Source organism: Anolis sagrei, chromosome 6 (genome assembly GCF_037176765.1).
Source record: "Anolis sagrei isolate rAnoSag1 chromosome 6, rAnoSag1.mat, whole genome shotgun sequence".
In the NCBI taxonomy this organism is placed as follows: Eukaryota; Metazoa; Chordata; class Lepidosauria; order Squamata; family Dactyloidae; genus Anolis; species Anolis sagrei.
In genome coordinates this window covers 17795449-17938533 of record NC_090026.1, presented here as the reverse complement: position 1 = coordinate 17938533, position 143085 = coordinate 17795449, and the positions used below count along the sequence as shown (strand labels likewise).

The 143085-nt window shown below is 42.6% G+C and overlaps 8 protein-coding genes and 1 long non-coding RNA gene across 22 annotated transcripts in view; 3 read left to right on the top strand and 6 right to left on the bottom strand.

Moving 5' to 3' along the window:
- Positions 1-29068, bottom strand: part of EPN1 (epsin 1) — a 46259-nt gene extending 17191 nt beyond the window's left edge. For 4 of the 7 annotated variants that reach the window (XM_060780334.2, XM_060780338.2, XM_060780336.2 and 1 more), the window contains exons 1-4: positions 28329-29068; positions 8618-9146; positions 7380-7629; positions 2084-2223 (exon numbers count right to left, since the gene is read on the bottom strand). In XM_060780334.2, coding sequence (XP_060636317.1) covers positions 2084-2223; positions 7380-7629; positions 8618-8845 — 618 coding nt within the window. In that variant the 5' untranslated portion in view covers positions 8846-9146; positions 28329-29068. The remainder of the gene's footprint in view (positions 1-2083; positions 2224-7379; positions 7630-8617; positions 9147-28328) is intronic. The other 3 variants (XM_060780335.2, XM_060780337.2, XM_060780340.2) reach the window with 1 other exon arrangement.
- A 5867-nt stretch (positions 29069-34935) lies between these two features.
- Positions 34936-60409, bottom strand: U2AF2 (U2 small nuclear RNA auxiliary factor 2). Its single transcript, XM_060780332.2, has 12 exons — positions 60059-60409; positions 50598-50733; positions 49551-49580; positions 49226-49329; positions 47937-48088; positions 46881-46997; positions 43570-43708; positions 43360-43439; positions 42011-42133; positions 38481-38567; positions 37205-37453; positions 34936-35473 (listed from the first exon to the last, which is right to left on the bottom strand). The coding sequence occupies exons 1-12, from the start codon at positions 60105-60107 to the stop codon at positions 35339-35341; spliced, it is 1401 nt and encodes a 466-aa protein (XP_060636315.1). The 5' UTR covers positions 60108-60409; the 3' UTR covers positions 34936-35338.
- A 3545-nt stretch (positions 60410-63954) lies between these two features.
- CCDC106 (coiled-coil domain containing 106) lies at positions 63955-72860 on the bottom strand. 3 transcript variants are annotated; one of them, XM_060780316.2, is made up of 6 exons: positions 72624-72860; positions 69984-70089; positions 68954-69067; positions 68260-68436; positions 66945-67145; positions 63955-66273 (listed from the first exon to the last, which is right to left on the bottom strand). In XM_060780316.2, the coding sequence occupies exons 2-6, from the start codon at positions 70051-70053 to the stop codon at positions 65861-65863; spliced, it is 975 nt and encodes a 324-aa protein (XP_060636299.2). In that variant the 5' UTR covers positions 70054-70089; positions 72624-72860; the 3' UTR covers positions 63955-65860. The 3 variants fall into 3 exon arrangements, with proteins under 3 accessions (XP_060636299.2, XP_060636298.2, XP_060636301.2); XM_060780315.2 differs by lacking the exon at positions 72624-72860 and adding an exon at positions 72507-72606; XM_060780318.2 differs by lacking the exon at positions 72624-72860 and adding an exon at positions 72123-72378.
- Positions 72861-74408: 1548 nt separating this feature from the next.
- Positions 74409-86457, top strand: LOC132777838 (zinc finger protein 581-like). 4 transcript variants are annotated; one of them, XM_067469857.1, is made up of 3 exons: positions 74409-74508; positions 78889-79311; positions 83350-86457. In XM_067469857.1, exon 3 carries the CDS (start codon positions 83396-83398, stop codon positions 84179-84181), a length of 786 nt encoding a protein of 261 aa, XP_067325958.1. In that variant the 5' UTR covers positions 74409-74508; positions 78889-79311; positions 83350-83395; the 3' UTR covers positions 84182-86457. The 4 variants fall into 4 exon arrangements, with proteins under 4 accessions (XP_067325958.1, XP_060636306.2, XP_060636307.2 ...); XM_060780323.2 differs by lacking the exon at positions 74409-74508 and adding an exon at positions 78438-78456; XM_060780324.2 differs by lacking the exon at positions 74409-74508 and adding an exon at positions 78489-78768.
- ZNF784 (zinc finger protein 784) lies at positions 86454-94853 on the top strand. Of its 2 annotated transcripts, none has more exons than XM_060780303.2 (3): positions 86454-86514; positions 87232-87517; positions 91096-94853. In XM_060780303.2, exon 3 carries the CDS (start codon positions 91142-91144, stop codon positions 93122-93124), a length of 1983 nt encoding a protein of 660 aa, XP_060636286.2. In that variant the 5' UTR covers positions 86454-86514; positions 87232-87517; positions 91096-91141; the 3' UTR covers positions 93125-94853. The 2 variants fall into 2 exon arrangements, with proteins under 2 accessions (XP_060636286.2, XP_067325953.1); XM_067469852.1 differs by having other exon boundaries at positions 86482-86514; positions 87361-87517.
- Positions 94854-96989: 2136 nt separating this feature from the next.
- ZNF865 (zinc finger protein 865) lies at positions 96990-115718 on the bottom strand. Its single transcript, XM_060780298.2, has 2 exons — positions 115545-115718; positions 96990-104479 (listed from the first exon to the last, which is right to left on the bottom strand). The coding sequence occupies exon 2, from the start codon at positions 104454-104456 to the stop codon at positions 101523-101525; it is 2934 nt and encodes a 977-aa protein (XP_060636281.2). The 5' UTR covers positions 104457-104479; positions 115545-115718; the 3' UTR covers positions 96990-101522.
- An 84-nt stretch (positions 115719-115802) lies between these two features.
- Positions 115803-119833, top strand: LOC132777828 (uncharacterized). Of its 2 annotated transcripts, none has more exons than XM_067469855.1 (5): positions 115803-115971; positions 118166-118365; positions 118458-118586; positions 118993-119232; positions 119372-119833. In XM_067469855.1, the coding sequence occupies exons 1-5, from the start codon at positions 115867-115869 to the stop codon at positions 119763-119765; spliced, it is 1068 nt and encodes a 355-aa protein (XP_067325956.1). In that variant the 5' UTR covers positions 115803-115866; the 3' UTR covers positions 119766-119833. The 2 variants fall into 2 exon arrangements, with proteins under 2 accessions (XP_067325956.1, XP_067325955.1); XM_067469854.1 differs by having other exon boundaries at positions 118458-118913.
- Positions 119802-120699, bottom strand: LOC137097349 (uncharacterized). Its single transcript, XR_010910127.1, has 2 exons — positions 120541-120699; positions 119802-120351 (listed from the first exon to the last, which is right to left on the bottom strand). It is a non-coding gene; the product is annotated as an uncharacterized lncRNA (long non-coding RNA).
- A 12130-nt stretch (positions 120700-132829) lies between these two features.
- Positions 132830-139828, bottom strand: LOC132777829 (zinc finger protein 524-like). Its single transcript, XM_060780311.2, has 2 exons — positions 139650-139828; positions 132830-134582 (listed from the first exon to the last, which is right to left on the bottom strand). The coding sequence occupies exon 2, from the start codon at positions 134538-134540 to the stop codon at positions 133416-133418; it is 1125 nt and encodes a 374-aa protein (XP_060636294.2). The 5' UTR covers positions 134541-134582; positions 139650-139828; the 3' UTR covers positions 132830-133415.
- Positions 139829-143085: the final 3257 nt, after the last annotated feature.

The window sequence follows — 143085 nt, the reverse complement described above, 5'->3', positions numbered from 1 at the left end:
CTCTCCTGATCTTAGCCAAAACTTTATCAATCTCAGACCTTGAACATTTTGGAGTACAACTGCTACTCTCTTCCAATCAGCCAAGCTAACAGCCAAGCTAGATACAAGTTAAGAGTTGCCCCCCTCCCAAAAAAGCAAAAAAAGAAAAAAAAATTAAAAAAGAAACTTGTAGTCCAAACGGGAACTTTTCCAACATCTGGTGGATCTTACTTCTTTACCTTCTGAGTTATGAATGGGGTGGAGTGGGAAGACATGTGGCATGAAGGAAAAGAAGGGAAGTCAAAATAAAGAGCTAAAAAAAGGGGCAAACACAACTTGACAAAAAGGTGGGAAGGAGGGAGGTGAAACAAACATAATCAACCTGCTGAGGAGGAGCCACGAGGGGAGAAGGGGAGGGATGAGGTGACAAAACAGTTAGCACTGGGAAGTGGGGTTTAAAGGCCTGACAGACTGCAGCATGTGTAGCGAAAATGTCTGGGAACAGCCAACACAGTAGCATCCCTGAAGCTCAGTGGCCGTGGAAGTGATCAGCGCCTGGATGGGCGACAACCTTTGTTTCCCCTAAAGGAAGAGCAGGCCTAAGTAAAAAACAACAATTAATAATAATGAACAGCATGTGGGAGTGAAGAAAAGCCAAGTGCCAGGTCTGATGGCTCAGAGAGATCACTTCTGCCAAAGCCTGGCTGTTTCGTGAGGGAGTCAGGCAAACTGGAACACAGTGGTCACCAAAGAATCCCGGGTGCCCAGGGAAAGGTTTCTACAGAGATTGGGGGATTGTAACATACAACAGAGAAAAGGTAGGTAAAACCTGGGGTTTTGAGGAGACAGGATCTATTCATGGGAACCCTGTGACAGAAGATGGAAGCAATCCCAATCTCTCCCTCTAGCTGGGGATGGTGCTGAGGGAACAAAGTGAAAATTTGGATGAAAAATCCCAATAGAAAAGGTACTTCATGTCGGAAAATGTCAGTATAAAACACAACACTGTTTTGTCTCTCTTTCTTTTTGCCTTGTGTTTGTCTCAAGCTCTGAGGGAGAAAAACACAATTGTTTTAAGTTCTTAATATTCTTCTACACAAGATGCAAACCAGTGGAAGATCATGGTTGCCAAGTTACCCATCAGTCTCTGCTCTCCACAAAGCTTGAGAAGAGCTTGCAGCTAGCAAGTCAGCTACAAGTTGTTGTTATTATTATCTTTGAAGGCAGCCTCTTGCCACACAATATATTTCAGGTGTTTTAGAGACTGTTTTAGAAGACAACCTGCTTTGCTGATGGTTACAATTGTCTCCAAAACTGTCAATTTTGTTGCCACACCATTGGTATTTGATAGTGGAGTAGCAACACAACAAGGATCTTTTTTCAACAAAGCAAGATATGCAATCGTTATTGGAATCACAGTTTACCATTACCAACAGTTCTGTACCATCAGTAATTCAGATTTTGTACAAGAAATCTAGCAGTGTTTTTTTTTTTTTTTTTTGTAAATGTACTAGCTCCCAGAGCAACTATAATTACAGTATGACCCCTGTATTCATGGGGGTGCATTTCTGGATTTCATGTTGATATGCAAAACTGTGAATAATAGCAAACCCTATTGAAATAAACAACTTCTGGCCTAATAATGCCATAGAGTTATGCTGGAGGACCTAGAAGATGCCTAGGGAGGACATATTTTGTCAAATGTCGATAAATAAAATCATGGATATCAATCTGTGTATACAGGTGTCATACTGTGCATTATCTTTGTTGTTGTTATTGCATCCAATATTATTGCTCTATCTTTTTCAGAAAACCAGGTTTCAAGGCAGATTACATAAAAAATAATTATTATTTCACTGCTGCATCACTGAATTTTGGCAATGGGATTTGGGGCAGTGCACAGCTGCTGGTGGGGCCAATGTAGCACTCACTCCAAATGCTGTTCAGTGCTGATTGAAACAGCTTCTAGCTTGGTTGCATTGTCAGTTTATACTTTTGCCTGGGAGCAGGCACACATCACTACTTTGCACATCTTCAAACTTCCACAATTTCCCAAAATCCCTTGCCACCCGCATAGCCGAAGCGCCTCCAGTGACAGATTTACCTTGGCGCTTACCTGCTCCGCTTCCTCTTTGCTCATGGCCAGCGCCAGCTGTAGCTGCAACTCTTCTTCTCCGCTACTCTGAGGCCAAGCCTGCTCCGCTTCCACAGGGGCATTTGCCAAAGAGGAGGAAGCTGAAGAAGCTGAAAAATAGGATGGTGTGAAGAAGAAAGGATTAGACACCACCAATATGGAAGGCAGAAAAGAAGGAGTCCTCTGTGCAAGTACTTTCCACTGCCTTGGAGAGAAGAAACAAAAGCAGAGCAGAGTTTAGAAAATCTATGTTCGAATGCAAACTATTATATCAAGCTGATGGTAGTAGGAATCTATCACTAGACTGCAGGAGCCATTTACACTTGATTGGCAAGTACTCCTTTATTAGGATTTACACTGTGAAGTACAGACAGAAATGCTCCCAGAGTGGTTTACAGGGTCAAGGATTGGAGGAGGTGACAGTCCCTATAATCATATTTGTGATTTTTTTTAAAAAAACACAACACAAAAGGAAAATTAGATAGGGAGGGAAGAGGAACACAAGAAAATTCAGGCACCTTGTTAAGGCTTTGAGATTTCTCAGCATGCTGGAGTAGCCGCTATGGATGACAGTTGAGGAGAGGCAAATCTGGCTTCTTAGGAAAAGTAACTGTGTCCTATTCTTTTTCTCTCCTGCTTTAACAATTTGTTGGAATGGCTGCTGAATTTCTTCTGAATCCCAACCAGTAAACAACAGCCAAATTAATAAAACCAAAAACAAACCCCTTGTACAGCTGTACTAGTGCCAACTCTTCATCATTTAGCCCGAACGCTTTGCCAATTGGCTGAGCCTTAAAACCAAACCTTTGCTCAGTCCACCTGCCAGTTTAAGAGCTTTCTGGACAAACAGTTGACCTGTCCAGCAGATGGTGCATCACAGTACTCTGACTACAGATCCTCCAGGCAGTGTTGGGTTCAAATTTGGTGCACCCAAGTGACGAATAAGCATAGCAAGGAAAAAGATGACCACTGGTTTGTCTGGATCACACAGAGGGAATCTGCTGGTTGAAGATCCAGAACAAAGCCTCCCAAACTCTGGCAGAATTGTTTGGGTGAGGTAGTGGCCAGCGTGGAGGGGGATGTGGAGTGGAAAAAAAGAGAGTGGCCTAGTCAGTGCGCCATGACCTGAATACCAGCCTCTTCCTCCTCCCCTCCACAAAACCCTAGACGGACTGGCACCAACTGTCGCCCTTCATTAACTCAGGGATGCATGTAACTGCGCAAGCAGTGTCATCAGGAGGAGGAACCCAGCTATTGCAGAGATGGGGTGAAAGGAGAACAGTGGCTTTCTTTCCCTAAACACAACCACCACATCATTTTGTCTTTGAGAAGGTTGAATCAGTGAAGAGAAATTCACCATAAAGAAGGGAGTACCCGAAACTTATTTCTCTCTAAACATGTTTCATCTAAGAGGCAGTTAAAGGGGAGTTGTTGCCCATCCTCCCACATTTCCAAAGCTTGGAGGAAGTTACCCTACTGTCTGACTCCATTTCAGACAGCACCCCTTTTACTGTGATTCAATGGCTGTGTAGAAGAGGGCACTTGAGCAGATGTTGTACGTATGTTACCTGGTTTAGTGACAGGCAACACCTCTTCTTTGTTGTACTTAGCTGTCATTAAATCTACTTCGACTTGTAGTGATCTCATGAATGAGAGGCCTCCAAGTCATCCTACAGGATGAGGCAGCATAACTTCCTTTTTTCAAAACTCAATAAAACCCATTGTATGAATAAGATTTTTTTTATAATGTAGGTGCATACCTAAAGTTTTGTTTTACATAGTTTTGAAGATCAAATTAGGTAGGTGATGTCCCCATTCTCCATACACTGAGTAAACCAACTTCTAGCATTTGTCATGACTCTTGCCAGCATAGCAGGCGTTATGTTGGCAATTTCTTCCTGGATGTTGGTCTTCAAACCTTGTAGGGTCCTTGGACGGTTCACATAAACACGGGATTTCAAAAAACCCCATAGAAAAAAATCGCAAGGGGCCAAATCTGGAGAGTGGGCCAGCCACTCCAAATCCGCTCGAAAAGTAGGACTCAATGGCAAAAGCATGCTCCTCACTGTTCCAACGCATGATGGCGACTGAACTGTGTCAGGACCAAACTTTATACTCCCGCCTCTCGAATCTTCAACTGACTGAATGGCGCGCATTTTCAAAAAGGATGTTATGCTGCCTCACCCTATGTAAACAACAGCCCCAATCAAGTCTTACAGACTCAAAGCAAGTGTGACTTCCCTAATTGAATCTATCCATCTGGAATGAAGTCTTTCTCTTTTCCTACTGCCTTCCATCTTACCAAATACTATTTTCTTTTCTAGTGAGTCATGTCTTCTGATGATATGGCCAACGTACAGCCTTAGTCGAGCCATATCATCAGAAGACATGACTCACTAGGGAGAGTTCAGGGATTCATTTGTTCTAGAAGCCTTTTTTGGTCTTTTTAGTAGTCCGTGGTATCAGTAGAACTCTTCTTCAGCAGCACTTTTCTATATGCTTATTAAAGGCATAGGGGCACTATCCCATTTTTACTCTGGCAACCCTAGATCCATACAGTCTAGTATTATTTATTCAAATTGGCAGTGATTCTGGCCAAGCTGTCAACAAGAGAGTCTTTCCCATCACCTGTTTCTTGGTCATTTCAACTAGAGATTTTGGGAAGTGACTCTGTACTCTTCTGCACAACAAATGTTGATTTGCTACATGTTCATCCCTTTCACTCGCAGCATTAACACTCTGGATCACCTTCCTATTTGACGTCACATAGGGCCCTACCACACAGCCATATAACCCAGAATATCAAGGCAGGAAATCTCACAATATCTACTTTGAACTGGAATATATGGCAGTGAGGACTCAGATAACCCAGTTCAAAGCAGATATTGTGGGATTTCCTGCCTTGATATTCTGGGTTACATAGGGCCCATAGTCTCAGATTGACAGCCTGCTTCAGTTCCCTACTCCCATCTCTATCACTGTAGGGATCAAGGTTCTAGAGTTTAGATGTCTTAAAAATTAAGACCTCAGGGCATGTATTTTTTGTATACATTAATTTATTGCATTTCAATGGATGTGAGTTTCCATCTGCCAAAGGTATTTCTCCAGAAGATGGAATGGAATTTTATGGTGGAAATTCTGTTCATGATATGCATGTGTATAAGTTTAGCTTACACAAAAAAAAAAAAAATCTTTTGGGGGGTCCAAAACTCCCTCATCACACAACTATCAAGCCATTTTTCTGCTTTCTGGTGAGAAAGGGAGATAGTGGGGGGATTCAACCATTGTAGCTCTGAGGGGAAGAGACGGAAGAAAAAATAATCTCTATGACTGCACTTCTATTTGGTTCCCTCTCAAGCTGAATTACCTCCCTGTTATCTCTACTTTCCACTTATAGGCAGCGGTTGCCTATCAGGGTTTCGACAACAGAAGGAGACAGGAGATTTTAATGAGAGAACAAGGGGGTAGAGGATCTCCCCTCGCAATCCACCCAATAAAACAACATATGTGGTGAGCTGAATGAGCAGAGTGTTTTGTTCTACCTGTTTGCTATGGGGCCAAAAGCAGAGCCTCTAAACAGAATTAGGGTAAGACTGAAAAATAAAAACCAAATTACAAATTTACAAAGAATAGGCCATAATCGACCTTAGTGGTTGGAGGGCTGGAAAAATCCCACCTGCTCTTTTCTATCACATTCCTCTACTGCAATTCTTCATATTTTTGCTGAGCATCTTACAATAGGGAGCAGAAATGCCTCCCATTTCCTTATCTTGACCTAACCCGCCAGAAACTCTGCAAACAACCGTAGTGGAATTTGATCCAGGGGTTATCAGAGTTGGAAAGGAGCAGCCACTGATCCAACCAACCAGTAATTCAGCCTCAGAGCCTGGCAAGTTGCCAAGCTTAAAAGAGAAGAGATGAACTTCCACAAGCAGCTGCACTGGTTTCTAGAAGGCAGCTATACCCAGAGATTCAGCAGGTATACATTTCAGGAGAAAGGACAGGAACAATGTTGTGACAGACATCAAACACCTTCATATAACAGCTTCACAGAACTACCCAAATCAGGCAAGGTAGTTGCAGACATTGCCAGCAAGGGCAAAGGGGTTCCACTGGAGACAAGAGGTAGTTTGCAGTTTTTCAAACAGCAGTTTTTCAAACAGCCAGATAACCCTACCTGTTTCACCTTACACAACCAGAAGGAAATCCTTTGCCTATCATCTAATCTCCACTTCAGGAGTAGGCAATCTGGATCCCTCAGGATGCTTTTGACTACAATCCCCATCAGGCCCAGCCACTATGGTTAGTTATCAGAAATCATGAAAGCTGGGAGGCACCAGACCATCTATTCCTGCTCTACAGGAAAGACTAATTCTTCTTTGGTAGGGACAAGTATTTTTTTTACTGTTAGGAGTCCAGAAGCCACAGCAATTTTGTTTTCTCATAAACTGTGAGGTTGAACAACGAAGTATTACATTTATATCACACTTCTCTAGAGATTGGGCACATATGATTACCAGCTTGTCTCTCATTCAACTTTTAACTAAATATCTCTTTCTTTAGCCAAACAGTTCCAGTATGTGCCTTCAGGCTATACACTGGGGGTCTCGTATCATTCAGCAATAAATCCTTTCTTGAAAGTACATGCTGAGATGGCAGGAAGGGAGAAGAGAGGCGGCAGAACAACCATATTTTCCTCAACAATTCCTATAAGTGGCAGACTGGCTCCTTGTCTTTCTGGTGTTGAGAGAGAGGTGGCAATGAAAACCCACTGATTTCTCAGCTTTCTTAAGAAAGAAAACAATGAGCAAAAACCTGTTATTGAAACTACTTCAAGGAACGGGACTGGTCTACAGATCACCATCTAGGAGGAGTCAAGGCCCTTCCAGACAGGCCCTATATCCCAGGATCTGATCCCAGGTTTTCTGCTTTACACTGGATTATATGAGTCCACACTGCTAGATAATCCGGGATAAACAGAAAACCTGAGATCAAATCCTGAGATATAGGGCCTGTCTGGAAGGGCCCTCAGAAAATCTTTTCCAGGCTTGATTTAGACTCTAGCTCTAAGAGTGCAGAATAAGAGCAGGATCTAAGCCCAAAGATAGGCTTGCAAAGAGTTATTGGCCCAAATAATTTTGTAGTAGACTGGATATTTGAACTCCCAGGCCTAATCTAGCACTATACCACACCAATATCACAGAGAGAAAGAGCCACTGATCTGGACAACATGTTGGCTAAACTGAGATCAATATAGATCACTCACCAGTTGCAGTCTGGGCCAGCTTCTCCTTTGTTTTTAGAGCATGGGCTCGTTCCTCTTTAAGTCGTTCATCATCTTTGAGAAGGGCCACTAGCTGCTTGGCCTTCTCCCGCACATTGACCCCTTGGTCCTTTCCATCCCGATCAACATATTGGAAATCCTTTAGTGTCTGGATGGCATAAATGTTTTCCTTGCATTGCTGAGCCACCCGCTCTGAGCCTGTCTTGATTAGGTATTCCATCAGTGTCATGGCCTGGAAGACAAGTAGAGAAGGGGCTCATTATCCACAGACAAGAGAGGGTGAGGACCAAATCTCCAAGGTTGCTGTTGTATGAATAAAACCATCCCTGGAGCTGCATGTAACCCATGCCCCAGACTTCACCCACACCTATTTTAAACCATTTAATGCAAGACACAACATTGTATAATAGCAAAGTGCTGAACTAGGACTGCAGAGAGCCACATTCAGATATCCATTCATCTATGAGGTTCATTAAGTGACCTAAGGCCTGTTAGCATACTTCTTAGCCTAATCTATCTGATGCTTGAAGTCAGAGTATGGAAAACAATTGGCTGAGAAATTCTGGGAGCTGTAGTCTATAAAGTAATTTTGCTAGATTCTGCCTGATTTCACTGTTGGAAAGAAAGAGCAAAAAATGGAGTAAGAATATCCAAGTCAGAAGGGTTCCAACTTTTTTTCAACTCAGAATATTCTCAAGATTAATGGTCAACAGAACAAAACCTCCAGCTTTCCCTCGAAATCTGCCCCACTTCCAAATGGGCAATTGTTATGCAATTTAAATAATATGGCACTGTAAAAAAGCCAAGAGCCCTAGATTAACTTAAAAGATATCCAGTAACGTGCATGCGGACTATATCTTTATTTATATCTCCTCATTAATCATAGTCCTGTTCTATTGATCCAAGTTGGGCCAAAACTGACAAACAACTACTAGTTCCAGACATAGTGTTTCTTTATAAAATGTGGCAAACCAGCAGAGACTGAAAAGGTTATTTTCAGATTACAACCTCCAGGTTTGCTCAGTCAGAATGGCCATTGGCCATGCTGGCTAGGAGAACCGAGGAGCTAAGCCTATATGTTTTGTTCCACCATAGATCCTAGCAGGGTCTGCTAAACCCAAATCCCTAAGGTTTTGCTCTATCCTAAGTAATGACAGGGGTCTTCTTTCAAGAGCAGAGAATCCAACAGTATAGAGTAGCGGTTTATGGCCCCCCCTTACCTTATAGACATGACGCCAATTCTTGCCATGGTCATTGAGGCGTTTCCAGATCATGCTCATGATTTCAGAGAAGGCCACCACATTGTAAGTGAGGTCAGCAATTTCGGACATGAGGGAGCTGGAGGGACCCCATGGATCGTTCGATGTGGCCTCTCGCACCTTGATCTCTGCTTCAGAGTAATTGTGGACAATGTTCTTCATCTGACGGCGCAGCGAAGAGGTCGACATGGTGGCGGCAGCAGTTGGAGCAGGCACTGGGGAAAGCAGCCTGGCTCTCCTCCACCTGCCACAAGCTTCCTGGTGACACCTTTGGAGTGTGGTTGGCTAATGGGTCAGCACACTGCCCAGATCACAAAAAATCCAAAAGACCCTTTAAGGCAACGAGTCCCCTCTATCCAGGCAGAAAAGGCCCCAGAGCTTGCTTCTTGTGGCCCTCACAGCTGCTCCTGTAACATGCCACTGCTCTCTTTTAGGGTGCCACACTTCCCTTCCGTGGCCACCTCAGCATGGTAGCCATTTTGAGACACACCTGAAAAAGACACAAGGGCAAATGTTTTCACTCAAGAATGAAGAACTTTTCCCAGACCAAGTGATGAATTCAACTGGAGAGAAAAATTTTAAAGGCCACATTCCAGTGGTGGGTGGAAGCAAGAACATCAACATATTTTAATTGACTAATTTAAAATAGTTATACCCTGCCCTATACCACAGAATCTCAGGCTAGTAGAGAAGTAAAATCAACTTGAGTAAATTAAGACAATCTAAAACACAAAAATAGTTTAAGCAAATGAACAGATGGAAAACAACTTAGAAAGGTTAACAAAGCTTTCAAATAATAGGTACAAACACCTTGAAGTTAAACAGCTAGGCCCTAAAGAGCTATGTATTTATTTACAAGATCCAGTGTACTGTTGTGGTTTGAGTAATGGACGAGGGACTTTGAGAATCTGGGTTTGAATCCCCATTCAACCACAGAAACCCACTGGGTGGCCCTGGATAAGTCAGATTATCTCAGTCTCTGTTTAAGACAAAGCCAAACCCCTTCTGAACAAACTGTGCCAAAATAACACAGTGACAGGGTCAGCAAAGAATTGGCATAGAGTCACCATAAATCAGAAATTACAAGAAGATATGCAGTGTATTTTTACTTGGTGTTCAAATGAAGCCAGCATTGGTACCAAACCAGCCTCTATGGGGCGGGTATTCCATAACGGGGTGCCACAACTGAGAAGGGCCACTCCAAAATCCTCTCACAATGTACTGACTCAATTCGTGGGATCTAGACTAGGGCTCCTTTAGGAGATAGAGCAGACATATATAAGGAGAAGTACAGTAGAGTCTTGCTTATCCAACATAAACAAGCTGCAGAACATTTGATAAGCTAAAATGTTGGATAATAATAATAATAATAATAATAATAACAACAACTTTATTTTTATACCCTGCCAACCATCTCCCCTAGGGCACTTGGGGCGGCTTACAAGGGACACGCCCAAGATTACAATTAAAACACACATGTAAAACACTTTAACCAATTAAAACATCAGATAAAACAAATAATAACACAATTAAAAGCAATATAAAAACAATACGGCTAAAAAACATGATAAGAAGGGGTTAAGGGAAAGCCTATTAAACGTCAAATTACGTTATGATTTTACAAATTAAGCACCAAAACATCATGTTTTACAACAGAAAAAGCAGTTCAATACATGGTAAAGTTATGCAGTAATTACTGTATTTATGAATTTAGCACCAAAAGATTGCAATGTATTGAAACAGCTGTGGATCTGGACGGGAGGCAGACTGCGTTGGACAATACAGAACATTGGATGAATGAAGGCTGGATAAGCAAAACTCTACTGTATGTTAATGTAATGGCTCTTATTACCAGTAACTAAGGAGAGGTATTTAAACCTTTCAAAATGGGGAAACTATTCATCTGTGAAAAGGAGTGTCCTCTAGAGAAGCCCAGTGACTGACTGTGGTTTAATCTGACCTAAGGAGAAATGTCACCCTTTTCCCCACAAGTGGTTGAAACGGATGTGAAATGGATTGCAATGTCACATTTTGAACCCAAGAATTAGGCCACAGAACTTCCTTTTCAATTGGCTTGCCTCCAGGACAAACCGGGGGGGGGGGGGGATTGCTCATGCTTCCTTTAAAAAGGCCACATTCAAGCTCAATGGTGCTGACAGTAAAATGCTCTTCTTCAAACTTACCTTAAGCTCTTTGGCTAGGTGGAACTGAACTCTCGGTGACTGACCTCAATGAAGTCTCATATGAACTGGGCGACCTGCCAGTTCACACCTTTTCTTTCAAAGAACTGGGAGGAAGGCAATGACTTCTGTAGGACATTCAAGTCAGGACTACCCTCAAACCAACTCAGCTCTTTCTAGACCATATACTCCCTTAACCCTATTGTTATGGTAGCCAAAGTCCCTCAAACTTAAAAAAGTGCAATGTTTCAACAACAAAGGATCCCCCAGGAAGCAATCAGCCAGGCTTAGAAGCTGCAAGGCCATTAAAGGCTAATAAAGGTGGCCAATTGCAACATTCACACTTGCCTCAAGCAGATTACAGTACTTCTTTATTTATTTACAGTATTTCTATTCCACCCTTCTCACCCCGCAGGGGACTCTGGGCGGATTAAAATGTACATATCCATGGCAAACATTCAATGCCATAGAAACACAACATATATAGACAGACACAGAGGCAATTTAACATTCCAGCTTTTTCTTGAGGGTATTCTGGAGCTGCCACTTCACTGACCATTTGTGACACTGATGAAGTACTTCCTCATTCTTTGCATGCTTGCTGGAGATTTTTATGGCCTCATAAATTAGTTAAATTTGCCTCCCCGCATAAGCGGTACCTCAATTTCCTACTTGACAGATGCAACTGTCTTTCGGGCTGCAAAGGTTGACAGCAAGTTACACAAATTGGTCCGACGACCCGGGCTGGCTTCGAACTCATGACTTTTCTCCCACTGTGGATATTCCACAGATATATAAACCTCACTTGCCTAATTTCCAACAGACTTCACAACCTCTGAGGATGCCTGCCACAGATGTGGGTGAAACATCAAGAGAGAATGCTTCTGGAATATTGCCATACAACCTGGAAAACTCACAACAAGCCAACATTTCATTTTTTTTCATATCAAAAAGGGACTGAAAACATTCTTTAGCAATATCCTGGCTAAAATGGCATTCAGAAGCTATGTGATTTTTGGTCACCATTATGGGTGAGATACAACCATTAAGGGCAGCATTTCCCTCGATGTAGATTGCAGGGAATGTAGGAAAACTGGCTACACTGCAGTTGTCCACCTTTTTGCTGCATAATGCCCACATGCTCAACAAATCTCTTAGGGTTAGAGCCTTTAAAAAGTAACAGAACAGGAGCAGAGACACTAAATTCTACTGCTGTGCAGTACAGTTGCCGATTTGCCATTGTGTTTTTTTATGTCACTTCCGACTTATGGGGACCCTAAGGGGTTTTCTGTGGCAAAGAGTACACAGCTTGCTCAAGGCACACAGTGTTTTCCTGGCCAAGCAGGAATTCGAAACCTGTTCTTCAGAGTTGTAGTCCAACACTCAAACCATGATGCCCACTCCAATTTTCAGTTTTAAAAAAGACCCTTCTAGTTCAGTCCTTCCAAAATAGCCAAAGAAATGTCCTAAGGAAACCATCCACTCCTCATCTGTGTCCTCCAAATGCACTGAATGTGACTTCTATGAAGTCGTAGACAGCTATACGAACATTGTAGTTGGAATTATGTTGGAGGATGACTGCCCCAGGGGTTACACACACAGAGAGAGAGAGAGCCATTAGTTCCTTGCCTAGTTACAATGGTGTCTAAACTGGGTAGCAAATACAGGGAAAATGTCAGGAGCAACCAGAACCAGACTTGTCCATTCCTCTTCCCCTCCCCACCAGCCCTGTTTGATCTCCATCCAATGGCACACAGCATGCCTCCCAGCCAAGCTGCTGTGGCCCGGTCACCTTCATGCTCAGAACAGTAACTGAGGTTTAAGGTGTTGGTTTTGGCAGCACTCACCAGCGGCCGGCTCCAGGATCAAAACCAATGTTTCCCATGAGTATTTGTTTTCAATTTGTAGCTCACCCTTCCCCCAAAGAACTCAGGGGAGCATATGCAGCTCCTTCTTGGCATCTTCACAACTAGACTGTGAAATAGGACAAAACCTGGGATTTGGAGTCACGAATCAGAAGCCATTCTGAGTAAAGTCAGAGAAAATATACTGACTTTGGCTTCAAAACAATATATATTATACACACACACATAATATCATTTTATATTTATATTTTATGCTTAATCAAATGAAATAAAGTTTATGCTCTTCAATCTAAGCAGTCTGACAATCCACATAGTGGTAGTAGTATGCCTCGTGCTACCATTTTACACATAATAATTTTTTATTATGTAATTAATACACATTTCATAGAATCATAGAATCATAGAATTGGAAGAGACCTCGTGGGCCATCCTGTTCAACCCCCTGCCAAGAAGCAGGAAAATCGCATTCAAAGCACCCTCGACAGATGGCCATCCAGCCTCTGTTTAAAAGCCTTCACCACACTCCAGGGCAGAGAGTTCCACTGCTGAACAGCTCTCACAATTAGGAAGTTCTGATAATAAGGAGACGCTAATGATGTTTTTATTGTTCTTGTTGTGTTTTATACTGTTTGCATTATGATTTTATGTGTACTGATTTGTTGGAAACCACCTTGAGTCACCAATAAAAGGCTGAGAAAGGCGGTATACAAATACAATAAATAAATAAATAAATAGATAGATAGATAGATAGATAGATAGATAGATAGATAGATAGATAGATAATGTTCAGGTGGAATTTCCTTTCCTGTAGTTTGAAGCTATTGTTCCGTGTCCTAGTCTCCAGGGCAGCAGAAAACAAGCTTGCTCCCTATGATTTCCCCTCACATAGATAAGCATGGCAATTATGTCTCCTGTCAGCCTTCTCTTCTGCAGGCTAAACATGCCCAGTCTTTAAACCGTTCCTCATAGAGCTTGTTCTCCAGATCTTTGATCATTTTAGTCGCCCTCCTCTAGAACAGTGTTTCTCACCTTTCCTAATGCAGCAACTCCTTCATAGTTCCTCATGCTGTGGTGACCCCCAATCATAACATTATTTTTGTTGCTACTTCATAACTGTAATTTTGCTACTGTTATGAATCGTAATGAAAATATCTGATATGCAAGGTGTATTTTCATATGAATATTGGTGACGTTGGGGGAAGATTGATTTTGTCATTTGGGAGTTGTAGTTGCTGGGATTTAAAATTCACTTACAATCAAAGAGCATTATGAACTCCACCAACAATGGAATTGAACCAATCTTGGCACACAGAACTCCCATGACCAACAGAAAATTCTGGAAGGCTTGGGTGGGCATTGACTTTGAGTTTTGAAGTTGTAGTTCACCTACACCTAGAGAGCACTGTGGACTCAAACAATGATAGATCTGGGACCAAACTTGGCACTAATACTCAATATACCCAAATAGCACCACTGGTGCAGTTTGGGGAAAATAGACCTTGACATTTGGGAGTTGTAGTTGCTGGGATTTATAGTTCACCTACGTTCAAAGAGAATTCAGAACCCCATCAATGAGAGAATTGGGACAAACTTCCCACTCAGAATCCTCATGACCAACAGAAAATACTGTGTTTCCTGATGGTCTTTGATGACCCCTCTGATACCCCATCGTGACCCCCGCCCCCCAGGGATCCTGACCCCCAGGTTGAGAAACACTGCTCTAAACACATTCCATTTGCTATTTATAAAGGAATTTGACTGTAATGAAACAGAGGAGTCTGTCAAAGGCCTGGTCTACTTACCCCACAGACCTGGACAAAGCAGAATAAATGGGTCCAGCAACCCCAAAAAATCTTCTGGATGAGTAGAGCTTTGAATAACATATAGTCTTAAATATTACACAGCCCAACCAAAAATAATAATGGTATCTTATTTTTTATTCCTGTTTCCGGTGTTACCTGGGGTGTTGATTCAGAAAATTGCATTGTATAGACCACATGAGCTCTAGTTTCTTAGGTATGGTTATCATGGTTTTCTGTGGGAGAGCAGATGGCAATTGGTAGATTTTTTTGGAATCAGCAAGTCAAATATACCTCAAAACAGGTCTAACATTTGTGTGTTATAGCACATCATCATGAGCCCTGGCTCTTTGCTTTCTCTCTCTATGGCTGTCTTACATGAATGAACTCCAGGCATCTTATATCATATCCTTCAGTCTTCCTTGAGCAGGATCCCTTTGGACTTACCAGACTACAACCACAAAGAAGCAGAATCATAGGCAACCAATTCTAAAACATCTGGAAGGCACCAGTCAAAGGAAGTCTGCACTGATTTCAGTTGTTTTCTTCTGTATGACAAACCTCATTTCCTCCTCTCTAAGCAATCTTAACCAGCCCAGTGTATTTGTGGTTCAAAAGAGATATTTCTTGGAGGACCAGAGATCTGTGAGCCATAGCTCATGAGTTACTAGAAGCAGAGAAGTGAGGAGTGGAAGTTGAAAGATGCATAAGTCAAGGCCTCCATCTCCAACGTGTTCTTTGCTTCCTGAAGCCCCTCACCCCACCTGACCCTGACATTCTTAATGTCAGAAAGGAAGGAAGCCTACATTTCTAAGGAATGAGTCACAGCAACCAGTGTTCGGAAACTTCCTCCTTCCACCCCTTTCCGGTTTTGCTGAATATTGCTTTCAGCTGTAAATTCCTGACTTGGACAGTGGATCATCAGAGTTTGGGAAAGTGCAAATCACAGAATCTTCCAGCCAAACATGGAAATTGCAGTCCCAAAAAGTAACTTCTACAAAGCTCTGAAGAAGATTCAGTGAGGAAGGGGGACTGGCTGGAGATCTCTCACCTTTAAGAGTGCCAATGCCAATTTAAAATTCAATGCCAATTTTTGATTTCAATTTCTAAGAGAACCAAGACTAATTTAAGAAATTCTGAGGCCAAGAGAACTTTCTTCCTGAAGTCTTGAATGAATTTGTAGTTTAGTAAAGAAAAAGAGGACCATTTAAAATATTTTATTATTGACACAGTTTGAGAAATATGTGGCAGTACTATTTAAAGTGGTGGAGTCCTTGAGCCATCAGCTGCTGATCTCTGGCAAGTGACTGTGACAATATGGTACCAATCCGCGGCACACTGGGGGGGGGGGGGTTGCTTTTCACCACGTCAGCTTAACAAGTATGGACATGGAGTAGTCCCAACTACTGTAAGCCACCAAGATGGCTTTAAGAAGTGAATTAGAAGACAATATGCTCAAAGTGTTGTTGAAGGCTTTCGTGGCTGGAATAACTGGGTAGCTGTGAGTTTCAGAAGCATTCTGACGTCTAGGAGCGAATGTGCTTGAAACATCAGGACAGAATGCTTCTGTAACATGGCCATACAGCCCGGAAAACTCATAACAACGCAGGCATGTAGCGGGGGGGGGGGGGGGGTCTTGAGGGTCTTCACCCCCCCCCCCCCTGAAATTCTCATGGTGGTTCGCGAAAAGGCCTTACTGGTGCATTATTTAAACTGTTATGTTTATTCATATCATGATCTGATCACCATACTCGATATATCCCATATGCATGGGGGTATTGGGGTAACAATACAAAAGGTTTGCTAGGGTAGACCCTCTTTCACTCAGACTCACCCCCCCCCCCCCCCCCCCGATTTGAAATCCTGGCTATGGGCCTGTAGCAACGCAATATGCTCAAGCATTCTGGGAAGCCACTCAGAAACTAGGAATTAATAGCTTCAATTCCTGGTTAGCCTTCAATGGTGTAATGGACTCCAGAGAGAAAATATGACGTAGTGGCTCACTAGTGTTTGTTGGTACAACAATGACTACATTTATACACTAGTGATTTTCTCCAAGAAACATTAAGAAAGAATAAGGGAGTTACACTACAAACACAGCTGGAGGTCACATGTTCATCATCTGTGAACTTTGTGCATTTTGACCAGCTAACCAGTTATGGAAACAGACTTGTAAAAAGTCCACTAGCTTAGGATCTCATCTTACTATGCTTGTGTGTGCTTGTGATAATGGAATTGCAATTCTACCGCAATTAACATCAAAGTAAATTTTCCAAGAATTATTGTGAAGAATTTATCAGTGTTGAAGGATTTCCATCCCTCTCATGCTTGGCAAAGCTAGTTCTCCAAAAAGAAATATCTGGTAATGGAGGTTCTTTCAGTGCCTGGCTGTTTTATGTAGTCTCTTCTTTGTCCTTCTCACTCTCTTGCAACCCTTCCGACAGCTCAACAAAAAGAATGATATCACAGATTAAATTAATGCTCTGAAACAGAAATGTTCTTCTCACCCAGGCTCCAACTCCTCATATTTGATCAAAAGTACTAAAAATTGAAAAAGTAGAATGACTCAATCCAAAAGAAGTGTCAGGCTAAACCAGCATCCGGAAACTGGTGGCCCTCTAAGATGTTGTCATTAATCATCTATCATCACTGGTGACATTGGTTATGAGAGTTGTAGTTCAGCAACATTTGGGGGATATTATTGTCACCAACCTTGGGTTAAATTATTGTTCACAACTTTTCTTCACTAAATGAGGAAAATTACTGGGCAGGTTCAGAGAAAAGATAATCCTCAATTCATCTCCAGTGGAGATAAGACGAAACAATGCCATTGTCACCAAATGAACTCTTTATTGCAGACAGGTTGGATTACAATCCAATTAGTCCCCAGACCTTTTAAATTAAGATACCAATGGATTGCAACAATGCCTCTGACCCCAAAGCACTGTTTTCTCAGCCTCATATTCCATGCCCCAATCTCAAATGAATATATATTGCCCATCAGAACAGACAATACTCGGTTAGATGGATTAGTGGTCCAAATCAGTTTAAGGTAGCGTCATCTGGCAGGGTTTACAGAACCTGGTTTATAAAAACAGATTGCAATGCATAGATTTCTAAGAGAATTTAAGGGTATTTTTTTCAAAAATAAGTATCAGGTTTCTAGGTGTCAGGCTTCTCACAGATGGGCTGCTTATATGGATCAGTAGTTTTTAAATAAGCACTCACTCTCCTCTCATTTCTACCTGAGCTGGAACTCGATCAGATTTCTTTACACTACATCAATATCCTTTATGAAACTGTACCTTTGAGTAGGTTGTAACTGTTTTAGGAGCTAATCTTGACTAAAGTAGTACATAAAAGGGGAAAAAACAGGTAATAGGTGCATGGTGATACACACTTCTGGTCTTCTTTGACTTCCTCTGCAGATTTTCTACTAATGTAGGGCTCCTAACATATTGGCACTGTCACTGCCTTTTTTTTCTTTTCCCACAAACGCAATGCCACCCTTTGTGGGAAATCACAGGTGTGCACCCACAGAGAGTTTTGTAAGAACTATGTTCTGAATAAAACTCCGGTTGAACAACTTTTATAAGGGTCTAAGACATTTACAGACAAACAGAATAATTTGTTGGACCTACAGAATCTAATATCTCATCTTGCAGAGTTTATTTTCCTTTCAGAAAGAGCTGTGCAACCAGTCACAGAGATTTGCACTTTATAACAGTAAGAGGAAAGGCTAGCTCATAAACTCAATGCCCATGCTGGGTTTTAAAAAACTGTTTATCATTGAAGCTGAAGAGAGATGGAAAAGAAAGTAGTATTTAAAGAACTAGAAGATTTCTAACGTATTTCTTATTCCCAAACCATTAGTCAGAGCTTGCAAAAGTTACTCTTATGTACTACAACTCCCAAAGTATAGCAGCATGATCAAGGGTTCTGAAAATTAGTTTAGCCTTTTCAAACTGCCAATCCTTTTCAACCAGAATGGACAACCATCTATTGAGGATAAGCCAGCTTCGAATTTCTTGCATCAAATGGGAAAAATGAATTGGATTGAACAAGACCTTCTCTAATTCTATGGTTCTAGCCCAGCTAAATCTAGTCTTTCAAATTTGAGGAGGAACTGAGGAGCCTTCTAATCAAGGTGAAAGTCCATTCTTCAGGAAATAAAGCCCGACTGCTCTTTCGAGGGAAGGATATTAGAGACAAAGTTGATGAAGGGCAAGATGGATGGACAGCATCCTTGAAGTGACTGGCTTGACTCTGAAGAAGCTGGAGGTGGTGACGGCTGACAGGGAGCTCAGTGTTGGTCTATGAGGTCACTGAGAGTCGGAAGCAACTGAACGAATAAACAACAGCAAGCCCAGCATATGGTTCAACTTCAGCAAGCAAGAGTCCACAAGTGGCAGGCTAGTTTTTACTGTTCAATGTTACTGCATGATGGGAGTGTACCCCATAAAATACTGGGCCATCTTCAGAACAGGGAAGAACAGGAAAATTCAGAAACAGTGGTTAATGTGTCTTCAACTAGTTTCTGATGATCCTAGAGTGAACTGTAATGGGCATTTCTTGGCAAGATATATTCTGAGGCAGTTTGCCATCACCTTCCTTTAAGACTGAGAAGATTGTGACTTATCCAAGGTCACCCAGTAGAATTAAATGGCTGAATTGGGGGTGGGGGTTGACTATTGGTTTCTCAGATTCCAATTCTTACATTCCTCTCCAATATTGGCAATAAGCACTGGAGGTCACCGCCCCTGAAAGCAGGTTGACAAAGGCTAAATAGCACGTAAAATAAGGAATTTTTCCAGTGTTGCTCATTTTTGTTTCACTTCTGCTTTGCCTTTATTGCCCAATTCTCTTCTCTTGCTGCAATCTTACCCTTGCCCCAGAAACGAAGAGGTGTGTACCAACCCAAGCTGTGCACTCAGTACACCCATCAAATTTCTGTCTGTTTAAAGACAGGTAAAGTTGGTGAACTTCCCAGATGAAAGTGCTGTTGAGTGTTTCTGGGAAGAAACATTTTCTTAAGATGCATGTGTTCTTTATTTCTTTATAGAAAGAGCAAACATTCATAAATTGATAACTCAGCAAGCTCCATAACCCACAGAAGTAAACCATTTTAAAAGAGAGCATGCAAAAACCACCTGGGCTAAAACCCCTAAATTTATTTAGGGGCTTATTTATTTATTTAGGTTTATTAATTTACCATATTTGTACTCCACCCTTCTCACCCTGCAAGAGACTCATGGTGGCCTTACAATAGGCAACAATTTGATGCCTTATCAAACAACAAATAATAAAATAAACACATTAATAACATAAAATTTAAAAACCATGTAAACTTTAAAAACAATTGTTAAAAACCATACCATCCATAATCGTAGTCAAGGCCATTCCCTCTTCTCTTACTACACTGCATTTCTTTCCAAAGGCTTGGTTCCAATTTCTATCTTCAATTTCTTTCTAAAGTTTAGGAGGGAGGGGGCTGATCTGATTTCACTGGAGAGGAAGTTCCATAGCCAAGGGGCCACCACTGAGAAGGCCTTGTCCCTTGTCCTCACCAACCGTGCCTGCAAAGGAGGTGTAACAGAGAGCAGGGCCTCCCCAGATTATCTTAATCTATAAGATGGTTCATAGGAGATACATTTGGACAGATAAGCTGGGCCAGAACCATTTAGGGCTTTATAGGCTAAAGCCAGTACTTTGAATTGTGCTCGGTAGCAGAAGGGCAGCCAATGGAGCTGATGTAATAGGGAGGTTGTATGCTCCCTGTACGTTGCTCTAGTGAGCAACCAAACAGTCTTCAAAGGCAACCCTACGTACAGCACAATGCAGTATTCTAAAATTCCTCATCCTAAGCCAGCACAGAACGTATCTGTGCTAGCTAATTCGATTCTGGGAGATGTAGTCCAAAAGTACCTGAAATAGACAAATTAACATGTCTACTAAAAGAAGGGACCTTGAAAACCTTTTTAGAAGACTTGAAACCTTTTGCATGAAGAAAACCCAATTCTGAGGTTTGAAGAATAAATTAAAGGGTTTTAATATGTTGTTATAATATGAGAAGAGTTTAGTAAAGAGAGGTTTAGAGGGTGGAGCATATGATATTAGTCTTCTCTGTGGGTAGATCGGGATAGACCGGAGGTCGCCTATCTTCCTCCTCTCCCACTATTTTTCTTTTTCCCTTTTCCTCCCTTTTTGAAGAGAAGGATGTATAGAAAGAGAGGGTGCAGATAAAAGCAATGTTACATGGAAATGAAATGTATATAAATATGAGCACCAATGGAAACAAAGTGTAAGCAAAATATTGTATAGTTGAAACAATCAAATATTGTTTAATAAAAGAAATAATAACTTTTCAGCCCCCTCACAAGATCCTTGTGATGACTTCCTGTCTTCAACCTCCAGCCTCAATTCCATTACAACAATATTGTATGGGACCCAATATGTCATATTTCTCATATGCCATAGAAAGTCCTATGGATCTTTACATAGAAAATCAGATTGGAAGTCAATGGTTACATTCAGATAATCTTCCATTCTAAATCCATACAGTAACATTTACAGAAAGTCAATGGTTCACTTTTTGTAAAAAAAAAAGAAAAAAGAAAAAAAGTGTAATATGCTATTTATTCACATGTAATATTCACCACATCATTTATTAAAGTGAAATGGTTCTTTCAAACTTTTCTTTCTTTTAAAAATGACTTTGACTCCAGAAATTATTTATTTTCTGCATACCTAATTACGTTCCCACTTCATGTTCAATTGCTAGTGATCACATCTTCCAATGAAGGTTAAGTAAAAGTACAGCACAACTGCGAATCCACAAACTCTGGGAGCTGTTAAGTGGCGTGAATCTTACTAAGTCTTGAAGTACAATTGTGTTTTTTTAAACCATCATTTTTTTAAAGTAGTGCAAATGTCTTGCTGTTATACTGGGGAAAATCTTTATTTTCTTAAAGTGGTGCTTTTAAATAGTTCCACAATGGAGTCCAGGTGTGAAAATCAACCTTAATGTTCTTTTAGCAGTTCTTCGGCACCTTTCACTGCCCACAAGCCTACTGCTTCCTGCACTGCCTGTTCCTCTAAGTTCAGTGGTTCTCAACCTGGGGTCCCCAGATGTTTTTGGCCTACAACTCCAAGAAATCCTAGCCAGTTTACCAGCTGTTAGGATTTCTGGGTGTTGAAGGCCAAAAATTTCTGGGGACCCCAGGTTGAGAACCACTGCTCTAGTTTGATCTTTCTTACTCTTGGCCCTCTCTACTTTCTGGAAAATAAAACCTAGTCCAAGTACTGCAATGGGATGCAATAATAAACAAAAAGAGTACGTTTGAGTATCTGCAGAGTGTGACCACACTTTGCTACAATCCACACAACAAAACTAATATCTAAGAGGATGTTTTTCATCCTTTGAGGAAATAACCCAACAGACTAAAGCCCTAGAAGTATGTTTCAGAAAACAATTACAGGATGGTTTCCATTTTTTATTTTCCCACCTCGGAAAAGTCAAGCACCAGAAGAGCAAGAAAGACTTTAACTAACAATACAGGCATGAAGATCTGAAGCAGAATGCAGACAAGGAAAGAAAGGGAAGTATGAGGACTCGGGTGTTCAAACTTGGAGGATCTTCCTCAGGTAGCCAGGTAAGATCCAACAATCAATACCATAAATTAAACTCCATGGACTTGTGATACCTTCCCCTGAAAAGCCTTCAGATCTCTATTGCCTCCTCGAACACAATATCCACTGTCTTCAACAACTGTTAACTATATATTCCATTCCTGCACAACTCCTAAGTAGAAGCAAGAGGCACAATCATCCCTTATTATTTATTAACAGAATCTAGCCATCAAAGCATATTACCCAAGTACAAAGCTGACTTTGCTAGAAGTTGTATTTGCCCACAGTCTTTATGTGTTTGTCAAATACATGGCTTTAAACCTTCCAAAGGTAGCTGCAGTTATCACTATATCTGCAATAATGCATTTATTACATGGACTTTGCTGTTTTCATTCAACAGAATGGAGGCAGAATATATTTCTGTGCTTTCTCCACCTCTTATGCTATTTTGTAAGCCTGTAAAATGCCCTCCTCCCATTTTTACTCGAAATTAGAACTAAGCAAATATCTTAATAGAGGAAGTCCACAGATGTAAGGCTTCTGTTTCACCAAAGTGCTCTCCTCCTTCTTCTAAGCAATTTGGCACCAATATAAATTGCCTCATATGCTCAACGTCAGCTGCGCTCCATGGAAATGAGCATGTTCCCTTTCCCGCCCACTCATGCCAGGCACGCCTTGTCCTGCGAGCAGATCTTCGGGAAAATGATCCAACAAGGACCAAAATGTAAGATTAACAACAAAACCTAATGAATAATAACGCAAGTATGGACTGCACTGTCCAGCGGTCTGCAGACTTGAAGTTAACAGGACTCAAGCAACCAGATTTATTTATTTTATTTTTTTGTAGAAAGAATACTTAAAGTAAAATCAATTTAAACGGAAATGTTAACATTAAATTAAGACTGCCCTGTCTTCATTTGCTTTATATTCCTGGATATTAATATCAAATCAATACAGAATTTGTAGTTTAGTGCTGTGTGAAGTTCAGTATTAGAACTAAAGAATCAAAGAGTTGGAAGAGACCCTAAGGGACATCCAGTCCAACCCCATTCTGCCATGGAGGAAAAGGGCAATCAAACCACTCTTAACAGATGGCTATCCAGCCTCTGATTGAAAACCTCAAGAGGAAGAGATTTCAACGCATTCCGATGCAGCACATTCCACTGCTGAACAGCTCTTACCATCAGGAAGTTCTTCCTAATCCATTGCTCCACTGTGTCCTAGTCTCTAGAGCAGCAGAAAACAAGCTTGCTCCTTCCCCAATGTGACATCCTTTAAAATACTTAAATATTGCTATCATGTCCCCTCTCAGACTTCTTTTCTCCAAGCTAAACATACTTAGATCCCTAAGCCTCTCTTCATATGACTTGGTTTCCCTTCTTTGGACACGTTCTCGGAACCATTCATTAGGCCTATTTTTAATAGTTACTCTCAAGCAACCTGGGATTATATCTATCAATCCCCATGGATGCTGGTTAACTGAGGCCCCTTCTACACTGCCAAACATCCAGATTATCTAATCTACGTTATCTGCTTTGAACGGGATTATTTGTCTACACTGCCATATAATCCAGTTCAAAGCAGATAATTTAGGTTTTATATGGCAGTGTAGAAGGGAGTCTATCACAGAGATTTCCAAACATTTCATGTTGGCAACAAACTTTTTAGACATGCTTCATTTTGTGACACAGTAATTCTGTTTGAATAGCAAACAGGAGGTTAAACCAACTCCTTATAAGAGATATAGACACATGCATAAATTGTAATAATTAAATGTTTGGGGGCACAGCGTAGCTCAGGAAAACTTTTCATTTATATTTTTAAAATATATGATTTGTAAGATAATAACATAGACCTTTTAAGCCCTGCATGGTTTGCGTCCAGGTTACCTACAGGATCGCCTCCTCCTTCACTGTCTGCCCTTTAGGACACTGAGGTCCTCTGGCAGACGCTGACTCCAACCAGCCAAAACTTGACTGGCAACGGTCACCCAGAGGACATTTTCATTGTCTACCCCAAGATGACTATGAAATGACCTGCCAAAGGAAAAGATCTGACAGATAAACGAGGTGTCAGAATTTAAAACTCCATTGAAGACCCTTCTCTTCTGGCAGGCCTACCCAGTCAATTTTCAATAATGAGTTCCGATTTACATTCTATTGCTTTGATATATCAATTCTGTATCTTTTTTTATATTTTTGTATTTTTATCTATGCAATATTTTTTATCATGTCAGAAGTGACTCGAGAAACTGCAAGTTGCTTCTGGTATGAGAGAATTGGCCATCCACAGGGGACACCTAGATATGTTACCATCCTAAGGAGGCTTCTCTCATGTCCCTGCACAGGAAGCTGGAAATGACAGATGGGAGCTCACCCCGTCTCACAGATTCAAACTGCTGACCTTCAGGGTTTATACCGTTGCGCTACCGCGACTCCTATCTATACTACTGATTGCATAATAATAACAATAATAATATTTTATTTCTTACCCACCTCTCTTTGAGGTGGGTTACAACACACCTAAAAACCCATAATCGTTATATTAAAAAGACACATATTAAAATGCATTTCTACAAAACACATATATTAAAATACATAGAACAAAGTGAATTTAAAATCGATGATGAAAACTGACTTGGTAGGCCTGTCAGAAGAGATAAGCCTTTGGGTGAGTTTTAAACACCAACAGTATGCTTAGCTGTCAAAGCTTTTCTGGCAGGTCATTCCACAGTCTTGGGGTGGACAACCAAAAGGTCCTCTAGGTTCATACGCTTTTAACTTTGTTGTACCCCACCTCAAGGCATCAGGAGCGATGGGTAGTAATTTGTCTTTTTCATGTCTGGAGCAACTTGAGAAACTGCAAGTCGCTTCTGGTGTGAGAGAATTGGCTGTCTGCAAGGACGTTGCCCAGAGGATGGCCGGATGTTTGATATTTTACCATCCTTGTGGGAGGCTTCTCTCATGTCCCCTTAATCATCACATACCCTCATGCAATACCATTCTCCTTTGTCATTCCTCTGTTTTCAAACGAAACTGACACTACAGCCAATTCATTTGGTTTTTACAGTACTGACTTTCTATCTTCTAAATGTATTTTAGATAGGTTTTGATTATTCATGTTTAGAGAGTTCTAGCTTTAATTCTACTTAAGTTTCAAATGGCACATTGAATTTTTACCACTGTTCAACACTTTTGAATCTAAGAGAGATTTTTTTTCACGTCAGGAAAGACTTGAGAAACTGCAAGTCGCTTCTGATGTGAGAGAATTGGCCATATGCTCTTGGTCCCACCAGCCTCACAAACGCGTCTGGTGGGGACGAGGGACAGGGCCTTCTCGATGGTGACCCGCCACTTGTGGAGCTCGGTCCTCAGCGAGATTAGATTGGCGTCCTCCTTCCTTTCCTTTAGGAAAGAGCTGAAATCGTGGTTGTGGAACCAGGCCATGGGCTAACAGACATAATGGCACTTGGACATTGAACTGGACCAGATGATTGTTATAACAATGGAAATGGCTATATGATTGTATAACTAATGTTATTTTTTAAAGTTTTATTGTATATTTATGATTTATATATTGTTGTTCATTGTGATATTGTGGCATCGAATTGTTGCCAGTGTTAGCAGTTCTGAGTCCCCCCTCGGGGGTTGAGAAGGGCAGGGTAGAAATGTTGTAAATAATAAAATAATAATAATAAATCTGCAAGGACATTGCCCAGAGAATTCCTGGATGTTTTGATGTTTTACCATCCTGTGGGGGGCTTCTCTCATGTCGCCGCATAGGGAGCTGGAGTTAACAGAGAGAGCTCAACCCGCTCTTCCCAGATTCAAACCACTGACCTGTAAGTCAGCAGTCCTGCCAGTACAAGGGTTTAACCCACTGTGCCACCAGGGGCTCCTGATCTATATAAATAAAAATGTAATGTTCATTTGTGGGATTAACAGAACTCAAAAACCAGTGGGCCAATTGACACCAAATTTGGACAGCATAGACCTAACAACCCAATGTATGTCCTTCACTCAAAAATGTTTGATTTTGTCATTTGGGAGTTGTAGTTGCTGGGATTTATAGTTCACCTACAATCAAAGAGCATTCTGAACTTCCCCAGTGATGGAATTGAACCAAACTTAGCACATAGAACTCCCATTACCAACAGGAAATACTGGAAGGGTTTGGTGGGCATTGACCTTGAGTTTGGGAGTTGTAGTTCACCTATGCAGTTCACCTATTGTAGCACTATGGACTCAAACAATGATGGAACTGGACCAAACTTGGCACAAATATTCCATATGCCCAAATATGAGCACAGATGGGAGTTTGGGGGAAATAGACCTTGACATTTGGGATTTGTAGTTACTGGGATTTATAGTTCACCTACAATCTAAGAGCATTCTGAACCCCACAAATGAAAGAATTGGGGCAAATGCAAAGATACAGAATTGGGGATGCCTGGCTTGAGAGCAGTACGTGTGAAAAAGATCTTGGAGTCCTCGTGGACAACAAGTTAAACATGAGCCAACAATGTGATGTCGCGGCAAAAAAAGCCAATGGGATTTTAGCCTGCATCAATAGGAGCATAGTGTCTAGATCTAGGGAAGTCATGCTACCCCTCTATTCCGCTTTGGTTAGACCACACCTGGAATATTGTGTCCAATTCTGGGCACCACAATTCAAGAGAGATATTGACAAGCTGGAATGTGTCCAGAGGAGGGCGACTAAAATGATCAAGGGTCTGGAGAACAAGCCCTATGAGGAGCAGCTTAAGGAGCTGGGCATGTTTAGCCTGGAGAAGAGAAGGCTGAGAGGAGACATGATAGCCATGTATAAATATGTGAGAGGAAGCCACAGGGAGGAAGGAGCAAGCTTGTTTTCTGCTTCCTTGGAGACTAGGACACGAAACAATGGCTTCAAACTACAAGAAAGGAGATTCCATCTGAACATGACGAAGAACTTCCTGACTGTGAGAGCCGTTCAGCAGTGGAACTCTCTGCCCCGGAGTGTGGTGGAGGCTCCTTCTTTGGAAGCTTTTAAACAGAGGCTGGATGGCCATCTGTCAGGGGTGATTTGAATGCAATATTCCTGCTTCTTGGCAGGGGGTTGGACTGGATGGCCCATGAGGTCTTTTCCAACTCTTTGATTCTATGATTCTATGAAATTTCCCACACAGAACCCCCATGACCAACAGAAAATACTTAAGGCCATCCAGTCCAACTCTCTTCACCAGGGCAAGAAAATGTAGTCAAAGCCCTCCTGACAAAGAGCCATAAAGAAATTACATATATTAGAATTTATTTATTTATTTCTGTTGCTTCTACCCCGCCCTTCTCACCGGGGGGGGGGGGGGGGGACACTCAGGGCGGCTTACAAAAGCAAGGCACAATTCGATGCCCGCATCACATAACAGCAAAAGACAATAATATCAGTTAACAGAAACAGCAATCCTGGCAATAACAACAATTAACAGAAAACAATAGTTATTATAGGCAAAAACAACCATAAAACCAATAAAAGCAATAAAACCAATACAAACCTCATTGACGGTCAGCGTTTCACAATCTCATAGTTCAAATTCCAATTCCACAATTGTCAGTCCTATCAGTCCTATCCATCTGGCTGTCCATATCTAATTGTCAGATTGCCCAAAGGCCTGGTCCCACAACCACGTCTTTACCTTCCTCCTGAAGAAGAGGAGGGATGTTGATGCCCTAATTTCCCCCGGGAGTGAGTTCCACAGGTGAGGGGCCACCACTGAGAAGGCCCTGCTCCTCGCCCCCACCAGCCCCACCAGCCTCACTTGGGATAGCGGTGGGGTAGAGAGCAGGGCCTCCCCAGATGATCTCAAATTCCGGGGTGGGACGTAGAGGGAGATACGTTCGGACAGATAGACTGGACCGGAACCGTAAAGGGTTTTGTAGGTCAAAACCAGCACCCTGAATTGTGCTCGGAATTGAACCGGCAGTAATGAGAAACCAACACTTTCTCATTAATTTATTTTCCAGATCACCAGACTGGGCCACAGCAACGCGGGGCAGGGGACGGCTAGTAGTAAATAAAATGTATTACTATTTCCCAGATTGTGGTCATTTCTTGTTATGTTCACACAGCAGAGTAATGTGTCGCAACACACAGCTTGGAAAGCTCCGGCCTGTGGTATGATTCCCTCCCACATCTTTCCCCATTCGTTTCAAACCCCACTCACCTGGATAATGGGATCTCGGTGCCCCTTTTCTGGCAGGGTGGCCTCCTCTCTTCTGCCTCAGCCTCCCTGCTTCCCCCAACCAGGGGGCATCGCCAGAGCTTCTTGGGGAAAAGCGTGGGAATCTTGGCAAAACGAATAGGGCACGGCTAGGCCTTGATGAGGATGTGGAACTGCTAAAAGATATTCAGGAGTGGAATCTGGGAGAGAAACCAGAAGGATAGAGGGATCCAATATGTCTTTGAGGGGGATGAAGAGGAAAGGAAATTAAGGGCCAATAAGACATTCAGGGGAGAGAAAACAGAGGGGTGATAGGTTGCCTTGGAAAGGAATTAAGGGCATGGAAGGGGGAGAGGCTGAGTTCAAAGGTGGCAGGAATCATAGAATCAAAAGAGAGACTGGGAAGTCAGAGGTCGCTCCAGGGTGAGGCCTTAAGGGCAAAGGTCAGGGAAAGAAGAGGATTCCAGGCGGAGAAGGCAAGCAGCAGGCGAGAGGAGAGGCGAGTCCCGCTCCGTCCCTTCAGGGGAGCCTCGGCCTTGAGGAGAACTCCGCCCCGGCCTTCTCCGTCGCCTTGGCAATGCGGGGGCAGGAAGAGAAGGGGGGGGGGCTCTCGGTACAGGAAGCGCCGCTCTGCCCGCCCTCACTCTATGGCCTTCCCGGAGGGTAGCGGAGGCGGCTGGATGCGGCGGTCGCGCCGGCAGAGCTTTCCCCGCAGGACGGAACCGGAAGCCAGAGGCGCCCGCAACTTCCGCCTCCAGGTTGCGCCCATTTCCGCCCGCACCCTTCTCGGGGCGACCGCTCTGTTCGGCCATAGAGAGAAAAAGAGAGAGGTCGTCTTGAGAGCGGTGGCTGCCCTCCTATTGCGTTTCGGACTCCAGCTCCCAGAGTTCCTGGTACTTGCCAAAAGGGCTGGGGCTTCTGGGAGTTGAAGTCCTCAAACGCTGAAGGGTGGAAGGAGCCACTGTTAAAGGGGAATGGTGATGGAATCAAAGAAGTGAGGAGGAAAATGAGAGGAACAGAAAGGAGGCGGATCATCTAGATCAGGCATAGAATCAAAGAGTTGGAAGAGACCTCATGGGCCATCCAGTCCAACCCCCTGCCAAGAAGCAGGAATATTGCATTCAAATCACCCCTGACAGATGGCCATCCAGCCTCTGTTGAAAAGCTTCTAAAGAAGGAGCCTCCACCACACTCCGAGGCAGAGAGTTCCACTGCTGAACGGCTCCCACAGTCAGGAAGTTCTTCCTCATGTTCAGATGGAATCTCTTTTCAAGTTGGAAGAGACCTCATGGGCCATCCAGTCCAACCCCATTCTGCCAAGAAGCAGGAATATTGCATTCAAATCATCCCTGACAGATGGCCATCCAGCCTCTGTTTCAAAGCTTCCAAAGAAGGAGCCTCCACCACACTCCGGGGCAGAGAGTTCCACTGCTGAACGGCTCTCACAGTCAGGAAGTTCTTCCTCATGTTCATGGGCAAGCTTGGGCCCTCCAGGTGTTTTGGACTTCAACTCCCACAATTCCTAAGAGCTTTCATTGCACCACTGCTGCAGGACGATGATTTGTACTACTACTACTACTATTATGATTATTGGGTTGTTGTAGGTTTTTGCAGACTATATGGCCATGTTCTAGAGGCATTTTCTCCTGACGTTTCGCCTGCATCTATGGCAAGCATCCTCAAAGGTAGTGAGGTGAACCAAAAAACTGCCAGGCCATCAAATTGCTAATCAAGGTGGTCAGTTGAAACATTCACACCTAGCTCCAGCAGACAATAGTCCTTTGTCCCATCCTGGTCATTCCACAGATATTTGTTGTTGTTCATTCAGTCGTCTCCGACTCTTCGTGACCTCACGGACCAGCCCACGCCAGAGCTCCCTGTCGGCCGTCACCACACCCAGCTCCTTCAAGGTCAGTCCAGTCACTTCAAGGATGCCATCCATCTATCTTGCCCTTGGTCAGCCCCTCTTCCTTTTACCTTCCACTTTCCCCAGCATAATTGTCTTCTCTAGGCTTTGCTGTCTCCTCATGATGTGGCTTCAACTTTGTCTCTAGTCTCCTTCCTTCCAATGAGCAGTCAGGCCCTATTTCCTGGAGCATGGACTGGTTGGATCTTCTCGCAGTCCAAGGCACTCTCAGAACTTTCCTCCAACACCACAGCTCAAAAGCATCGATCTTCCTTCGCTCAGCCTTCCCTAAGGTCCAGCTCTCACATCCGTAGGTGACTACAGGGAATACTATGGCTTTGACTAGGCAGATCTTTGTTGCCAGTGTGATGTCTCTACTCTTTACTATTTTATCGAGAATGGACATTGCTCTCCTCCCAAGAAGTAAGCGTCTTCTGATTTCCTGGCCACAGTCTGCATCTGCAGTAATCTTTGCACCTAGAAATACAGTCTGTCACGGCCTCCACGTTTTCTCCCTCTATTTTCCAGTTGTCAATCATTATTGTTGCCATAATCTTGGTTTTTTTGATGTTTAGATCCTTTCCACAGATATATAAACCCAATTTTCCTAGTTCCAACAGACTGGATGCTTGCCATAGATGCAGGCAAAATGTCAGGAGAAAATGCCTCTAGAACATGGTCATATAGCCCGAAAAAACCTACAACAACCCAGTGATTCCGGCCATGAAAGCCTTCGACAATACATTATGATTATTGTTTTACTGACACAAAAACACTATGAAACAGCAAACGAGATATATATGCTGGATTTCGTATCACAAAATCACAAGTCGAACACTTCCCAAGCATTTATTATTGTTGTTTTTGTTATTATTATTATGATTATTTGATGCATAACAAGATTAGTATACAGCAAACAAGATCACTATGCTGGCTTTTGTATTTCATAGAATCATAGAGTTAGAAGAGACCTCATGGGCCATTCAGTCCAACCCCCTGCCAAGAAGCAGGAATATTGCATTCAAAGCACCCCTGACAGATGGCCATCCAGCCTCTGTTTAAAACCTTCCAAAGAAGGAGCCTCCACCACCCTCCGGGGCAGAAAGTTCCACTGTTGAACGGCTCTCAGAGTCAGGAAGTTTTTCCTTATGTTCAGATGGAATCTCCTTTCTTGTAGTTTGAAGCCATTGTTCCGCATACTAGTCTCCAAGACAGCAGAAAACAAGCTTACTCCCTCCTCCCTGTGACTTCCTTTCACATATTTATACATGGCTATGACATCTCCTCTCAGCCTTCTCTTCTTCAGGCTAAACATGCCCAGCTCCTTAAGACGCTCCTCACAGGGCTTGTTTTCCAGACGCTTGATCATTTTAGTCACCCTCCTCTGGACGCATTCCAGCTTGTCAATATCTCTTGAATTGTGGTGCCCAGAATTGGACGCAATATTCCAGGTGTGGACTAACCAAGGCAGAATAGAGGGGTAGCATGACTTCCCTAGATCTAGACACTACACTCCTATTGATGCAGGCCAAAATCCCTTTGGCCTTTTTTGCCGCCACATCACATTGTTGGCTATTTGATCAGGTCAACAACATCCCTCCTCACCTTTAGGAGGAAATTGAAAACCTGATTATGGGAGCAGGCCTTTGGGCAACTGGCAGATAATTGACAATGGTAATAATGTTATGGAAAATGGACTATGGACAGGCTCTCGATTGTTTCGTGCTTTTCATTAATTTATTTTAAAACTAATTTACTGTGTTTTCATATATATTACACAATCATGAGGTCAGGGGTATTGTGCTCCAAAACTCAGTCTGAATTTGGAAGTCTCCGAGTAATTTGACATGTTCATTTTCTGTAACCTTTTCAGGCTTGCGATCCCACCAGTTCATTGTCACAGGTAGATGGTACAGTATTTGTGACACAAGTTCCAATGGATCATCTGAGCAACATGTTATACCTTTTCCAGAGGTGTGCATCAGTGATGTACAGATTCTGTAGCCACCTGAATGTTTTGGGAATCTCAAAATGAATTAGTGCTGTAAGAGACTTGTTATTTTACCTCAATCTATCTTACTGCATTGCAGTGAGGTCAAAATTGGGAAAGGAGCAAAAAGGGAACCATGTGTTCTGAACTTAATTTTGAGGAATATGTAATAAATACATCACACAACCCAAAGTATTTTCTGTTAATGAAAGTAAAGGATTTTCTGTCCAGACAAGCTGATAGCTAGCTCAGTGTTTATTTCATGGCTTTAGGAACTTTAATACTGTAACTTGACTGTAATGTTACTTCAAAGGCAATAGTCTTATATGGAGAAAAATCCCCATAAGTAATATAATTTACTGGTTTCCAGCCAGCTCTCCATTCTGAATTCTTGTTTTTGATCCCCCCGCCATAAACATATAATCTGTGGAAATACTTCATTTCAAGCACAATTAAAGCAATAGCCTCACATGGCTTTCCTTGTAGCAGAAAGACTTACTTTGGTAACTGTAAAATCCATTGAGCTGAATTTGCCCACTGAAAATTTTAGTATCTTTGTCATGTACATAAAAAATATACTTAGAAGACAAGGGACTTTCCCATAGCCCTGCATCCATTATGTGTATGCCTAAAAGAAAGTCTAAGTTGAGGTAAGGCACTAAAAAGCAAAAATAGCAGCGACATAAATTCCATTAACAACTTAAAACAGGCTTGCGTATTTTGGAGCTAATGTGCGTTACTTCAGGATGATAATGTTAGACATAACCATTTTTGAACACTCTCCTTCAAGCTGTTTGAAAGATATCCTACTTTCTAGCTTTACTCAGACAGCTTCCATGTATTCTGGAGATATATTAAAAGCTTTTAGACCAGCTCTTTCTGGGCCAAGTGTCAAGTTTTAGGCTGCAATCCTACATATATTTACTTAGCATTATACCTCATTAATCACAATAGGCCTTAAAATGCAAGTAAATGCACCCAGAATCAAGCTACAAGATAAATTCTTCAAAGATCATCACCCTTAGACAAGGCAGCGTTTTTTTTTTTAATCCCCAAGCAAATTATACTGGTAGGACTTCATGTACTTTGGTAAAGAAGTTGGGATTCAGTAGTAAAGGAACCAAAAATTCTGCAAGGAAAGATGAATTATGCAAACCAAATCCAAATTGCTGTTAGCAAAGGCAAAGACACCAGCCAGGATTTGAGAAAGGAGTGGCAGTAAATGGGAAGACATCAAAGTTGACAGCAGTGGCCTTAGGAACAATGTTTTATTTTGGGACAGCCAACTTTCTACACCAGTGCTACACCACCTTTCTATGCCAGTGTGGATGATGGGCAGTTGTTTTGTCATCCATAGTGCCAGACTGGTACCACAATTGTGGCTATTAGTTAAAGTTATTCCTTTATTTTCTGGAAAGGAATAGCCGCTGGTGGCTCACAAACTGGCACTGTTTCAGAGATCACTCTGGAGATCTCCCTGAAAGGCAGCTCAGGAACATTAGTCACTTTCTCCTAATCATTATTAGAACGGGTAGAAGGTGCAAGTAATAGCAAAACAAACTATTATGTTAGTGCAGTGCGCCAACAGAATTCTGGCCTAAATAAACAAGGCAAAGCAATTGATGGTTGTAATATGCATAGGTTTCTGCTGTTGCTGCTCTAGTCATGGATAAGGGCCAGTACTGCCACGTGAATGCTACAATTCTTTTTTGCACAATTTTCTAGGGTTCTATGTTGTGGTATGATTTGCCCCCAGTTTTGAGCATGCCTTTGAAGCTACAATGGGTGATACAATATAATTCAATTGAATTATGTTTTATTTGTGTATTCTGAATAAACATAGTCCTGTGCCCCCTGGTGGTGCAGTGGGTTAAACCACTGAGCTGCTGAACTTGCTGACCCAACCTAGCAGCTCAAAAACATGCAAAATGTGAGTAGATCAATAGGTACCGCTTCTGAGGGAAGGTAACAGCACTCCATGTAGTCATGCGGGCCACATGACCTTGGAGGTGTCTATGGACAACGCTGGCTCTTCAACTTAGAAATGGAGATGAGCACTACCCCCCCTCCCGCCCCCGCTCAGAGTTGGACATAACTAGACTTAATGTCAGGGGAAACCTTTACCTTTACCTATGTATTTATATTCTACTCTGCCCAGAATGACAAACAACTTGATTTCTGCCGTGAGATGCTGTGACCCACAAGCAAAGTTGATAAAAATGTAAAGGTTATTCATAAAGTGGTACAGACTCAGGGATAGAAATATCATCTGAGACAAGGAGGATCATATTTTATATAGTAATAGTATTTTTAGCTAGTGTCTCAATTACAAAAAAAAAGTTACTGCAAGAAATCTTCAGGCAGAAATCAGAGGCTCCTACTATATAATATAGCTCTCTCTCTTCATAGGAATGATCTTAAATTTGCCTTTCTCAACATTGAACCCTGCAAATATGTTGGACTACTGCTTCCATAATCCAACAGTTTGCCCAGGGAACACTGACTGAAAATAATTTATGTAAAATGTGCTTAGTCTTTTAAGGAACCCAGCATTATTACTCTGTACAAATAACTTGTGTCTGGATATAAGCAGCATCTATAAAAGGCCATTTTCCTGTGACCAAGCACTGGGTATTCTCCTGTCCATAATAACTTGCAACTAGGATTTTACAATAAAACAAAAACAAGAGGAAGATATCTCCAATGACACCAGGGAATTGGAAAAAATGTTTAATTCTGAGAGACAACGCTAGAGAAATAGTCGTCCATACACACAGCGCAGAGGAAAGGAAAATACAACAAAATGGGCCCATCCTTTTGAGTGAAACTCCTCTTAGCAAAAATCAGAATCACAGAGAAGGGAGGGAGGGATATGGGGATAAAGACAACATTCCTACTACAGAGTAACCATCACTGGGAAACCGTGGGGAGGGGAGGGGAGGGGAGGCTCGTGGCAGGGATAGAAAAGGAAGGAATTGGGGCCCTTGAAAGAAAAAAAAATACAGGAGATTTTGGCCATAAAATATAAACAGGCTATGCTGCTAAAGGAGCCTCTCTGGCCAGCGAGCTGCCCCTGCCTCCTCAGAAGACCCTTCCAGACCTGGCTCAGAGGCTGGGCTACCAGAAGTCTCGGCGATGATAGGAGTCTGGGTCACAGTACTTGGTCACCACGACCCGGTTCGCAAACTTTCGCCCGGTCAGACCTTGCATTGCCTTCTGACAGTCAAAGACTGATGTGAACTCCACAAAGATCTAGGAATTGAGGGAAAAGAAGGAAATAATTAATAATAAACCTATTCTATCTTTGTGACCGCATCTCCCCCTATGAACAGGCGTAGACTCTTAAGATCTGCTGGGGAGGCCCTCCTTTCACTTCCACCACCATCACAAGCACAGCTGTTGGGGACAAAGGAGAAGGGCTTCTCGGTGGTGGCCCCCCAACTTTGGAATACCCTCCCCAGGGAGATTAAGCAAGCCCCAACACTGGCTTCCTTTCACAGGGATTTGAAAACCTGGATGTTTCAGCAATCATATGAAAATGACTAATCCCTAGTTACATATGCCCAGTCCCTAATTCGCCAGATGGTACTCTGTTCTCTGTACTTTCAACTGCCCGGCCCTATGATACGCTGTTTTGCACTATCCCATGCCTGACCCTTTTTATAGCCTGCTCACGCCCATTTTAGTATTTTTGGTTATTGGTCTTTGTCGAACATTGTTTTGATGGAGTTTCAATGCTGCTGTTTAATTGTGTTCTTATTTGAGTTGTTATATTTTACTGTTTTTATTTTATTATGTTTTTGTTTTAATTGACTGTTTTGCTTTTATTTGTTGTGGACATTCTGTCCCATATATATGCCACCCCAAGTCCCTTCAGGGAGATGGTGGTGAGGTATAAGAATAAAGCTGTTGTTGTTGTTGTTGTTATTCAACATAAAACAATGGTAAAACCAATTGAAAAAGGGCACTCTGGATACTTCAGAGAAAGCTAACCTCTACTGCTTGCCCCCAAAATCTGTTTTGGCCAGCTGTGATTTTTTTCCAGACCACAGCTGCATAAATATTATAGGCAGCATGGACAATGGATCCTGGGATTTGCTGTCAAAGTTTTCCTATTTTCAAGAGTTGGGATTCCGGGGGAAAAAATGGAAATAAATAAAGTTGTGAGAGTAGGAAGAATTTTACAATTCATTGCTTACTAAATTCTGCCTTGGGGAAGTATTACTTATTAGTATAAATGCTAGGCATATTACACACATTTTGGTGCATCAAATGCTAGACCTGTTTCTGGGTAGATTTGACCTGCTGATTTCAAAAATGGCCCCGTTTTTGAGATACAGGACATATTTATTTATTTTCTTGAAACTTTTATATTCCATCCTTCTCACTCTGAAGGGGACTCAGGGGGGAGCCCAACATATATATGGCAAGCATTCCATGCCAGGCCATAAAATAACTATAAATATACACAAACACTAAAATCAGTTATATCTACTTTAAAATTAGTTGTTTAAAACCATCTCAAACATCACATATATTAGTCTTTATCTGCTTGCCCATAGAAAATCATAACTGTATGAAAAATACTAGAACAGATGTGATCTATCCAATGCAATCTTCTGACTCATTACCCCAAATAACCCTGGAACAGGCCTATAATGAAGATAGCAAGATGTTTTTTGGTTGGGCTGTGTTATCAATGGCAAGAATCAGGGCTGTAGAACCTGAAGGCCACAAACCCTCTCTCCAGACAGCCAAAGCCCCACTTTTTTGAACCCTGCCATACATGCACGGCATTGGAAGTTTATAGTGAATTTATTTGGCGTTCAGCAACATACCTTTTGTACAATTACTTGTGCTGCCTCATCAGTATTTTATTTTAATCACAACTTTCTCAGGTCCTGTCCATTATGCTGCATTAAACCTGTCTGGTTCCTCTTCCCAGCATCCAACCACCCTTCACAGAGAAGAACTCCCAATTACCTTGCCACAGCCAGGCACCTCAACGCCATCAACAGGCCGGGGAATCTCAATGGATTTGACAACGCCATACTTGCTACACTCGTCGCGCACATCCTCTACGATCTCCTCATATTCCTCATCATCCAACAGCTCCTCTGGCAGCACCATGTTCATGAGGCACAGCACCTCAGTGGGGTGACCACCCATCTGCACCTGGGAACTCATCAGGCCCGGTACCTGCAGTGTCACTGGAGTCTGGTTTATTGTACTCTGTCAGGAAGAAAATGGAAGATGAGTTTTAAAACGCAGCCATCTAAGACTCCTTCTTCCAAACATTCTACATCACAACCTTTCTACCCAAGAAAACTGCCTCTTCTGTTTTGGAGGCCAGATCAGACTAAAAATGACAGAAAGAGATGCAACAGGAATAATCATTTTCTGCAATTCTCAGATAAAGGATCATTTAGGCCTGATTCTTGTGTACTTTGGAATTAGTTTCATAGGCTCTAAAGCACTGTACAACTCTACACTTTGCTCCTCCAGATGTTTTGGACTTCAAGTCCTGGAAGCCTCAGCCAGCTTGACTAAGAGACAGAAATTCTGGGAGCTGAAGATGAAAGTAACTGGAGAACCAAGGTTTGGGAACCACTGGTTTAGATCTTTTTACACCAGCAGAATAGGGTGGGCTGTTAAAAATATCACATGTAAAGAGATAAAGATTTGACTTCACAGGGTAACACTGAGGAACATTTGTCTATTTATTTTGGTGACTTGAGGAAATCTCTGCATTAAAATTTGAGAAGTCAAGTTTTTGCATGAATACAGATGGTTCTTAATAGAAAAACAACTTGATTAAAATGCTGTTTTAGTACCTGCTTTCCACAGTGGGCAATTAGATATCTAGGCAGCCCACATGAAAGAAATGAAGACAACCATTCTCCTTTCCCCCCCACTCTTAACAATTGGCTTCCTCTAAATCAGTGTTTCTCAACCTGTGGGTCCCCAGGTGTTTTGGCCTACAACTCCCAACCAGTTTACCAGCTGCTAGAATTTCTGGGAGTTGAAGGCCAAAACATCTGGGGACCCACAGGTTGAGAACCACTGCTCGAAATCCAGAAGCGCCATATAATCAACGTGGTGAAGAGTGCCTTATTTCTCTAAGCAGACTTGACTACCTAAGGGCTAGACTTCTCATCGTTCTTCTTCTTTTTCCCCAAATAAGATGCAAGGATCTGGAAGAAATTTTAATCTCTCCCAGTCATGACTTTTCTTCCTCCCAGTCTCTTTCCTTTCTTACCAGAGTAGCATTCTTGGCTCCCACGCTGGCTCTCTGCACCAACAGTTTTTTATCGCCCAGCTGCATGCCATTTAAGCCCGCGATGGCCTGTGAGGGCAGAAAAAAGTGAATCCAGACACTTCAAAACTTGAGCCTCAAGGCTGCCTGCCACACAGCCCCTTCCACCCTCTTCCCCATTTCCCAAATCCCACACATTCATACACAAACGTTGGCTTTCTCCTGGCCTCCCACCAGAATCCTACCTGAACTGTATTGCCATGGATCTAAAACCATAATTGGCTTAGTTACCTGCCGGATCCCAAAACGGGCAATGTCGCAAATGGATTTTGGTTTTATAAAAACACATCTTGTTGAAAGGGTTTAAAGTGGGATAACAATGACTGTCTGCATGAAGGAGACAAATGTAAGAGGTACGTTTTCAGCTGCAGCTAAACATCATTAGCATAGACAGAAAACTCCAGAAGATACAGATAAAATTTTATTCATCCCCAAGTGCAACTTCTATTGCTTTTGGGCCACTGCCATCCCTTGGGAGTTCAGCTGAAACTGAACAGGTTTCACACTCTAAAAATGGTTTCCATGGAAACTACAGGCAAGATTACAATTCCTTGCTGTGATACAGAAATTGTTCTAGTCATGGGAACCACAGATAGCTAGCTATTTGCCTTAGTCGTGCAGTGAGAACTGGCAAGCAAAACCAGAAAGGTCTGGATTGCAAGGAAGACATCCACCATTAACTCAGAATAGTTCAGAAAGGGCTGGTCTTGTCCACAAATGGATTGGATTGAAATCCAACATCAACCTGGGCCCATACTTACTAACTCTTATCTAGAAATTCATGAACAGAGACATTTACTCAGAATTCAGGTAGCTGCAGAACCTCTGCTTTTGTTTCAAAATGGCACACTTTTCTAGTCCTCCTTCTTCACAGGAAAGCACAGAAGAATTGGAATTGCCTTATGAAGACTCAAGAAGTAGAGTAGAGATTAAATACAGCTTCTCAGACTAAAAAGAACAAGGTGTCAGTGTCTGACAGTCAGTCACTTGCCCTCCTAGTACTACTCCATTTATCTCTTTTGGAGGGTGTGCCTCTATTTTCCTATTCCCTCAATAAAGTTTGTCATCCAAAACTTTGTCAAAAGAAGTGTTATAAAGATTCTAAATTTTGGAAGTGCAGTGAGTTAATTCACACAATGTCTGCACAATTAAAACTCTGACCCCTTGGGACACATCAAGCTTTGCATCCCATTTTTTAAAAATGCAAATTGAACCCTCAAATGTTACAGCTTGAGAAGTAACTGCTTTTTCACTGTAGGTGCAGATGATCTGGGTTTAAATGTCACTGAAGGGGACTGAGTGGCTGCAACCTCTGAGAACTGTTGTATGGATAAAATTCAATTATAGTTATCAATTGAATTTTAAGGAGCTCACAGATCTAGCAAACCCGAGACACCAGTGCTAAAACACTACACTCTAGATCTTGTTTGATCTGCTTATTTAACATTTGTTCCTGCATTTAAAAAAATATTAGAACTGCCCTTGTTACTTATAAATAACCTCACTGTACCTCAATACCTTCACTTTTCACACTGCCTCCACATATTTTAAAGTAAATGCATGTTTAAAAATGCCACAATGCATTCTGAAACGGTGCTCCCAATGGCATTAAGTAGGAACTTTCCATTCTCTGGAGCACAGCATGCTGGCACTTACTTCTCATTTGATTTGCAAACTCCAAAACTGATCACAATAGGCTTTCTGAGAAAACCACAATTTGACTGCATGGTCAGTCATTTATAAAATCTTTTACAAAACCTGGAAAAAAGGTTTGTAGAGTTCAGGAAAGAAACATTTTGTTAAGCCACCATGAAGCAGGATTCCTGATCATAGCATGCCCATCTTAGAATGCCATTTATTGCCAATTCCAACTTTTCTTTACAAACCTGTTGACTACTACTTGTCTTACACTTCTTTAAAATAAAATGCCAGAGATTTATTATGTTAACTTTTAAACTTTTTATGGTTATATAATCCAATTGTGCACACCTGAATACAGGAGCATACCTGAAAAACGTCACCTATTCAAACACACATCTGCAAGTTAGGCAAGTACTGGCGGTGCAAAGAGCTCCTTGTCTTATACACAGACAAAGCAACTCTTACGCTGATGCTAATAACCTCAAAAACAATAAAATAAAAGCTTTAAAATGGCACTAGCGTGAAGTGAAAGATTAGATCATCCACCTTCCAGATCAGTTAAGAGTCCATTACCAACCCCCCCCCCAAAAAAAACCACACACACAAAAAAACAAAACAAAACAAACCCCTTCCCTGAAGCAAATGTTTTCAGCTTTGTAAACAACATGTTCCCTTACTAAGGTGCCTCTGCAGGTAGGGTATTTAGCAATGTGTCTAAACACAACATACCTTCCCTGGGGTGTAAATAATTTTTTATCTATTCTACCCTGAGCAAACAACAACAAATAATGATCATCCAATACTTTTAAATGTCTGAGAACTGCCAACCCACCTTTAGTTTTCTTTTCTTTCAAAAAAAACCAACGCAACCTATTTCTGGATGTCTGAACCAAGATTTTAGCTCATGCTAAAAACTCATACCTTTCTCCTTAGTGCAGAGAGACCAGAGGAAGGGGGGAGCACGGGAAAACACACACTTCCCAAAGAGCATATGGGAAGAAAGGCTATACAGGATGGGAAGCAGGTAGGTGGAGGGCAATATAAAACATGTATCCATACACACTAACAGAGGCACTCAGTAACAAAAGAAACACATGCACATCCCTTATGGAGGTCAACCCAGAAACAAGAGCTTGTGCTCAGCATGCAAAGTTACCACCGACACTCTCCGAATCCTATAGGGATTTTGGGGTGTTTCCTCTCCACCACAAGTCCCCCCGGTCCAACAGAGGCAAGGGGGATCTGGGGTGCTTTTCCTTTGGTTTAATGTTACATGATAAATGTCAATACTGGCTTTTTACAACTCCCACCAGTCAGCAAGCAGAGCACGTCTGCAGTTTAAGGGCCTGTTTCACCTCCTCCTGCTGTAACAAAAAGCACAGCGGGAGAAACGAAACCCAGTTTTTAAGAATGCAGGTTGCAGAATTCACTTGGGGTTGGGTGGGGGGAACAGGTGAAATGCGCTACGGACCCGGCTCTTCCCTGACTGGTGAGGGGAGGGCTTCTTACCGGCTCTCGGTCGGGCACGGCGGCCGGGGTCTTCGCAAAAAGGCCGAAGCCTTCTCCGACTAACATTCAGGGAGAGTTGTTGTTTTTTTGGGGGGAACAAAAAGCAGAAGTGATCAGAACACTAACTCGATGGTGTCTGCCGCTAAGTCAGCAGCTGTGCTGTAAAGGAGAGAAAAGCTGGCACCCCCTAGAGGGGAGGAGGAGAGAAAAAAACACCCCACCTGCTCAGAGGACAAAGAACCCCCCTCATCCCACGGACAGATCGGTGGGCCGCTGCGAAGCAAAAATAAAAAGAGAGGACGAGAGCGGGAGGCTGGCCCTACCTGGTCTGTCACGTTGATGTCCACGTATTCACAGAAAGCATAACCCTTTGACAGGCCAGTGGCACTGTCCTTCACCAGGTTGAAAGCCTTTAGGGGCCCAAAGGAAGTGAGCAGCTCTTTGACCTGGCAAGAGAGAAAAGGAAGAAGAGACACTGAGAAATTGTTAGCATTTCACAAACAGAGCAACGATTTTCGGTGGTGTGGTTTAATGGCAGTGGGCTATTTCCTCAAGCCCAATGGCTAGTTTCTAAAGCCTTGTTGGCAATACAGGCCATCCCCAACTTTCAAACAAGATAGAAATCCCCCACCCACCCACTTTCCGCTCCTGTAACAACTCCATTTTGAAATATTTGGGTTGTTGTGGAAACAAGGATTGGTGATAAAAGCCTCGGTGGCGCCACCTTTCCCCCATGATCACTCAGACAGGAGTGAATTTCCCTTCCTAGGGGTAGATTACTTTTCACACTTCCTGTTGTCTCACCCTCGTTTGTAACTAGGAATCATATGCAAGTTGAATATTTGTAACTTGGGAACTGCCTGTATTAAAAACTATGCTATAAGGGCTCTATATATGGGCTTTTAAAATAGAAGCTTTTAAGGACTGCTTTTAAGGGCATAACTAAGAATCTTAATCTGTGAGAATGCAAAACAGACAGCACACACTTTGCCCACAAGAGTGGAAGTGAGCTAGCAAGAGGTGAGCTAGCTAGAGGTGGTGTCCTTGTTTGTGTCACATAGCAGGTATCAAGGAACAGGGAGAGAAACACAACAATTCAAAAGCTCGAGGATGGATCAAAAAGTAATGCCTCCATCATTCTTCACTTTTATTTCTTTCACAGCTATTGGGCTATCTATGCACATGATAGAGGTAACCTTACTCTACTGATATGACCTTTTCTTTTTCCGATTGACTAATTAGAACCAAGAATCTGAAGCTAAAAGAGAGTCATCATTGATTTTCTGGCAAAAGAAGGTTGTGCACCTAAGGAAATCCATAATTGCTTGAAGAATGTTTATGATTTTGCCCCTTCTGACTTTTACCTGTTTGGATCCCTGGAAAGCCACCTAGGTGGCTTCATATTCAATTACCTGTATGACATTAAAACAGCTTTAACAGAATGGGTCACAAAGCAAAACCCTGGTTTTTTCCAAAATGATGCATGTGTTAAATGATGGCACAAATCTGTCCAAATTGATGGTGACTATGTTGAACTGCAATTTTGTGTAGAGGCCAGTTCAGCCTATGATCTGTAGCAACTTCTGCTGTTACGGTTCATTCAAAACGTTTTATGACACAGGAGGCAAAACTTTTTGACCCACCCTTGTACTTTCCATATGCCCAGACTCACCTGGTCATCATTAAGATAGTTTGGAAGACCCCCAATGAATAGCTTGTGAGCAGAGTCTGGAACCACTGTGGACACCACACCTGGTAGAAATAAAAGCAGGGATTATTTTGGGTTAGCCACATTTAGAGAAGGAACCACTCTCCCTCCCACTTTGAGCCCTTCCTGTGAATTTTACAGGAGCCAATTCCTTAAGAGATGAAGGCTACTCACCTGGCACATACACTGAAGGGTTTTCAGACATGCCAGGGAGTGGCTGGTAATCATGGGGTCGCCTGATCTTCAATGACTGTCCTTGAAAAATGATCCCATCAAAGGCCATGGCCTGGGTTGTTTCATCCACAGAGCGAAACTTAAGTTGTGAGGAAAAGGGAAACGGAAAAGTGAAATATATGATATGTATATTTATAAGGAGAAAGGTTGTTAAACACCTTGTTAGATGGGAAATGAATCATGTGCCTCTCCATGCTTGATTACATTGTTCCAATGTTGTTGTTCATTCGTTCAGTCGTCTCCGACTCTTCGTGACCTCATGGACCAGCCCACGCCAGAGCTCCCTGTCGGCCGTCACCACCCCCAGCTCCCTCAAGGTCAGTCCAGTCACTTCAAGGATGCCATCCATCCATCTTGCCCTTGATTGGCCCCTCTTCCTTTTGCCTTCCACCTTCCCCAGCATAATTGTCTTCTCTAGGCTTTCCTGTCTCCTCATGATGTGGCCAAAGTACTTCAACTTTGTCTCTAGTATCTTTCCCTCCAGTGAGCAGTTGGGCTTTATTTCCTGGAGGATGGACTGGTTGGATCTTCTCGCAGTCCAAGGCACTCTCAGAACTTTCCTCCAACACCACAGCTCAAAAGCATCGATCTTCCTTCGCTCAGCCTTCCCTAAGGTCCAGCTCTCACATCCGTAGGTGACTACAGGGAATACCATGGCTTTGACTAGGTGGATCTTTGTTGCCAGTCTGATGTCTCTACTCTTTACTATTTTATCGAGACTGGACATTGCTCTCCTCCCAAGATTGTTCCAATAGCACAAGCCAATACAGCCAGTGCTGAGAAAAATTAGAAGTTGCAGTCCAATATCATCCAGAGAGCTTGGTGATTCCCATTCCTCTCTATAACAAGGGTAAATTATAAAGAGACACCATCTTGATGTTCCTAAGAATTCTAGCCTACAAGAAGTGAGGTTAACTCAGCCTGTACTTCTCATGACTTTCAGATAGATTACAATCAACATCATCTCAAAACAGTGAGGAATATAACTGGAGAACAGAAATTAGGGGAAGGCTGCATTAAACTATGAACACATAATGACGGAACTGGAAAAAGGCCATGTTGTTGACTAAACTCATATGTCCTATACTACAAAGGAAATTAAATTTCCAGCAAGGTGTTGCCCCCTCACCTCTTGTCTCATTAATATAGCATGAGGATCAGGACATCCGTAGGGATACCAAGGTGTTTGTTTATAAAACTATTGCCCTCCCAACCCTGTTATATGCCTGCAAAACGTGGACTGTCTACAGACATCACACTCAACTCGTGGAACGATTTCATCAGCGTTGCCTCCGGAAAATCCTGCAAATCTCTTGGGAAGACAGGCAAACAAATGTTAGCATGATGGAAAAACCAAAGACTACCAGCACTGAACTGATGTTCCTCTGCCATCGACTGGTCATGTTGTCCGAATGCCTGATCACCGTCTCCTAAAGCAGTTACTAAACTTCCAACTCAAGAATGCAAAACGGAATGTTGGACAGGAAAAGAGATTTAAAGATGGGTTTAAAGCTAGCCTTAAAAACTATGGCATAGACACAGAAACTGGGAAGCCCTGGCCCTTGAGTGCTCTAACTGGAGGCCAGCTGTGACCAGCAGTGCTGTGGAATTCAAAGAGGCACGAATGGAGGGCAAAAGGGAGAAATGTACCAAGAGAAAGGCGTGTCAAGACAATCCTGACCAGGACTGCCTTCCACCTGGAAACTGATGTCCTCACTGCGGAAGAACATGTGGATCAAGAATAGGACTCCACAGTCTCCTACGTATCCACCACCAAGAAAGTACACTTGGAGGACCATCATCCTCAGGCTACAAGGGATCACCTAAGTAAGTAGCATGAAGTATCACCACAGAATACAAACTGGGAAAGTGTTCCCATCGCATTTGCCAGTACAAAGAAAATATTTATTTTTATTTATTTATTTACGACATTTATATGCCGCCCTTCCCACCCCAAAGGGAACTGAAGAGTGGCTTACAAGATAGATATACATACAATATATTATATTATTTGCAAAGTACAATATCAGTATTAAATATTACTATATTGTACTATACCATTATATTGTAATATTAATAGTAATATTACATGTAATATAAATATATAATTCTAATGTATTAGTAGTATTATGTTGAATTACATTTTATTATTAGAATAGCACAGGAGACAAGGTGGAACTGTCTCCTGCCCCCCTTTTTCTTCACTCTGGCCCAGAGCAGCAGTTGGTGCAGGGGGGAGGGGTCCCCAGTTGATGACATATGCAGGAGACAAGATGAAACTGTCCCCTGGCCCCCTCTCTCTTCACTCTGGCCCATATAATACTGTGTCACAAAGGTAACTATTATGAACTTTCCCTTCATTCAACTGAAAATAATACTGTTCTTCCCAAACCTCACACATCTTATTTATATCCTGCCTTGGCAATCCAGAACTTTCTAACTTTTTATTAACATTTGCTCTTTAAGGTCTGTATTTTAATCCCATCCAGACATGTCATTGAATTCCATAGCTTTCATGAAGGCTAACTGACAGGACAATCCTATACCTGTCAAGTTCCACCAAGTGAATCATTTCTAGGAGGGCATGTACACACTGAAATCACCTTTAAAGACAAGCCTCTTTTTTTTTAATATATGGAAGGCTATTAGGTAAGCCCTAAAATTGCCTTTTCAGAATCTGACACCATCCCAATTTGAATAATACAAAATCCAGATGTTGCCACTCTTAGAATCTATTCTTACAGCAACTTAGTTATATCATAATAAAGAGAAAGTCATCTCTTGGATAGGCTAGTGCCAAACCAAAATTAATAGAATGACACTTTGGAAAGTGCTTGGGATCACTAGAAGGAAATGTAAACTAATATCATATGTTTTATACTTCTTCTCAACACACAAACACGCATCTCATATTCAGCTTTAAGACAAAGTTTAGTGATCATGCATAAGATTCCCTTGTAAAAACTTGATCCATGCGGGTTCTTCACAATTACAGACTAGCAATTAGGAAGGAGCCAGTTGGTTCTGCAGAATTCTTAGCATTGTACTCTCCTATTTCGTACAATTTCCACATGCAAGGAAAATCTTTTTTATTTACTCAGACTTTTGACTATTTAATTGTTTTTGTATTATCCATTGATTTGACTGTATTTTGTTTTAACTTATGTTGCAAGCTGCAATAAATCAAGAAGCATACAGACATACATACTCTGAAGTGCTTTCTGATTCCACACGCCATGGTTTCTACTCACCTCTAAAAATGCAAAATTCTTGTCCTGGTTGATCTGCACAGCCAAGACAGGGTTACCAGGAGCCTGAGTAAGTCCACCAAGGCGCATCTGAGCATTGAAGAAATCCATCATAGCCTCCTGTTGGGTCAGAAAGGGAAAGAGACAAAAAGTTAGATATATATGACACAGAAATAGAAGAGCATTTGCTTGTATGCAACAAACTTCAGGACTACAAGTAGGGCCGCAGTTTGATACACTATTCATTTTAAAGAGGACATCTTCTGAGTTCTTTCCCTTGACACAAACATTTAAATAATGACAACTGACTTAATTCCAGGGTAATTTTGGTATTAGCAGCATAATTTCACACATATTACTCAAAAAGATGTAACAATGAATTCAGTCAAATTTAATCGTAGGCATAGGTGTACAAATTTAGATTGCAGCATAATTTCTCCTTTCCACATCTTACTCTTTTCAAAATTGACTCCTCCTTTTCTCTGGATATGCTTGATTACATCTGTCTTAAAATATGAGCAGAAGAAGAATCTGCATTAGGCAAGGATGTTTCGAAAAGATGTATAATGCTCTTTATGAAACAATACAACCGCTTTCGCTTAAAAGGCAGGCAGATTATGTACTGTATATATAATACTATTCAAAGGGATGCTGCAAATTATCTGTCTTGCCCAATAATGTATAGATTTGGACGAAGAGCCACAAAGAGATAGCAATGGAGAATAGGGCAGCTGCTGCAGTCAACCTGCACAATTTCATTACGAGCTTAGTGCCATGATCAGAATATTCACTACTCAGGAGAGGTGCTGTATCATTCCAATTATAAGAATGCCAGTATAGGAACAATTCCTTCCTAGTCTTGTACTTCTGAAACAAGGGACACAAATGAATTAATTCTAAGACAGGGGAAAACAGGGCACTCCATGTACAACTGACCTCTGATGCTAAGGTGCCAGTTACAGCTTTCAGAATTTTTTGAGGGAACTATTAGGGAGCTTAATTTGTTAAATAGAAAACAAATTAAATCATGTTAGTGGAATCAGACAGGCAAGTAGATACCTCAGTAATTCCGAAGGGGATGTTTCCCACATAGAGACGCCGTGCTTGCCGAGTCATTTGGCTGCCCACCACTGGCACAGGAGTGGGGGTCACTGCCAGGCCATCAGGGGTCATGGTGGGTAGGAGGGCTGTGGCCGGAATCTGCCCTGCAGCTAAAAACAACAACACAGCACCACTGATGGTTACAAACCCAGGGCTTCAGGTGCTAGGATCAGTTGTTATATCAACTAGCTAAAGTTTGACCAGTCATGGCATTGCTTATCTGGAGAGATTTGATTACTAACATATGCAACACTAAGTGAAAACAACAACAAATACAAATAGTGAATTACTACAATGCCACCTTTCAAGGAAGAGACAAGAACTAGAAATTCAATGATTTTTGAGAAATCACAAAAATTAAGTTAATATTCCCATTTCTGAAAAAGGAAAATGTCAACACACACAACCCAAAAGATACCATGCAGTCTGTAAGGAGTTTCTAAGCACATGGGAGAAGACCTATAAATACAATTACACTTTTTCAATTCCGGTCATTCATTATAGCTATGAATTTTTCAAAGGGCAACACGAAAACAGAAACGTAATATAGTGTACTGATTTGAACACTGGATTATAATCAGGATTCAAATCCCTGCTTGGCCACCGAAATCATCTGGGTGACCTTAGAAAAGTCATACTCTCTCAGGCCAACAACTTCCCAAGAAAACCCTGAGATACTGTAAGTCAGAAAGAAGAACTGCAGCAGCAACAAAAAGAGCAAAACACAAATTCAAAACTACAATCAAGGATAAGAATTAAAAATAGATCCCAATGCAAGTAAGAGTTACAGCTTGAATTAAGAAAACTTTTATATGGCAACAAAATTAGAAACATTAATGGGATTACAGATTAAATCCATGCATATTTATTCAAAAGGAAATCCCAACAAATGTTCTCTGACAATGCCATATAAGCAAAGAAAGACTTGTATCCATATATTAAAAGTAATATTAAATGTGAGGAAAACAGGAGAAGCAGGTGCAGGCTACTTATTGGCTCAGTTATGCAGAAGAGTTTTTACAGAAGAGCTCCTTTACTAGCTGGAAAGACAACTTTTTGCCCAAAGCTTCTTTTATCCAAGAAGAGAGAGGAAGACAAATACATGAAACTGAAAGGAAAGAACACTTTGCAAAAGTAGAGCAAGGCCTGTAAAATTAATCAGAAGTGATATTTCCATGGTAGAAGGGATATGTTCAAACTCTTTACAGTGAAACAAAGCCAAACAACAAAAGCTGGGGCGTGTCTACCTTGCATGGCTTTATACTGCATCGGTGTGATGTGTTCAAATCCTGGAGGCGGGACATCCCAATACTTGCGGACCTTCTTCTTCTTCTCATGCCGGGGAGAGCGACTGTGGAGATGAAGAGGAGGCAAAAGGTCAACAAGAACTGCTGAGACTATGCTAACTTGAGTTGACTGTGGCTTTATGTTCTGGCACCACCAACACAAGGTACAAGGGCCAAATCCTTTTAACAGAGTATCCCCTAATCCCAGTACCCTTGGGCTCTCTTTGTTCTGCCTCACAGAACCTCCAAATCCCCAGTCAGCATATGGAAGAACTACAATACTCACCTTAGGGGACCTGATAGGCTTAGAGGTGACCTGAAAAGCAAAAACAAAATGGGTTTGTGTCTTTTCCTGGCAGACAAATCAGGCTTAGGCAGCCAGTCAAACGGATCCAGTAGTGGCATCAAGGTCCCATATCCCTGAGACTGTGTGCAAAGATGCAACTGGGGCTGGGGAGAGGGGCAACAGGAAAATTGACAAATATCTTGTCAGCAGTGTATTTCACTCACATGTTGTAATACGAAACAAATTTGTAACAGAGGTTTAAAAGGAGACTATTTAAATAAGTATGGGTTATCCAGAGATGATGTTGGAAACCAGGAACAAATCTATAGGAGAAGAGGTGCTTTATTACCACACAGATTTTGAGTGTTTCAAATAATTAAAGTTAATCATCTTCACATAAAGAAAGTAAAGGTAGCCATCAGTGATAGTGAAGTGATGCTCATTCCCTTGAAGGAAAAAGATGCATGGATTGCAAACTCCTAACAAACAGCTTGTTATCTTTTGTAACTATGGAGTCACAAAAAGTTGTCCAGACACTGTATTCTCTGCAGCCATCAAAGGCTGAGGATGACTTTTACTTTTTTGGAGCATCACTTCTCTGTGTAATTGATTCCTTTGTCTACAAGTGCAGCTCCTCTTTTCTTAATGACTTTTAAGGTTTTGCCAAATTTGACAATATTTAACACATACAGGCAAAGCTAATATATATACTGAGAAGCACAGTGTTCAGCGGATGTAAGAGCTCAGATGCAGTTCTGATCCACCTCCCTTTTATTTCAGCAATACTCCAGAATAAGGCTTTCACAGAAAACATCATCAACCTGACTGGGTTGAATCAGAATAAATGAATAACCACACTATTAAATAACCAAATAACACCACTCAAGAGTTCAGAAATACTGACTTTTTGTTGTCATGATCTGGCCAATGACACCATTACTCTATTCTCAAAGAACTTATATTTCTCTCTGGTTTAAATCTCCTCACACAGCACACCCAAAAATGGAGAGGAAAAGAATGCTGAGCTTCACATCAAGTAGCCCTTACCTGCGTCTTCTGCGATCCCGCGAGACACTGCGCTGATCCCTGTTGCGCCGATCACGGCTACGGCTGCGCCGCTTCCTATCACGACTCCGTGAACGACTGTGGCTGCGTTTCCGGTGACGGTTTTCTTTGTCACGTTCTAAAAACAGAGAAAAATATAATGAATCAACAATTGTTGTGTTGGATACAAGTATAACCTTTGTCTCATTGTTGAGACTCTTTCTACTCCTTTATAAGTCAGATTAAAACAATATTATTTTTTAAAAGAAATGTCATGGAAGTGATGTACTCCTCTGAACTCATGCTTTCATTTTCCAGATCTCACAGCATTTACTATCACAACACCATACCCAAGTAGCAATATTTGTGAGTCCCAATCTTGTCTGGTCTAAATTACCAAATTTAGAATTGCAAAATTAAATTCCAGCTTTCATTTAATGTAGAAACTATAGTTGTTAACTAAAAGGGAGAATGTAAAGACAAAAATCCCCTCTCTTCCATGGTTTTATAAGTATATTAATATTGTTTACGACATTCTACAAGTTCTCACCAGGAAACAAGAATTTGGGGATCTCACAGGGTAACACTTAGTGGAATATGTCACAAGGCAATTGTGTTTTTGAACAAGTCCCGGATGTAGACAAAATTTATGGGGAGACTCTGAAAAATGAATAGCAATCTGGGCCAACCTCCTGTTCTCTGCTCTTCATTTTCACTGTACGTATGTCACAATACTCCCTTCCCAATGTCCTGTTCATTGTGTTCAGAAGAATTCACAATTCTCCCAATTTTGTAAGTAAAATAAAAACACAGCAGCTGAAGGGAGTTGGATTTTCCTCCTTAACCCAGAATTGTTTATATCCAATCTGTGCAACATAAACAGGGCAAAGAGGACTGGGGAAAGTCAGAAGTCACATGGCTGGCTTCTACAAATTTTATATTCCTAACTCAGTAATTTTTGAATTATTGAGAAATTTCTTATTTGTTGTGAAGGGGTGAAAAACAATGTATTAACACAAAGCAACAGAGTACAGGGAAGATCCATCAACATAAAGAAGAAGTCTTCTGAACATTGGAGAAGACTGTTGCAGCTGTGCTAGAAGTGAACAATAAAGAACATTGTACAATGACCAGCACAAAGCTGCATTTGTGCTGGCACATTTGTTGTTATACTATGCAAGGCATTTGGGTCTCTTGCAACAGACATGTACAAATTTTGAACTGGAAAAAACAAATACCCATATAGTAGATGCATTCAATGGAGATGGAAGCTATGATACTTAAGATATAACCTCTACTCTAGTAAGAGATACCTCAGGATGGTGTAAATAAGATTTATTTATTCTGAAGCATGTTTTTCCTAGTCTGGCTGGACATCCTGGCATCTTTTATTCCTGCCTTGAAAAACTTCAAAACTGTATATACCTTGATATGCTAAATGATCTATACAGACTGTTTTAAGGAGTCTTCCTTAAAACATTATTTAAAAACATTATTAAAAAAACAACACATAATTAAAACAGTGGGAAGGCCAAATGTAGAGTTAAAATTGGAAATAATGCTGGGCCATAAGCAAAAGGTTATACTAGTGTTTGTGGAGGGCATACAAGCAGACTCAGGGAAATGTAAAGTGCTTTGGAGGACAAAGTGCTATGGGATTCATTATTCTGGGAAGGAATAATGAAGCGACTATAGAGGAAATTACACTAGAATCAACTGTAGTACATAAGTGTAAATGAAAATTCCAAACCTTGTTTATACAGTAAAGATTATATGAGAGAGGGAGGGAGGGAGGGGATGAAACTCTTATAAGGGGTTGGTTTAACCTCCGGTTTGCCAGTAAAATTGGATTACCGTGTTATGAAAGGATGTATGTCTAAAACATGTGTCACCAACCTGAAAAGTTTGGAAAGCTCTGCTGTAGAGGGAAACAAAACATTTCCCAGTGTGGCAAAATATTTTGTAATAACTCCACCTACCTTGCAACAAGCTCTTATATGAAAAGTTTGCCACTGACTGCAGTAATAGGCAACCACTTATAGCCAACCACCTCTTACACCACACAGAACAGTGTGCACTTGCAGCTTTGGTGTGAGAATTCAATTGCATCCACGTGTTTCACAAGAGTCTTGTCAAGTTAGCACCTTAACAGCTTGAAGCAATGCAGATGTTTGCTTAATAACTTGTCAGTAGCATAAGCCAACATGGTGTCGTGGCTTGAATCCCTGCTCAACCATGGAAACCTGCTGGGTGACTTTGGGCAGATTGGGGGTCTCTCAGACTCAGATGAAGACATGACAAACGCCCTCTGGACAAATTCTGCCAAGAAAATCCTTTGATAGGTTTGCCTTAGGGTCACCCTAAGTCAGAAATGACTTGAAGGCACACAATAACACTGAAGAAAGAAAGGCAAATTCCACAATAACCTTTAAGGAAAAACTTTATTGGATGATTGTAAATCTGCTCAACTGCAGCAAATAAGGTTCACCTTCCGGCAGTTATGCAATGTACAGTTTCTGCAGGTGTATTTGACACCAGCCATCTGTGTTCACCTATTCAAATGCAAAGCTACGGTGATGAAAGGAATAAACTAATCACAGAGGATTACTCCCTGGAAGCTTCCTTTTGCATTACATTTATCATAACATTTCTGAGTGGACTGGAGGAAAGCAGAAACTAAAGAGAAATAGGTCCCAGTGCAGGAAGGAGATGAAAGGCTGAACCATAGCCTGAGACTGAAAAATTTGTATTTTTATTTTTGTCAATTATTATCAGAAGTCATTTTAAAGGAAACGCATCCAGTCTCCGGGATTGGAAGGCCATGAACACTAAGCTTTCTTTGCATTCAGAAAGTGGAATGGCAGCAAATTCCAATGATCTTGCCATTCTACCCCTCTTTTACCTCTAGGACAATCACCACACAATGTCTTTGCAGGGTGGAATACCACTAATGCCAAATTTCTAATTAGCAGATATTTGAGGGGTGGGAGCTCTCCATGGAAGTGATTACTGAGAGCAATGCACTGCAGAGAAGAGGAACAGATCTAAAAGCTCAGATAAAGTGACTGTGGAATGACCAATCTACTGTAGTTTAAAAGCATGTTGAACAAGGGCCATTGGAGACTTGTATTCAAATATCTGCTTGGACCCATTCAAGGCAGTCATTCATGAAGTATAATTGTAAGAAGAAACAGGGATTGGGAAAGATTTGAAAAAATACCAAAAGATGTAAGATGGGATAAAGAGACACACAGGAACATGCACAGGGAAATCTAAGAGCTTGAGTAGGACAATATTTAGTATTACAGTAGGATAAAGGTGATTCAGGTCAAAATTTCCAGTCAGTTATTATGTTAAGGTGTAGGTAACTACGTAAATTTGGGAGTAATTACCATCTTAGGCCTAATTTTAATTTGAGGATTGATCTGCGTATCCAATGTGGGGAAGGAGAGGCAAAAACAAACAAACAAACAAACAGGCACCTATTCACTGTGGGCCCTTGGTATTTTCTGGGCTTTAGTTTCAGGATCCCCTGGGATGATCAAATCCCAGCATGTACATAGGCATAATATAATAAAGTTCCTTATATAAAAAGGCAAATTTAAGGTTTGCTTTTTGGATTAATTTTTTTCCAAGCTGTGGATTATTGAATCTGTGAATGCAGAACCCGTGGATAAAGACTCTATTTTAATGCTTTTATGTCAAGTACTTGAGTCCCCTTTTGGGGAGATAAAGCGGGGCATAAATAAATAAATAAATAAATAGCTGATAGTCATCTCATAGGTGCAAAGAAAATACCCAGGATTTATATTGTTGAGATGAAAGGAAGAGGAGTACAGCTTGATAGAGCAAAACTTTGTATGAAGAAGTTTGAACTCTTTGAAAGTAACTGCCAGGCACCTACATCCCACTGAGCTACATTGAATACTAGGCAAGCTCAAGACAACCTTCCACCCTCTTTTCCCTCCCATTTTCTCACAAGCCAAGCCCGCTTTACTTCCAGCATGGGGTCTGAAGCAGCTTGCACAAAAACCTATCGACTAAGCTCATATTTTGCATTGTTTAAAACCTCACTGCCTCCCCTCCCCAAAACTAGCGATTACTGCGAGTAGAGTGGCCTTTATTCAGAATTCCAAAACACTACAAAATTGTCTACATGGGTGACTGAGATAAAAAGGTAAAGGTTTACCCTTGATATTAATTCTAGTCGCGTCCGACTCTAGGGGGTGGTGCTCACTTCCATTTCTAAGCCAAAGAGCTGGCGTTGTCCGTAGGCATCTCCAAGGTCATGTAGCCATCATGACTGCATGGAGCGCGGTTACCTTCCCAACGGAGCAGTACTTATCAATCTACTCACATTTGTATGTTTTCGAACTGCTAGGTTGGCAGAAGCTGGGCCTAAGAGCAGGAGCTCACCCTGCTCCCCGGATTCGAACCATCGACATTTTGGTCAACAAGTTCAGCAGCTCAGTGGTTTAACCGGGGGCTGAGATAGTGACACCTTTGTTTTTTGACGTTCCGACGTACGAAAACTTTATTTCATTTTCCATATTATTAAATAATACTTTGAAAAGGTTACCTTCAAAGTATGTGTATAAGGCGTATATCAGGGGTCCTCAAACCTTTTAAACAGAGGGCCAGGTCATAGGCCCTCAAACTATTGAGGGCTGGATTATAATTTGAAAAAAATATGAATGAATTCCTATGCATACTGCACATATAATAATAATAATAGTAATAGCAATAATAATAATCTTTATTTATACCCCGCCACCATCTCCTCAAAGGGGACTCGGCGCAGCTCACATGAGGCCAAGCCCAAAAATACAATACAGTAAAATAAAATACAAAACAGAAAAAAATATATCCGAACAAAATGCATAAAATACAAAATAAAATAAACAATGCAAAATAACATAATGAAAATGAAACAAATAGGGCAGGCCAAATGCACAGATAGAGTAATAAAACCCTGATGAGATAGGACTAGAAAAAGTGCCTGTATGAGGGAAGAGGGCAGAGCCTGAGAAGGAAGGTTGTTTTGTTTTGTTTTTTTGCACTACTTATTCGTAGTGCAAAAAATACTTTAAAATAATACAATAATTAAAATGAAGAACTATTTTAGCAAATATAAACTTATTAGTATTTCAGTGGGAAATGTGGGCCTGCTTTTGGCTGATGAGATAGGATTGTTGTTTTTGTGTGCTTTCAAGTCATTTCAGGTTGACCCTGAGTGAGGGCCAGGCAATTAACCTTGGAGGGTCCTATCCGGGCCTTAGTTTGAGGACCCCTGGAATATATGAAAAAAAAAGTCATGTTTAGACATGGGGACCCTCCACCCAAAGGATACCTAATTATGTACCGTACATATATGAAAACACAATCCAAAATCCCGAACAGTTATAGTGTCAAGCATTTTGGATAAAGGAAAGCTCAGCTGATATAGCTCCAGGCATGGAAGCTTCCCAATTCCAGCCTGGTCCCAGATCTTGTGGAGTGAGCCCACGTGTCACCTTGGGGAAGAGAAGGCAGATAGGCAACACCAAAGCTCTGTTTAAATATTTGAAAGGAACTCACATCACGGAGGGGGAGAGCCATGTAGACTAAGACATGGAACAATGGCTATCTCTCTCCATGAACCAGCCTGAGCTCTTCGGTCTTCGGGGAGGCCCTCCTTTTGCCCCTGCCAGTTTTACAGACTCGTCTTGTGGGTACAAGGGAGAAAGGCTTCTGCTCTGTGGCCCCCTGACTCTGGAACTCATTGCCCGGAGAGATTAGGAAAGCCCTCACCTTAGAAACCTTTAAAAAGAATCTTAAAACCTGGCTTTTCCGTTGCGCCTTTGGAGAGTAGCCACACAACCTTACTCTATTGCTCCCTTCAACGTTATTGCCTCTGGAGTATATTTTCCCCCTTGTATGAAGGCCTGTTTTTACCACCCCGTATCTTTATGAGCTCTCCCTCGCAAATCTGCTCCTCTTTTATCTCACCCTGAGTTTTAGCATTTTATCTTGCACATTGCCATTATGATTGTGGATTATTGTATTTGTATATTGCTTATTTTATGTGTATATTGCTTATTTTATTTTACTATTTTATTCCTATTTTACTATTTTATTCCTATTTTACTGTGTTGTTGCTTGTGTTTTGGTTTTTATTCTATTGTAATGTGCTGTTTGGGCTTTGCCTCATGTAAGCTGCCCCGAGTCCCCGTTGGGGGAGATGGTGGCAGGGTATAAACAAACATTATTATTATTATTATTATTATTATTATTATTATTATTATTCAAATGGCAGGAAAAGAGATTCCACCTAAACCAGGCCTGGGCCAACTTGGGCCTTCCTCCAGGTGTTTTGGACTCCAACTCCCACAATCCCTGAGGCCCCTTCCTCTTCCCTCTCAGTCGCTTAGGGGCCTCAGGCTGTTAGGAATTTATTTATTTATTTATTTATGACATTTATATGCCGCCCTTCTCACCCCGAAGGGGACTCAGAGCAGCTTATACAATACAATAAATAAAATAAATACAATATCTTCTCGACCTCTCTCTTTACTCTGGTCTCAGAGCAACAGTTGGTGCTGGGAGGAGGGGCTCCCAACTGATGGCACTGTCTTCTTGGCCCCTCTCTTTACTCTGGTATACCTCTATGAATACTGTGCCTGTAAATTTATTTGGCGTATCTACAGATTACATTTTCAACTATGTAACTTATTTAGGTTCAATGCTTAAAACACTTCATGCATGATTCTCAGCCAATTTATCTTAATACAATCACCCCTCTACATTCGGTGGTGGCCCCTCGACTCTGGAACTCACTCCCCAAGGACATCAGGCATGCCCCAACTCTGGCAGTCTTTAGGAGGAGCCTGAAGACATGGCTGTTCTAGTGTGCCTTCCCAGAATAAGGAAACTCCTAGCAATATGTCCCTAAATGCACTTTATCAATGTTCTAGGATTGTCTTCACACCCCTTTCCTCTCCGAAATTCTATCCTAGTTACATATTTCACCTGGTCATGCTCAGCATTATTTTTTTTAAAAAAAATTATTACATTTGGCCCAGCCATAGGTTTTAATGTGTTGTTGTGCTATTGTTAATGTTTACTGCTGTTTTTTGTTTTTGAGTTTCAGATTGTTTGTATTGCTATTGTTGTTTTTGCTGATGTATTGTGGGCTCGGCCTCATGTAAGCCGCACCAAGTCCCTTGGGGAGATGGTAGTGGGGTACAAATAGTTTATTATTATTATTGGGGTAAGATGCACAGGACACCCGCATCTCCGTCTATTAACCCACGTGTTCCCTTCGTTCATCTGGAGAGGCCCTGCTCGTGATCCCACCTGCGTCGCAGGCGCGTTTGGTGGGGACGAGGGACAGGGCCTTTTCTATGGTGGCCCCCCGACTTTGGAACACCCTCCCCAAGGACATCATTGTATTGTTATGTTGTTGTTTTTATTGAGGCCTTGGCCTGTGTAAGCCGCATCGAGTCCTTCGGGAGATGCTAGCGGGGTACAAATAAAGTTAATAATAATAATAATAATAATAATAAATTGAAAAATTGCAAATTTTTTCTCCCCTGAGGGAAAATCTTTCTAGGGCTTTTCTAGGTCCTCCAGCACAACTCTGTGGTCATATTCCGCTGAAAGCTGGCCACAGAAAAGCACTGGAGGACCTAGAGAGTCCTAGAGAGATTTTCTCATGCTGGATCCTCCAGCGTGACTCTATAGTCAACTTCCTAGAGAGAAAATTGTGAAAGTTGGAGTCCAAAAAACCTGGAGGTATTACTATTACTATTATTATTATTGGGGTAAGACACACAGGACCCCCGCAAAAGGTGAAGACAGAAGGGAGCAGAAGGCACTTCCATCTTGTCTTCTGCCTATATCATCACTTGAGAGGCCCCTCCCCCTTCTGGCACTAACGGCTGTTCTGGCCAGAGCAAAGACAGAAGGCAGCAGAAGACACTTCCATCTTGTCTTTACTAATAATATAATATAGTATATTGTATATACATATAATATTTATAATATTATAATGTAATATAATATAATACTAGTAATAATAATTCAATATTATAATTATAATTATATATTTACATTACATGTAATATTACTAATAATACTACAATATAACGGTATTGTGCAATATAGTAATATATACTGATATTGTACTATGCTAATAATATAATATATTGTATGAAAATATATATTGTAAGCCGCTCTGAGTCCCCTTCGGGGTGAGAAGGGCGAGATATAAATGCCATAAATAAATAAATAATAAATAAAATTGAAAAATTGCAATTTTTTCTCACCTGAGGGAAAATCTTTCTAGGGTTTTTCTAGGTCCCCCAGCACAACTCTGTGGTCATATTCCGCTGAAAGCTGGCCACAGAAATGCACTGGAGGACCTAGAGAGTCCTAGAGAGATTTTCTCATGCTGGATCCTCCAGCATGACTCTGTAGTCAACTTCCTAGAGAGAACATTGTGAGAGTTGGAGTCCAAAAAACCTGGAGGTATTATTATTATTATTGGGGTAAGACACACAGGACGCCCGGGAAAATCTTTCTAGGGGTTTTCTAGGTCCTCCAGCACAACTCTGTGGTTATATTCCGCTGAAAGCTGGCCACAGAAATGCACTGGAGGACCTAGAGAGTCCTAGAGAGATTTTCTCATGCTGGATCCTCCAGCATGACTCTATACTCAACTTCCTAGAGAGAATATTGTGAGCGTTGGAGTCCAAAAAACCTGGAGGTATTATTATTACTATTATTATTGGGGTAAGATGGACAGGACCCCCGGGAAAATCTTTCTAGGGGTTTTCTAGGTCCTCCAGCACAACTCTGTGGTCGTATTCCGCTGAAAGCTGGCCACAGAAATGCACTGGAGGACCTAGAGAGATTTTCTCATGCTGGATCCTCCAGCGTGACTCTGTAGTCTACTTCCTCGAGAGAACATTGTGAGAGTTGGAGTCCAAAAAACCTGGAGGAAGGCCCAAGTTGGTCCAGGCTTGCTGTGGAGGTTTCTAAGCAGGTGGCCATCTGTCGGGAGTACTTTGGTGGTGTACTCCCGCGTGGCAATCTCCCAATCAGCCAGATCAAGGCCCTCCTTTGTCCCTGTTCTTCCCAGAGAGTAAAGAAAAGGCGCCAGGAGGGAGAGCGATGGTGCCAGGCCCGGCCTTCCCTTCTCCCGCCCCGTTAAAGGCGTGCGCAGAGCCACCAACGGCCATGCCTGCCTCCATAGCTCGCCTCCCGGGAAATCAGGCGAAAGAGGAGAAAGGCGAAGTTGGCTAACAAGAAGGACAATACCCGCCCCCCCTCCCCCGCCGCATAGGCCCAGCCATATGGTAGCGCCCGCCTCAGGTAAACGGGCCCTTCCATTCTCACCAAGGGGGGCGCGTCCGAAGCAGGCGGGATTTCGACGCCCTCACGCCCTGCCCACCTCTCTCTCTCTCTCTCGTTCGCTCGCTTACCTTGTTTGTTTTCGTTAAGCTGCCGCTCGAACTCGTCGAAGTCGGACATGGCGACGGAATAATAAGACTCAAGCCCGGCCTGGCTCTTCTGCCCGCTTGCTTCACCGCCGCCTCACGCAGTAGGCCGCAACGGCGCCTTTCCTTGAGTTCGGCAACTTCCGGCAAGGGCTTCGGTTGGTTACGGAAAGGCTCGGCTGCGTGCGAAGGCGCGTCTCTACTTCGGTCACTCCCTTTTCGGCTTTTTCCGTAAAGGTTCGTGTGCTGACGGAAATGTTCGGCTATATTCGAGAGAGCCTCCTCTCACGATTCTCGTCCTCGCGGTCGCTCCGCCTCGTCTCACTCCCGCCTGTAAAGCATCTTCGGCTTTTTCCGGAGAGGTTCGGGTTTTTCCTCCCAACGTCACTTCCTCTGCCCGTGTTCGAGTGTCGCATGCTCTTGGCTCCTCCCTGCATTGTGTTATGTTGACAATAGGGAAAGCGAACGATTGGTTCCGGGGCTATTGGGTTTTTCCACCAGACGCCCTTTAGTTGAATGTACAGGGTTAGTCAAAATGCATAGGCCAATAAGCCATTCAATTGAATGGCTTATTGGCCTATGCATTTTGACTAACCCTGTATTGTAGAAGGCTTTCATGGCCGGAATCGCTGGGTTGCTGAGTTTTCCGGGCTGTATGCCCATGTTCCAGAAGCATTCCCTCCTGACGTTTCGCCTACATCAATGGCAGGCATCCTGAGAAATACTCCTGTTTTTTTATTTTAAAGTTTTTTTAATGCTGGTAGCCAGATTTTGTTCATTTCTGAAAGAAAACCATGAAAAGGAACAAAATCTGGCTACCAGTATTTTAAAAACTCTAAAATCAAAATAAAGAGCAACACTCAAAAACAGGAGAATTCCAGACAAGAAACAATCAGGGCCAGCTCACTACCTCTGAGGATGCTTGCCATAGATGCAGGCGAAACGTCAGGAGAAATGCCTCTAACATGGCCCTATAGCCCGAAAAAACCCACAAGAACCTAGTGATTCCAGCCATGAAAGCCTTCGACAATCAGGGCCAGCTTATTACCTCCCAACTAAGAATTCCCCCAGGCAGGAAGCAGCCAGACCTTGAAACTCCAATGCCATTAAATGCGAATCAAGGCGGCCAATTGCAACATCCAGATATATAAACTCAATTTCTCTAGTTTCCAAGAGACCTCACAACCTCTGAGGACGCCTGCCACAGATGTGGGTGAAACATCAGGAGAGAATGCTTCTGGAACATGGTCATACAGCCCAGAAAACTCACAGCAAGGATGCCTGCCATAGATGTAGGTGAAACATCAGGAGAGAATGCTTCTGGAACATGGTCATACAGCCCAGAAAACTCACAGCAAGGATGCCTGCCATAGATGTAGGTGAAACATCAGGAGAGAATGCTTCTGGAACATGGCCATACAGCCCGGAAAACTCACAGCAACCCAGCCCTTTAATTGCTTTGGGTCTCTTTTTTTTTTTGGGAGAAATTTGGACACAAAAGGGAGCCAGTCCACCACGTGGTGGAAGTAATGGAAAATATAATATAAAAATATATAATTTATTTTTATATTCTCCCAAAAGCATTCAGCCTTTTATTTCATTAGCTTAATTCATATTTGGTGCCATTGCTTTTCCCCCAAATGAATTAAGCATTTCCGGTTTCTGGATCTTAGAAGGGCAACTTCCTGTCGTTTATGCTACTAAATGGAGAAAATATAAATTCTCCAAATATAAATAAAATATACATTCCTCCACCACCTCAATCCAACGGATTATTTTAAAAACACCTAACTTCTGCATAATTAAAATATGGAGAACTACAAAGATAGGAGACACCCAAAGGAATCTTGTGCCTTCTGATGGAATAAATTAAGGGTGCATTTATTATTATTATTATTATTATTATTATTATTAACTTTATTTGTACCCCGCGAGCATCTCCCAAAGGACTCGATGCGGCTTACAAAGGCCGAAGCCACAAAACACAATACAATAGAGAACATAACAAGCAATAACAAAACAAATCAAAATCAAAAAGCAAATCAAAATCAAAAATTGGCAAGACAGCAATAACAATACATCAAGACATATTAAAACTGGTTCGGCCGGCGAGAGGGGTACAAGGTTAAAAGTGCTGAAATGATAGGAGGGGCGTAGGGATTAAAGTACGGTGTGCAGTAGTGTTAATTGTGCTAAAGTGCTACTAGGACTTGTAGAATGAATGCAGATTGACACCACTTTAATCTCCACAGCTCCAACCTATGGGATCTTAGATATTGTAGTTTGCTGTAGCCCCAGAGCTCTCTGAAAGAAAAGAAAAATACCTTGCTAAACTACACACCCCAGAATTCCATAGCATTGCGGCAATTCAACCCCACACTGCCTAAGTCTCCAGTCCTCAACGAGGAAAAATTAACTTAGAATAGGCTGAGGGTTTCCTCCCCCCCCCCCCCCCCAAGTCTCTTATATGACAGTTGGAATGTAACTATTTGTGCTCTCCTCTGTTTCTGCTAAAATTGGTTGTGTATAATTTATACTTTTCTACTGAAGACCTTACCTTCTACTTTTACATCTTTGAATATGCTGTGTGTATTGAGATCTTTGTATGTCAAGAGAGATGTAGTGGTTGATGATTTTTCCCTCTCTTTGAAACCTTAGACGAGATGGGTGTTAAGAGTAGCTCAGACCCAGTTCTTTACTTTTAAGAAATATAGTTAAACTTTTTGTGATTTTTTTTAAAGACAAGATTCTGCATCTTTGCATCATAAGTTCTAAATTCCTTGCAGCCACATCACATGGCACTTCATGCTTTGTATTGTCGAAGGCTTTCATGGCCAGAATCACTGGGTTGTTGTAGTTTTTTTCAGGCTATATGGCCATGTTCCAGAGGCATTTTCTCCTGACGTTTCGCCTGCATCTATGGCAAGCATCCTCACTACCTCTGAGGATGCTTGCCATAGATGCAGGCGAAACTTCAGGAGAAAATGCCTCTAGAACATGGCCATATAGCCCGAAAAAATCTACAACAACCCAACTTCATGCTTTGCTTGCTGTGGGCTGATTGCTCAACTTTAAGTATCCTGTTTGTGTTTTGGATGCTCTGCTATATTTTTGGGTAGTTTTCCCTAACAGTATCAAACTGTTGCACTTCTGCAGTGTTGATGCAGCCTTGATCCACAAAAGCTTATGCTACCAATGTTTTGAGTTAGCCCCCATATACACTGCAATAGAATCCAGTTTCAGAATGCAGTTTAACTGCATTGAACGGGGGTTTTTTGAGTCCACACTGCCATATAATGCACTTCAATGCCATTGAACTGCAGTCTGAAACTGCATTGTATACTGTAGTAGTGTATATGTGGCCTTAATCTCAAAGGTGCCATAAGGATCCCTTGGCATGCATATCCTGATTAACTAGGCTATGAATCTCCAAGGATGCCTGATGTATCTTTCATTGTAGGGTGGAGGAAATATGTAGACCTCCAAGTGTTGATTTCAGACTATTCATCCCTCATTGTTGACAGTGTTGGCTGAGGCTGTTAGGAGTTGTAACCCAACAGAGGCTTTGCATTCTTATACGGTATGGATTGCCAGTCACTTCCAAATATGAGCCATTCAGTGAAGTTACAGAAATGCACCTAGTGAAGTTACAGAAATGTTTTGTACAGCTATGTTCCTTTCAGAATATTGTATGTTACCTTCATAATTCAACTGTGATGCCAGGTTATTAATGTTTTCATTTCACAGTTTGATAACTAAATCCGAACTTATCCAAGGATCTCTAGAAAATACATACTTGGCTGTGAATTCCAATCCAATCTCCTTGTTCATTCCCAAAGAGGCAGTGAAATACCAATTTATAGATAAATAGATACATCACAGACATTGTTCACTTTTATTCAAAACACAGTTTAATTTAAATCTTAGTAAATAGAATTTGAAACTTTTTATTTTTTTAAATATTTTTAAACACAAGAGGAAAGGGGGCAGGGTTAAAAATTACAGGCACAGTGGAAACAACCCATTAATTACACTGAATAACAAGAGTGCATTCCCAAAAACCAGAGGCAAACTGATGACATCCTTGTATTCAGTCTTTGTCATACATACCCGCAGTGGTATCTTGAAGACATAAATGTGCAGATCAGCCTCCTCAAATTACATCCTCCAGATACTTTGGACTACAGTCTTCATCATAGTCAACTATTCACCTTGCTAGTGATGGGATTGATAGTCCAAAACACCTGAACAGCCTCAGTTGACAAAGCCTGCACCAAGTCTGTATATGATTAGTGCTCACACAAAAGGAGCAAAAAAAAAAAAGAATGAAAATGACCAAAAATTGGCAGCAAAACAAAGAATCCTGTTTGTGTGCCAGTAATAGGCACACAGAAATGAAAGAAAAAGCCTGGCACAACTATGAGGTAAAAGATATGGGACATGGGCAGGGCATGGGAATGTTTTGGGTCGTTGCAGGAAAGTATCTGGAGACCTCAGAACAGTGCAGTTAATCCCTCCAGTTTTAGGAAGATTAGAGTGAAAAGCCGAAGGGAGAGAACTCTTATAAAGCATCAAAGCAAGGTGAGCAATGGTACCCAGCCATATGCCTTCTCAGGTCTAGTCTAATTACTCAGCTGGCTGGAGAAGACAATGGAATAATGGCATGGTACATGAAGTGTCTGAATCCTCCATCAAGAAACACTTTGTAAGGAGACTAAGTAGTAGGACTAAAAATGTGACCACTGCATCCTCACTTGACGTTATGGCCCTTTGGAAATGCATTTCCCAACTTCTAACTATTTACCGGGAGCCCCCGGTGGCACAGTGGGTTAAACCACTGAGCTGCTGAATTTGCTGACCGAAAGGTTGCCGGTTCGAATTCAAGGAGCAGGATGAGCTCCAGCTGTTAGCCCAGCTTCTGCCAACCTAGCAGTTCGAAAACATGCAAATGTGAGTAGATCGATAGGTACTGCTTTGGCAAGAAGGTAACAACGTTCCATGCAGTCATGCCGGGCATATCACCTTGGAAGTCTCTACGGACAATGCCAGCTCTTTGGCTTACAAATAGAAGTGAGAACCAACCCCCCAGAGTCGGAAACGACTGGACAATGTCAGGGGGAAACCTTTACCTTTAACTATTTACTCATCTTTTCAGACAATTGATGTGTCACAAAAGACTTGTGTGCGCACAAGAACATTATCCCATGCGTGCTTGTGAGCTACAAATTGATTTGAGACAGGACTCACCTTTCCAGAGCTTCACAAAGTATTTTGAAGGTAACTCCTGAAATCTCTCAGTCAACACATACTTGCTGGGAGATTGTGGGAATGTTCGTCCGAAAGAACTTTCCCAAACTGTGCATCTCCTACTAACAATTTGCAATCTGAACAGTTTAAATCTACCCATTTAGCAACTCCCAAGCATCCTACCTTTGGATACAGCAAATTTTGTTCCACTGACTTACTTCACCTTTCCTCTGGCTAGCCATTTTTGTCAGTTCTCGGGTGGAAGTAAAGACTAAAATGTGTTCCTGACAGTCCAGTGGCAGCATCCAGTCAGATTAAGCAAGACAACTTAAGGAGCCAACACTGATCATCCCCTCGCCTCATGAACGAGTTAGCCAAGCCTGCAAAGCTGTCTTTATGCAGCCTTGGAAGCTGTGGGAAATGGCTGGCAAGGACTAAAGAGACAGACGGGAGAGGGCACAAGAGGTGCTTGGAAAAGATTGGGCAGGGATGGAGATGGAACAGCTTACAAAGTGGGCCTCATCAGCCAAAGACAGGAAGTCATCGTTTGCAGCCATCAGCAATGGGCAGAAGTGGCTTGGGTGGAGTAGCGGGTGATGGAAGAGGGTTGCCAGCAGCAGGGCCGGGGGAGTCTGTTTTCCGCTTGAAGCGGTAGGTGATGGGCAGGAGGAGCTTGCTCTTCTTGAGGGCCTGGACCTTCTTGAGTGTCTCATCGTCCAGTGCCAGGAAGCATCGGCGGGAATACTCCAGCAGCCGCTCTTTGGAGGAGTCAAATTCTCCCACCTCGGCCAACTTTTCAGGAGCCACAATGAGGAGCTCAGCAATGGGGGTGGTCAAGGCCACAGTGTTCCGGTCCACTCGGTGGTGCTCAAAGGCCCGGCTCATGCTTTGCAGCTTTTGGAAAGTGTACAGGATCTTCTTGTAGCGGCACAACACCCCATCCACATCTTTGACTGCACAAGTTCAGGTGAAAGGTAAGGGGCAGAATAAAGAAAAGGAGAAAAGTGATGTCTTATGGACACACAAGGATTTAAAAGCCAAGATGAGTTGGAAAAAACATGAAAAGAAGGTGCCCACATGAGGTCAAATGTTGGGAAGCAGATAATTATATATAATCAGCAGCATGAAAGTGTTGAGAATTCCCCAGTAACCAAACAAAGAATGGGAAGTAATGAGAACAATAAAATCATCATCATCCAGTAAAATTGAAAAGATTGGTAGGTGTGAAAAGGGCACAGGGAAATAAATGGTGAAATTAGTAGCAAGAAGTGGAGGAGAAATTTTAAGAGGCACACATAATGAAGAAAAAGGGCAGACAGACAGAATTATGAAATAAATAACAGAAACAGGGCGATGGAGAGAAAGGAAGTGGGCATGGGTCAAGAAAGAAAAGGGATTTCGAAAAGTAAATGTTATTGTAACAATTTAGCAAGATTCTTGGAAATGACTTTTGAGCTTGGAAAAGATGCTTGGGTTCAATGCCCCAAATCCTCCAGAGATTCCCTGGAACTGAAATCCCCAAGAGTAAATTTTCAAGACTTTGACCATATTTAATACCTTTGTGAGGGAAAGACAACTGGGAGATGAAAAGCAGGGTTGCGGGACAATTTTTCACTCTACAAACCTCTTTGCCTCTCACGCACTTTGTGTTTCACAAAGCGTCTCCTGTTAGTCCCTCCTTTCTGCTTCTTGTGTTCTGTGGAGCCCCCTTCTTCAGGGCTGGCACTTAGCCAGGAGCCCATACTGTCATCGTCCGTCACATCCCCGTTCCGACTCTCAGACATCTCGGACCGCCGGAGGGCTTGCTTGCTACGAAAGTGGTCATCTAAGAAGAGAGGTAAGCGAAGGAGCATCATATGGAGAGGGACACAGCACCCTACTTGGCACTGTCTTCTGCACTAGCATGCACAATATCCTTGACTGAAATCTTGAGAGAGGCCTAGCCCTTTACTCAAATGGGTAGGCAACCTGCAGCCTCCCCAAATGTAGATGTATTCCAACTTCCATCAATGAGTGGTTATGGATGTCAAATATCATTCTCTGGAGGCTACAGCAGTCACTTCTAGCACTTAGGCACACCAATCTTTCAAACTATGACCTTTACTCTTGTTAGATCAGTGTTTGTCAACCTGGAAGGTCATGAGGGAGTGTCAGAGGGGTCACCAAATACCATTAGAAAACACAGTATTTTCTCTTGGTCATGGGGGTTCTGTGTGAAAAGTTTGGTCCAATTCTATCATTGGTGGGGTTCAGGATGCTCTTTGATTGTAGGTGAACTATAAATCCCAGCAACTACCACTCCCAAATGGCAAGGTCTATTTCCCTCAAACTCTACCAGTGTTCACATTTGGGCATATTGAGTCTTTGTGCCAAGTTTTGTCCAGATCCATTATTGTTTGATCCACAGTGCTCTCTGGATGTAGGTGAACTACAACTCCAAAACTCAAGGTCAATGACCACCAAACCCTTCCAATATTTTCTGTTGGTCATGGGAGTTCTGTGTGCCAAATTTGGTTCAATTCCATCATTGAAGGTGTTCAGAATGCTCATTGATTGTAGGTGAACTATAAATCCCCGCAACTGCAACTCCCAAATGACAAAATCAACCCCCCCCCCCCCAACCCCACCAGTATTCAAATTTGGGTGTATTGGATATTTGTGCCAAATTTGGTCCAGTGAATGAAAATACATCCTGCATATCAGATATTTACATTATGATTCATAGTAGTAGCAAAATTACAGTCATGAAGTAGCCATGAAAATAATGTTATGGTTGGGGGTCACCACAACATGAGGGGTTGCAGCATTAGGAAGGTTGAGAACCACTGTGTTAGATGGAGATATGTATCATGGTTGCCATTCCTTCCAAAAGTTTGGAAAAGGCCTTTATCTAATGCTGCCCACAACACCACCCAGCTGTCAAAGCACTTTTGTTGTACCTGCATCCAGGCGAGCTGAGGAGATGAACTTGTCTAGCTGGCAGCGCAGGAAGTCTCGCTCTTCTTCAAGGTCTTTGATTCGCTTTTGCAACCAGGAGTTCCTCTCAAGGGCCATATGCAGCTGGGTCCTCATACCTGTCACAACAGTCAAAGAGGGAGCTGGCATCTCTGCAGCCTCTGTAGTATCCAACAGAAGGAGAGACACAAGTTGTATCATAATGACATTTGGTTCCTCAGTATTGCTTACTTTTCCTGTTTTTCTCAAAACACCATCAAATCCTGCTCACTGCTCTCGCCCCCAAACAGTTGACAGATTATGATTTTTTCAATGTTTATTGTTTTCAAATGCTGGCTGAAATCTTTTGGCATGGCAATAATAATAATAATAATAATAATAATAATAATAATAATAATAATGTAATAATAATAATAATAATAATAATAATAATAATACATTAATTGCATGAATAGACACAAGATATTGCCTGTGTCGAAGCGTGGGGAAGCTTTGGCCCTTGTGATGGCTTTGCATATCAGTTCCCAGAAACCACAGCCAGTACGGCTAATTGTCAGGAATCCTGAGAGTTGTAGTTCATCCTATGCAGAAAGCCAAAGGTAATCCAATATGTATTTAAAGGATGCAGAAATACTACTCACAGAGGGTGGAAGGGATAGGAATATTTTTTTTTCTCACCATCAAAATTCTGTAGTGGGTTCAATCCATAATACAATTGTTGCTGAGTTTGTGTCTGAGACTCCATCTGGTGTGGTTCATCCAAAGGTTTGTAAGCGTCATTATTTTCTTTCACTGTAAACACATAAACCAAGGGAATGGGTGATAAAGGGAGGAAATACAGGAGCCTAACAGCAGCTTTCTTTGGGCATGAAATCCTACAGGAAGTTTAGCAAATAGATAAAGTAAAGCAGCTGTGTTGTTGAAGGCTCTTAGGGGTGGAATCTCTGGGTTGCTAAACACTAAAGGCAGGACAGTAAATAAAGAGCAACACTCAAAAAACGGGAATTCCAAACAAGAATCAATCAGGGCCAGCTAACACCTCCCAACAAAGGACAGCAATGATCCAGGCTTTGAATTTGCAAGGCCATTCAGTGCTAAAAAAACTGTGAGCAATTGCAACATTCACTCTTGCCTCAAGCAGACAAGAATTTTTTCTCCCACCCTGGACATTCCACAGATATATAAACCTCACTTACTTTGTTTCCAACAGACCTCACAACATCTGAGGATACCTGACATAGATGTGGGTGAAACGTAAGGAGAGAATGCTTCTGGAACATGGGCATACAGCCCAGAAAACTCACAGCAATCCTAAAGCAGCTTTTGAACATAGTTTGGGGAGATGGAGGCATATAGTCCTGCTTACCATCATACTCATACAGGAAGAATTAGAGCTTGTGTCCCTCCAGATGTTTTGGAATATGATCCCGTTACCCCAAGGCAAGTATTATCCTGCTTGTGGCTTATGAGAGATATAATTCTGAGTATCTGGGTAGCACTAGTTCCACCTCCTTACAGTACAGAACACTCTTAGGGTCTCTACCCATAACAAAATGCCTAAAGAAACTACTATGGAAGTAGGTCATGCTCACTTGCACATCTGATATGCTGGCATGAAGGGGAAAAAACAGCTTTCTTCCCCCCAATGTGTTGCGCTACAACTCCTAGTATCTTCTAGCCAACATGCCAGCTTCTGACATACACTTACCTTGCTTTGCTGCACCTCCACGACGTCTCCTACCTGCATTTGCCTGTTGGTAATGGTTACTTTCACTCATCGTCCTACCTCCCCAAGCAGGATGGGTACTACCAACCTACAGAAAAGGAATGGAAATGGTTAAAACATGGTGAGGAGTTGCTGAGGAGCCTTCTAATCAAGGTGAAAGAAGAAAGGGCAAAAGCTGGGTTGCAGTTAAACATCAGAATACCAAGATTCTGGCAGCCAGACTGATTGATAACTGGCAAATAGAGGGAGAAAACATGGAGGCAGTAGCAGACATTGTATTCCTAGTTGTGAAGATTACTGCAGACTCAAACTGCAGCCAGGAAATCAGGAGACGCTTACTTCTTGGGAGGAGAGCAATGTCCAATCTCGATAAAATAGTGAAGAGTAGAGACATTACACTGGCAACAAAGATCCACATAGTAAAAGCAATAGCATTCCCCATAGTAACCTATGGATGTGAGAGCTGGACCATAGGGAAGGCTGAGTTTAGATTTCCCTAAAACATAAACTTCAAAAGTAACCCCTCCTTTCAGGGACTTTCAGGTGGTTAGCTTTCATGTCTGCTATTCTCCCAAATTTTTAACAGTGGATCTGCTCATTTGGAGTGCAATGCAGGGTGCAATAGAACAGAGCAGTAATTCATTGTAAAGTTAGAAACTACATAATGGCCTTCCTGAAAATAAGGAGGGTTCACACTCTCCTTCACTATGAAATAACTAGGTGTATAGTATCTAGATCCATGTTACCCCTCTATTCTGCCTTGGTTAGACCACACCTGGAATATTGTGTCCAATTCTGGGCACCACAATTGAAGAAATATTGATAAGCTGGAATGTGTCCAGAGGAGGGCAACTAAAATGATCAAGGATCTGGAGAACAAGCCCTATGAGGAGAGGCTTAAAGAGCTGGGCATGCTTAGACTGAAGAAGAAAAGGCTGAGAGGAGACATGATAGCCATTTATAATATGTGAGAGGAAGTCATAGGGAGGAGGGAGTAAGCTTGTTTTCTGCTGCCCTGGAGACTAGGACGCGGAACAATGGCTTCAAACTACAGGAAAGGAGATTCCACCTTAACATTAGGAAGAACTTCCTGACTGTGAGAGCCATTCAGCAGTGGAACTCTCTGCCCCGGAGTGCAGTGGAGGCTCCTTCTTTGGAGGCTTTTAAACAGAGGCTAGATGGCCATCTGTCGGGGGTGCTTTGAATGCAATTTTCCTGCTTCTTGGCAGGGGGTTGGACTGGATGGCCCATGAGGTATCTTCCAACTCTATGATTGTATGTTGTGACTCTTGGCTATTTACGTCCACAGCTTTGTCAGCCTAGGCCAGAGTTGAGTTTCTACAGGAGGGATGGGCAACTGGTGGCCCTCCAGGTCAGACTGCCTCACATTGTTGCTCTATACAAACAAAAAGCAGACAAGTCTGGTGCGGGTTGCCATCTATCTCCTTTTAGATGGCCGTGGGTTTCCTACGAAATGTCAGGAGTCAGAGAATGCTTCTCGAACATGGTCATACAGCCTGGAAAGCTTACAACAACCCACAGTGATTCTGGCCATGAAAGCTTTTGACAATACTAGGGTTCCACTTTAACTGCTATAGCAACATCCTATGGAATATTGTCATTCTTCCCTTTGGGAAGAATATTTGGAATCTCCAAGTCAGAGGGTGTTCTGAAGACCTCATCACACTACAGAATGAATCCACTTTAAATCCGGTTTTTGCCTCCAGCAGAATACTGGAGTTTGTAGTTTAGTGGGGCTATTAAAGGCTCCTTCCTAAACTACAAACCCCAGAATTCTGCAGGAGGCAGAAACCAAATTTAAAGTGGATTCATTCTCTAGTGTGATGAGGTCCTCTGTCTCTCTGGAACCTCAGTAAACGACAAGCCCTAGGATTCCAGACACAGGATGTTGCCATGGCGATTAAAACGAAGTCAACGCGTTTTACCACAGTGCAGTGTGACAGGGCCCTAAAACGAGGCGGTTTCTCTCTCTGTCTCAGGTGTGTTCGCTTTGTGGATCCAGGTAAGCGTCGGACTTTGGCTCCCACGGGGAAAGACCTCCCTGGTGGGCATCCCCAAGGAAGAATCCCGGGAAGGTGAGGGGTCGAGGAGCATGCCCACCTGGCAGGAACTGGGGCCAATCTGGAGCGTCCAGGAGATCAGGCTCTCTTTGGCAAAGGCTCGATTGGAGGCAAAGAAAACCAGATCCCCTCGATCCTCTGCAAAACGGGTCCCCGCTCCTCCAAAATGGCCCCGGATCCTCTCCCGGAATGAAAGACCCCTCCTCCTTCCCTTCCTCCCCAAATTCCGTGCGCCCCAGGACTTTGGGAACGCAAGGTTTTCCCTGGCGCTCCAGGGCGCACAGGTGATGGAGAGGCGCAAAGGAGAGGAGGGTCCTTTGGGGAGCCGAGCCCAAGCGCCCCCACCCACAGCCCCGCCCCAGGCTGAAGGGGAGCCCAAGGGCGAGGGGGCAGCGAGGCAACCCCCTCCTGGCCCAGCCCATACCTGGCTCTTTGGGGCGCATCCACCCCGGAGTGTCCGGACAGGCAAGTGCGGCTGGCGAAGGAGGAGCGGCCAAGGAGGAAAAGGAGGAGGAGCTGCCTCCAAGGGCGGGGGTCCTACCTGGCTCACGGAAGGAGGAGGGACAGGTCTCCTTCAAGGGGCTCCATCGCTTCTGAGGCCAGGCACGCACCGACAGGGAGTGACCACTGGCACGTGTGGATGAGCCATCGTGAGCACAGCCACGCGTGATTTTTTTTCGTGTAAGGAGCGACTTGAGAAACTGCAAGTCGCTTCTGGTGTGAGAGAATAGGTCGTCCGCAAGGACGTTGCCCAGGGGACGCCTGGATGCTTCATGTTTACCATCCTTGTGGGAGACTTCTTTCATGTCCCCGCATGGGGAGCTGAAGCTGACAGAGGGAGCTCATCCCCACTCTCCCCGGATTCGAACCTCTGACCTGTTGGTCTTCAGTCCCGCTGGCATAAAGGTTTAACCCATTGTGACACCCCCCTTCAGCGCTGGAAATTATGGAAGCCATCCTTCAAAAAATGCTTGTCTATGCTCTAAGATAGGTAATGGCGCTCCATGCAGTCATGCCGGCCACATGACCCTGGAGGTGTCTATGGACAATGCCGGCTCTGGCTTAGAAATGGAGATGAGCACCACACCCCAGAGTCGGACATGACTGGACTTAATGTCAGGGGAAAACCTTTACCTTTTTATGCTCTAAGATGGAACTGTAAGAAGGACCATCAATTGGTTCTAATGCAAGCATGGGCAAACTTCGCCCCTCCAGGTGTTTTGGACTTCAACTCCCACAATTCCTGAATTGCGAGAGTTGCAGTCCAAAACACCTGGAGGGGCAAAGATTGCCTATGCCTGTTCTAATGCATCTCTGGTGTTATTGGATGATATCCCAAGGGAACAAAACATGGCAAGTCTTTCATTTCACACCTTGCCTTTTGTTACTGCTTCAAACCTCTATAAACATGTGCTGCCATGGCCAAGAGTCAGACATTTGTGGGTGAGTATAATGCACTTCTGAGTATTCTTTGCCTAAGAAAACACTATGAGATTCACAGGGTTGCCATCAATCAATAGTGACTTGAAGGCATGCACACAAATACAATGTATCCATTCTTCAACCTCCAAATTGCAGCCATTAAGGATTCAACAGTGCTTCTTTCAACATGCTTCCTCTGACAAAGTTTCTGAGGTTCCAAAAGAAGGACTGGGTGAAAACTCAGCTGTGTGGGGAGGCTGGACACCTTCTATTTAAAAAAAGCTCTTCCAAAGAAATAAGGAGGAAGCCTGTCCTAAAATGATGACACAAAGGACTGTAGAAGAATGCAAAGGTGTTGGAGAGGATGCCAGAACATGTGCATGAAAAACATGAACTTAACACCAAAACACTCAAATAAGATTAAAAAGAGGACACCTGTGCCATTGGCTTTGGAAAACCATGATGCTTGATGCTGCAATAGACCTCACCCTAAATATATCACACATACTGTATCTACTGTATTCCTCATTAGGATATGAAGGGAAGAATAGTTGTGTTCTATGAGGGCAGAGGGGAGATTAAACTGATGTGATAATTCGAAGTCAGTGATGCTAGTCATGGTTGGTCCTGAAAAGGTCCGTTGGTTGGTTTGCTTGTTTGGTTGCGTGCTGCAAGTCGTTTCTGGAGTGAGAGAATCAGCTGTCTACAAAGATGTTGTCCAGGGGACACCCGGATTGTGCCACATGCACAATGGAGGACCTTCTTATAGCAACACCAGAGGCACTCTAAGTGGCTGGCTACTGGTCAAAGCACATTTAATAGAATGCCAAGTTTGCAAACTTTGTATTTTTTAAAAAAATATATAATATAACTGTTTGGTTTCCCCTGACATGATAAATAGTGATGCTAGTCTTGCAAAAACAGGAGCCAGATCACCTAGTTGGATTGGAAAGGAGTAGAAGATCCTCAGAAGATGAAAGAGAGCACCTTGACCAAGGCATGAGGTAAGTGGGTCTCACAGTCAGGATATATGGGCTCTTTAAGGAGTTCAACTACTTGCAGCTTGGTTCTTCTCATGTATGGCACTGGGGAGAGGGGGAATTGGAAGGTGAGGATGGGAACAGATACATTTCTACATAAGCAAGCTGTATTCCACATTGGCAGCAAACTACATTATTAAAGTAATGCAAGAATGACACAGTCCAACCAAAAAAATGTGTCTTGATGTCTTGGATTTTAGGTTTGTTCCTGGGGTTATTTATTGATTTATTTATTTACAACATTTATATGCCACTCATCTCACCCCGAAGGGTACTCAGAGGACTTATTTGGGATCTTGAAAACTGCATTGGATAGATCACATCAGCTCTAGTTTCTTTTATATGGTTATCGTTGTTTTCTATGAGTGAGCAGATGGCAACTGATAAATGTTGTATGTTCTGTATCATAGAAACTAGAACTGATAGGGGAAAACTGCAACCATTTTTGGAATATCTAGAAACAGGTCTAACATTTGAGGCACCAAAATGTGTGTTGGCCAGTGTTACAACTAAAGAAAAGACTGAAAGTGTAAGGAGCTCAGGGATGCATACAGCCCTCAGAGGACTTTGGCCATACTGGCCTGTGTCAGATAATGCACAATAAATAGTCCAGAATTTGGGGTCAGGGTGGAAAAGAGGCTAAGCTCCTTGTTTGGAAAGATGTTTTCCTATAAGCAAAGACAAGAGTCCAAAAAACATGTGTGTGTGGTGGGGAGGGGAGGGGGCTGGAAGATGGGGGTAATGGGGTTCTTTGTTTGGAGAGACATGCTTTTCCTCCAAGCAAAGACAAGAGTCCAGAAATGTGGGGTGGGGGTGGCCTGGCAATTTTCTTTAAGATGGGGGGTGCTTTTATTCCAAGTAAAGGTAACAGTCAAAAATAGTAAATAAATAAATAAATAAATAAATAAATAAATAATAATAATAATAATGGTAAAGGGTTTCCCTTGACATTCTTGATGTTTTACCATCCTTGTGGGAGGCTTCTCTCATGTCCCTGCAAACTACTAACCACCTAGGTTCTTGTGGGTTTTTTCGGGCTATAGAGCCATGTTCTAGAGGCATTTCTCCTGACGTTTCGCCTGCATCTATGGCAAGCATCCTCAGAGGTTGTGAGGTCTGTTGGAAGTAGGAAAAATGGGTTTACATATCTGTGGAATGGCTGGGGTAGGGCAAGGAGCTCTTCCCTGCTGCAGTTAGGTGTGAATGTTTAGCTGATCACCTTCATTAGCATTTGAAGGCCTGCCTGAGCCTGGGAAAATCTGTTGCTGGGAGGTGTTAATCTGTGCCTGGTTTTTTCCTCTCTGTTGTTTAACACCAGATTAACACCTCCCAGCAACAGATTTTCCCAGGCTCAGGCAGGCCTTCAAATGCTAATGAAGGTGATCAGCTAAACATTCACACCTAACTGCAGCAGGGAAGAACTCCTTGCCCCACCCCAGCCATTCCACAGATATATAAACCCATTTTTCCTACTTCCAACAGACCTCACAACCTCTGAGGATGCTTGCCATAGATGCAGGCGAAACGTCAGGAGAAATGCCTCTAGAACATGGCTCTATAGCCCGAAAAAACCCACAAGAACCTAGTGATTCCAGCCATGAAAGCCTTCGACAATATACTAACCACCTGCTGCAATGCAACCTGAGCCCTGCTACATGCACAATGGAGGACCTCCTTGCGGCAACACCAGAGGCACTCCAAGTAGCCAGATACTGGTCAAAGGACATTTAATCAACTACCAAGCTTGCAAACTTTGTGTTTTGTCTGTTTGCTTTGTTAAAAATGAGTGATTTATCTGTTGGGAGGCACAGGAGGGACAAGTTAAGGGGTGTAATTTCCCGCTAGGAATAATGTGAAGTGCACCTTATTCCTAGGACACGTATATTCTGGGTCAGTCACAGTATGGGAATTGTTGTGAATATGAATAAAGTATTGTTGTTTTTCAACTGCCGGCAGTTAGGAATTGTGGGAGTTGAAGTCCAAAACACCTGGAATGCCAAAGTTTGTCCATGCCTGGACTAAGTTCTTTGTTTGGAGGGCAATATGCTTTTTCCTACAAGCAAAGTCAAGAGACCAGAAATGCCTGGGAGGGGAGAGTTTGATTGAATATTTTTTAAAGGGGAAACTGCTTGTGGCACAATCAAAGAGAGACAAGAGTCCAGGAATTGGGGGAAGCAAGGGGAGCTACATAATCCAAAGATTAAAATCCAAATTTGTGGAGTTGGAGGTGGGTCTATGCTCTTTGTTGGGGTGGGGGGGTATGTGCTTTTCCAGAGGCCAGAAATGAGAGAGCTCTTTGTGGGTGGAAAGGGGGGCTCCATCCTAGAGCGATTCCCTGGCCCCTTGCACCCCTTTCCCCCAAAGTGGAAGGGGGGTTTCATAGAATCATAGAGTTGGAAGAGACCTCATGGGCCATCCAGTCCAACCCCATTCTGCCAAGAAGCAGGAAAATTGCATTCAAAGCACCCCAGCCAGTTTATCAGCTGTTAGGATTTCTGGGAGTTGAAGGCCAAAACATCTGGGGACCCACAGGTTGAGTACCACTGGTTTAAAAGCTTCCAAAGAAGGAGCCTCCACCACACTCCAGGACAGAGAGTTCCACTGCTGAACAGCTCTCACAGTCAGGAAGTTCTTCCTAATGTTCAGATTGAATCTCCTTTCTTGTAGTTTGAAGCCATTGTTGCATTGCACCCTAGTCTCCAGAAAACAAGCTTCCCTGACAGATGGCAATTTAGCCTGTTTAAAAGCCTCCAAAGAAGGAGCCTCCGCTGCACTCCGGGGCAGAGAGTTCCAGTGCTGAATGGCTCTCACAGTCAGGAAGTTCTTCCTAATGTTCAGGTGGAATCTCCTTTCCTGTAGTTTGAAGCCATTGTTCAGCGTCCTAGTCTCCAGGGCAGCAGAAAACAAATTCACTCCCTCCTTCCTATGACTTCCTCTCACTCATTTATACATGGCTATCATGTCTCCTCTCAGCCTTCTCTTCTGCAGGCTAAACATGCCCAGCTCTTTAAGCTGTTCCTCACAGGGCTTGTTCTCCAGACCACTGATCATTTTAGTCACCCTCCTCTGGACACATACCAGCTTGTCAATATCTCCCTTCAACTGTGGTGCCCAGAATTGGACACAGTATTCCAGGTGTGGTCTAACTAAGGCAGAATAGAGGGATAGCATGACTTCCCTGGATCTAGACACTAGACTCCTATTGATGCAGGCCAAAATCCCATTGGCTTTTTTTGCCGCCACATCACATTGTTGGCTCATGTTTAACTTGTTGTCCACGAGGAATCCAAGATCTTTTTCACACGAGCCAGGCATCCCCCATTCTGTATCTTTGCATTTCGTTTTTCCTGCCAAAGTGGAGTATCTTGCATTTGTCACGGTTGAACTTCATTTTGTTAGTTTTGGCCCATCTCTCTAATCTGTCAAGATCGTTTTGAATCCTGCTCCTGTCCTCTGGAGTATTGGCTATCCCTCCCAATTTGGTGTCGTCTGCAAACTTGATGATCCTGCCTTCTAGCCCTTCATCTAAGGGTTAGATGATTTTGATTTCATTGGTTTCATGATTACATTGATTTCAGCCTGGAGGGGCCCCTAGAGCTGGCCCCACGGAGATGCCCCGGTGCTGGGCTTGACTCCCTCTCCCAGGAAGAATGGGGAGAAGGAAGGGCCCAGACTCAAGCCCGGGAAAGGCCGAAAAGGTTGACAACAAGCGGGGAGGAAGGAGGGCTCGGCGGCTGAGAGAGAAGGCCGTGCCCCACTTTCAGGCTGGAATGTTTACCCGGGAACTTCTCTCCCCGGAGCCGGTGGGAGAGACTGCTGCGTTTCCGTCAGGACTCTTTTCGCAGTGACACCCACTCCTCCTCTGTCTCCTCCTCCTCCCCCAGCCCCCCCCCCCCTTGCTGGAAGAGCCAGGTAGAAACCCCCAGCCCTAGACCCCTCCCTCCCTCCCTCCATAGGGCTCTTCCCTCCACCCTCCTCCCCTCCCTCCTTCCCTCCTTCCCTTGCCAATGCCAATTCCTCTCTCTCTCTCTCTGTTTCCCTTCTACCTGCTGCTTTCCTATCTCTTTTTAAAAGGACACTTTAGGGGCTGCTCATGAGCCATTGATGGGGGAAAATGTGGGGCAGGAACCCTGTTTGAGATCCCTGTTGTAGGTCATCTGGATGGGGATCCAAGTGGAGGCTGATACCTTTAGAGAGTTCCTTCTCTCTCTCATCCTTGACAGTGTATTGCTGCTTTTATTTAACCAGGACTAGCTTCTTCCAAAAAATATATTTTTATCCCCCCCAAGAAACCTTAAGGTAAATAATAACTTCTGATCTTTTTTAAAAAAAAACCCTTTCCAGGATGCGTTGGCGTATTGACAGCTCCTCCTGATGGATGGATTCCACTTCTCTCAAGCATCACCGCTAGTTGTGCCTTGGGCAACTTTGCAGCTTCTCTGGTTGAGGCTTGGAGATCATCCTATGCCTGCAATACATGGATGTCAAGGTGCCGTGGCTCAATCCCTTCATCCTCCTCCTCCTCCGTTCTGGTAACTTTGGACTTGGGCCACGTTTCGCCATTCATACAACAACATGTGGCCCAGGTTGGTCCCGCTGAACGCTTTGCTTGGATCCTTGTCACCTGCTGCTAGTTGAGTTGAAGAAGACCATCTGGACGTTCCTGCTGACTTTGCTCCAAGATGGTAGCAAACGGCATGTTCTGGATAAGGTCCAGCCTTTGGTGCTGAAATGGGAGCTGAGACGCTGGAACGTTGCCCAAGAAGGGTAAGTTTGGGGCCAAGGCATTATAATGACCAATTCTGCATGCGAGGGATGATGTGAACTGTGAGAGGACGTGACAAGAGCATGCTCCAGAAGCTTTCTAGTGAGTGTTGGTGCCAGTCCTTCAGGCTATGTGTAAATATCTGACGCTAAGAACGTAGAATCATGAAATTATAAGGTTGGAAGACATCACAAAGTCCATCCAGACCAACCCTCTGCCATGCAGGAAAATACAGTCAAATCCCTCCCGGCAGATGCCCATCCAGCCTCTGCTTAAAAACCTCCAGAGAAGGAGACTCCACTAAGATTAACTTTTTGACAGCATATTCCTCTGCCAAAAAGCCCTTATCATAGAAAAGATGTTGTATAAGTGCATGAGAGAGATGACCTATCCGGCATGCTAGTAGTATCTTATCCATGCTTAAGTAGGAGAGCTGATGGATTGTGTATGGGCAGTGAATACATTCCATATTTAGAGATCCTGGATGCACTTGCTCATCACAACAACATTTCTTACCCTTTCTTACTTCTACACATCCAAAGCTTTTCCATCTCCAAATGTGCCTATTATAGTAAAATTGAATGTTCATATTCAACAGCAAGGCAGCTCTGAGGGAAGTAATGGGAGGAACACAATTCCTCTCAAGCTTTGCTTTGCAACCCCCCCCCCCAAAAGACATTTAGTAGGATGATGGACACATCAGGGGCAGAGCTGCAAATTGAGGACAAGACAGAGGAAGCATTGCTGTCTCATCTTCCCCTTTGAGTCTCATAGCTAGAACTCAGATAGTTTGGCATCTGTAGGAAGGATATAAAGGATATAAAGGACGTCCTTCCCTTTTACCTGGAAATGGCCTTAGATTAACTTTTTACTGGTTGTCATGTGCAGAGCTGTATAAAAAATAGATTGCTTGGTAGCTGCATGCCATTTCACCAGTTTTCTCAGTCCTTCCCACTCTTCCTTTTGAGGTTCTATTACACATTAGAATCATATGTCTCCTTTCTCTAGACAAGTGGTTTCCAACCTTTAGTCCTCCAGGTGTTTGTGACTTCAGCTCTCACAGTTCCTAACAGCTGATAACCTGGCTGGGATTTCTGGGAGTTGAAGTCCAAAACACCTGGAGGCCCAAAAGATGGGAACCGCTGCTCTAGACCAGAGATGGAAAACATTTGGCTCTCTAGATGTTTTGGAATATCGTTCCTTTAACTCTTTACCATTGACCACGGGTCCTCAAACTAAGACCCGGGGGCCAGATACGGCCCTCCAAGGTCATTTACCCGGCCCTCACTCAGGGTTAACCTAAGTCTGAAACAACTTGAAAGCACACAACAACAACGACGACAACAACAACAACAACAACAATCCTATCTCATCAGTCAAAAGCAGGCCCACACTTTCCATTGAAATACTAATAATATTTGTTAAAATTGTTCTTAATTTTAATTGTTGTATTTTTAAGTGCTTTTGCACTACAAATAAGATATGTGCAGTGTGCATAGGTATTCATTCATTTTTTTCAAATTATAATCCGGTCCTCCAACTGCTTGAAGGACTGTGACCTGGTACTTTGTTTAAAAAGTTTGAGGACCCCTGCCATTGACCAACGTGACTGGAGCTGGTGGGATTTGTAAGCCAAACACCTGGAGATTTAAGGATCTTCAGCCCTTCTCTGCAGATGAAGTTTCACCATGTTAACCTTCTCTGGCCTCCTAGCTATTGTTCTTCCACCACCTCTGTCCTCCCTCTGTTATTATTGTAGTTTCTGTTTTATATACTGCTGCAGACTGCAGCTCCAACTCAACAAATTGGACTATAATTCACACAAATGATGAGAACTAATGGTTGGATTTCTAGGATCTAAGGCAGTGGCTCCCAACCTGCGGTCCATGGACCACCAGTGGTTTGCAAGAACAAGAGTATAGCCTGTGGCCTCACCATTACTACACCATTGCATTGAGAACGACTTGTCTCACGAAACCCTCTTATAATGCCTAGACTGATTAAATATGGTTTTCTATGGGTGAGCAGATGGTGACTACTGGATGGCATATGTTCTGTATCAGAAACTAGAGCTGATGTGGTCTATCCAATGCAGTTTTCTGAATCAGTACCCCAAATAACCAAACCGAATCTGATTTGTAACCCTTTTGGTACTAATGTTGGAGAGTGGTCCCTGGTCGTGAACCCCTGGTCAAAAAAAGGCTGGGAACCACTGATCTAAGGCAACAGATATTTTGTCCAAATCTTTAGCAGTTATGCCAGAAGTCTTAACATTGCTAGGATACATCCATGAACTTTTAAATTCCCTGACCTAAATAATGCCTGCATGGATTTTATTTATATTTTAAATTTAAAATACCCAAGTGCTATTTTCTGTTAACAAAATCTCAGGACACTATACAGACGTCCTTGAACAACAAGGAAAAGCAAATACAAAAAATCATACTAAAAAAATCTGAAGATCTAAACTAGATTTCGAAATCAGCAAATGTCTGATTAAACAAATAAAAATTTAACAGGTTCTTAAAACATCCAAAAAACTGATGCACCTTTTACTGCATTTCAATGACAAGTTTTACAACAGAGAAGGCTCTTTCATCGGAACCCACCTGTACATCAGAGGCGGGTTTACAGAAGAGAAAGTATGGTCAGCCTTGCATAATTGGAGATTTCACTTTTGCAGATTTGATTAATCTGTTCTCTGTAGGAACTTCTAGGTTCTCCAGCATGACTGTATGGTCTACTTCTGCCATAGAGATGGGCTAGAGGAGAGATTGCTACAGAGACTATTTTTCTGAGCATTTGTTGGTCATCCAGCTTGATTCTGTGGCCACATTCTGGCAGATGGTGACCATAGAGTTGCACGAAAGGACCTAAAGAAATGCTCTCTCAGGTAAAAAAATAATGGTTTTTATTTGTAGATTTTTCAAACTATCTGGACCCCTTGACCCAGCAAAAATGGAGGGCTGACTCTATTCCCTCAGATAATCAGGTTCCATGTTATTCAGGATTTTATATATTAATAACTTTGCCGGGTAGTAACTGCAGTCCTTTGAGCCAACATGTAACATGCACTTGTTAGACTCAGTAGTTTAGCAGCTGAGTGTTGCATTTACTGCAGTTTTGAAACCATTCTCAGAGCTCTGCTGAATTACGCTGTAAAAAGAGGGGGAACACACATGTAGTGGGTATCGTTTCTTTGTATCTGGAATTCACTACATCTGGATTCTCCATATTTAGTGTAGTCCAAATCAATGGGTGCTGGTTCAGAGTCTGTTCCGCTGTTTCAGTATGGCCTGTACTTACTTAGATGTGACTAGGATTGCAGCTTGGGATTACAAATGTTTAGCTGCATTCATAAAATTATCCAGCTGCAGTTTTGCAGCCAAGTCTTGCGCTTGTTTTCTGAGATAAACACTCCTTCACGTTCAGTTAGATTTTGGCTAGAGTGTTGGACTGCAATTTGGGTGATCCAAGTTCTGGTCCTTTGGGTCAGTTACTCTCTCAAAACTTAACCTACATCATTAAGATAAAATGGATAGATAAAAATCATGAAGCTATATTTAATAAAAAAATTAAAATAAGAATAATGGCTCAATTAAATGAAGCAAGTCTAATTTCTACGTAAACATAAGATCACACTGCTTGTTTATCAGTGGAACCATTCACAATTGGTAGGGTCGACAGCAAATATAGATCTGTTTATACTGTCAGGGTTTTTTTTGTCATGGGTGTATTATGATAGAGACTAAGAAACAGTTAAATGATTTTCCTTCTCTTAAGAGACAGTAGCCTTCCTGCATTTAATTGCAAGTTACATTAGGTCTCCCTTCAACACCTTCAAAAAGGCAGCTATGTTGGTGTTGGCAACGTGCCACTTTTATTTCCATGGATTTACTGAATGATCAAAAAGAAGGTGATTAATCAGCTACAACGCTTGAATTGGCTGGGAGCCCAAATTAATTAAAGCTTTAAGTGTTTACCTATCTGAATTGTTTATTTCCTTTGGATAATGAATGCACTTTGCGTTCCTCTTGTAGGCTCGGCATTCCACCCTGGGAGAATAATAAATGTAAGGAGCTACTGATGGAGCTGCAGAGACATTCCAAGCCTGTTGGAGATCCACACAAATCACCGGAATCCGTGGGACACCCCTTTGTGCAAGAACCTCCTAGCAATGTCGAGAAGCCCATCAAGTTGGAAAAGGTCGATGAGGGAGAGGATGTCCAAACATTGCTTCCCAAACTCTCTCGCCCGCCAGTTCCTTCTGCTAGCAGTGCTCTCATTCAGGGTTTGAATGGGCTGCCAGGAACAGGCAGGAGGGCCCACATTTCTGGAGGGACAGTGGAACAAGGTGAATCTTCCCGACTGGGGCGCTACTTGTTGATTGACAGCCAGGGCCTTCCTTACACTGTGCTGGTGGAAGAGGGCGTGGGGGCGGCAGGGGGCAATGACAGTGGGAGTGGGAGTGGGAGCTCCCTGCGCAAGGTCTACAGCTGCCCTGTCTGTTCACGGACATTTGAATACCTGTCGTACCTGCAGCGCCACAGCATCACCCACTCGGAGAGCAAGCCCCATGTCTGCCGGGCGTGTGGCAAGGCCTTCAAGCGCACATCCCACCTGGAGCGCCACAAATATACCCATTCGGGACGGAAGCCCCACCAGTGTCCTATCTGCCAGCGCAGCTTCCGGGATTCGGGGGAGCTCTCACACCACCAGCGGGTCCACACAGGCGAGCGGCCTTACCAGTGCGAGGCATGCCACATGCGCTTTGGTGAACGCAACACCCTCCAGAGGCATATTCGCCGGAAGCACCGCCTGCAGCTCCTCCCTACAGGCGTAGAGACTGGCCTTTTGGGGGACTTGTGCTAGAAATAACTGGCGTGAGGACCTACCCACCCAGGCCTTAGGAACCTGCTGTCCAGGCCCTGCTAGCATCCGTGCATGCTGAGCTAATCCTAGCCTGAAAGTTTCTTCCCACATCTGAGGGACTTGATGCCCCCACATCCGGCAGCTTCCATGAAAAACAAAATGTGGAATGGAGATACACATTCCCAGCTATCCCACAAAGTATCTGGCATGCAAAGGCCAACTTCCTGAGTCCTCACACAGATATCTTATGCCCAGTGGCATGACAATCTGGTTTGCCACCCTTTTATAGAAATGCGTAGTCTGTCCTGCCTGCCTATGCTCCTCATTAACCCATCAGGAAGGTCTGTTTCCTCCTGCTTTGTCCTGTTACCATTACCCTTGAAGGCCACACGCATCTAGCATGAATTCGTTAGCCTGTCAACCCCCTTCTCTACAATAGAGAGCAGAGCCTACTAGCATCAACCTTTGCCACAGTGTCCTGGGGAAAACTTCTTGTCTCAGTTTATAATGGATGGCAGGGAAAATCCAGCAGGCCTTGCCCAGACTCTGCATGTATGGCATGGATATAGCCCTCCACTGCCTGTTAATAATAACCCTTATGATTGGTAGACCTGGCTTTGAAATCTATCTAGAAGCTTCCATTTCTTTTATATCCACCCACAAACACACCAATTATAAACTAGAGTATGCCCATTTTAGAAAACTGCCCTGTGGATAATGTTCTAGTTGCTTTGGGAGTGAAGGATAGTTAGATTGAGACAGTGAGGACATCACTTCTTATTTTGGCATAAGATTTCCAGTTGGATTCCATACATTCCAATTGTCTTATTTGGAAGTGCCAAATGCTGACCTGAAACAGAATGGATCTTTCACTTTGAATCCTGGGCTTCCATCATCTCAGCAACAGACCGTCCTTAAATTCTTGTCAAGCCTATTCCATTCTCACATGACAAACCTTTTGGCCAAAGTGGTTGTATGAAGTTAGAAAAAGCTATACGAAACATTGGCAGAAAGACATAGTGTTGGAGTAGGGAGGGGTGAATACCCCTTCAGAAAAGGGCTAGTGGGCTGTAATTCATGGCATTCCACACAAATGTTTATGCTGGCTAAGGCTGATTCCTGTATGTGGCGCGCGCGTGTGTGTGTATTGCACACACACACATAATTTGGACAAGAGTGGGGGCACTGAAGGATGAAATAGGGATATATCTTTGCTTTTAGGCCTTAAAAGTCTTAATTTAAAATCGTTTACTTTTCCAGTGGGGAAAATGTGATTCTACATTCCTTCAGAAAGATGTTACTTAAGCGATCCTTCGTAGCCTGAGGATGATGGTTCTCCAAGTGTAGTGTCCTGGCAGTGGGTCAGTAGGTGGCTGTGGAGCCCTATTCTTGATCTGCATGTTTTTCCACAGTGAGGACATCGGTTTCCAGGTAAAAGGTGGTCCTGGTCAGGGTTGGCTTGATGCGCCTTCCTCTTGGCACATTTCTCCCTTTCACCCTCCATTCGTGCCTCTTCGAATTCTGCAGCACTGTTGGTCACACCTGACCTCCAGTTAGAGCGCTCAAGGGCCAGGCCTTCCCAGTTCTTGGTGTCTATGCCACAGTTTTTGAGGTTGGCTTTAAGCCCATCTTTAAATCTCTTTTCCTGTCCACCAACATTACATTTCCCGTTCTTGAGTTGGGAGTACAGTAACTTGAGTTGGGATTTGTTGCTACTTCTGATGTGAGTCCAGCCTCCAAATCAGATCTGTACCATGGCCCATGTGTCCTGCTCTTAGGCTTTGTTTCCTTCAGTCCTCAAATTAGCCCATTGGAATTTATCCAGATAACTTCCCAAGTCTTTGTGGGTCAGCATCTATGTGTTTGTGGGATGGATTTGAACCTCAACTCTAACAAAGCAAAATAAAATACCTTTGTCTTCCCTCTGCCTTTCAGTCCATGGGGTATTATCAGATGAGACTGCTGTGGTTTCCTACAATATTTAACAAGCATAGGATCTCCTGTTCCTTTGCAGAGTTAAAAGAATGGGTCGGATGGACAAGAAGCAGGAGAATTTGATATACAGGCATGTTTTCCAAGGTGCCAGATAAACCGGTACCTCCAAAGATGCCAGGGAGATCCCTGGATCATGTTTCCTCTACTTCATATTTAGTGTGGGATCTCTGATCTATGTGAGTCTTCTTTGTCATTTCTTTTTTTAAATTAAAAAACAGTTCTATGGGGATTTGGTTCATCTTTGTGTACTACCCGAATAAAGTGATGCTGTGTGACTTCCATTTTGTAGGTGGATGACGATCCATTGATTCAGTGTCAGTTCTTTGCATCGAGAAAAGGTACAAAAATATGCAACAAAGTCATACCTTTCAACATTCAGTAGATTATTATTATTATTATTACTAGTAGACCAAGCAACATCAAAGTGTTGTCAAAATGACAAAAGGTTTAATTGAGGAAAACTTCATAAGAGGACAGGCTGTAGTGGTTTGTTTTTCATTCGTATTGCATTGTGCAAGTTCATGGTTAAGCTGCCTTGAATCTTGAAAAAGACAGGATAAAAATAAAGTATATAAAATAAAAATAAAAGTACATAAGTAAATAAATAAATAAATAAATAAATGTACAGCATAAAATAAATATAATAAAACAACAAAATAATGTAAATATTCTTTCCTAATTATTGTTATTAATATTCTTTTGGGATAATGGAATAATACCTTATTATTTTATATTAGTATTATTTTGTTATTATTTTATTTTATAAATATTTTGGTATTATTTTACATTGTTATATAAATATTATTTTTGTATTATTTTCTTTTCTTATATAAACATTATTTTGTTTTTATTTTATATTGTTATACAAATATTTGTTTTTATTTTATATTGTATTGTTATATAAATATTATTTTGTTATAGAAATATTGTTTTATTTTAATTTTATTATATAAATATTTTGTTATTTTATATTATATAAATATTATTTTGTGGTGTTGTATTATTATTATTATTATTATTATTATTATTATTAAACAACTTTCCCAACTTTACAGACCAGTCTTCGCCTAAATTTAGTCCTGGAAGGAGGAGAAATCTTAAGATGCCTTTTTGACGGCAGGCAAAAAAAGACAGGCGACAAACCGGTCGGTTCCCTTTAATTTCCTTCTGGGTTGCATTTAAAGGGGAGGCGCCTATTAGGGAAGAGAATGGACAGCAGCAGGAGGAGGAGGAAGGGAGTTTGCAGCAACTGCTTCTTCCCCTTTTGAAAGGAATCCGAAAGTTAGAAGGAGAATCTTGGAAGGAGGAATCTTGCAGATCGACTGGAGGGAGCAGATCCAGGTAAGGGTCGATGCTAGAAGGGGAAGGGATCAGCATTGGGTGCAATGCGATGAAGCAAGGCAACAAAGAGACCGAAGTGAAGGAGGAGCAGCGGGCCGGGCTTGCAGAAGGGATCTCAGATAAAGGGATCAACAAGCCCTCTTTGCTCCCAAGTAGCCTGACCCGCATCCCTTTTGTCTCTCTGCTTTGCTGCCATTGTTCTCTATTGGTCAGCGGTTCATCTCCACTGTAGAATGAACGTAGTTTGATTCCGCTCTAACTACTCAAGGCTATGGAATCCTGGGAGTTGTAGTTTGGTGAGGAACCAGCACTCTTTGCAAAGAAGGCTAAAGAGCTTGCAAAGATACAACCATGGCAGTTAAAGTGGTGTTAAACTGAATTAGTTCTACAGTGTAGATCAGGTATAGGCAAACCCAGGCCCGGGGGCCAGATGCGGCCCCTTGGGCTCTTTTCTCAGGCCCTCCTCTCTCTCACTACCCTACCTTTCCTTCCTCCTTCCTTTCCATCCTTCCTTCCTTCCCTCTTTCCTCCCTCCCTCCTTCCTTTCCCCCTCTTTCTCCTTCCTTCCTTCCTTCTTCCCTCCCTTCTTTCCTTCCTTCCCTCTTTCCTCCCTCCTTCCCCCTCTTTCTCCTTCCTTCCTTCTTTCCTCCCTCCTTCCCCCGCTTTCTCATTCCTTCTTTCCTCCCTTCTTCCCCCGCTTTCTCCTTCCTTTCCTTCCATCTTTCCTCCCTCCTTCCCCCTCTTTCTCCTTCCTTTCCTTCCATCTTTCCTCCCTCCTTCTCCCTCTTTCTCCTTCCTTCCTTCCCTCTTTCCTCCCTCCTTCCCCCTCTTTCTCCTTCCTTTCCTTCCATCTTTCCTCCCTCCTTCTCCCTCTTTCTCCTTCCTTCCTTCCTTCCCTTTCCTCCCTCCTTCCCCCTCTTTCTCCTTCCTTCCTTCCCTCTTTCTTCCCTCCTCCCCCCCTCTCCTTCTTTTCTCCCTTCCTTCCCTCTTTTCTCCCTCCTCCCTCCCTCTCTCTCCTTCCTCCCTTCCCTCTTTTCTCCCTCCTTCCCCCCTCTTTCTCCCTTCTCTTTATCCTTCCTCCTTTCTTTCTGGGGGATGTTTAGCTAGGAAAAAAGAAGATGGAGAAGGATCACCAGACCCATGTTTCAAGATTTCAAAGGGTCTCCCATTGAGGAGAAGAAAGGGAAAAGCTGTCTTTCTGCTGCTCAAGAGACCAGGCCACAAGGAAGCAATGGGTTCAAATGGCAGGGAAAGAGATTCAACTGAAAAGAATAGGAAGAACTTCCTGAGAGTAAGAGCTGTTGGAGAGTGGCATAGGCTGCCATAGAATTGTGCTGGAAGAAACATCATGGGCCATCCAGTCCAACCCCTGTGATGGAGGCTTTTCTGCAGAGGCTGTCTATTGGGAGTGCTTTGATTGTGCCTTCTTACATGGCAGGGGGTTGAACTGGATGGCCCTTGGGGGTCTCTTCCAAGAACTTTCTGAGAGTAAGAGCTGTTGGAGAGTGGCATAGGCTGCTTGGGAATGCGATGGAGTATCCTTCTCTGGAGGCTTTTCCTCAGAAGCTGTCTATTGGGAGTGCTTTGTGCCTTCTTGCATGGCTGGGGGTTGGACTGGATGGCCCTTGGGGGTCTCTTCCAGCTCTAGGATTCTATATCAGGAGTAGGCAATGCGGGGGTCTAATGGATGCACTTTTTCCCTCCCACCCACCATCTCATCCTGACCAAGACCAACCTTTTTGGGATCCAAACGTTTCCCATCTTTCCTTAATTTTCTGCCTCTGAAAGAGAAGAGGAAGGGGAGGAAAGGGCAGGGAGGGGGCTTGGGGAGAACCCCCTCCCACCTTGCCCTCCCCACTCCAGCCTACCATGCAGCCCCTAAGCTAGAAAGTTTGCCCATGCCTGGTGTAGATGCACCCTAGGAACCCTCTCTCCCACCCCTTTGCAAGGCAGGACTATATAGGGAAGGCAAGCAGGTCTTTGTTGTGTGGAAGAGAGGTGCATCTACCAGTAGTCATGCAGTTTGGCACCACTTGAACCGCCATCGCTTAATGCTTTGGCATCATCGGCTTTGAATTTCGAACCATTAGTAACTTAGATTCTATTCAGCAATCTAGATATCCATGAAATATCATCAGATGTCATGGCACGTCCAAGCAGTGTCACTTTTTGAAATTGTGCTATTGTCTCCTATCCACATCCTTCGCCGTTGGAAGGCCAAGAGCTGGAACACTGCTTCCATCCTAAATATCTTTGTGTTACCTTAGAGCAGTGGTTCTCGACCTGTGAGTCCCTAGATGTTTTGGCCTTCAACTCCCAGAAATCCTAACAGCTGGTAAACTTGGGGACCCACAGGTTGAGAACTACTGCCTTAGCATTTAGGAAACACTGTATGAACACCAAGCACAAAGTAGCTGCATGCAATAACATCCTGTGGAAACGTATTGGCAGTTCATGGGGTGCAGACTCCAAATTAATAAGAGCATCAGCCGAGGCCTTGTCTTACTCAACTGTGAGTATGCCTGCCCTGTTTGACACAAGTCTGCCCACGAAAAGCAGGTGAACACAGCACTGAACAAAACATGTAGAACAGTGGTTCTCAACCTACAACTGGTGGCGTCATTACAGAAGGCTTTTACCTTATTTATGTATTGTATGTTCATTGTGTAAAAGGCACTGAATGTTTGCCTTATATGTGTACTATAATCTGCTCTAAGTCCCTCCGGGGAGATAAAGCAGAAAATAAATAAAGTGTATTGTTATTAAATTGCCATTTTGACTTTTTTTCAAAACTGGAATCTACAGTTGATTTTAGGTATTTTTCAAAACATTTAAAAAAATCTTTGTTGTGTACTAATTTTATTGGGGTTTTTTTCTTCCATCTCCTGGTGAATCCTTGTGGGCTGGGAGGTGATACAGAAATGCCTTAAATCAGTTAACTTGCAATGGTTCTCAACACATGGGTCCCCAGATGTTTTGGCCTTCAACTCCCAGAAATCCTAACAGCTGGTAAATTGGCTAGGATTTCTGGGAGTTGTAGCCAAAACACCTGGGGACTTACAGGTTGAGAACTGCTCCCTTAGAGGCACATCAGTTCTAACAGTCATTTGCCTGGTTGATTTTAACTGCTTTTTTGCAGCGAGCAGTTTGTTCTTGCTACTGACCATTGCAATTTGGCTGAAGTCATTTTGTCCTCATGTTTTACCATTAGCCAACTTGGCTGGTTTTGGGTGGAAAGGCTTGGTATTAATAAATATGAATGCTTTAAGAACATCATGGGTGTTTGAATTAGGGAAGGCGAATGAGCTGAAGTTCACATGTTGCCTTGATTCTATCTGTATTTAGGGGATCCCCTCTTTCCCTGACCCCCTTAAAACTAGTGAGTAGAAGTCTGTACCTTTTCGGCTGTGCTCTGTAATTGGAGCCCTGGCTACTATTGTTGTTGTTACTCGATTGTGCTCCATTAAACCCACCTCCTTCTTTCTCTTGATATATGGAGGTGGGTAATAAATTTGTTGTTGTTGTTGTTGTTGGTGGTGGTGGTGTTACTATATTGACTTTTCTTTTGTTTTCCCCAGGGGGCAAATACTATTGGAGTTGGAGCCCTGCTGTCGGGGCCTCCTGATGGAGATAGAGCTGGTGACAGTAAAAGAAGAGACAGGGCCAGAAATCCCCCCTGTCTGTCCCTTCTGCCAAGAGGACTTGCCAACCCTTGCTGGGCCCACGGGGCACATTCCACAATGCTTGGGGTGCAAAAGCTTTGTTTTAGAGCCTCAGAGTTGGTTGCCGGACAACCCAGAGGCTCTGGCCCACCCTATGGAGAGGCCCTACACCTGTTCCTTCTGCCCCAAGAGCTTCAAGAGAGCTTCCGACCGGCGCGACCACGAGCGGGTCCACACCGGCGAAAGGCCCTATGGCTGTGGCGTCTGCGGCAAGCGTTTCACCCAGAGCTCTGTGCTTTCTGGCCACATGCGCATCCACACTGGCGAGCGGCCTTTCCACTGCAGCATCTGCTTCAAGTCTTTCAACAATGGTTCTAACTTCCGGAAGCATCAACGCATTCATGGCCAACTGTTTGGTCACTGTAACACAAGGGAAGATGAGAAAGACTGTGACCTATTCCTTGGGAAGAAGCAGAGCCAGCTGGCAGAAGGACAAAATGACCATCAGGTCATCCAAGAAGTAAAGAATGGTGAGAACAGGAGGAACCAAGACCCCAAGGGATGGCAAGGCCTTAGTTGCAATAGTAGGATACCCCAAAATGGCAGCTTAAGGCAACCTAGTGACAATATGGACTACTTCAAAGGAAGAGGAGTAAGGCAAGATGGTAGTCATCAAATAAGGCAAAGTAGCCATGGATGTATTGGTGTTAAGATGGAAGGCAGCAAATACAATTATGGTTGCTTGGGAGACAATGGCGATTCTAGCCAAGGCTCAGAAGTGACTGAAAATGGCCACAGCTTCCAGCCACGGAGGGATGTTAGTGGTGAAAATCACACTGAAGCCATGAGGCCAAATAAAGCTGGCGGAAGTCACACTCAGGGAGAACAGAAGCAACTTGCAGAGAGCTGTAATGATAAGTTACAGCTAGATGGCAACAGTTTTGGAAAAGGCCTTTCACTAGTTGATGGTGACAGGAAGGATATTCATAAACAGGGTCAAGAGAGCAGAGTCAGGAGCAACTTAGTAAGGAGGGCAAATGGAGACTATCTTAAAGGGCTGAAGCACAGCAGCGGAGAGGGTATAGGCACAAACATGAGGCAAAATGGTACAAGGGGAAGCCATCTCAGTGGACTGAATCCAAAAATGGATGTTAGTATCTTGGAGCCAAGGCAAAACGGCAGTGATGCAGATGCTACTGATGACCTAAGACACCAAAACCCTGGCCAGTTTGGAGACGTAACCCAGGATGGTGGCACCAACAAGGAGAAATGGATGGACTTCCAAGTAGACACCCTCAAGAATGTTGTCACACCCAAAGTGTCTTCCTGGACACATCCCAATAACAGTAATGTTTTGGCCTGGGAAGAGCCAAATATTAGGATAATGAAAGAAAAGGATGAATTTGAGGATTGTTCTATCATAGGCATGTCTAACGATGTATCTCCCTGGCAACGAGAAAGTCCTGAACCATGGTCCTTGCCTTATGACATCTCTGCCTCCCCCCATAGCCATTCCCAACACCAGTTTAGAATGACCTCTCATCACTGGGAAGAAGATGGGAGTTCACCACCTAGTTTTCCTTTTCAAGAACCTGAAACCTATGGGCAGCACTCTCTGCCAGAATTAGATTCCAAACCTTTTCTGTGTTTTGCATGCCCCAAGCAGTTTCGTCGGGCCACAGATCTGAAGGAGCATTTGCGGGTTCATACGGGCGAGCGGCCCTTTGGTTGCAGTGTCTGCGGGAAGCGATTCACTCAAAGCTCAGCCCTGGTTACTCACCGGAGGCTACACACTGGAGAGAAACCGTTTGAGTGTGCTGTGTGCTATAGACGTTTTAATAACTCCTCCAATTTTGCCAAGCATCGCCGGCTTCATGGGCAGGAGGGGACAAGACATGGGGGTAAAGCCATAGTGAAAGACTTATGGAGTGACAAGCCACACTGATACCATTTGAAGGAAACCTGTCATTGGGAAATGGAAGTGTAGCTGTAGGTAGAACTGTGGGCACTACTTTTGTTGCTGATGGGTGCTGAGTTCAGTATCCTGCCAAGCTTTTCCTTTTATAGAAAACATAAAGTTGTTAACTCCTATGGTGTGGTTTTAATGTCATGGAAAACTATGGTTTGGCATTTCATGAGCAAGCCATAGGCTTATGTGCTCCTTCTTCCTGTAATGCTAGTTGTGATGGTTACTATAAAGCAGACTCCTGTGCTAATAAGGACAACAGAGGATAGAAGTATTGCTTCACAAATATCAACAAGAGTATAGTGAACAAGGTCTGACAAATCCAGGAAGCTATTAAACACTACAAAACTGGCTTTAAAGAGACATTGCAATACAGTTTCTTTGCACTTCTTGGTAAATAGATTATTTCAAAACCATCCCTAGCACAGCAATCAAGCCATTATTTCTAATTAAGTTGGTGAGTAAGCGAAGGTTGGTGGAAATCATGCTTTGCCAAGAATCAGGAAATGTTGAGAGAAAGATGCATGTAAATCTTAGCCATTTATGTAATACTAAATCATGGTTATGGGGCTGTGGTGGCACAGGACGTTCAACCTCTGAAGGTGTAGAACTTGCTGACCGGAAGGTCGGTGGTTTGAATCCGTGGGATGGGGTGAACTCCCATTGTTAGCCCCAACTTCTGCCAACCTAGCAGTTCAAAAACATGCAAGTGAGTAGATCAATAGATACCACTTCAGCGAGAAGGTAATGGCGCTCCATGCAGTCATAGCAACCACATGGCCTAGGAGTTTTTTTTTTTTTGTCAGGAGCGACTTGAGAAACTGAAATTCGCTCTGGTGTGAGAGAATTGGCCGTCTGCAAGGACGTTGCCCAGGGGACGCCCAGATGAATTGATGTTTTTATCATCCTTTTGGGAGGCTTCTCTCTTGTCTCCGCATGAGGAGCCAGAGCTGATAGAGGGAGCTCATCCACCTCTCCCCTGATTCGAACCTGCGACCTGTCGGTCTTCAGTCCTGCTGGCACAGGGGTTTAACCCTCTGCACCACCGGGGGCTCAACCTAGGAGGCTTAGAAATGGAGGTGTGCACCAACCCATAGAGTCTGACTCAACTAGATTTAATGTCAAGGGGAAATCTCTACCTAAATCATGGTTTGGCATTATGTTCTGGGACCTAAAATATCATTTGAGAATATATGTACCAAATCTCTTTGGTGTTAGATCTTGATAGAGGGAGTGGAGCAGACTTTCTAGTAGTCAGTGCCTTGTATGGACATTTAAAAAAAAATTTTTTTTAATCATGTGAAATTTGTTTAATGTATGAAATTCAACACCATTGCTGGAAATTAGGTGGTTCGTATTCACTTAACCTGAGTGTAAGGCCTATTGAACTTTGGTTGAATATGTATACCATTGTGCTATCGACACAATTGTATACTGCCAATTTCCTACATTGGCAGTATGTTAGCTCTTTAAAAAAACTGATCTGATTTATAGCAACCAATATGCACAGGGTTTGAAATATGTGCCCATGCTCAGGAGCACAAATTTGATTTCATAAAAAGGAATTTGGTGAAAGATGTGAATAAAGCAATGTTATATTAGCAATGGAACAATTTAGGGAGAAAGGGCTATGGAAAAGTTATTTCAGAAATCCTTGTAAATATTTGCAGCAAACACCCAAAGCTAGAAATAAAATCTTTTGAAAATACCCTGTTTATAAGTAAAACCATGATTCTTGACATTGTGCTTTGGAAATCCAAAATATTTTTTAAAACCTTCATGCCAAACATTAGTAAATGTTCATATAGTCCTAATGGAAACATTAGGAAGAAAGAGCACAGCATGGGCCAACTAAAGCATTTCTCTAAAGCTCCTTCCTATTATACTATGCATTTAAAAAAAAGGTGTACACATCCCAATTTCTGTAGTTCTCATTGTACATTGTGTGATGTAAACCCTTCAAGATCTTGATGGTCTCTTCTAAGAGTGGCCCTTTTAAGGACCTTTCTTATATATCGGCAGAGCTTGGTGTATTTCATGGATCTCATTATCCACAATATCAACAAGAGTTGATATTTCAGAGCTTTATTCCAAATGTGGGGTTTCCAGAGTACCATATAATTTGTACTTATGGTTTCTAAAGAAAAGTCGGCTTGTACATTTTTTAAAGGCAATTTTGACATTTTTTGTTGTAAGGGCTAAAATGTCAAAGAAGTATAAAGGAACTTACTGTTATCATGTACATTTTCTAGGTATTAATCATGTTCTCACATAGGAGACCTGAACAAGTTAAGAAAGAACAAATACGATGATTCTGCATGATGCAGTCTTGTGTTTTCAACTACTAGGAAGTAGCCCAAATGAAGATGAAAATATGGCTCAGTTACAGGATATATGCTTTGTAGAAAGTTCCTACTTTTACCCCAGGTATCTCAGGTTAAAGGGATGTTAAAGAAGTGCTGCTAGCCTAGTACGCAATATCCCACTAGGAAAAAAATGCTCATATGGCAAACCCCTCTGTTCATGAAGAGCGAGATTTATCAAGCAAATGTGCCTAGTTTGATTTTGCATTTTTAAACATCTCAATTTAAATTTACCAAATTTATGGATGCTATTGGATTGTGTATTTATGTCTCCCTCCCTCTGCCCAAACCAAGAGATAAAAAACCAACAAAACATTCTGTGGAAAGATTACTTTTAACTATTTGCTTAAAATATCAACATTTGGATTTGTGTAATCACAATTCTGAAACTGCAATTAATGTATTTTTCAAACTTCTGTTGGTTATGCAAGAATTTTAATTTTTCAACTCTTTATTTTTATGAAAATTACACTGACATTGCACCATGTCTCCTTCAAATTGCCCACTTCTTCATACCTACCAGGTCAGAGGGTTATGTCCCATCAGTCTCAAGTTGGACAATGAATTGTATGAAGGTTCAAAACATTTTAAGTTTTCTACACAGTTATCCACACCCTTGTTCTGGCTGGAAAATGCCTTCTTCTCACTAAAGAGATTATTTTGATACTAGATTTGCAGTGATCATCTTCAGATGATGCACCTAGAATCAGAGTTGGAAAAGACCTCGTGGGCTATCCAGTCCAACCCCCTGCCAAGAAGCAGGACACTTGCATTCAAAGCACCCCTGACAACTGGCCATCCAGCCTCTGTTTAAAAGCCCCCAAAGGAGCCTCCACCACACTCTGGGCAGAGAGTTCCACTACTGAACAGCTCTCACAGTTCTTCCTAATGTTCTGGTGGAATCTCCTTTTCTGTAATTTGAGGCCATTGTTCTATGTCCTAGTCTCCAGGGCATCAGAAAACAAGCTTACTCCCCCCTCCCTATGACTTCCCCTCACATCTTGATTCATGGCCCTCATCTTGTCTCCTCTCAGCCTTCTCTTCTGCAGACTAAATATTTCTGCAGTTATACTCTGCTATTATTATAAGCATGTTTCCTTGAAAAGCCAGTGTGGTGTAGTGGACTGAGTGTTGGGAGACCAGGGCTCAAATCTCTACATAAGCCATGGAAACCCACTGGGTGCCCACTGGCAATTTACATTTTCTAAATCTCAAGGGCATTGTCAACCACCATCACCACCACAAACTAATATTGCCACGAAAACACTGATTTGCCTGAGGAAACAATTTGAAGACAGAGTTTCTCCCATGTTTTCAATTCTCTGAGAATTTCTGCCTTTCCTATTCTTGTGCCTAGTTACTAGACTTGTCAGCAAACCATCCAGCCATTTGAATTCTTAAAGGAAAACTCTAACTTACACCAACACTTGAACAAAATAAGCAAACCTGGCCCCCATTCAAAGCATGGCACTTTTCTCCAATTCTTTTTCCTCTTTTTAATGTTTGTTTAGTCTGTACATCATAAATCAGACACTTTTAAAACAATTGGTTGGTTTAAAACACAAACACATTCCCATTCCCCCACCCGATTGAGAAAACACACACGCTGTACAATCCCCGAGGGGTACAACGAAGTGGAGGGGGGACAGGTTATCGGTCCAGGCCCATCAGCTGCATGGACAATGACAGGGTCCTATACATAGTTTAGTACACATTATTGTAGGAACTTGAATCTTGGCACCAAAAGAACTGCACATCCTGCACTCTATGGCCAATGGGAGGAAAGGGTAGTTAGAAAAGAAGTATTTATATATAAATGTATGTATATATCTATATTAATACAAAAAGTCATTTGCTAACATGATTGCAATGGGTTGGGTCCTATTAGTGACACGACTCTTCATTCAAAGGTTATACAATGGTCACTGGTCTGAGGATGTTTGAGTCCTCTCTCAAACCATGCCGATCTCCAGTTTGGGAGAAGGTGAATCGAGGCAAAAAATCAGTCGCAGTCAAAACCAGAGAATCCTTAGTTTGAAGCAATCCTCAGAAAATGGCTGTGCATCTCGAGGCATCTGAAAAAGTCCTGATGCTAGAAAAGGATGTAGTATCATTCCCACCCTGTACATAGTCACAGTACACAGCAAAAAAAGGCATTTGGGATTGATGAGGACCGGTGGGACAGCCACCACTGCAGTCATGCACACTTCAGGGCTGAGAAACTAACCATGAATATAGAAACCAAAGTAGTGTAGTGGGAAGGATGGTTGTTAGTGCCTGACTGCAATTTCCAAACCAAGTGGTCTTCCAAAGAATTCTCCAACCAGAAGTAAAATCCACACCAACTTTTCAACCCACTTACAGTATCCTCTTCATATCCCTTCCAGAGTTCAGGTTAAATAATGCTTCCTTCCATTACCTCTTAGTCTCAAATCTGCTAGACTTCATCAGATATATGGGAAGGAGTACCCTAATTCGCTTCGTTTCCAATATTTTTCATATGAGGATGATATGTTATTTGAGTTCATAGTAATCTCACATCAATCCATCTAGCAACGCCCAACCAACACAGAAGAGTATAGTTTCATAAACTAAACTGCTCCTAGAAAAAAGAGTGGATACAGACTTCATGTAAACAGCTGTGCTCCAATAAGTATTAATGGTCAGACAAGCCCTTGCTAGTAAACACTATGCCTTCTCACTTCCATTATATATTTTACTAAAAAGGATAGCCATTTATACTCTCAACTCACAGCATCTGCAAGTATTTATTCAATATTATTTATGGATGAGAAGAATCATGTTTTGCCACTTGCCAAATATCCTGATTCTGAATAAAGGAAAGTAAGTTAAAGGTGATAGTTACTAATTCATGTTTTTTTTTTTAAAGTGAAGTCAGAGAAATTAAAAACCAAAACAAACTAGGAAAGTCATACCACATTTCATATCTTCAGGAAGCAGGCTATCATTTTGACAAGGCCTGGTTGGACATCAATTTTGCAATTGAAACAGTCATTATAGAGTCATAGCCACACAATGTGTCCCCCACACTTTAGGTTGTTTTGAAACCTATTTTTTCTCTTCAGTCATCTATGTTCTCGGTTCTCTTATGTTTCATTGCCCATTTGGGAAGGTACAATTAAACAATTCAATAAACACACCATATAATGGGTTAGTCGTGAGCACATTTTCTCCCCAAAAGGTGGATAGTATAAGCAAATCATAAACTTTTGTGTAGGAACTAATAACCAGTTCTGATGCTCTGAGTTTTCAGTGAGGTTTCTGTGCAATGTTCAACTAAATGTAAAGGTAGATGAAACTACAAAGCAGGTTGTATAATCAAGATATGCTGTATTCATAAAGGGCAAAAGGAATCTAATATCAGACTTAGCTCTACTGGCAAATACCAAGTGAGGGAAAGAATATTCGATACAGAAAAAGTATCAGCTTCTGTATAAGGCAGCCAAAGGTACAGCCACCACTATAGGAAGGTTCCACTGAATTTCAGCAACATGTTCAGGTCTTTACATTTTTATATCAACGTATAAGAAAAGGAACATCCCATTATCAGCCACTTTTGGAAACAGCAAATAGTAATATTTCCGCTGATCAGAGATACTAGTTTAACTGGGTTTGACTCAATAAGGGCAAAATGAATTGTCCTTGAATTGACCAAATGTGGGAATTGTGGTTTAATGAAGACTAGAAGGCTTCCCATCTCCTTTCTGTTATTCACTCGGTTCATTATGTATCTAGCCGGTTTACTTTTGTATCACTCAATTCTGCAAGGTTTCTTCTAAAGAATACCCTGACCTATTGTCCATATCTATCACAATTTTCTCTCCCACAATTCACCCTACAGCTTTGGCAACAGCCACCCCCCTTTCTCTCTTCTTCCAGGCACTGGAGTAGATGGACAAACACATTGGATTCAAAATGCATCTTTGGGTTCTTATATCCTTGGCTGGCTCTCACCAAGGCAGGAACCAAAGGGACGCTAGATCAGGAATAATAGGGAGGCACCTTTGGTACTGCCACCTGAAAGAAGTTAGCATACTCTGCCCTTGCTGAAATGGATAAACAACAAAACTTGAATAGTACAGCTTTCTGCAGAAGAACAACTTCAATCACCATTTTGTGGTGGTGCAATCAGCTTCATTGTGTCCACAAGAGAGAACAGCTCCAGAACTCTTTGGTTGCCACCTTCACTCCTGCCTCTTTAGATTTGCAAAGTATCCTCTGAAACCTGATGAAGGGATACAAAGAGGAGATGCACAGGATGAAGACTGGGAGTTTACAAGTATCTTTTGCCTATACTGTATCCATCCACTACCTTTCCATTTGGAGAGATTGTGGTGGAAGGTCTCAAGACAAGACTGTAGATGAGAATGCTACCATGGGAAATTTCAGCCTCAGACTAAGTCAACCAGCACGGAGTCTAATGTAAGTGTATTGCATGTCTTGTATGGAAGAGGAATGAGCTTATGGCTCAATCTATGGAATACCTGCTAGGTGTGCTAGGCAGCCAATGCAACATACAGGCCTGGCCTAAGGAATCACCATTTGTGTTCCCTTTCACTTCTCTCATCTTCACAACACAGGAAAGAGACAGCAATAACATGACCAAGTGGGAATGGCCTGGAGATGGGTGACTACCCAACCATAGCTCCCTTCACAGACCCGATCCACTTCTAGCTTAAGAAATGATATGCATAAATTGATGGAGGCTTATGTATGCAAGGTGTCAAAATGTTCTGGATTATGCAAGAACACTAGCATTCTGAGACACGTAAGAGAGACACCATGCACAAACCCAAGTTGGTTGACAAGTGATGTACTTTTGTACTTCCTGACTACCTTCTGAGGGCCAATTCAGAACGCATATGGTGCAATCCTCCTGGGAGTGTACTAATTTAGAATGTGTATGGGAGAATGGCATCTTGGAATGTTTTCCCACATTTAATACTCCCTCTATGTGGAAAGCTGGCATGGCAGCAAGAAAGTAAGGCTGGAACCAGATTTCCATGATTGCTTGCTCTCTGAGCAGAGAAGGGTTTTTTCTTTCTTTTTTATTTGAAGAAGAATTCATGTTCTGATCCTCCATTTAGTTGCACTGTGAACCTGCACTGCCTTGGGAGACAGAAAGGTAAGTAATGATTTGATGGCGCAAAGGCATCTACTGCACCATATGCCAGAACATAATTTCAGAAGACTCCTCTAATTTGCGATTCTGATCATGGGTTAAACTGTATTCAGTTAGCAGCCACCTCCCACTGATTCCCAAGGTCTTTAAAGATAACAACTAATCTACTGTCTTTATAAATGTGAAGAAAGCACACAAATTAACACATTTCCTCCCCAGAAAATAAGCAAGGCTTGTCTGGCATAGAGCAAGTGGCGAGATTTGCAGAAAAGTGGGGTGAGCATTCTTGAAGAACTATCCCATGTCCTTTCCAGTCCTGTTTCCAATGTGTGAATCTGCTCTTAGTATTCCATTCAAGGGGGAAAAGGTGGGCAGGAAACACCATTTCTTCTTGCAAGGGGGAATTCGGGGTGGCTTCTGCTCCATTTCAATATCTTCCTACAGAAATGGTGTGATTCCAATACAACTTTTCCATAGTTTGATTTTGATTGATGACAAGGAAGAAAAAAGCCGAAATCTTTCATTCCCAACACTGTATACAAGTTTGGTAGCCACTTGTCAACTATCTTTCCCTCCACACTTAGGCTAGGAAATCCAGGGGAGGACAGGATAATATGCATTTGTTGTTACCAGATAGCTACCTTTTGCAATTAAAGCCTCACTTGCATTCAATCTCTGGTACATGGCTTGTTATGCTCATGGCCTCGTGATTTTGTGTCTTCTCTATCTCTGCCAACAAGCACTGCCATCTTGCCTATTATATTTGGAAACCTGCTGTTCTCATGGCTCACAACAGCCAGGAACTAGCTTCATCTCTCACCTTAAAGTACCAGAGTAAGGACTGCCCATTTCTCTTGCTATCACCCCAACCCTAGGGTTGTTGTTCCTTGTGAGCACCCATAGCAGCAAAGCGCTCCATCTTGTGAATGTGGCGGTGCTTCTTGAGCCCATAGGTATTGGAGAAGGCTTCTCCGCAGGTGCTGCACTTGAACGGGCGTCCACCTTGGTGGGCCTGGAGATGTTTGCTGAAATACTTGGGATCTTTGAAGAGCTTGAGGCAGGCCCCACATCGTAACTCGCGCTTTGCATCGTGGGAACGTTGGTGACGTAATATGGATGACAGGTAGAAGAAACTCTTGGAGCAACGGTCGCAACGGTAGACCTTCTCGCCCAAGTGCACTCGCTGGTGCTCCAGAAGGTTGCTGCGATAGCGGAAGGTCTTGCCGCAAGTGGGGCAACGCTGGGGCCGAGCAACGACATGAAGGCGCTGATGTTCAGCCAAGCTGGACGACTGGGCAAACCGCTTGTTGCAGAGGGCACACTTGTAGGCCCGCTCGCCAGTGTGCACCACTTTATGTTGACGTAGGTACCACGAACGTAGGAAGCCACGCCCGCAGACTGTGCAGCGGTAGGGGCGCTCCTCTGTGTGGCAACGTTGATGGCGCATGAGGAGGGCAGCTTCCCAGAAACGTTTGCCACAGACTGGGCAAGAGAAATGGCGCTTCTGCAGGTGAGTACGGCGATGCAGCAGCAGATCATAGGCTCCTGCAAAACTCTGTCCGCAGACTGAACAGGCCAATGTGCGTCGCACCAGGTGCACATACTTATGGGTCACAAGACCTAGGAAATGCTTGAAGGTTTGGCCGCAAATGGAGCATGAAAAGCGCTCACCGCTTGGCAAAGTGGGATGGTGATCCTCAAAAGATGTCAAGTTGTCGCCACTGGCCATCCCATTCTCCAGAGGGGCTACCGCAGCTGTGGTTTCATCTGGTGGCAGGAGCCGCTCAGGAGCGGCCTGGTGGACCAGCTTGTGCCACATGAGGTTCTCGATGAAGCCGAAACACTTGCCGCAGACATCACAAGGGTACGGCTTCTCAGCCACATGGACTTCTTTGTGGCTCATGACATGAAAGAGGTCAGGAAAGCGCTCCCCACAGTCAGAGCAGCCATACGTTAGCCCCTCAGGAGGTGGAGGTAGCGATGGCCCCATGGGTGTCAAGGAGGGCCCCATAGGTGGCAAAGAGCAAGGCAGCTGCAGCCGGTGGATTTGTTTGTGACGGGTTAAGCTCTGTGGGTAACCAAAAACCTTTCCACATATCTCACACTTGTAGGGTCTCTCACGTGTGTGCACCACATGGTGCTTGCTGAGGTGGAAAGATTCACGGAAGCGCTTCCCGCACACAGCGCACTGGTGAGGCTTCTCACCTGTGTGGATCCTTTCATGCCGCTTGAGTGTCTCTCGGCGCCCAAAGCCTCGGCCACAGATCCCACAACAGAAATTCTTGCCTGCTGCTGTCCCCACCAGCAATGGGTGAGCACCGAGAAGTCCATACGATGTCGGTTTGGTGTCACCATCAGAACTTGTTGCCTGTGGGTCTTGTGGCAGGAGATAGGCCCCTGGAGGCAGGTAGGACAGGGCACCAGTGCCATCCTTGGGCAGCTGGGCTCCTTCATGTTGTAGCTGCCGATGGCGCAGTAGATTCTGAGGAGCCACATAGCCCTTGCCACAGATATCACACTTATACTCCGGACGTGGTGGTAAGGTACCAGGAGGTGCATGGGTTGCTTGGTGCTTTAGCAGGTAGGAAGCATCCCGGAATTCCTTGCCGCAGACGCCACACTGCACTCGCAACAAGTCTGAATGGGTCCGCACATGTCGTTTCAAGCTCTCCCGTCGGTTGAAGCTCTTCTGGCACACAGAGCATGAGAATGGCTTTTCGCCTGTGTGGATGATCTGATGCTGGTGCAGGTGGCTTGGCTTTTTGAACACCTTCCAGCAAAGAGAGCAGGTGAAGGGGCCTTCAGCCTGAGCTATGGCAGCACTGAGAGCAGATACCGCTGTCCCTGCAGTAGGCGCCGGTACCACTTGAGGGTTGCTGCCTTGGGCAGGAGGCTGGGTGGTTCCCTCAGCACCTGGAGCAGCAGCTGCATTGGCAGCCACTACAGCCGCTGCTGCAGCTGCCGCTGCTACCACATTAGCATCAGCGACACTGGCAGTTGCTGTAGCATCCTCAGTGTCCTTGTGGCAGCGGCGGTGTCGGATGAGGCTGGAAATGTGGTTGTAGGTGCGCCCACAGGTGGTACACTCATAGGGCCGCTCCCCCGTGTGCACTAACATATGTTGCACTAAGTGAGATGACTGCTTGAATGATTTTTGGCACACTCCACAAGGGAAGCGCCGGTCGATGAAATATTTTAAGCGTCGGAAGTAGTTCTTGTCGTCCTTGCCTGCCTGGCTGTCAGCAGTTACCACACCAGCAGAAGTGGCTGGAGTTGGAGCCTGCCCACGTTTCAGGCTGCTGAAGAGGTGCTGATGACCAGACAGATCCACAATGCCCCACTGAGGAGTGTTGTAAGCTGCAGCGGCAGCAGCTGCAGCCGCTGTGCTATCAAAGAGAGGCTGGCTGGTTGCAGGCACCACTGCTGGAGTGCTGTAAGGTGGCTGTTGTTGTTGCTGCTGCGGCTGCTGCTGAGGAGCCGGTGCAGGGCCCCCTGGTTCAGATTTCTTGACTTGGATGTTAGCCGATGAAACAGTTGTGGAGGAAGAAGGTGATGGGCCTTCGACTTTGGGCTTTGATGTGCCGAGGGCTGTGGGCACACGGTCAAAGTGGGCTGGTGGGGCAGCTGTTGTCTGCTGGGTGTAGTCGTACTGTGGCTGTGGGCAGGGAAGGGCAGCGACTGCTTTGGCGTGCTCGTGGTTGTAGGCCTCCATAGGTTCAAAGCGTTGGTGGTTCAGGAACTCCAAGAAGTCGAAGGGGTAGCTCTGGAAATGCACACCCTCGTCGCTTGCTGCATTGGCTTCCATCTCCGCCCAGGAGGGGGCACTGCCTAGAGAAAGGGGAGAAACAGGAGAGGAATGTATGTACCCCACATATGTCAAGTGCATCAGCATTTGTATCTGCTTTGCTTAAGAAAGAGCCCCAAGTGGCACAGTGGGTTAAAGCACGGAGCTGCTGAACTTGCTGACCGAAATGTTGGCGATTCAAATCTGGGGAGCGGGGTGAGCTCCCACTGTTAGCCCCAGCTTCTGCCAACCTAGCAGTTCAAAAACATGCAAATGTGAGTCGTTCAATAGGTACTGCTTTGGTGGGAAGGTAACGGTGCTCCATGCAGTCATGATGGCCACCTTGGAGGTGTCTATGGACAATGCTGGCTCTATGGCTTAGAAATGGAGATGAGCACCACACACCACAGTTGGACACGATTACACTTAATGTCAAGGAGAAACCTTTACCTTTTTATGCTTAAGAAAGGGTAAGAATTTCTGGTTGCATTCTTGCTGAACACCTGATTTCTCATGTTTATAGCCTTAGGATTAGACACTGATGTTTTATTGCAAGAATGAGATAAAGAATCAGACTGGCAAATAGAATACTTGCAGTTTTTTGCCATCTCATAAAGGGAAAATGTATTCACATCTCTATTCTATCCACAAAATTGGGTGGTTTTAAATTAATTAACATCAGTATGAAATTAAAATGCCAGAAGCAGAGTTAAGATTTTCCTGAAATAGCTAGTGGGAACTGACTGTCATCTTCCATGAATTTATATAATCATTTCCTACATTTTTTTCAAGTTGATGTAAATCACTTATGGTATTAAACCTCATAGTTTAACTATGTGCTATGTAAAGTAATTCAGTACTTGCTTTAAACTGACATCTTATTTCTGTATCTAGCAGAGTTGCTAACTCAGACCTTTAACAAGAAATATCTCAGTTTGACAATGGGACCTTGTTCATGAAAAGCATTTGGCTCTACCACTAAACGACAGACCCTTCATTTTATATAACTGTCAGAAAAGATTTGCATTGGTTCTATACTAATTGGGGACCGTTAATTCACAGGACTCATTCTACAGAGATTTATAGGTTCTAGGCATGGATACGATGAAGAGATTTAAGAGGGGTTCCCACTAAATTAGTACAAGCAATTGGAGACCAGGTTCATTTCTGACAATTCAGAAGACCATGCTTGGCACTTCATACAGTTCCCCCATAATTTGCTCATATAAAATAATCTACTCTGCAAAGCAGCACTCCTTGTAGCATCATGGTCTTGGTGATATTAATGTAACTAAATAATCTAATGGGATGTTGCGTACAAACAGAGAACACTCCAGTTTAACTCTGTATTCACTTATAAAACTTCCTGAATTGCCTCAATAAAGTTGTTCTAACTGACCTTATGGGGCCATTATAAAATGATGCAGACCTATATATCTTGACCTAGGCTAACCTGAAAACAAAGCTAAAGATTGTGTATGAAGGGATCTACTTTAAGGAAGTATGATATATTTCTCATTCATTCCAGTCCTGTGTTTTCTTTTTTGTCACAGACTAGCTGTTTTATTAAAATCAAAATTATTCTGTGTTCCATTTATCCCAGATGAATGCACCCAAAACACTGGATTCTGAAGCTGGTGTCACTTATGTGAATTAATCTGGTTGCAATTATTTCATTTTGTAGGATGGCATTCTGTCTTGATTGGATACACAGAAAGATAATAGCTATTGCACAGTTTTAAACTTAGGCACATACTAGAATTCCTATGGGGCCTTTGCTGTGAACTCTGGTTGCATTCCACTCTTTTCATAATTTGCAAGAATTGTATTTCAGGATAATTTGGGTTGCTGTGAGTTTTCTGGGCTGTATAGCCATGTTCCAGAAGCATTCTCTCCTGACATTTCACCCACATCTATGGCAGGCATCCTCAGAGCTTGTGAGGTATATTGGAAACTAGGCAAGTGAGGTTTATATATCTGTGGAATGGCCAGGATGGGAGAAAGAATTCTTGTCTGTTTGAGGCATGTGTAAATGCTGCAATTGATTACCTTGATTAGCTCTGAATGGCCTTGCAGCTTCAAAGCCTGTCTACTTCCTGCTTGGGGGAATCCTTAGTTGGGAGGTGTTAAGTTGGCCCTAATTGTTTCCTGTCTTAAATTCCCTGTTATCTGAGTGTTGGTCTTTATATACTGTCCTAATACTGTATATACTTTATATACTGTTTTTTTAATACTAGTAGCCAGATTTTGTTCATTTTCATGGTTTCCTCCTTTCTGTTGAAACTGTCCACAAGCTTGTGGATTTCAATGGCTTCTCTATGTAGTCTGACATGGTGGTTGTTAAGAGTGGTCCAGCATTTCTGTGTTCTCAAATAATGTGCTGTGTCCAGGTTGGTTCATCAGGCTGATTCATCAGATTCCCCCAGGCAGGAAGCAGCCAGGCTTTGAAGCTGCAAGGCCATTAAATACTAATCAAGGAAGCCAATTGCAACTTTCACAATTGCTTCCAGCAGGCAAGAGTTTTTCTCTCACTCTGGACATTTCACAGATATATAAACTCCAACTGCCCAGTTTCCAACAGACCTCACAACGTCTGAGGATGCCTGCCATAGCTGTGGGTGAAACGTCAAGACAGAATACTTCTGGAACATGGCCATACAGTCTGGAAAACTCACAACAACCCAGTGATTCCGATCATGAAAGCCTTTGACAACACATATCTATAATTTCTTTGCATATAGCTCATTGAGAGAATGTTAGCTGGCAAAACTCAGGCATTTTTGGCTACAACTTTCATCAATTCTGCCCATTGGCCATGCTGGCTGATATCCATGGAAATTACAGTCCAAATATTTGGAGTAGTAGGTGGTGTACTTTAGAATTGCAACATGAAGACTATACAAGGAGGCACAGCCAACTGCACATTTCCTTTCACTGTTTTGCTGTAACTTGCAAACCTGTCCTGTTTGCCATATTAGTAAGCGTTGGCAAACCACCAGCCACAGTAGCTTCTGGACCAGTATGTAAAATTTCCAGGTATATAGCCATGATGTTTATTGCAGAAAAAAAACCCCAAAGTCTAATGAAACTTCAAAGATTGACATATTATCTCGCACAAACTTTTGTGGACTGTAATCCTCTTCCTTGGAAGTATGTAGGCATCTATAGTATGTGCAAGGGCTAATGCCAAAATAAAAAAAATCAGCATCACAAAACTCTTTGTTTCCATGTTCTATGGCAGTATAATTTTAGTCCCAGACTATAGAGCAGTGATTCTCAACCTGTGAGTCCCCGGGAGTTTTGGCCTACAACTCCCAGAAATCCCAGCTAGTTTATCAGTTGTTAGAATTTCTGGAGCTGAAGGCCAAAACATCTGGGGACCCACAGGTTAAGAACCACTGCTATAGTGGGAAGCAATGGAGGGACAGCTAGCTTATATCTTTCTTACATGTTTATGGTTGGCTAATGCTTGAGGGCTCTGAGACAGCAAGCCAACTGCTCCTTGTTCATGCTAAGCAGGAAAGCCTTATCTATTTTTTTCTAACATTAGAAAATTCAAAGACATCAGAAGCAGCCCCTTAAGAAAACTTCCACCACAGCTTAGAAATCTCCAGCCAGCATGGCTATTGGCTGAAAGGATCTGGAAGCTGTAGTCTAAAAGAGTAATGTTGCCAAGCTCTGTTTTCCACATTAGTGAAGTCAACATGGACTCTAGAGAAGTCTTAGAGAGGTAGTGTGTAAAGAAGGTGGAACCTATAGCCTTCCTGATACTGTAGGACTAGAGCTTCCATCATCCCTGGATCTAGTCATACTCAGAAGATCACTGTATCCCTATCTTTAATGTAAAGCTATAGATATTGAAATTATTAGATGAAAGCCAAGGCAGCACTGTGAACTATACTCAGCACTGAGATCCTCTACAACTCTGTTGTGTTCCTATTGAAATGCTTGGAAAGTACAAGAATTTTCCAGAAAATGTGTGGCCAAGGTTTGTCTGGCTCCTGCCCAATTTAATAAGATGAGTAATGATGGAAATTGATCAAGGGTTGTGTTGGGATACAGCTAGAATACAAGGGCTGGGCAGCTTTGAAGAAACTCAGGCAAAGCAGCATTGTTTTTGTCTCTAAGGTTCCTGGAAAAGGAGGACGTATATGGTATGTGACCACAATGCCTTAAACCAGGAAGAAGGAACAATTCTCAATGGTCAGAAATGATTGAAAGTGTAGTTCCAAGAACAAGTAGAAGACCACAGATTTCCCAAACATCTTGATTAGCTGAATTCATGTGCATAAATGTTACTAATTCATTGTATTTATGCGCTGACATCTTTTCAACAATACTCTCTTAAGTCATACACCAGGAATGAAGGGATCTCCAAAAGAACTTTCATTCAATCACTGACTGGACCTAGGCTTCCTGGCAAGGTTGCTGCATCATGTGCCTTGAAGCTGTATCCTTTTCCAGTCCTCCGCCTATTACTGAAAATGTAATCAAGGTAGCTGAACAACTACACAAAAAGCATAGTATTTGCTTCACTGCTGCCCACCAAACAAAAGTCTTGTCCAGTTTTTAATGAAGGCTCATTTGAAGGCCTTGGCAAGACTAAAAAAAAGGCAGATTCACAAAGGTTCAGCCTGGTCCATAGTAGAGAATTGTTTTAATAATTGTACCAGTTTAATTCTGTTTTAATATTTACATGTAAAACCATTCTAAAGGTATTGCTTGTTAAGTGTGAGCCACTTTGGGTCTCAATCTTGAGGGGGAAAGGTGATATAAATAAACATTTAAAGCTACAAGCCTCTTCCTCCACACAGTCCCAGGCAAGATCAGGGTAAAGAGATTTTCATTATATCTTTCATTCCATCCATCACAATGGCCAAATTATTCAAGATCTGCAAGAAAATTGGCCTAACTCAGCAACTAAGAATGTACTCATTTTATTATTACTTAGTGTTAATCATTTTTAACTGTTTAATTATGGAGCCCCCAGTGGTGCAGTGAGTTCAACCCCTGTGCCGGCAGGACTGAAGACCAACAGGTCGCAGGTTCGAATCCAAGGAGAGCGCAGATGAGCTCCCTCTATCAGCTCCAGCTCCTCATGGGGGGACATGAGAGAAGCCTCCTACAAGGATGGTAAAGCCTCTAAACATCCAGGCGTCCCCTGGGCAACGTCCTTGCAGACAGCCAATTTTCTCACCTCTTTTATGGCTAGGAATTTCCAGAAAGCTCTACACAGACAGGGCACCTTTAAGAAGTGCCAGAGATACCAATATACACATGCACAGGCTGCATCAATGCAGTTCAAATTGCATTATATGGGTCTACACTGACCCTATAATTATTTGGCAGTCCTGATCACAAATTTACTATATAAAGGTGAATTAAAAGCACATAACAAGGGCAATAAAGCCATGTTGCAGGAATGTAAAAATATCAGAATTTTGGAGTGGGGACAGGAATGCAGGGGAAGAGGATCTGTACTCTCAGATAAAGGCATGCATATCAGGGAACAAGACTATCCAGCAAGTAGTAATATCCATTCATGAATCACCAGAGAATTGATGGGGCAAATTTTTCAGTGGGAAAAAGTACAATACTATGTACAGTTCCTTATCTATCTTCCTCATGACTAGCAGAGCAGAGTGAGCCAAAATAAAATGCACACACAGAATTTTCTGCTTAAACCCTAGAGGCTCGAGCTGCAGGAATCTGTGCAACACATTTATAAATGCATGAGGATATGCCTGTCAGAGGGGATTTTAGTGCAAAGTTTCATAGTCTGCTGTTACAGAAGGATCAGAGCTACCAAGGCAAAGAATGATTATGTCTGACACCCTTCAGAGCCGCTGCATGAGACCAATTGTATAATTATGGAAGATAAGCTTAGAAATATGCATAACCCTGAGCATAAAATGGGAGAAAGGAGCAGCAGCATATCATAGCATTAGCTAAAATATGAATGGGAACAGCCTTATTTGGGGTGCTATTTGTGACAGAGCTGGGCTTCAAATTGGCAAAATGAAAAAAGAGATGGTGAAAATGTGGATATTCCAAATACTGATACAAAGGAATACAAAGGAATGGTGGATCTTGGGATTCTTGTAAAAAGAGATGTCAGCCAGTAGCAGATAGGAACAGAGAGAAAGTGAAGGTTGGGTAGCCTTCTGAGTAACATGTTTTCTTGTAATTTTCCTCAAGAGGAAGTAAAGGGCATAGAAACAGGAAATACATCACGCACACAGGCCATGCATGGAAGAAGTCCAGGTCCTAAGCCTACAGAGACAGGACTGAGGAAAAAGTCAATTTGTGTGACTCAATACAAGGCAGCTTCCTATGGGTTACGTTGAAGGCTTAGTCCCAACTAGTATAAAGGTACTGAATTAATAGTATGTACACAACTGTAGACTCAGGGCCCTTCCACACAACCCTATATCCCAGAATATCAAGGCAGAAAACCCCACATTGTCTGAGTGTGGACTCAGATAACCCAGTTATCTGAGATATTATGGGAATTTCTGCCTTGATATTCTGGGATTTAGGACTGTGTGGAAGGGCCCTTACCCTTCAATCATTGATTCTAACTCTAGTTGGAACTAACAATCAAACTGTTATTTCCTAAAAATTAGGAAAATTGAATGTGATAGAACCACTACACTGTTCTGCAATCAGTAACTAGGTTGCAAATTTTGTGGAAAAACTAGGGATCCTTCCACACAGCCATATAACCCAGAATATCAAGGCAGAAAATCCTACAATATCTGTTTTGAATTGGAATATCTGAGTCCACACTGCCATATATTCCACTTCAAAACAGAAAATGTGGGATTTTATTCAGCTGTGTGGAAGGGGCCAGAGTGGCTAAGTTCTAGCCCAGGGAATGTTTAGAGTAGAGCTTTCCAAACAGTGTATTGGCTGCAGTACGCTGGTGTGTTGCATGAATGTAGCAAGAAAACCCTGAGTCTTGAAATAAGCAATACATCTCATATAATACATACACACACACACACACACACACACAAGCTGTCCCCTGCCATGCATTGCTGTGGCCTAGTCTGTGTATATGTGTTTTGTGTGTGTATATATTTGTGTATATGTGTATTTGCATATATATATGGTTTTGCACATGCGTTGTAATGTATTTTAATTTTTTTGCCTGTTTAAGCCCCTTCCACTGTGTTTTTCAGTGCTTTTGTGAGTGATGGTCACTTGTTGGCCTGACAGGTGTATTGTGTCCAAATTTGGTGTCAATTCGTCCAGTGGTTTTTGAGTTATGTTAATCCCACAAACGAACATTACATTTTTATTTATATAGATATTCATGAGTGATGTCGGATCTCCATAAATTCCATTATTACAATTTATCTCTGTGTCTGTATCTCTTATAAAGAGTTAATCTCCAGCTTACTTGTAAAACTGAATGTGTCGCAAAATGATGCATGTCTAAAAAGTGCGTCACCAACATGACATGTTTGGAAAGATCTAGTTTAGGGAATAATACAGACTGGGGGCCCTTCCACACAGTCCTGTATCCCAGGATATGAATACAGGATATCCCACATTATCTGAGTGTGGACTCAGATAACCCAGTTCAAAGCAGGCATTGTGGGATTTTCTGCCTTGATATTCTGGGATACAGGGCTGTGTGGAAGGGCCTTGGGATGGTTTTCGGGGGATGGGGGTGAACACCTGCACTGTAAGATTAATGTAGTTTACCGTGGCCTAATGCTATGAACTCATGGGATTTGCAGTTTGGTGAGGCCCCTGCACTCATTGGCATAGAAGTTGAAATACCTTGTAAAACTGCAACTGCCCTGAGTTATGTCAAAACTGCATTAACTCCATGGTGTTGATCAGGCCTGGGCAAACTTCGGAAGGCTATTAGGAATTGTGGGACTGAAGTCCAAAACACCTGGAGGGTCAAAGTTTGCCCACGCCTAGTGTAGGGCCCTTCCACACAGCCCTATATCCCAAAATATCAAGGCAGAAAATCCAACACTGTCATATATTCCAGTTCAAAGTAGATAATGTGGGGTTTTCTGAGACACCCCAGTTCAAAGCAGATGGTGTGGGATTTTCTGCCTTGATATTCTGGGATACAGGGCTCTGTAGAAGGGTCGTGGGATGGGTCTTGGCCCCATGTAAGCTGCCCCGAGTCCCTTTGGGGAGATGGAGGTGGGGTATAAAAATAAAGTAGTAATTACTATTATTTTTATTATTATTATGGTTTCGGGGGTGGGGTACATCTGCACTGTAAGATTAATGCAGTTTGCCATGGCCCAAAGCTGTGGAATCATGGGATTTGTAGTTTGGTGAGGCCCCTGCAATCTTTGGCAGGGAAGTTGAAAGACCTTGCAAAACTGCAACTGCTCTGAACCATGTCAAAATTGCATTAACTCCACGATGCTGATCAGGCCTGGGCAAACTTCGGAAGGCTGTTAGGAATTGTGGGAACTGAAGTCCAAAACACCTGGAGGGTTGAAGTTTGGCCATGCCTAGTGTAGGGCCCTTCCACACAGCCCTATATCCCAGAATATAAAGGCAGAAAATCCCACACTGTCATATATTACAGTTCCGAATCCTGGAGGTGGAAGAGGCCTCATGGGCCTCTTCCACCCCCTGCCAACCCTCTGCCAAGAAGCAGGAATATTGCATTCAAACCACCCCTGACAGATGGCTATCCAGCCTCTGCTTAAAAGCTTCCAAAGAAGGAGCCTCCACCACACTCCGGGGCAGAGTTCCACTGCTGAACGGCTCTCACAATCAGAAAGTTCTTCCTCATGTTCAATCTCTTTTCTTGTAGTTTGAAGCCATTGTTCCGCATCCTAGTCTCCAGGGAAGCAGAAAACAAGCTTGCTCCCTCCTTCTTGTGACTTCATCTCACATATTTATACATGGCTTTCATATCTCCTCTCAGCCTTCTCTTGTTCAGGCTAAACATGTCCAGCTCCTTGACCCACTCCTCATAGGGCTTGTTCTCCAGACCCTTGATCATTTTATCCGCCCTCCTATAGACAAATTCCAGCTTGTCAATATCTTTCTTCAATTGCGGTGCCCAGAATTGGACACAGTATTCCACATTTGGTCTAACCAAGACGGAATAGAGGGGTAGCATGACTTCTCTGGATCTAGACCAGTGGTTCCCAACCTGGGATCCCCAGATGTTTTTGGCCTACAACTCCCAGAAATCCCAGCCAGTTTACCAGCTGTTAGGATTTCTGGGAGTTGAAGGCCAGAAACATCTGGGGACCCCAGGTTGAGAACCACTGATTTATTTATTATTTATTTATTTACTTACTTCATTTGTATACCGCTATTCTCAGCCCTTAGGTGACTCACAGCGGTTAACAACAGTAGAAGCAACAATTCAAAGCTAACATCAAACAAGGTATTTAAAAACAATTAACACAATAGCAGACTAAGCAATTAACATCAATAAACACTCATTGGTGTCTCGTAACTAGAATCATGATCCAAACTCGTCATCCGTTGTTCTGTTTCCTATAATTCATTGCACTGCCTATTCAAACGCCTGTTCAAATAACCAGGTTTTCACTTTTCTCTGAAATACCATTAGTGAGGGAGCCGATCTAATGTCCGTGGGAAGGGCGTTCCACAGCCGAGGGGCCACCACCGAGAAGGCCCTGTCTCTTGTCCCCGCGAACTGTGCCTGTGTTGCAGGTGGGATCGAGAGCAGGATCTCCCTGTGGGTTCGTAGGCGGAGATGCGATCGGATAGGTAACTTGGGCCAGAACCGTTTAGGGCAGTGGTTCTCAACCTTCCTAATGTCACGACCCCTTAGTATAGGTCTTCATGTTGTGGTGACCCACAATCATAAAGTTATTTTTATTGCCACTTCATAACTGTAATTTTGCTACTCTTATGAATTGTAATGTAAATATCTGATATGCAGGGTGTTTTTTTAATCACTGGACCAAATTTGGCACAAATACCCTATATGCCCAAATTTGAATACTGGTGGGGTTGGGGGTGATTGATTTTGTCATTTGGTAATGCTGGAGTTGCTGGGATTTTAGTTCACCTACAATCAAAGAGCCTTTTGAACTCCACCAACGATGGAATTGAATCAAACTTGACACACAGAATTCCCATGACCAAGAGAAAATACTGGGAAGGTCTGGTGGACATTGATCTTCAGTTTTTGGAGTTGTAGTTCACCTACATCCAGAGAACACTGTGGACTCAAGCAATGATGGATCTGGATCAAACTTGGCACAAATACTCAATATGCCCAAATGTGAACACTGGTAGAGTTTGGAGAAAATAGACCTTGCCATTTGGGAGTTGTAGTTGTTGGGATTTATAGTTCACCCACAATGAAATAGCATTCTGAACCCCACCAACGACAGAATTGGACCAAGCATTCCACACAGAACCCCCATGACCAACAGAAAATACTATTCTGATGGTCTTTGGCGACCCCTCTAACACCCCCTTGCGACCCCCACAGGGGTCCCGACCCCCAGGTTGAGAAACACTGGTTTTAGGGCTTTATAGGCCAACGCCAGCACTTTGAATTGTGCCCAGTAGCAAATTGGTAGCCAATGGAGCTGGCGCAACAGAGGGGTTGGATGCTGATCTAGACACTATGCGCCTATTGATACAGGCCAAAAACCCATTGGCTTTTTTTTTTTGTCACTACATCCCATAATGTGGGATTTTCTACCTTGATATTCTGGAATATAGAGCTGTGTGGAAGGGGATGCACCTTAAGAAAATGCGGATCTACAAAGTGGGAGGGAGAGAAGGGAGTCTTTACAATGGGGAGGGGGGGGGAGAGAGAGACATAACAGCAATCTATGCTTAAAAAATCAAAATAGGGGGCGGGTTATGCAGATTTAAAAGGGGGAGAATATGCAAGTGGATGAGAAAGATTGAATGTAGGTTGTCTGATGTTGACGTAAGATGGGATGTTGAAAAAGAGGATGAGGCCGAAGCAGAGAATCTCGCGGGGGGAGATGAGGAGGAGGGGGCTTCAGGAGATTGAGAGAGGTTTGCAAGGGAGGAAAAGAGAGGCTTGGCTCAGAGGACAGTATGGCGCGAGGGCCTTCCTCCGGGGAGCGGACCCTCTCGGCTCTGGGCGGCACTCACCGGCGTGTGGCGCTGCCCCAGCCTCCTCCGCGCCCCAAACAGGGCTGGTCCCGCCGTGGCACGGTCGGTGTGAGGGGAGCCCCCCTGAACCCTTCCCTGCTCCCTCGCGGGTCCGGGCGGAGGGCCCACCGCCAGGCTGCAACTCGCACAGGCCCGGCCGGAACCGGAAACCAGCCTCCCTCCCCTCCCCTTCCCTTCCCCCTCCCTCGCGCCCCAGAGGCCTCCGCGGACGCCGCTTCCCAGGCTCCTTTGCGCTCCTTTGGTCTTGCTCCGCCTCCTCCTGGGTCACGTGGTTCCTCTGTAGTCAGTCAGTGCTTTGCTAATGTCTAAAGTGCCGGCAGGACTGAAAAGGTTCGAATCTGGGGAGAGGACGGATGAGCTCCCTCTGTCAGCTCCAGCTCCCACTGAAGCTGACATACCACGGATGGTAAAATATGTATTGTCAAAGTATTGTGGAAGGCTTTCATGGCTGGAATCACTCAGTTCTTGTGGGTTTTTTCGGGCTATATGGCCATGTTCTAGAGGCATTCTCTCCTGACGTTTCGCCTGCATCTATGGCAAGCATCCTCAGAGGTAGTGAGGTCTGCTGGACCTGGGGAAAAAGGGGTTTATATATCTGTGGAATGACCAGGGTGGGACAAAGGGCTTTTGTAAGTTGGGCTAGGTGTGAATCTTTCAACTGCCCACCTTGATTAGCATGCAATGGGCTGACTGTGCCTGGAGCAAACTCTTCTTGAAGGGTGATTAGATGTCCCTGCCTGTTTTTCTCTCTGCTGTTTTTGCTGTTGCAATTTTAGAATTTTTTAATACTGGTAGCCAGATTTTGTTCATTTTCATGGTTTCTTCCTTTGTGTTGAAATTGTCCACATGTTTGTGGATTTCAGTGGCTTCTCTGTGTAGTCTGACATGGTGGTTGTTGGAGTGGTCCAGCATTTCTGTGTTCTCAAATAATATGCTGTGTCCAGGCTGGTTCATCAGGTGCTCTGCTATGGCTGATTTCTCTGGTTGAAGTAGTCTGCAGTGCCTTTCATGTTCCTTGATGCGTGTCTGGGCGCTGCGTTTGGTGGTCCCTATGTAGACTTGTCCACAGCTGCATGGTATACGGTAGACTCCTGCAGAGGTGAGAGGATCCCTCTTGTCCTTTGCTGAACGGAGCATTTGTTGGATTTTCTTGGTGGGTTTGTAGATTGTTTGTATGTTGTGTTTCCTCATCAGCCTCCCTATGCGGTCAGTGGTTCCCTTGATGTATGACAGGAACACTTTTCCTCTGGGTGGATCTTCATCTTTACTCTCGTGGCTTGTTCTTGGTCTTGCAGCTCTTCTGATGTCTGAGGTGGAGTATCCATTGGCCTGGAGAGCCCAGGTGAGGTGGTTCAGTTCATCTTGGAGGAGGTGGGCTTCGCAGATTCCTTTTGCATGGTCTGCCAAGGGTTTAATGGTGCTTCTTTTTTGACTTGGGTGATGGTTGGAGTTTTTATGTAGATATCTATCTGTGTGTGTGGGTTTTCTGTAAACGGTGTGACCGAATTGTTGATCTGGTTTATGGATGACTAGGACATCTAGACTAGGACACTTTCACCATTTGGAGCCATGGAGAAGAAGAACTCAACAGGTTCCTGGAACATCTTAACAGCATCCACCCAAATATCCAGTTCACTATGGAAAAAGAAAATGAAGGAAGACTGCCTTTTCTAGATGTCCTAGTTATCCGCAAACCAGATCAACAATTGGATGCTTGCTCTGGATGCTTGCCATAGATGCAGGCGAAACGTCAGGAGAGAATGCCTCTAGAACATGGCCATAAAGCCTGAAAAAACCTACAACAACCCGATGGTAAAATATAAAAACATCCAGGCGTCCCCTGGGCAAAGTCCTTGCAGACGGCTGATTCTCTCACACCAGAAGCGACTTGCAGTTTCTCAAGTCGCTCCTGACACAAAAAAAATGTACAAGCTGCCTGGCTGACGTTAACAGCCAGAAGATCAGTTCCATCGTGTCTCCTGCCTATGTCATCGCTTGGGAGCCCCCCCCCCCCCCATCAAATGCTGCTCTTGCCCAGAGTGAAGAGAGAGGGGCAGGGGGCAGAAGACAGTTCCTTATAGAATCCTAAAGTTGGAAGAGACCTCCTGGGCCATCCAGTCCAACCCCATTCTGCCAAGAAGCAGGAATATTGCATTCAAAGCACCCCTGACAGATGGTCATCCGGCCTCTGTTTAAAAGCTTCCAAAGATGGAGCCTCCACTGTACTCAGAGGCAGAGAGTTCCACTGCTGAACACCTCTCACAGTCAGGAAGTTGTTCCTCATGTTCAGATGGAATCTCCTTTCTTGTAGTTTGAAGCCATTGTCCCGCGTCCTAGTCTCTAGGGCAGCAGTAAACAAGCTTGCTCCCTCCTCTCTATGACCCGTTGCAAACTACAGGCAGCGGGAGCGAGCTTGTGCTCGAGCTCGCTCCAAAGCCCCGCCTCCCCCCCCCCCCGAGGCTACAAGCCAGTTTTGCTAGAGAAACAATGTTGCCTGAAGTAGCCGCAAACTACGATCTATGTGAAGCCGTGTCATTGTGTTCTTTCCTTTGAGTAGACGTGCTGTCAGATCAGTAATTCTATCGTGTATTTTTTATTAGACGAAAATAATGGGTGATTGTGAAGATATAACGGATTATGCAGTGTGTGCCATTATATTAGCGTCGCAGGAAAAAGAAGAGGAAAACAAACGGCGTAGAAAGCGGGGGCCTACCAGAAGATGGAGAAAAAGGCGAGCAGAAAAAGGAGCCTTCTTAAATTTAAATCAGGAGTTGAGAGGCGAGGATCCAACTTCATACAAGTACGTTGCAATTAACAGGACGTAGGGAGTTTGATGCCCTTAAATGTACTAACTGCACAAATCTAATTAACAAATTGCATGATTATTTCTAGGAGGTGGCTGCGTGTAACAGAAGAACAGTTTGACCATCTTTTGCACGAAATCTCCCCCCGAATTCAGAAGCAAAAGACAAAGTTTGGGGAGCCAATATCTGCAGCTGAGAGGCTCACCATTACGCTCCGGTATCTAGCCACAGGAAATACATTCAGAGACTTATCGCGGGAGTTTCGAATTGGCGAAAGAACCGTATCATATATCATCTTGGAAACATGTGCAGCTCTTTATGAATTCTTGAAGTACACATTTGAAGTGCCAACATCAAAAGAGCATTGGAGAGCTGTTTCCAAGCAATTTCTAGATCAGTGGAATGTGCCACATTGTTTGGGGGCCATTGATGGAAAACATATTGTGATAAGGAAGCCGATCAACAGTGGTTCCCATTACCACAATTATAAAGGAATAGAATCTATTGTCCTTTTAGCAGTTGTGGATGCTAATTATAAATTTCGGTACGTTGAAGTGCAGTAGGTAAGAATTAATTTAATTATACCAAGGGCTTAAAGCATGTTCTTCATTTTGATTTTCTAGATATATTGATGTTGGCACACAAGGAAGGATCAGCGATGGAGGTGTGTGGAAGAAATGTAATTTAAAAGAGCTTATAGATGTTAACGCTCTTGACATGCCCCCAGCCCATCCACTTCCAGGTCAAGACATACCCACTCCATACGTCTTCTTAGCAGATAACGCTTTTGGATTAAAACCATATATCCTCAAATCGTACGGGGGAAATGATTTGACTCTGGAAGAACGGATATGCAATTACAGGTAAGCATTCAGTGGGTAATGCAGTTGTATCTTGCAGCATTATACCAGTGAAATAGTATAATAAGGAAACCTTTGACCTTGGAAAATTGATATAGTAATAGTTGTATTTAACGTATCTTTTGATTATTTTCTTCTAAAGAATTTCACGTGGCCGCCAAGTTGTGGAGACAGCTTTTGGAAGTTTTGCTAATAGATTAAGAGTATTTCTAAATCCCATCCTGCTACAGCCAGACAAAGTGCGCACATTAGTACTTGCTGGTTGTGCACTTCACAACTTTTTAAGGAGCCATGAAAGCACAGAATCATGGCCAGTCAATTATGTGGACAGAGAAGATGTGGAAACTGGAACCACTTTGCCTGGTGCCTGGAGGACTGAGATTCCTATACAGCCTGGAACAGATCTGCATCTTCCACAAGTAGCCACCACCTACTCCAATTATTACAGCACAGAGGCCAAAGCTGTGAGGGAGAATTTTAAAGCATTTTTTACATCTGATGTTGGTGTGGTGTACTGGCAACATCGTTTTGTGTAACAGTTATTTTATATATTTTTAATGTAACTGTACATATTGATAATAAAACAAACCTTTATTAAACATAACATGTTACAGTAGTCTACTTTATTGCCAACAAAATGCTAATTTATTGCTTATTGGTCCTTGACTGTTTGTAATATGTCAACAAGATACCCTGTATTTCATATTTTGCTTCTTCCCACAAGTCTTCACTAATATTCATTAAGCTGAGAGCAACGTGGTTACCGAAATTTTGTTCTACACATGTTGGGGTGTTGCTTGGCTTGTTTGCCAGGTAGTCCACAGCCTTCTTATATAGCTCGGACTGAAGAGAGGGAGATGACACAAGCGATGTCTTCTGTTGCTTTCTTTTATTCTCCTGTCTGTCGACTGTAACTCCATCATCCCTCGGATGAGGACTTGACCACTGACTGTTTGTTGGCGTTACTGAATTACTTACTGAGTTCATTGTGTCATGGCTACATGATGGGGTATTTGGCTCTGTGCTTTGCATTATGGTAAAAGATAACTCTTGGAACTCACTTGCTTCAGTGCACGTCAAGTCCTCTCTTTCTTCTGTAACTATGGGTTGACTACACTTGTCCTGAAATCAATACCAGCACTGCATTAGACATGTTGTGGTGTACATGGCTAATGCACATGTTAGAATGTGATATTTGTACATCAAATCATCCATAACCGGTCCAAAGAGACAATCAGTGTTCTGGGTAAGCAACTATAGTGTTACCACCATCACACCATACAGTTATGTAGCCTATATGTTCACACTTACATTTTAAAGGGAGATGCTGAGGTTGATGGTATCCTCACTTTCATCTGCCTGCATGGAGTCCCTAAGGAAATCCACCTCCTTGAAGTACGGAAATCTGATTTTGTGCACATTATTGGTGCCCACTCCAGACAAGTTTGATTTTTGCAGCTTTGACAGTTCCCTCTTGTATGAATCCTTCATATTTTTAATTTTTTTTTACTAAGAATCTTGTTTGCTGTAAATTATAATGGTAATGTTCAAGTTGTTATTTTCACTTTGATAATTGGGATATGATGGAACAGATTATAGCCTACTACATCATACATATCCATAGTCTACTTGCAAGTGATGTTGATACCATGTTCAGGAGCTAAAAGGTCTCTTAACACTGTCAATGTGGAATCCCTCCTGTTCTTTTTGTAATAGTCCACATGACTTGGATTCCACAGATGTGGATTGGATGTAGAACAAAGATTTTATTAACTCTCACTGAATATATTATTAATAGAAAACTTATTTCCATCGAATTTTGTGAAAATCTAATATTTTTAAATGATTTATCTCTGGATAGAACAACTTCACAAGACACTTTGTTCCCACATTGTTACCTCTGCACAATGATAGTCTTTTGATCTATTGCTTTTTATAAGTATGATTTTTAATCATTTTTATTGCTAGATCTGAATAACCTATAATATTAATCGGTCTGTTTTCGTTCCGAAACAGCACGGGAAGAACGTGCCAAAACATGGATAGTTTTCGGCTTGGAGGGGTTACCAGCCAAAAACTATTTATATACAACGTTTATACTATTTTATTTTTAATACGGCATCTATAAATCATGTAATTTACTTACATTGATAAAATTCTATAATTTCTTTTTCAACTTTTTCGTCGTTAACGCAGTCGTCCATTTTTTATCCTCTCTCTCTTGCTAGTGTGACTGCTCTGCCTGTTGAATTCTGTCAACAGCGAGAGTACGCTCGCATCGCTGCCCTAGCAAAGGGAAAACCACGCGGCCGCGGAGAAATAGGCGGAGAAAGAGGCGGAGTCTTCGACGTCATCGGTCATGCTGGCACAGTTTGCTCTCCCAAGACGCTAGTTTGCGGCGGCTCTAAGACTTCCTCTCACATATTTATACATGGCCTTCATCATGTCTCCTCTTAGCCTTCTCTTTTGCAGGCTAAACATGCCCAGCACTTTAAGCCGCTCCTCATAGGGCTTGTTCTCCAGACCCCTGATCATTTTAGTTGCCCTCCTCTGGACACACTACAGCCTGTCAATATCTCTCTTCAATTGTGGTGCCCAGAACGGGACACAATATTCCAGGTGTGGTCTAACCAAGGCAGAATCCTGTCTCCTGTGCTTTACTAATAATGTAATGTAATATAATATAATGTATATACATATAGTATTTATAATATTATAATGTAATACAATATAATACTACTAATAATAATACAATATTATAATTATATATTTTATATTACATGTAATATTACTAATATTACAATATAATGGTATAGTACAATATGGTAATATATAATACTGATATTGTACTATGCTAATAATATAATATATTGTATGTATATATATATATGTTGTAAGCCACTCTAAGTCCCCTTCGGGGTAAGAAGGGCGACATATAAATGTCATAAATAAATAAATAAATAAACTAAGAGCGAATCTACGACAGTGATGCCCCAACTCCTCTTCCAAGTTTTTGTTTTTTTACTTCAGCTCCCAGAAAGCTCAGCTGCCTTGGCCAATGATCTGGGTTTCTGGGAGTTGAAGTCCAAAACACTTAGCAGACTGAGTTTAGCGGGCACTAGAACAGGCATGGGCCCTCCGGGTGTTTTGGACTTCAACTCCCACAATTCCTAACAGCCTTTTCTGCCCATTTAGCACAGGGATTTAGGTTCTTAACAACTCAGGTGATTCTCAAACTAGTCTTCCAGGGGTTTTGTACTTCAAGTCCCAACAGCCTTAGCTGCTTTGGCCCATAATTAGGCATTCTGTGTGATGAAGTCTTGAGCCTATTCTACACTGCCATATAAAATCCAGATTATCTGTTTTGAACTGGGTTATATGGCAGTGTAGACTGATATAATGTGGATTATCTGCTTTGATCATTTGGATTATATGGCAGTGTAGAAGAGGCTTAAGACATACTTTATTTTTATTTTATTACTTTGAATATTGTGCATTAAGTAGATTTTAGATTTTAAATGCATCATGTGTCATTGTTTTTAGTGTTTTATTGTCTTTGCTTAATGTTTTATTATTTGCTTATGAGTTTTACTGTTATATTTGTATGTTGTTGTTTGTTGCGGCCTTGGCCATTGTAAGCCGCATCGAGTCCTTCGGGAGATTTTGCGGGGTATAAATAAAGTTAATAATAATAATAATAATAATAATAAAGTACATATATCTGGGGCGCCTTCCATACAGCTGAATAAAAACCCACATCTGCTTTGAACTGGAATGTATTACAGTGTGGACTCAGATAACCTAGTTCAAAGCAGATATTGTGGGGGTTTTCTGCCTTGATATTCTGGATTCTGTTCTGTATGCACACAGAAGACTGGACAACTTGGAAGGTGCTGAACTGACTGCGCTCTGGTACCATGACATGCAGAGTCAATCTTAAGAAATGCAGCTACAAAGTGGAATCCACGACATGTGAGTGTGGAGAAGAGCAAATCACAGACCACTTACTACAATGCAGTCCAAGCCCTGCCATATTCACAATGGAGGATCTTCTTACAGCGACACCAGAGGCACTCGAAATGGCCAGCTTCTGGTCAAAGGAAATTTAGTATAATGCCAAGTTTGTTTGTGGTTTTTCTATATATTATTGCTGTATTCTCAGTTCGTGTCTGACATGATAAATAAATAAATATGGCCAGGGTGTTTTTCAACTTGTGGAAACTGATAAGAATAACCTTAAAAATCAGTACATGGAAGAAGAATTTTGAACTCTTGAAATGTGTTCCTCATTGAAAAGATATCTTTTTTAAAAGTAGTCAAATAAAATAGAAGCTACATAGGCAGGTGGAGATAATTAAGATGTAACTTTATATGGCCAAGTGAATTTTTGGCTGTTGGAGATCTAAGGGCTAGCCATACAGAAATAAAGCCATCCAGGAAAAGAGCTTATCGCCTTCTTTAAAAGGGACATTTAGAAAGATAATATAATCTACTTTGCAGCCTGAAGATTGGGCCCTTGGGCCAGTTTACATACTTTCATTTAAAAAAGTACAGCTACTGTAATTCTCCAATCCAATAGATCTAGCTAGAGCAGACTCGCGGAAACAATGAGATATACATAGTTTCAAATTACAGGAAAGGAAATTCCACCTGAACACTAGGAAGAACTTCCTGACTGTAAAAGCTGTATGGCAGTGAAACTCTGCCTCAGACTGTGGTGGAAGCTCCTTCCTTAGAAACTTCTCAACAGATGCTGGATGGCCTTCTATCGGGGGTGTTTGATTGTGTTTTCCTTCATGGCAGGGGGTTGGACTAAATGGCTCCTGTGGTCTCTTCCAACTTTATTATTCTATCTAGCAACTGGTTTGATGGGTCTGTTCTGTTTAAGACTAGAAGTTCAATTTAATTCTTACTGTACGATAAAGAGACAGACACCTCCTTAAGTTCTGAGCATATCTAATATTTTCTTTTCTTTTTTTTTTTTTTGAGATTTGTTAAGCTTGGGGATAAGAGAAAATGGGGTTGAAGACTTTGTGAAATATCTCTTTGTTTTTTGAAGAGTTGGGTCTTAAGTACATGCTTAACACTAGATGACTGGAGCCGTAACTTATACCCATTATTATCTGAACACTGTGGACTTCCATGTTGTTTCACCTGAGATAAGATGCCATTCAGGATGGGAAACTTGGTTCACCAGATCTTCTTCCCAACTACCCACTCAGGTATAGTTTACCAATAATGACTCTGGCTTGCCATTTTAAGGGCCAGCTTACAGGAACAGTGTTAAACTACATGGATTTGTAGTTTCAGTTCAAACACTACCAGAAACATAATAGAACAATTTGTAACTTTTTAAATGACAGTGACCACCTTGCTGGAGTTGCCAGATTAAATACTGAAGTGAGCTTCTGTACCTTTAGCAGTTGTGTGGAAGAGAACATTTTGGCAGGTGTTGTGATGCAATCGGTAATAAGCAACAGCCATCAAAATGTCAACTTTTGCACCAATGTTAAAGCCACTTTCTAGTTTTTACTCTGGAAACCTTCCTTCCTTCCAACAAATACAAAATAATCCAAACCAGAAACAATCACTAGAAGTGCTGTTTCACTGTTTCGGACCATCTTCCATGATGGGGAATAAACAGCTGGCAAAGGCATAGCATGCGCATACATACACAGACACTCTCTCCCACATACATATATATAGTTTCATCTATGTAATTTAGTAATTTATTGGATATTTGTGTTCATTTTTTAAAAAATTGTACTCTGCCTCGAACCATCAGGAGAGGTTGGTAATAAATAAAATGGGTGCTGTTCCATTATTGTTATTATCATCATTAACATTATCATTATAATTATTGGAGCCCCGGTGGGGCAGTGGGTTAAACCCCTGTGCCAGCAGGACTGAAGACTGACAGGTCGCAGGATCGAATCCGGGGAGAGGCAGATGAGCTCCCTCTATCAGCTCCAGCTCCTCATGCGGGGACATGAGAGAAGCCTCCCACAAGGATGATAAAACATAAAAAAAAATCATCCAGGCATCCCCTGGGCAACGTCCTTGCAGACGGCCAATTCTCTCGCACCAGAAGCGACTAGCAGTTTCTGAGGTCGTTTCTGACACCAGCAATACATGGAGAGAGAGTTGCCAGATGTACAACCTGGGTTTAGAAAAGGCAGAGGAACGAGAGACCAGATTGCCAATATCCTCTGAATAATGGAGAAAGGTTGGAAGTTTCAGAAAAAAACATCTATTTCTGTTTTATTGACTATTCTAAAGCCTTTGACGGTGTGAATCATAATAAATTGTGGCAAATTCTTGGTGGTATGGGGATCCCAAGTCACCTTGTCTATCTGTTTAAGGAATCTGTGTAACGACTAAGTAGCAACAGTAAGAACTGAACATGGAACAACAGACTGGTTCGAGATTGGGAAAGGCATACAGCAGGTTTGTATACTTTCACCAAACCTATTCAACTTTTATGCAAAACACATCATGCGATGTGCAGGACTTGATTAATCCAAGGCTAGAGTTAAAACTGCTGGACACAACATTAACAACCTTAGATATGCAGATGATACCACTTTGATGGCTGAAAGCGAAGAGGAGCTGAGGAGCCTTCTAACCAAGGTGAAAGAAGAAAGTGCAAAGCTGGGTTGCAGTTAAACATAAAAAACAAGATTCTGGCAACCAGACTGATTGATAACCGGCCAATAGAGGGAGAAAACGTGGAGGCAGTGACAGACTTTGTATTTCTAGGTGCAAAGATTACTGCAGATGCAGACTGCAGCCAGGAAATCAGAAGACGTCTACTTCTTGGGAGGAGAGCAATGACCAATCTCAATAAAATAGTGAAGAGTAGAGACATCAAACTGGCAACAAAGATCCGCAAAGTTAAAGCAATGGTATTCCCTGGTTGTAAGAGCTGGACCATAAGGAAGGCTAAGCGAAGGAAGATGGATGCTTTTGAACTGTGGTGCTGGACGAAAATCCTGAGAGTTCCTTGGACCGCAAGAAGATCAAACCAGTCCATTCTCCAGGAAATAAAGCCCAACTACTCATTGGAGAGAAGGATATTAGAGGCAAAGATGAAGTACTTTGGCCACATAATGAAAAGACGGGAAAGCTTAGAGAAGACAATTATGCTGGGAAAAATGGAAGGAAAAAGGAAGAGGGGCCAACAAAGGGCAAGATGGATGGATGGATGGTATCCTTGAAGTGACTGGCTTGATTCTGAAGGAGCTGAGTGTGGCCACAGCTGACGGGGAGCTCTCGCGTGGGCTAGTCCATGAGGTCCCGAAGAGTCAGAAGCGACTGAATGAATAAACAACAACAAAATATTTGTATATATGTACAGTAGACTTTCAGTTAACTTGAACAGAAGCAACCAGAATTCTCAAACAACCAGCAAAAATATTATAAAAATTGGGTTGTTGTAGTTTTTTTAGGCTATATGGCCATGTTCTAGAGGCATTCTCTCCTGATGTTTTGCCTGCATCCGTGGCAAGCATCCTCAGAGGTAGTGAGGTCTGTTGGAACTAAGAAAATTGGTTTATATATCTGTGGAATGACCAGGGTGGGACAAAGAACTCTTGTCTGTTGGGGCTAGGTGTGAATGTTTCAACTGACCACCTTGATTAGCATTTGATGGCCTGGCAGTGCCTGGGGCAATCTTTTGTTAAGAGGTGATTACATGTCCTCGATTGTTTCCTATCTGTTGTTTTACTGTTGTAATTTTAGAGTTTTTTTTTTAATACTGGTAGCCAGATTTTGTTCATTTTCATGGTTTCATCCTTTCTGTTGAAATTGTCCACATGCTTGTCCCAGTGATTCTGGCCATGAAAGCCTTCGACAATCTATATAAATAAAAATGTAATGTTCGTTTGAGGGATTGACAGAACTCAAAACCTACAGGACGAATTGACACCAGATTTGGACACAAGACACCTAACAACCCAATGCATGTCCTTCACTCAAAAAAAAATAATAATGATTTTGTCATTTGGGAGTTGTAGTTGCTGGGATGTATAGTTCACTATAATCACAGAGCATTCTGAACCCCACCAATGATATAATTGGGCCAAACCTCCCACACAGAACCCCCATGTGGGCCACAGCAACGCGTGGCAGGGGATGGCTAGTACATTATAAAAATTAAAATTAAATCTATTTTAGGGGAACTGTTGCATTAAGTTATGTTTGTCTTTATTTGCTTTTAATTATGGTATTTCAATATTAAGATCAAGTCATTACTGAGGTCATGGCATGGCATAGTATAGGGTATAGTATTCGTTAAGTCTTATTTTAATAGTAACTCTCAAGCAACCAGAAATCACACTTATCTGTCATCTAAGAATCCCCATGGGTGGCGGTTAACTGAGAGTCTCCTGTATATAGAGTATCTTGGAGATGGATGCCAAGGCTAAATAATAAATTCATGTGTTTCATGTGCACCTTATAAGACACATAGTCTAAAGCAGTGGTTCTCAACCTGGGGTCCCCAGATGTTTTTCACCTACAACTCCCAGAAATCCCAGCCGGTTTACCAGCTGTTAGGATTTCTGGGAGATGAAGGCCAAAAACATCTGGGGACCCCAGGTTGAGAACCACAGGTCTAAAGGCATGTTTATACAATATTGCATGAAATGAAGTTTGTATACAGTGAACCATTGGAAACCAAAGGTGTTACTGTCTCGGTGTGGACCATTTCAAGAGTTCTTGTGGGTTTTTTCGGGCTATAGGGTCATGGTCTAGAGAGGCATTCTCTCCTGACGTTTCGCCTGCATCTATGGCAAGCATCCTCAGAGGTAGTGAGGTCTGTTGGAATTTTTTTTTTTGGTCGTGTCAGGAGCAAGTCACTTCTGGTGTGAGAGAATTGGCCGTTTGCAAGGACGTTGCCCAGGGGACGCCTGGATGATTTGATGTTTTTATCATCCTTGTGGGAGGCTTCTCTCATGTCCCCGCATGAGGAGCTGGAGCTGATAGAGGGAGCTCATCCGCCTCTCCCCAGATTCGAACCTGCGACCTGTCGGTCTTCAGTCCTGCCGGCACAGGGGTTTAACTCACTGCGCCACCGGGGGCTCCTGTTGGAAATAGGACAATGGGTTTATATATCTGTGGAATGGCTGGGGTATATATAAACCCATTGTCCTAATTCCAACAGACCTCACTACCTCTGAGGATGCTTTGCCATAGATGCAGGCAAAACATCAGGAGAAATGCCTCTAGAACATGGCCCTATAGCCCGAAAAAACCTACAAGAACCTAGTGATTCCAGCCATGAAAGCCTCCGACAATACATTTCAAGAGTATTTTGAATTTTGCAATTCTGGAGAAGGGAACCTGATTCCACTAGTGATTTAGCCGTCTCAAAACATGGTGCCCACAGTTGGTTTCCATGATTTAATTTTTTTTAACTGTTCACATCCCTGTGGCTTAGAAAAAAAAAAGAATGAAAGGAAAGATAGAGATGTGATAGTGCAGGCTTTCATTTAATCCTGCCGCAGCCTTCGCAGCCGCCGCAGCCAAGGCCTTGAGGCCCTTCTTAACAAAGATTCGGCTTGTAACAACCCAACTGTGCGCTCAAGGTGGTCTCCATGGCAACAAAGATAACTTGGAGGCCTGGGCAGACATGAGAGCCCTGGAGGTAGTTCAAGGCAAAAGCCTGGCTCCATCCCTCCCACTCTGAGGATGTTTGCTGAGGGAAGGAGGGAGGAAAAGAGCCAGTATTGAGGGGTGGGGACCTGCCAGGGCAGACGACATGGCTTTGGTGAAGCAGGGCACCATATTTTACCATGATAGCCAGGCTTCAGATTTGGGGAAATTGACTATATTCCATTCTATCACCAAGGGGGAGAAAAGCAGTGGGGGAAAGGACATATAAATCGCTAGAAAGGAAGCAGTCTAACCTATCTTCCAGCCCTGGTGATATAAGACTATATCAGGATGTCATATTTTTAATAGGAGTGATTTGCACACTCAGTCTCTTACACTGCTGTCTGCTATGGAGATTTTTTTTGTCATGTCAGGAGCGCCTTGAGAAACTGCTAGTCGCTTCTGGTGTGAGAGAATTGGCCGTCTGCAAGGACGTTGCCCAGGGGACGCCCGGATGATTTTTTGATGTTTTATCATCCTTGTGGGAGGCTTCTCTCATGTCCTCGCATGAGGAGCTGGAGCTGATAGAGGGAGCTCATCCGCGCTCTCCCCGGATCCGAACTTGCGACCTGTCGGTCTTCAGTCCTGCCGGCACAGGGGTTTAACCCACTGTGCCACCGCAGAGATGAGAAATGGCCTTCATAACAGCAGTTGGTAGGAACCGCTGACATAAGTTGAACTCCAAACCTTGGCCTTCCTTTTAGGACTCAAAAAAGGCAGGATTAAAGCCTTTATGATTAACAGAGTGAGGGGAGAAGGCATTGTATGTGCATTTGGATGTCTTATATCCCTATTTACATATAGAACACAGATATCTATTACTAAGATACATAAAGTATTATGTTATTGTTGTTGAAACTTCAAATATGATGTCATATGACAGATTTATTACTTATAAACACAATAAAGAGGAACAACTTCTCTTAGTCATGGATAAATATCCATATTCATTAAATGTATTGTCGAAGGCTTTCATGGCTGGAATCACTACGTTCTTGTGGGTTTTTTCGGGCTATATGGCCATGTTCTAGAGGCATTTTCTCCTGATGTTTCGCCTGCATCTATGGCAACCATCCTCAGAGGTAGTGAGGTCTGTTGGAATTAGGAAAATGGGTTTATATATCTGTGGAATGACGGGTGGGGCAAAGAGCTCTTCTCTGCTGGAGCCAGGTGTGAATGTTTCAACTGACCACCTTCATTAGCATTTGAAGGCCTGGCTGAGCCTGGGGGAATCTTTTGTTGAGAGGTGTTAAGATGTGCCTGGTTGTTTCCTCTCTGCTGTTTTGCTGCTGTAATTTTAGAGGTTTTTTTTAATACTGGTAGCCAGATTTTGTTCATTTTCATGGTCTCCTCCTTTCTGTTGAAATTGTCCACATGCTTGTGGATTTCAATGACATATTCATTTAGATAAACATAATAGTCCAATCTGTCTGATGATTTAAAGAGTCACTTTTAGATGTTTTTGAAGGACTATTTGTGGCATCCAAGGTTGTGTCAAGAAGAGTTCTACACGGTGACCAGGTTACAACAAGGTATCCCGGGTGTAGTTCCTTGATTCGGTGTTGGTGATGAAAACATCTTCTTCAGGTAATGAATTCTTCTTAATATTTCAACAGGAAACAAGTCTCTGATACTACAATTACATGTATTAAGAAGAATTCATAATACTTTGTGTATATTATACCCCTATTTGCCAGGGTCCTTAGTACACTAATTCAAGCATACACACACTTCACTTCAACAAAAGGCTCATCTCTGCCAAAGCTTTTTGGGTTTGGCATCTTAGGCTTTTGAGGCAAGATGTGGATAAATTTTTGGATAGGATTCAGGAGCATTTTTAAAGAGGACTGAAACTGGCTACAAGGAAGGTGGTTACAAGAATGGTCACGTAGCTCCTTTCTCCAGATGACCACACCTATTCTGCAGTTTGGGAAGGTGATTATTGGTTTCTACCTACATTCTTCTCATTCTATGATCTGCTGTCATGATGATGCATAGAGAGCAATCTCAATCAACTCTCTTTCTTTGCATATATTTCTCCACCATCAGTTGGGACTTTTATCTAAAGCCACATGGCTGCTGCTCCAGGTCCAAAACCAACTATTAATGTCTCACTTTATACGCCAGATTGACACCCCATTTGCTCTAAACCTCTTCAAGCCATCAGCTGGAATTTTCTGCCATGCCACTGTGGTACATCCAGCCTCAATGCAATGAATTGCAATACTGAACAGTAATGGTTGCTTTCGAACTGTTACCACATTGCTTCTTAATCCTTTTTAAAGAGACATGCTTCAGAAAAGAATTGCAAGAAATTGGCCTTTTTCACATGGCATTCATGCCTGAAATTAGGCAGCTCCGGTTGTGAAGAAGCAAAGGAACACTAACCAAGAGTACAAGAATTTGACCTTGAATGTAGGTCACTGAATGTTTGCTGGGAAACTGTGCATCAGGGCAGAGCTGAGCACATATCAAACCCAAGAGAAGAAAGGGGAAAGGAGATGCCATTCAACTTATTAGATGCTGATCATACTCATTATTTATCTAATATGTACAAACTGATTTATGCAAATCTGACACACATTATATTTTAGTGTTTCTCCTCAATTTTGCAGAAATTGCCCATATCCTCTTCTAGCAATTTCTTGTATCAAAAATCTAAAGCATATTTCTAACAGGCGATGCACAATCCAATAACACATTCCTTTGCCACTCATCTCAGCGAAGCCCAGCTTCCTTGTTTCCTTCTATCTGGACCTCTTATGCACCCTTTTACTGTGAAGGATGCTTTCGTTATGTTCAGAGAGACAATCTACAGATTGGCCTCTGTAAGTAGGCATTGGCAAGGCTTGTTCCTTCTCCATTTCCCTCCAAATAAATTGCTCCAGGAATGAGAATGGCTATTGAAAACAGAGAAGTACTTTCCCCACAGCCTTGTGCTCTTGATCTTAGAGAATGCCAAAGACCAATGAAAAGAAAAAGGGTGTCGATTAGAAACCTATTTCTCTGTTGGTGTGAAATAAAGAGGAGAAACGCAAAATTGTTTGTTCAGCAGAGTTGAGATTTTGAGAAATGTTGGCTACCACAATACATCTTTACTACAAAAGTAAGCCAAATTAACCAACACGCCACTAATCCTCTGCAAAGAACCTTGGTAAACAACATTCTGTGAAAAGATAAGAGGTACTATTCTTTAAAAAGTCTAGTATGCCCAGATATCCTTAAGGGAAGCTTGGACAGTTAATGCTTGTGATGCAGCTACAATGTTGGCAGATCTACCCTGTTCATCCTTTTGTCACAATCTTGTCTTACAATACATATGGCATTCAGGATCACGCAGTGGCCTAATACTTTAGCACATTTATTTAGAAGTAATTCTAGCTGATCAGTATGGGAGTTACTTTCCAATCTGTGTACTTAGAACTGTGGTGCCAACCTCACCTCCTCTTGCTGCTGGTATATGCACAGTTAAGAAGGGAAAGCCAGATTTATGTTCTCCTTCACCTTGCATTCCCTTCAATTTTTCACAGATGAAAATCACAAAGATGGTACATAATCCCATACATAGAGCCAGTGTGGGTACAGTGTTGGTCTAGCACTTTCGGAGACTAGGATTTGCAGCCCCATTCAGTCAAGCAAACCGACTGGCTAACCTTATGCAAGTCTGATGCTCTCAGCCTTAGAGGAAGGCAATGGCAAACCTCCTGTAAATAGATCTTGCAAGAAAAACCCTACATTTTGGTTGCCATAAATGAGATCTGACTTGAAGGTGCATAACAACCATCTCACATTTAGCCATACGTTCACTCTCCCTCTTGCTCTAAATCTGTTGCACTACTACTAAAGTCTGCAAGGAGCGAGAAAATATCTCCTAGCTATTGATAACATTTCCTGGATGGATGTGGTAGTATGGGAAGAGGGGGAAAAACACAACACACCAAGGCTATTGTTCTTTTGCATATGTTATTTCATTGAAATGTATGAGAACTGAAAATGCCCCATTCCACAAAGGCTGATCTTAAATGGCAAACTTAAAAAACAACAACTTGGAAATGGACAATTTATCTTGCAGAAGATTACCGAATATCAACATTTTGTTTGGTACAATTATGAGAGGAGCATAATTATCTCACCACTCATTTGTCTGGAAAATCACAAGATACTTAACAGAACAAAATTCCCTGTTCCATTTCTTCCACCCTGTAGAGAGGTTAATACAGGAGGCTCTTCCTCCAATCCAACAAGAGCTCTGGATATCATGATATATTCATTCACAGCAGTGGACAGCCATGATGCTCTGTCCACAAACAGAAATCTCCAGTCTTTGGCAATGCTATTGCATTGATATTCCAAGTCCTGCAATATTCTAGAACAGTCCTGGAAGTTAGAGTCTCATCCTTATTTTCATGTCCATCTTGAGGGGGGAAAGTCTCAGTGCCATTGCAAAGTTCTAAGTCCTTTTAGATAAACTGCAAGGCAAAATTGCAGCTTCCCGTTTGCCTTCATTCCTGGTGCCCCAAGGTTTTGTGCATTTATGGGGGTTGTATCCCAGGTTTGTCTTTGTCCTTGATATGTTCAGTCTCAGGCAGGTGTGAAATGATTATGGGACTGTTTCCTCTTCCACCTTCTACAGCTTCCCCCCACTGGTTCCCCTCCCCAACGCAATCCTCTGATGCTTCATTGTTCCAGCTATTGCCAAGGTCCTCTGTCCCCCAGTCACCACTTCCAGACACCATTTCTGATTCCCAGTCTCCTGCGGTAGTCCAGCTGCCGCCTCCTTCCTCAACTGAGCGCTGGTAGTAGGTCTCCCGGGCGTGCTTCCGCTTGGCGTGCCGGCGGAGGGTGTTGCGTTCTGTGAAGCGCAGCCGGCAAATCTGGCACTGGTAGGGCTTCTCTCCTGTATGGACTCGTTGGTGGCGCAAGAGCTCACCTGATTCTCGGAAACCTTTGCGGCAGACCGGGCAGCTAAAGGGTCGTTCACCAGTATGGATGTGCTTGTGTCGCTGAAGATGCGAGGAGCGCTTGAAGGCCTTGCCACACTCGCGACACACATATGGTTTGCTCTCTGAGTGGGTGATGCTGTGGCGCTCCAAGTCCGACTGGTATAGGAACGTCCGTAGGCAAATGGGGCAAAAGTACAGCTGCCGTGGTGGTGGGGCTGATGCCAGCAGCTCCGGCTCTGAGGACTGCATCTGCCCAGCCAGCTCTGCCTCCTGTCGGGAGACTGTGTGGGGCACTCCTTCAGCATCAATCAACACCAGGGACCCCTCGTCATTGGCATCTCCTCCTCCCTGCTGACCCCGTTGCTTGGAGTTAGGAGCGGAAGCCTGTGCATTGGATCTTCCCCCTTTGTTTCTGGTCAGTGCTGAATGCAGCTTTGGCCCCCATAGAGCAATGCTGTAGATCTCTGGGTGGGGAGGTCTGTCCTCTATAGCGATATGATTCGTGGGGATGTCATTGGTCAGTGGGTTCTGCATATAGTGTGACCAAGGAAGTGTGGGGCAGGTTTCTATCACCTGGTCCTCAAACCCGACGCTGCCGTGGTTGTCCGGTCTTGACCAATCACTCCCGCCGGGCACCAGCACTCGGGCCTTTGCCTGCAGCTCTGCTGGATGCCCATCACCTCTGTCGACATGCCACCTGTGAGATGGCTCCATTCGGCACCAGGAACAAGAGCACGTTCAGCTACAGAGACATCGCTGCAGAGATGGAGAACAGTGACAAGCTCAGTGCCGTCTACTAGAAAGTATTCCCCACCCCAGAAATTCAACTTGTCACCTTAAACTTATAACCACTATGATCACTGGCTTTGAAGCCATAAGCGTACATGACAAGCATTCCTTCTGGAAAACTTGCTGCTTTGAATTATAGTAGCAAAAATGCAGAAAGGCACCTTAGAGACTGGAGGAGCAAGATTTACTTGGAAGTAGACACTACTGAATACAAAAGGTCTGACTTGCAAATAAACATATACAGGACTGGGTTATAAATAGTGAAATCATGAAGTTCAATTCCACAGCATTTTGTGTTTGTTAATCCTTGCTTTAAAGTAAGTTCAGATCTAAAACAGAGGTGCATGTGTGTGTTTATCCAGAGAGTCACTGAGATGTTTGAATCTCTCTGTGTGTACAATTAGTTTGAAAATATACACTGACTTGTGGGTGTGCCTAGGGACTCATGCATAAATGGAACTCTGCTCAGTTATTTCTGCAATTGTGATTAATCTTAGTGGTTCGAGCTTATATGTTTTGATGTTAACTTCTTCTGATGTGGATGTAGGCACACATGTCTTTTTGCAATACATTTAGGAGCAGAACAATGTACGTAATAGTTGTACATGGGAGCACTGTAACAAATACATGGCATGGACTACATCCACAAGATAGTTTGCATTTACTGTATATACTCAAATATAAGCCTAGTTTTTGAGCCCTTTTTTAAGGCTGAAAACATCCCATTCGGCTTATACTTGAGTCAAGATTATTTATTATTTAACTCTATTATTATTATTATTATTATTATTATTATTATTATTATTGCATTTATCATTTTACTCTATTATTATTATTACTACATTTATTATTTTACTCTATTATTATTGGAAGGATACGCAAGCACATTTACACTGAAAAAGATTAGTATCATGGTTTAATCAGAGTTAGACAGTCTTATCTGTAATTTACATCAAATTACAGTTTGATGTAAATATTCAAAAACATTTAACCTACTGATGCCCCAAATTAATGTCATAGTATTGGAATCTATTTTTATTTTGGAATTTACCAGTAGCTGCTGCATTTCTCACCTTCGGCTTATACTCGAGTCAATACGTTTTCCCAGTTTTTTGTGGTAAAATTAGGTGCCTCGGCTTATATTCGGGTCATTTTATATTCAAATATATACGGTACTTATGACAGAGATGAAGTACTGCACTACATTCAAAATCAGGTATTTTCAATATTCTCCCTCTGCCTTTCAATGTGTTTTTCAATGAAGTGAGGATTATGAACAGCATTAGCAACTGTCAGTAAGAAAGCAAAGTTGATTTCTATTCCAGATTAAATGAGAGGAACTACAAGCTGATTCATACATTGAGAGTGAGGGGCACAACACTGACCCAAATAGGATGGAAGAAAATAATAATAATAATAAAGCAATGAGATTAATTACTAACTTGCATTCTTTACATTGAAAACAATTCTACAATTAATTATTTATCACACCTTTGGAATTAGAGCTTTGTCATTAATAAATGTTAAGGAAAATAACTAGGACATTTCAATATGTACTCTCAAAAACTCTATTTCCCAAGGTTCTTTGGAGAATGCCATCAATTCCAAGGTACATAGGATACCACTTGCACAAACTAATATGCTTATCAGTTGGGAATTACCTCTTGCCATTACCCAGGAAAAGGATGGCCAGTGGTAATTCCCAATTGATAACACTGGACCCTCCTGAGTTTGGATTGCAATTCCCAGAAGTCTCAGCAAATAGCAAAGGACTATAGGAACAGTATTTTTAAACATCTGAAGGTTCCCAGCCACTGGTTTAGAAATTGAGACCAACATAGCAGATATTTCTAGATACTACGGCCAAGGTGCAGACAGTAGGGCTTAAATGTGAATGGGTTCTCCTATGGAACCCATTTCCAAGTAGTCCTTGAAGGAGGTTAAGATCTTCTGGGAAGGCCCTGCTCTCAGTCCCACCTGCTTTGCAAGTGCGGTTGGCGGGGATGAGAGACACGGCCCCTCAGCTCTGGAACTCTCTCCCCAGCGAGATTAGATCAGTGCCCATCTTCCTGGCCTTTAGAAAGAGAACAAAGGTATTGAACCAAGCTTTTGATTAGTAAAGTAATGCAGTAAAAGAAGCAAATAGGGAATATGTGCAATCGACATTAGAATGGCTTGGATCATGTGATTTTAATTATTGTATTTCATATTTTAAATGTCCTTTTTCTTATCTTATAGTGAATTGTCCTATTGATTTTATGCTGAATTATATGGTGTTGATTTGTGATTTAGTTTACGTATGTAAGGCATTAAATTTTGCCATTATTTCTGTGTAAACCGCTTTGAGTCCCCCCAGGGGTGAGGAAAGCAGTATATAAATACTGCAAATAAATAAATAAATAAATAAATAAATAAATAAAATCCCCAACTCAACATTAATATGTTTTTACTGGCTTCCCTTGATAAAGAATGGTTTCCTATATTCTGCAAGTATTTCCTCCAAACTCTGTGATTCCAGTTCTACCATATTACGCTGAAATGCTGAACAGAACCAATCACAGATTCAATTATATTATACATATACATTTATAATTTGGACATATTCTAGTGGATTCAAATTTGAATTTTGAAAATTTTCAAAAGTCTATTTGGAAATTTCACGGTGAGAAATACTTAATGATGACAACAATATTACCCTTAGCCAGGCATGGGAAAACTTCAGCCCTCCAGGTAGTTTGAACTTCAACTCTCACAATTCTGGCTGTTAGAAATTGTGGGAGTTGAAGTCCAAAACACCTGGACGGCCGAAGTTTGCCCATGCCTGCCCTTAGCTCTAAACCGAGTCGAAGGAAAGCAATCACATTATGCATCAAGTTGACAAATCTGGTTCTTTTGCACTTTTATAAACAAGCAAAAACTAATGAGTACAACAGCAGCCACTACTGGAAATGTTTGGTGACTGTAGACATGAATGAAAAGAGCACACATTAAAATATTGAATTAGGGAAAGATGCCCCAAAACCTCAGCTCTGGCACCATCCCATTCATTTTTCCATCTCATGATGTAATAGTCCTATGTGTTTTTAAGACTGAAAAAAGAGAGAAATAGGGGTCCTTCAAGCAGGGTTTGGGGTCCAGCTAAAATTAATTGGACAGTTCTGGCAGAACCACCAGCTTCAGGGCTTGATCCGTACAGTCCTGAGCCAATACATTTTCAAGAATAAGGTAACGGTAAAGGGTTCCCCTTGACATTAAGTCTAGTGTCTGATTCTGGGGGTAGTGTTCATCTCTATTTCTAAGCCAAGCTTTTTCTACTGGAGCATATTTATTTATTTATTTATTTATTTACTGTATTTGTATACCGCCTTTCTCAGCTAATTGGCTACTCAAGGTGGTTTCCAACAAATCAGTATACATAAAACATAATATAGATAAAAAACATTAAACAGTATAAGACATTACAAAAGCAATAAAAACAACATCATCAGCGTCTCGTTATTCTCAAGCATTCTCCAATTCTATTGTCAGAGCATTCGATTTCCTATATTAGCTACTCTGTATTTGTAAATGCTTGCTCGAATAGCCACGTTTTAACTTGCCTCCAAAACATAAAGAGGGAGGAAGCAGATCTGATCTCCCTAGGAAGGGTGTTCCATAGCCGAGGGGCCACCACTGAGAAGACCCTGTCTCTCGTCGCCGCCAAGTGTGCTTGTGACGAAGGCGGGACCGAGAGCAGGGCCTCACCAGATGATCTTAAAGTCCTCAGAGATTCATAAGGGGGAGATACGTAAGGGGAGATACGTATTTAGATATAAATTAATATATGGAATCACTGACAATGCAACTGGACAACGATTTTAGTAAGGAGACACCGAGGATCTTGTTTTTACAGATATATTTGCTTTTTATATTACATTTTAAATACTGAATTGTTTTTATAATTGTTTTAACTGTATTTTGATATTCGTTATGGCATCGAGTCTCTGCCGATTGTGAGCCACCTTGAGTCGCCTCTGGCTGAGAAAGGCAGTATACAAATGCAGTAAATAAATAAATAAAGAGCCAGCATTGCCTGTAGACACCTCCAAGGTCATGTGGTTGGCATGACTGCATGGAGCGCTGTTACCTTCCCACCGAAGCGGTACCTATTGACCTACTCACATTTGCAGTAAATAAATAAATAAATAAAAATCCGGCATTGTCCATAGACACCTCCAAGGTAATGTGGCTGGTATGACTGCATGAAGCGTTGTTACCTTCCCACTGAAGCAGTACCTATTGACCTACTCACATTTGCATATTTTCAAACTGCTAGGTTGGTAGAAGCTAGGGCTAACAGCGGGAGCTCACCCTGCTCCTCGATTCGAACCGCCAACCTTTTGGTCAGCAAGTTCAGCAGCTCGGTGGTTTAATCCGTGGCACCACCGGAGGCTCCAAGACTAAAGTGACACATTCCAGAATGATCTCAAGGGTTTTCAAGGGCTTGGTTTGGGGCAGAAGGAAGAGGGCAATTCTGGGCATGTGCAGAGTGCCCTCCTCTCACCATATACACTGTACAATTAATGCAGTTTGACACCACTTGAATTACAATGGATAAGAGCTATGGAATCCTGAGCGTTGTAGTTTCACAAGGTCTCCTCTGCCAAAGAGTGCAGGTGCTCTCATGGTTCCATGCCACTGAGTCATGGCATTTGAAGTGGTGTCAAACTGCATTCATCCCATAGTGTAGATGCACCCTAGACGAGACAAATAGGTTTGGTTTGTAAGAAGCAAAGGTCTTCTATCCAGTCTAGCTTCTGAGCCTTGCTGTATCAATTCTGCTTTGGAGGCAGCTTGCAGCACTGGAGGCTGGGCATCCAGATGAGCCATGCCACTGCATCTGTCTTCTTCCTCTCACCGGTCTCAGCTAGCCAAGCGAAGGTCCAAAGCGGAAAGCTCCCCCTCCCCATCCATTCCTGCTCCAGGCTGCACTCACTGCCAGTGGAGAGAGGCGGGTACCCACCCAATCCAGCAGAAAGGGGCAGCAGCTATTACCTGTTTTGCATTGTGATCTGCGGCAGCCGAGGGGTTTTCAATGGGGCCGGCGGTGGGTTGGGTGGGGAGAGGAAAGGAGAGGAGAGGAGCCGTCCGATGGGAAACCTCTTTCGCCGCCCGGCCGCTGCAGAACAAAAGAGCTTGGCCGGTCTCAGCTGGGAATCCGGAAGGCGCTAGGACCCAGCAGAGAGGGACATTCCGCCTGGCAGGAGCGGCTCCCGGGTCCTAGAGCCGAGCAGCAAAAAAAAGACAAACCCACCTGGGGTGCCTCTTGTAGAATTACCTATCTATATACTCAAGTAACGGCGCTCCATGCAGTCATGCCGGCCACATGACCTTGGAGGTGTCTATGGACAACGCTGGCTCTTCGGCTTAGAAATGGAGATGAGCACCACACCCCAGAGTCAGACATGACTGGACTTAATGTCAGGGGACTACCTTTACCTTTACCTATACTCAAGTATAAGCCGACCCAAGGCATCCAATTTTACAAAAACTGGGGAAACGTATTGACTCCAGCAGAAGCCGAGGGTGGGAAAAGCAGGAGCTACAGGTAAATTTCAAAATAAAAATAGATACCAATAAAATTACATTAACTGAGGCATCAGTAGGTTAAATGCTTTTAAATAGATACATAAAACTGTAATTTAAGATAACTGTCCAACTCTGATTAAAGCATTATTCTAACCTTCTATATAAAATTGCTTACATATCCTTCCAATAATAATGAAGAGGGTAAAATAATAAAAGTAATGAAAATAATAATAGAGTAAAAGAATGGAAATGTAATAATGACAACAATAGAGTAAAATAATAAATATAATTACAATTACAAATGGAGTAAAATAATAAAAGTAATAATAATAATAATAATAATAATAATAATAGAGTAAAATAATGGTAATGTAATAATGACAACAATAGAGTAAAATAATAAATATAATTACAATTACAAATGGAGTAAAATAATAAAAGTAATAATAATAATAATAATAATAGAGTAAAATAATGGTAATGTAATAATGACAACAATAGAGTAAAATAATAAATATAATAACAATTACAAATGGAGTAAAATAATAAAAGTAATGATAATAAATAGAGTAAAACAATAAAAGTAATAAAAATAATAATAGAGTAAAATAATATAAATGTAATAATAATAGCGTGAAATAATATACATGTAACAATAATAAAAATAATAAATAGTGTAAAATAATAAAAGTAATACAAATAATAATAGAGTAAAATAACAAATATAATAACAACAATAATAAATAGAGTAAAATAATGGAAATGCAATAAGAACAGTAATAATAGAGTAAAATAATGAATGTAATAATATTAGTAAATAGAATAAAATAATAAATGTAATAAAATAATAGCAGAGTAAAATAATGCAAATGCAATAATAATAAAAATAATAAATAGAGTAAAATAATAAAAGTAATAAAAATAATAATAGAGTAAAATAACAAATGTAATAAGAACAATAATAAATAGAATAAAATAATAAATGTAATAATAATAGAGTAACATAATGTAATGGCGCTCCATGCAGTAATGCTGGCCACATGACCTAGGAGGTGTCTACAGACAACGCCGGCCTTTCAGCTTAGAAATGGAGATGAGCACCACACCCCAGGGTCGGACACGACTGGACTTAATGTCAGGGGAAAACCTTTACCTTTAACATAATGTAAATGTAATAATAATAAAAATAATAAATAGAGTAAAATAATAAATGTAATAAAAATAATATAGGCTGGAGTTAAAATTGTTGGATGAAACATCAACAACCTTATATATTCAGATGATACCACTTTGATGGCCGAAAGCGAGGAGGAGCTGAGGAGCCTTCTAACCAAGGTGAAAGAAGAAAGGACAAAAGCTGGCTTGCAATTAAATATATATATATATATATTTAAAAAACCAAGATGATGGCAACCAGACTGCTTGATAACTGGCAAATAGAGGGAGAAAATATGGAGGCAGTGACAGACTTTGCATTTCTAGGCATGAAGATTACTGCAGACGCAGACTGCAGCCAGGAAATCAGGAGACATTTACTTTTTGGGAGGAGAGCAATGACCAAGCTTGATAAAATAGTGAAGAGTAGAGACGTCACACTGGCAACAAAGATCCGCATAGTTACTGTTTTTAACCCTGTGAGAATTGTTTTTGTTTTATTCTGTTGTTTTATTGTTTCTTTTATTTGCCTGAGTTTTTGATGTGTAAACCTCCTCTTGATATGCGAAACTGTAAGAGCAGCAATATCCAAAAGTAAATTATTTCTGGCAGAGAAGGCTTAATGATAAATTCCTTGATTCCATAGCATTGAGACATGGCAGTTAAAGTGGTATCACATTGAATCAATTCTGCAGTGCATAAGCACCCCTGAAGGGGCAAGGTGAAGGTAATGGACAGGTTGCCCTCAGGTCTCTCAAGAGTGGCATCAAATGGCATATATTTTGTTTAGCCAATCTGACTTGTGGAGATGGTTGAAACCACTAGTGGGCAGAATTTTCTAATTCAGTTTTGGGAGTTATGACTGCAAAACACTGGATGCAAATCAGATGGGGATGTATTAGGAATTGCTTTCCTTTTTCTTTTTAAATTACATAATCTGATAAAACAGTTTTTGTTCCAATACATTTGATGGAATTCAAGACATCACAGGACTCAGAGGTTTTCTTCTCACCAGTGGTTGTTAGGATACTACATACACTGTAAGACCAACGGAATAGATCCTAAAGCAAACCAAAACGTAGAAGGTCAAATGACTAAACTGAGACTATATAGGGCACCCATGGCTTCTGCAAGGGTTTGGTTCCAGGACACCTTTGGGTACCAAAATGTGTGGATGCACAAGTATCCAAAGAGCGACTTTTAAATGGCAAAACCAACACTTTGTTTTTGGAACTTAAAAAAATAACCATCTATAGATGATAACTATAAAAATCAAAGAATGCCAATTGTTGCCAATCCTACAACAATACAGGAAATCTAAAGGTGGTTATCCAACCTTAGTTTAAGCAGTATGCGAAAAGGAGACCTCATCACACACTGTTTCACTATCAAACAGACCTCACCATCAGGAAATTTTTCCTAATATCCTGTCACCACCTCCTTTCCTGTAAATTGAATCCATGCATTTGGGTCTTGCCTTTTGGAACAGCTCTGATTAACCTTGCTGTTTCCTATGGGTTATGCTTTTAAATATTTCTAGATGGTTGTTATATCACTTATTCTCAGTTGAGCATCTCCCACCAAATATGTCCCTTTCACACTACACAATTATTGCACTAGTAGTGTGTGTGTGTGTGTGTGTATTTTTATTTAAGTTGCCTGTCAACTTATGCCAACCTCATGAATTTCATTGGGTTTTCTTAGTTAAGGAATATTCAGAGATTATTTGCCAGTTACTTTCTCTGAA

Coding starts and splice junctions, on each gene's coding strand:
- U2AF2 (XM_060780332.2), bottom strand. CDS start 60,107: ATGTCCGACTTCGACGAGTTCGAGCGGCAGCTTAACGAAAACAAACAA. Junction 49,581..50,597: donor CGGGATCGCAGAAGACGCAG/GTAAGGGCTACT, acceptor TTTGCTTTTCAG/GTCACCTCTAAGCCTATCAG. Junction 49,330..49,550: donor AGCCTATCAGGTCCCCTAAG/GTGAGTATTGTA, acceptor TCATCTCCACAG/TCGCTCTCCCCGGCATGAGA.
- CCDC106 (XM_060780316.2), bottom strand. CDS start 70,053: ATGAGTGAAAGTAACCATTACCAACAGGCAAATGCAGGTAGGAGACGT. Junction 68,437..68,953: donor CCCACTACAGAATTTTGATG/GTGAGAAAAAAA, acceptor TGGATACTACAG/AGGCTGCAGAGATGCCAGCT. Junction 66,274..66,944: donor AGTGCGTGAGAGGCAAAGAG/GTTTGTAGAGTG, acceptor GAACTTGTGCAG/TCAAAGATGTGGATGGGGTG.
- LOC132777838 (XM_067469857.1), top strand. CDS start 83,396: ATGGAGCTGCAGAGACATTCCAAGCCTGTTGGAGATCCACACAAATCA.
- ZNF784 (XM_060780303.2), top strand. CDS start 91,142: ATGGAGATAGAGCTGGTGACAGTAAAAGAAGAGACAGGGCCAGAAATC.
- ZNF865 (XM_060780298.2), bottom strand. CDS start 104,456: ATGGAAGCCAATGCAGCAAGCGACGAGGGTGTGCATTTCCAGAGCTAC.
- LOC132777828 (XM_067469854.1), top strand. CDS start 115,867: ATGTCTAAAGTGCCGGCAGGACTGAAAAGGTTCGAATCTGGGGAGAGG. Junction 115,972..118,165: donor AAGCTGACATACCACGGATG/GTAAAATATGTA, acceptor ATTTTTTATTAG/ACGAAAATAATGGGTGATTG. Junction 118,914..118,992: donor GATGCTAATTATAAATTTCG/GTACGTTGAAGT, acceptor TTGATTTTCTAG/ATATATTGATGTTGGCACAC.
- LOC132777829 (XM_060780311.2), bottom strand. CDS start 134,540: ATGGAGCCATCTCACAGGTGGCATGTCGACAGAGGTGATGGGCATCCA.